General features: G+C 32.2%; 7 protein-coding genes and 1 long non-coding RNA gene across 17 annotated transcripts; 4 read left to right on the top strand and 4 right to left on the bottom strand.

Annotated features, from left to right (window-relative positions):
* The first annotated feature begins 7,418 nt into the window (after positions 1 to 7,418).
* On the top strand, positions 7,419 to 8,219 carry LOC148618943 (uncharacterized). Its single transcript, XM_088578343.1, has one exon. It carries the CDS (start codon positions 7,444 to 7,446, stop codon positions 8,203 to 8,205), a length of 762 nt encoding a protein of 253 aa, XP_088434469.1. The 5' UTR covers positions 7,419 to 7,443; the 3' UTR covers positions 8,206 to 8,219.
* Positions 8,220 to 11,918: 3,699 nt separating this feature from the next.
* LOC148618942 (cilia-and flagella-associated protein 96-like) lies at positions 11,919 to 18,840 on the bottom strand. 2 transcript variants are annotated; one of them, XM_088578336.1, is made up of 7 exons: positions 18,453 to 18,840; positions 17,834 to 18,056; positions 17,351 to 17,488; positions 16,933 to 17,008; positions 14,653 to 14,835; positions 13,844 to 14,019; positions 11,919 to 13,545 (listed from the first exon to the last, which is right to left on the bottom strand). In XM_088578336.1, the coding sequence occupies exons 1-7, from the start codon at positions 18,544 to 18,546 to the stop codon at positions 13,500 to 13,502; spliced, it is 936 nt and encodes a 311-aa protein (XP_088434462.1). In that variant the 5' UTR covers positions 18,547 to 18,840; the 3' UTR covers positions 11,919 to 13,499. The 2 variants fall into 2 exon arrangements, with proteins under 2 accessions (XP_088434462.1, XP_088434461.1); XM_088578335.1 differs by lacking the exon at positions 16,933 to 17,008 and adding an exon at positions 16,266 to 16,341 and having other exon boundaries at positions 18,453 to 18,839.
* A 20-nt stretch (positions 18,841 to 18,860) lies between these two features.
* LOC148618941 (double-strand break repair protein MRE11-like) lies at positions 18,861 to 34,903 on the top strand. Of its 3 annotated transcripts, XM_088578330.1 has the most exons (9): positions 18,871 to 18,957; positions 20,616 to 20,817; positions 23,991 to 25,027; positions 25,532 to 25,628; positions 26,058 to 26,152; positions 26,640 to 26,731; positions 28,121 to 28,240; positions 32,971 to 33,380; positions 34,616 to 34,903. In XM_088578330.1, exons 3-9 carry the CDS (start codon positions 24,001 to 24,003, stop codon positions 34,800 to 34,802), a joined length of 2,028 nt encoding a protein of 675 aa, XP_088434456.1. In that variant the 5' UTR covers positions 18,871 to 18,957; positions 20,616 to 20,817; positions 23,991 to 24,000; the 3' UTR covers positions 34,803 to 34,903. The 3 variants fall into 3 exon arrangements, with proteins under 3 accessions (XP_088434455.1, XP_088434456.1, XP_088434457.1); XM_088578329.1 differs by lacking the exon at positions 20,616 to 20,817 and having other exon boundaries at positions 18,861 to 18,957; XM_088578331.1 differs by lacking the exon at positions 20,616 to 20,817 and having other exon boundaries at positions 18,872 to 18,957; positions 23,994 to 25,027.
* Positions 34,904 to 37,013: 2,110 nt separating this feature from the next.
* LOC148618940 (general vesicular transport factor p115-like) lies at positions 37,014 to 61,029 on the bottom strand. Of its 2 annotated transcripts, none has more exons than XM_088578328.1 (23): positions 60,915 to 61,029; positions 55,902 to 55,988; positions 55,381 to 55,445; positions 54,879 to 54,952; positions 54,348 to 54,451; positions 52,387 to 52,545; positions 50,740 to 50,860; positions 50,243 to 50,433; positions 49,737 to 49,812; positions 49,424 to 49,488; positions 48,807 to 48,895; positions 48,283 to 48,437; positions 47,821 to 48,026; positions 47,420 to 47,530; positions 46,899 to 47,020; positions 43,362 to 43,543; positions 42,926 to 43,044; positions 42,441 to 42,579; positions 41,946 to 42,061; positions 40,971 to 41,189; positions 40,351 to 40,500; positions 39,645 to 39,806; positions 37,014 to 39,192 (listed from the first exon to the last, which is right to left on the bottom strand). In XM_088578328.1, exons 2-23 carry the CDS (start codon positions 55,908 to 55,910, stop codon positions 39,121 to 39,123), a joined length of 2,706 nt encoding a protein of 901 aa, XP_088434454.1. In that variant the 5' UTR covers positions 55,911 to 55,988; positions 60,915 to 61,029; the 3' UTR covers positions 37,014 to 39,120. The 2 variants fall into 2 exon arrangements, with proteins under 2 accessions (XP_088434454.1, XP_088434453.1); XM_088578327.1 differs by lacking the exon at positions 60,915 to 61,029 and adding an exon at positions 58,540 to 58,695.
* A 6-nt stretch (positions 61,030 to 61,035) lies between these two features.
* On the bottom strand, positions 61,036 to 71,528 carry LOC148618939 (uncharacterized). The gene is made up of 3 exons (XR_015921499.1): positions 70,797 to 71,528; positions 65,517 to 65,666; positions 61,036 to 63,654 (listed from the first exon to the last, which is right to left on the bottom strand). It is a non-coding gene; the product is annotated as an uncharacterized LOC148618939 (long non-coding RNA).
* Positions 63,548 to 86,368, top strand: LOC148618938 (very long chain fatty acid elongase 1-like). 4 transcript variants are annotated; one of them, XM_088578340.1, is made up of 5 exons: positions 63,580 to 63,624; positions 69,607 to 69,659; positions 75,562 to 75,639; positions 79,048 to 79,193; positions 81,572 to 86,368. In XM_088578340.1, exons 4-5 carry the CDS (start codon positions 79,050 to 79,052, stop codon positions 82,142 to 82,144), a joined length of 717 nt encoding a protein of 238 aa, XP_088434466.1. In that variant the 5' UTR covers positions 63,580 to 63,624; positions 69,607 to 69,659; positions 75,562 to 75,639; positions 79,048 to 79,049; the 3' UTR covers positions 82,145 to 86,368. The 4 variants fall into 4 exon arrangements, with proteins under 4 accessions (XP_088434465.1, XP_088434466.1, XP_088434467.1 ...); XM_088578341.1 differs by lacking the exon at positions 63,580 to 63,624 and adding an exon at positions 69,216 to 69,236; XM_088578339.1 differs by lacking the exon at positions 69,607 to 69,659 and having other exon boundaries at positions 63,548 to 63,624.
* LOC148618937 (thioredoxin domain-containing protein 15-like) lies at positions 85,772 to 97,779 on the bottom strand. Of its 3 annotated transcripts, none has more exons than XM_088578332.1 (4): positions 97,676 to 97,779; positions 92,001 to 92,685; positions 90,162 to 90,292; positions 85,772 to 89,048 (listed from the first exon to the last, which is right to left on the bottom strand). In XM_088578332.1, the coding sequence occupies exons 1-4, from the start codon at positions 97,728 to 97,730 to the stop codon at positions 88,837 to 88,839; spliced, it is 1,083 nt and encodes a 360-aa protein (XP_088434458.1). In that variant the 5' UTR covers positions 97,731 to 97,779; the 3' UTR covers positions 85,772 to 88,836. The 3 variants fall into 3 exon arrangements, with proteins under 3 accessions (XP_088434458.1, XP_088434460.1, XP_088434459.1); XM_088578334.1 differs by lacking the exon at positions 97,676 to 97,779 and adding an exon at positions 96,616 to 97,573; XM_088578333.1 differs by lacking the exon at positions 97,676 to 97,779 and adding an exon at positions 92,900 to 94,636.
* Positions 97,780 to 97,849: 70 nt separating this feature from the next.
* Positions 97,850 to 104,426, top strand: LOC148618936 (very long chain fatty acid elongase 6-like). The gene has a single exon (XM_088578338.1). It carries the CDS (start codon positions 97,903 to 97,905, stop codon positions 98,698 to 98,700), a length of 798 nt encoding a protein of 265 aa, XP_088434464.1. The 5' UTR covers positions 97,850 to 97,902; the 3' UTR covers positions 98,701 to 104,426.
* Positions 104,427 to 116,534: the final 12,108 nt, after the last annotated feature.

Here is a 116,534-nt window from a genome sequence, read left to right as displayed (position 1 = left end):
CTTTTTATGAAGTTGTGGCGGATCTCCTTGATCTTCATAAATTTCATTTGCAAGGAAAAGACTGGACCGGGAAGACAATCACACAATTAAGAACCTGGAATAACTAAAATAACGCATACAAAGAAACAAAAATAAATGAGCAATTAACATGGATTCCACTAAAACTGGGACCAGGTGCACCGGTAAGGTAAGCGTCCTCTGCTTTTCTTGAAATACCCACGGAGTTGCTCATAAAATGTCACGTCCGGAGTAGACGAAAAAGGAAAACTGACAGTGAGCACATCGGTTCTCGTGCACCATAACATTCAAAGACTTCGTGATGACTTGTATAGTAATAAAAAATAAAGAAAATTAGCGTAATTTTCTTCTCCTAAAATATTCTTGACGGATTTTTCATTAACTCGCCTGACTTACCGGTACTGAACATAATTCAATGAAAGTCGCTATGCTTGTTCCTTGTGATTAGTTCTCAAAAAGCGTTTGGATTTTTGCTCCGTCAAAAACAAAAACAAAAAAAACAATGCTATTCTTACTCAAAATTACACCATGTAGATACTCCTACAACATGATAGGTTGGAAATTCCGTTCATTCATATTCTCTTTGTAATGGCACCAAGTGAAAAAAATACTTGCCAGAAAACCACTAGCATTGCTGGAGTGAATATGTTTACCTATATTTCAAAAACCGTAACACATGAAAGATGAATAAGACTTTTCAAGGTCTTCAGTTTGATGAGATCTATCTTCCCTGACAATTACAACAACCAGTTTTAGTGTTACTATTAAAAGTATTAATCCTTTAAACATTTTTACCATTTTATAAAGTCTTGGGTTATTTACATGGAAACTTTAGCCAAAAAAAAAAGGGTTAATTGCATTATCATATAGTGGACAAGACCTTTCATCAGTCATAAGTTCAGAATCGGATAGCCTTTTAAGCCTTTTATAGAATTTTACCCCCTGAAATATCAGGTTTTTTTTATGTGTTTTTATTCTATTTTATTTTTTGGGTTTTTTTTTTTTGGGGGGGGGGTTTTGTTTTTGTTGTTTTTTTTTTTATTTGTTTGTTTACTTTTTCGCTATTTTCGTGTTATTACTTCTTAAAACATCTGCTCAGAAAATACCTGACCAATTGAAACCAAATTTGGTATGAATGTTGCTTCTAAGTATCCTGCCCAGAACTGATATGTTTTTTAGTCATTGAAAAACACAAATATAATAAATAGATAAATAAGTTTTATTTAGAGTCGGCATGCAATACCATAGACCTGTGATTAATTATAGGTCTCTGACAATACATAATAATAAAACCGAAATGACTGCCTTCACTAAAAATAGACCATATGATTCAAACAGACGTTGCGTACGTTGTTGGGTGTCACATTCGATTGAACCGGTGCTGGTTACGAAAACCGAAATATTGCTATTAGAATGCGGAGTTATCAAAGGCAATATAGATATTAAAACGTTCGAAAATGTTTGCTGTTTTAGGATTACAATCATAAATCTTTGAAAGATCCCGCTAATTGTAAAGGGAAAGCATTATTCGATCACAAGAACGTCCATTTTCACATGTGGACAGGTAACATTAAGAAATGCTTGCTTCCCATTTCACCAATATATCTAAGTTGTTTCTTGGCGTATTTTGATAAAACCAACTTTTTTTGGAAAGAGCAGTTTGTGCTGCAGACGATGTCATATTTTTCAGGACATAATGATAAGATCAAAGCGTATTACAATATCACAAATTTCTCCCCTATGATGTGTTCATTGTAAAAATGGAAAGAAACCGATTTGAAGACAAAATTTTAGACATTTTGTTTAAAGTTATGGGGACAGCTTTTTTTAATCGGGACTTTTATTAACTATATTGACAATTTATTACATAACTCCAATGAAAATATATATGAAATGTTCAATCAGTCTTTTTGTTAAAAGCTTTTTTGTCCGTATTTCACAAATCTTATTTTTTTTTCGACGTTGTCCATTGGCTACTTTCTTGCTTACGGTTGTAAAATATAACTACGAATAGTATTTTTACTGAAGTTTATCCACGCTTAAATGACAGTATAAATATTCGGAATATCATGTTTATTCTAAAAAATAATGAGTTTTATTGTCTAATGGATAAATACGCACGTATGTTGTGATGTCACGTTGTCCTTTTCCCGACGTTTTCTACACGTTGCGTGCTACCCAGTCTTTATCAAAAGTTTTTTTCGTTAGCTTTGAGTGAACTAATAACTGTGAAATTTTGAATTTTATATGCATAGATGCTGCATATAGTATATTCTAAAAATAGTGGTACCTGGTTGAACATGTATCTAAGCGCAGCATTTTGTCTGTGTCTCACCAAAATGTCACAACATCTAAAATTTGTATATTTTATTTATTCACGCGTACACAATGCAAAATTCGAACGAATTGTTCAAAAAGGCAAATGGTGTTGAGTCCATTTCTTCATATGCTTAAAAAACGTATTCATCCTCCTCTATAGTTTTATCATTTCATTTTTTTTTCTTTGGCTTTACAAATGATTTATGTATATATGTAAAACAGTGTCTAGCAAAAATGTCACAAAGCGCACTTTTGACGTTTCCAAAGTAACGTTCTGTTTTGCGACGTAAAAACTCTTTTAACGTCAACTTTAAAAACAATAACAAGTATTGAAAAGTTACGATACTACACTAAATTATTACGACTGTGGACGTAATGAATAAAAAAAAAAATACGATTTTAGCGAATCTGATAAAATAATGGAAGAAATGTTGAAAAGAAAACAGAAAAAAATAAAGCCCCCCCCCCCCCTATTTTGCGCGCACTCCTGTCTGTTCATATGCAATGATGTCCTGGTGAAATCGGGATCAGCGTGCCTGCATCAAAGTATTGTGAAATATGTAGATACGTAAAATCAACATATTCATGATCATCTAATTACCTCTTGACAATTATTTTACCTATAAGATATAATAAGCTGTACATATATTGCAAAATTATTTTTTTTTATTTATTTTTTTTTTCAAATTGGCCTTTTTGACCCCTTATAACTCGAAAACCGTAAGAGATATCCGAAATCTGATTGAAAAATGCATTCAGGGTTATTGTTGGGGAATCCAATAAAGAATCCAATGAAATAAAAAAAAAATCAAAATCGAACCAAAAAAAAAGTTACGAAAATGTTTTTAGACGTTGTCCAACTTTGATCCCCTATAACTTGAAAAGGAAGGTCCAAAACACATAAAATCTGCTGTACATTTGTTTAACCGAATGAAATAAAGAACACATTAAAAATAGAATATTTAAAATAAAATATAAAAAAAAACAATCAAGATAATAAAATACTTAGTTTTACCCTTTAAGGCCCCCTTTTCTAAAGCGGCCGGGGCGACAAAGTCGAAATTAAACAGGAATCTTCTTAGTTGTTAGTAAGATCATATCAGCATTTCAGAACAATTCGTCAACCACAACGACGACGCGGACGACGACTGCGCCATAACATTATACGACCGCAAGTTTTTCTCAAAGAGGGAGATTTGTCAAGGTTTTTGTTTTCTCGAAATGTTTAGCAACAGACCTTATATAATTACGAAACGAGTACATGTATTCGGAAATATCAACATACATCTACATTAGAGATATAAAACCAAATAGGAAGGATTCACTTTATACGCTTTCACAATATGATTTCCAGGGGGGGTGCTACTGACCTTTTTGCTTGTAGGTTTGTTAGCTTTCTGTTTTAGTGAGGGTATTTTACTTTTTTTTGCGCAACACGAAATTTGTTTTCACAATTCCTAACATTTTTTTTCTAATGGGATCAAATTTCCTTCAAATCATTTTTTAAACGGTTGATGCCAAACTATTTACCATATCAGGATGTAATCTGATCATTTCAATTGACCAAAACGTACGAAAAATCAATATCGAATCGGAAAATTAAATAATAAAACATGTCGAGTTTGTTATTTTATGTACAAAATTAAATAAGCACACTTCTTATCACATGTAACAATTATAGAACGATGTACGTCGCAATACAAAAAAAAGACGTAAAATTTTGTCGCTTTCGACGTTACCAAAAATGACACCAACATCGTACACTACGTCATAGCATTTTTTTAAAATGTCTCCATAACTGCTAGGTGTGGACGAATTTTGTTTAGGATAAAAGTTTTCAGCATGATGTAATCTTACCGTGGAGATATTTACATAAAAATATGCTGATCCAATGTTGGACTTGTTTTTAAAAGTCTTCTCTGAATATGTAAACATATTCCTGTCATGTGTGTGTGTGTGTGTGTGTGTGTGTGTGTGTGTGTGTGTGTGTGTGTGTGTGTGTGTGTGTGTGTGTGTGTGTGTGGTTTTTGTACCATAACTTGAATATTCGTTGGTTGATCTTTATAAAATTAGAACAATGCTCTTAACCATAATAGAAAAGTTGGTATTGGTTTTTGCGGTTATGGCCTCAACCATTTTGAATTAAGGGCCAAAAACGAGCATTTCATCAAATTCCTATAAGACCTTATGTTAATGTTCCACAATGTAACACAAAGACTGGAGTCGATTATTTCAATGTTCTATCAGCCAGCCAAACAAACAAAAAAACTAAGAATGTTGGTTTCCAGGTGAGCGTTGTAGGCTCCAGGGAGCCTCATTCAAAGTTCATGTCGATCGATGGCTATGAATTGTTAACCAAACCTTCGGTGGTCTGGCTTATATATTATTGATTAGTTTTGTGGTACAACGGACATTTTCATCCTTCGGACGTGGTTTTCCGCATAAATATACGGAGTTGGCGACAATAAATTTTATTAATTTCGTTAATTTTACAACGAGGACCAAACCACAGAAGGATTTTGAGGTATATAACTCCAGTTAAAGTATATATACCAAATTGTACAACGGTCAGACTGGGATCGAGTTATAAGAAAATTGGGTAACCTTCATTGCTCGGTCAGCCAACAAAAGTCTCAATTTCAAAAGTCGATGTTGACCTCGAAGATTAGGAATTATTACCCGAATCCTACGGTTTGGCTTGAAATATTGTTTAATGATTTTTTTTTTTTTTTTTTTTTTGGGGGGGGGTATAAAGGTTATTTTCATCCTATTATCACGAGTCGGCGAAACTCCGTGTGGGGTCGAATACCGAGATTGTCCTAGCACGTCTTTTAAAATATATGGTTCAGTATGTATACAGAGACAACTGTTTAATAAAGTACTGTACAAAAAGTCACAATAGTTACATGGAAAAAGTGTCACAAGAAAACAGTCATTGGAAAAAGTCACAATATATGTTAGGGAAGAAATAGACACAGAAACATATCAAACTTAAACAATATATATTTATGACTGTATCACATATATTTTTTTTTGTGAGATGTAGTCATAAGGTATTTATTGTGATCTCTGCATGTATATTTATATTTGTTATGGCCATGATGATATCTGGGTAGTGGTATATGTGACCAGGGAATTTACATTACTATCAGTATTATACAGTTCCCGAGGTGACTTCCTCCTTTTATTATTCTCGTATCATGAACTTGGATGTGTAGTAATTGTTGAAATAACAAGTAAACTAGGATTAGCCATCTTGCCATATGAAAGAAGAATGAACTTAAAAAAAGAACGACTTGTTACGATTTTACATGTAAATATAAAATTACTGTTTTAATATTTATTTCAGGTGACTTTTTCAATCATTGAATAAAACCATGTCATCAGATTCCTAATTTCTACATTGTTTAGATAGATCCTTTAATCTCAGTTTCCGTTATATAGCTGACGTAATTATCGTTATATAATCCTAGTTTCGGGGATTTGATACATCGCATCTACCCTTGAGATAAAGGTTACAGACCACCAATTCAACCAATGAGCATTTGGAACGTACGCAAAAAATAGTCCTACGCAGAAATTACCCCTGTTCCTCATAGTGCTGTGAAAAAAGTTCTCATCTTATTTAAAAAATTTAAACAGTTTCTGAAAGAAAAAACATTTCTGTACATTTTATAGGTGCATTTTGCTTCTTTTGATGTGAAGCCTAATCCCCATAATGATTTTTAAATATACCCCTATCTTGTGAAAACACTGGGATTTCCCATGCTATTTATAGACCCTTCACTTCCGGTGACCAGTACTGCACTGCAAGTCTGCTAACCCCACATGCCATTCTGAGGATTGTGAGCTGACATATGTAGAATCATGCTGATATATAGTCCTCTGCAGGTTAAAGTCAAGGTAAAGTCCAGAGAAGCCATTGAATATTGTGAAATTAGCATAGAAGCCTATGGAAAGTGGAATTAGTGGTTTTTAGCCTAAACGATACTACAGACTCCGTGAAGTCAGCCTCATATCTTGACCTGCACGTAGAGCTCGATGGTAAAGGAAAACTATTGGCCAAACTATACGACAAATACGATGACTTTTCATTCCGTATTGTCAACTTTCCCTTTATCGGTGGCAACATCCCTACAACACCTGCGTATATGGAGTTTTCATATCACAACTCCTACGTAACTAATTAAAATTAATAATTTTACGGTCGTCATCATGAACTCGTGGATCGTTACAATGTATCCATATGCACCATGAAAACTGATTTGTTCAACGAGTCACAGTTTTTCTTACCTCGGACTTGACTTTCATGGCAAGCCAAAGTGGACAAAAATGCCTATTTATACATATTCATAAATGATTATAAATTTAAATATTTATATTTATAATTATTTATGTATATTTATAATTAAATATTTATAATTATTAAAAATATTTATGAATAAGCATTTTGTCCACTTTGGTTTGAATTATACAAACATTAATAATTGATTTACTAATATTTATAATTTCCATACATGTATTTATAAATATTGATAAATGAATTATCGATACTTATGATTGAATTATATATATATTATGAAATGATTTATAAATATCTATGAATGAATTATAAATAGATATACATGTAGTTATTATAAATATCAATAAATAGGCATTTTTGTCCACTTTGGCTTAACATAGACTTTTTATGAGCGATTTGGCTGGTGTTTCTTGTAAAGGAGAGAACGCTTACCCTATCGGTGCATCTGGTCCATGCTCCCAATTTTAAGTGGAGTCCGAGTTGCTCACTTACTTTTGTTACTTTATATGCATTATTTTTATTTATGTTCTTTGTTGTGTTTGTCTGTTGTCCATGTCTGATCGTCCCTGGGTTACATTCCTTTGATTTCCGCTAGGATCTTGGTTCCCTTGATTACTCCTCTAAACAGTATCAATATGACTGGGCCGCATTTCTGCGTATATCTAGCACTAACTGTGACTTGACCTTTAGTTATTGCAGTAGTGCGCATCATATGGGACGAATGTGAAAGAGACCGACTCGACTTTCATATTATGCAAATTTTCACGTTGCACTCCAATTTCCCTACTGATCCCCGACGAAAGATGAACAAAGTTTGTCAAGTTCAAACATTAACATTTGGGAAAAGAGTACTAGGAACTTTTGTATCACCGGTCAGATTATTCAGACCGTTTCCGCAAGCAACCCCATTTGTAAACAAACGGTCGTTTTCTTGTAGCACTGCAAAAATGCAGAATGATCGACCGTTGAAATTAATGAACTTTCCTAAATATGCTCATCCAGGTTTGTTTACTAGAATGAAGAACACTTGGTTAGAATATTTTGTTAAAGGCAAGTTTGACGAAACATTTACCAGGGATGGTTTTATTGATGGTGCTATTCATGTTATTACTCAAGTCTCTGAAATAATTTCTGCTGGACACTTTGATCAGTTGTCTGAATATATGGATGAAGAAGCAGTAGATGAAATAAAGTATAACTGTCATATGATGAATGAACAGCAACAACGGGATTTACTGATAAAGGAGGAAAATATCTTTCAAGCATTTATACACAGTATAGATATAAAAGGCAGGAGTGATGGAGCTTACATGTTAAATGTTGTAGTTGTTTTGTTTACTTCTCCAATAGATGCAAAGGGGTCTATTGAAACATGGGGTTCAAAACCACCAATGGATATTTTTAAGTCAGCAATGTCAATTATGGAAAAGGGTTTAGTAGTGAATGGACTGTTTTCAAAGGAACTTTCAAAAGACTTCGAAAGTGACTGGAATATTAAAAAATTGAATTTTTTCAAAACTGCAGAAGTTGGATTAATTAAATTCAAGCAAAAAAATGATGAATAAATTTTTTTAACATATTCCTCTTTATTATCATTATTTTTCAAAATTACAGACTTTTCAAAGTAGTTATATTTTATTTCTTAAGTGTAATATTATTTAGGTGAGGAAATTAAACCACCTTGGAAGGAAAAAAGCTCATGTGATAAATTTAGTTAGGCTTTGGCCTGAGTTTTCAATGAAAATATGGTATATTTCATGCAGTCAGTCTGGTGAGGCAAATTTACTGTTTCTTATGTCAAATATTAATAGCAAGATATTTTTTACCTGTAGATAGTATTTTGAAAGGGCGTAGAGTCAATGACAGTGAAAAATACCCCCCAAAAGTCAAAGCTTGTTAAATCAATATTTATACAGTGAGTTGACTGTGACCCACGACCTTACTTAAATTGAATAGCCCAAGGTAAATACCATTTTTGCTATATGAATTCATCAATTGAATTAGTTATAATGGAGCTTAAACTATATGCTCATTTAGATAGACAACCAATCTAATTAAAATTAAGACCTGTCAAAATTCCATTCTACTTTCTATTCAGATGACTTTTCAGAATCTTCAGGTTTTTCCCTTTGAATAATGCTTTCAAAATCATGAGAGATAAAATCTGATTGGCTGATCAGGAAGGTCACCAAAACAGTAGAATGGAGTGTTGTAAGATCCTACATGTAGGAACAATTGACAGGTCTAATTTTAATTAGATTGATAGACACCTTCACTAATGCAATTAAACTACTGTATGAGATTTTTCCTTTACATGGAAAAAATACCTGTGAAGATTTTTAGTAAATGACCAATGGTGTGTGGTAGAATAAAAAAGAACTCCTCTTCTGGTGGAACCAGTGATCAAATAACAATACAACAATAATCTGTCTTCCCTTTTGTTATACATGTAGTTCTCTGAAAGTTTATGTTACGTAATATTTTTTTCAGGGCAAAATAAATCATGGCACACTCAGGATTATGTGACCATCCATTTTTATTTTTATTTAAGGCGAAATAAAAGTAATTAGTAGATTTTCATCATCTCCCTGCCCTCAAAATTAAAAAAAAAAAAAAAATGGGGTGTGAATTTCTAAATTAGGATTGAGGTACATATATAACACCCAAATCTTTCATTTCTAGGTGACTAAAATGATGTTTCTTCTCTGGAACTGATGTGGCTCTGGATCACTGGATATAGAACACATCCATACTTCAAATAGCAGAAATTAGACTAGCAAATATCTGGGAACTGGGAAGATTAAAAAAAAAAAACCTCTCTCCCGCCCCATATTTTTTTGTGAAGGTTGAATGATAATCTATCATAATTTAAGTTTCCTTGGCCTAATAAAAGAAATGCAAATGTTTTTTTTCCCACATTAATAGCTAATGCACATTTCCAAATCCCTTTTTGTATTTTGTCATTGTACAATATTTTTAGTTAACTTGATAAGGAGTTACTCAAAGTATTTGCATAGTTTTAGTATGAACAATATGAACTTGTCCACAAGTAATAAAAAAATGTACAAAAATCATTCACCATTAAGTCAATGTTATTCCACTTTCATCTCAAAACTATGACAATATCAAGCGTTTTCCTTTTAAGTTGACAACTACGAAGTATTTTTTCCTGTTGGTAAAAATCTCCTATTTTGTAGAAAAAAAATCTACTTTCAGTTGTTTAGCTGCTTAAATGAAAGTGTCTATTTAAATGACCAGGTACAATGTAGTATGTAAAGAGAGGTAACACTATCATGTTTTCCTGCTAGTACCAGTATCTCATTGCATATCCCTGAGCAGGTGTACATCAAAACATGGATGCTATGAAAATATAGTGCATTTTCTTTTTGCCTCTCTACACACTAATGTTTTGTCAAAAGATACAAACAATAGAAGTCTATGGGAATATTAATATGATACTGAGACCTACTCACACTACTGGAGTAACTACTTTACTCCTCAATTTAGCAATATCATGAATTTTTCAAACAGAACTTTAGTTAATGTGTGATTTAAAAATGATTGATATTGGGTAGTACATGCACACACATTCATTGTGTAACTTATATATTTACTCCTTTACTTTAGTTAGTTTGTTTATGTTCTTTGTTGTGTATGTTCTCCCTGTCTGATATTTTTCCCTGGATTGCATTCTTTTGATTTCTGCTAATTTTATTTGGTTCACTTGCAATTTTATTTAGTCATATGAATAAAATTAGGAAAGATGCAGACTGTATGGTGAAATATAAATATAATATACATGTACAATGTATTAGTACTTTTATTTATTTGCAAAATGAACATTTGATTTTCATGTTTGGAATGTCAATGTCAAGGATGTGTTCGGTAATTATTCATGGAAATGACAAGACTTATTAGCACACGTATATTTGCAAATATTAGATTTTTTTCTTCATAAATCAACTTTATAAGTGTGTAAAGATATTGGTATAATACTTACCAGATTTGAGATTATGCCCTTTTTACAGTGTTATACTCCGCAAGTCATTCTTCCGTTCCAATAAGGTATAATGTGTTTATGTGATGACTCAATAAACTCTTTTGTGCTAACTGTAGGATAGTCGATGAGCATGCTCAATATACACTTTCGTGAGGAAAATTCTTTTGTTCTACCCAAGCCCTACCTCGCGGAAGTGTATATTGAGCATGCTCACCAACTTACCACAAAAGGGTCTATAATTACCTTTCTAAATTTAACTTTGTACAATAGAAAGTGAAGGACATATACAGATATGGTCTCCGATTGGGCTCATTTGGTTTAACTTTGCTGTATTAAAAATAACTTTGAACTAAGTATTTTGTAGTGGGCTGCATATTTGATAGTGGGAGCAAGCCTAGATTGTCTAGTATTAGATGTTTTGTTCTTTTTGAGTTAAAGGTTGGCATTGGCCTCAGAATATTCATAGATATTTTATAACGTTGACAATATAGCAGGAATGCCCTTGTGGTTGGTAACAGGAGCAGATTCAGGATTTTAGATTGGGGGGGGGGGGGAGCGCATAGGTTAAAATTAAATCTACCCCTGATAACCCATGTTTTGCAAATGTTAGGGGGGTGCACATCTGTCACGTCCCCACTTGAATCTGCCCCTGGTTATATTGGCCATTGTCAAAGAACATTTCATTTGATGGATTGAATGTATGGAGGATGGTTGTTGCTAATGTATAGATTAGCTTTATTAATTTCACAAAACGGCATTTCTTTTCTCTTCAGAATTGGCAATACAGGTAATTTTGGCATAGATTTTGACATACATGAAAAAGTTCTATACAATCCTGATTTTATTTTTTACTCCATCTGCATGGAAATCTCTTGCTCTTATTATCTAACAGGACTCGTGTTGGATAATCTGCCCATCCAAGAATGTATTGTTTAAGTGCTAATTAGTTTGGTGAAATTCAACATGCATTTATTATTTGTAATATTGAGTCACTGATAATAAAAATATCAATCCACCCTTTCCACTTGAAATACCAACAAGAATCATTCTGTGTAATTTGGGCAGCAGAATGTTCATTCATTTTTTCTTAGATCTCTGTAACTGACTTATCAAGTGTGTCTGATGGTGTCTAACATGGTGAAGATACTGCCAAGTTTTGTGTCAAGACTTCCTTTACCATTTGCAACTCTTTCCCTTTGGGTTTAATGCCTGTTTTTAACTGTTTTAACATTTTGGCAGTTGGCAGTTATTATGGCTATGTTGATCAAACTCAAAGAATCTTGAATACCAATTTATGATCTGTATTTTCAAAATTCAATCAATATAAATAATATATTTAAAGTTGACACTATAAATTGATAAAATTTTCCTTGTGCTTCAGCAGTATCACTGTGACCAAAATATAAATAACTAACACATGCTTAATCTATGCCATAGACACAAAAACACAAGAATTAAATGTTACTGTACACCCTAAATTTACATTTTCTATTACATTTTTAGATGCTGGTAGCATGCATTTCATACATGACTTTGCTATAACACAGCTTATCCTAATAACAGGACAACACACTCAATTATTGAGAACTAATCTAGAAAATCAACTTGTGACGAGACATAAGTAATTTTTGATAAATTTCAAATAAGTCTTAAACATTTTCTCCTTGTATACTACTTAGTAACAGTGTTGATGAGATGTGTTAGTTATTCATCAAATGGTTGTGTTGACCATATAGCACCTCTACCATTTTAAAGTTTTCTCCTCAAAGTAAATGGTGTGGTATCATACATTAATTTATAATGTAAGTGGTTTGGTATCATGCATTAATATATAATGGAAACAAGAACAACCAACAATTATATAAATATAAAAGTATTTCCTAAAACTTCATTTTTCCAATAAAATACATACATGTAAAATAGAAATCAAGAGGTAAAAAGTCAAATAAGTACAAATCTATCACAGTCATTTAGCCTTTTGAAAATCAATAAGTGAAATATATGTATTACATCATAGGAGAAATGTGCTAAACTGATGAAAGTATCCCCTCTGACCAAATCTTACCTAAACAATACAATAATTTTGTTATGGTTATTAGGAGTAAGAGCTTCTACAAATCTTGTGCATTTTGAAATCTTATGAAGTAAATGATGGCACTCTAGTATGTAATTTGTATCTTCAAACATAATCTGTACAAGCCTTCAGGCATGTGTTCATATGATTTATACACTTCACAAAACAGTAACAGAACATTTTACAACCATTTGAACAATTGTAATAGTTACCATACATTAAATGATCAAACACTGGACACAATCTTTTTTGTGTTTCATATGGACCAAAGAAATATGATACAAGTGTTATTATGAACATATTCTGTTTTCGGCAAAGATAGTAAAGAACTTGTTTAATTATCATAACATGTGGTAAGCCATTTGGTTGATACACACTGACTTAAGTGATACTCACACACCTAAGTACCCAAAGTTTGTTTGACACAGCTTTATGTAATTTGTCAGCTTATTAGTAATTGGTGTTTTCACCAATTCGAAAACACATTCCATGTGAAAAGTAAAACTTTTAATAAAATACTTTTAAATAACTATGTAAACAAGAAAAATGTTCTTATAAAGCAAAGGAAAAATTGCACTACAAATGTAATATTCAACTTGTGCATTTTAACATGATATAATTCATAGCAAAAACATTTCAAAACTTTTGAAAGTTTTCAAAATTTCAGTTACCATTTAATTATGTCAACAAATTTTCCTGGAATGAAATATTATAAGAAATTGCATACATTTTGTTTTTGGAAATGGAAAATAAAATTTATAAACATATTAGAGGTCTACAGAAATTCATATAATTGATGTTACTGATCTGTAGTTCTGTATGTTGATTGTTCTGAAAAAAAAAAGGAAGGTGTGTGAAAATTCAGTCAATGAAATATATCTTGAGCTTCTTTTAGAATATGGAAAACAAAAGCTATATTATAGAGTTGTATATAATTTTGGGAATACATTTTTAACAAAACAAAAGTAATTCAATGTTACTTTATACTTCACTTAATATAACAGAGTAAATTTTACACATTAAAATCCTGGTACCAAAAATATTTTAAAGCAGCTGTAAATACCAAATAAAAGCCAATTTTATTATTCAAATTTAAAGTGAAAGAAAAGAAATCAAGAAACTTCCATACCTCATAACATTCTTGTCCACAATTGATACTGAAGGTGTTGATTTTGGGCCTTGTGATGGTGTAAATATTTTGCCACTCTTATTGACAACATTAACTGGTCGGTGAATCTTCATCTTGTATGGATCAGCAGAATGGGAAGGATAAGGATCAAATGTTCCAGCTTTACATCCAGCAGGCTATAAACAGTCAGTTATTTAGTGATTTTAATTGAACAAAACTTTGGTGTCTTTAAAAGTACTTTGTCATGAAAGTTGATAATTTATACATCCCTGGTATTTGTAATATAAATGCATTGAGACATCTTAATTTACTTGCTTACCATCAATCCAGATTTATTTTAAGAGCCAAATTTCAGTACTGGCAAAAGGCCAGTGCTATTTATGCCAAAGCTGATCCTAAGTACCCTCCTGAAAGTCCTACACTGACGACCAACTTTATTCAGTCTCTAGATAAATCATATAGGAAAAAAATGGAGATGTTCCATTATACAGTTCAATATCAAGTGATAAAAAAAATTGGATATAAATTGTTTACATGGTGCATTTATCCTCAAAGTCAAATAGCTGCCCATTTAAAAATCATGCAGCCCACCAGCAAGGGTGAAATAATGTTAAAAAGACATCATAATTATAATTTTGTTATGTTTTTAATAATTATTCTTCAGAGAATTCAAATTTTCTTTTGATATTTAATTAAAAAAAAACAATACAGCTCCTCCTCAAAATCAAATGGAGGTCCCCATGTAGCATAATCTATCCATTAATTTTCAATACATCATAATATCCCTCTTAAATTGTATATGTACTTACTTTCTTTCCTGGTGAGCTTGGTTTGAACTTAGGACCATCCAACTTCTTAGTAATTGATCCAGACCCTTTCCTACTCATTGGTTTATCTGTATGATAAGGGTTGGAATCAAAATATGCTTTAGGATGCATATTTAATTTAAATGAATCCCCTTTCAAAGCAGATTTGTGAGCAGCAAGTTCTTTCTGTAACAAAAAAAAATTTGGTTTGAATTCAAGTAATTTACACCATACCTGAATTATTCACTTTGTTCATTTATGTAGCTATGACTGACTTCAACACCCTTTACTGACCAGAAATAAAATAAAAAAATAAAAAACACATAAAAATATCACGTTTAAAGCATTATCATAAGGCACTCCAAAAACAAATGGAAAAGTTCAGTAACAAAGAGAGGTTGAAAGGGATTAAAAGGTAAAACTCAAAAGCCATACATTAATATTTTTCCTGTCATTCAATCTTTGAATCAGTAGATAGGAGGAAACAAACAGTTTGGCTTTCAGTATTGAAACAGACATTTCCTGTACAGAAATCCGTAAAGATTGCTCCAAATATCTTACTTTACATTTTAAATTAATTAATTAGTTATGACATATCATCAGTGTACATAATCAACTGAAAGGTCACTCATATGAAAAGAATTAATAAGATTAAGTTGAATTTGAAAAAAGAAAACACACAGACATGAAGTGATTTAATACATTAACTTTCAGTGGTTAAGTATTAAACACATATAGTTACATAGTTAAGTAAAAGGAAGTAAGATCAATAAAGACTGCTACTTTAACCTTTCACATGTCACTGCATGCATTTAAGTTACAGGACATTATCAAATAACAATATAATATATAAAAATAATATTACCAAAAAACAAAAAAAAAGCAGCAATAAATTTGTTCCAGTAAAAATAATATCTATGATAAAGCATTTATTTATTGTTTAGCAATGATATTTAAGGTTTTAATATTATATTAATAAATAAAAAATAAATACATTAATGATATATCAAATTTATTTAAAGAGGTCCAGGTCATTACAATATAAATTAATTTATGATAAATACTGTATTCTAATTGGTTAAAATAATTTTGTTATATCTCAATGGATAAAAAATAATATTGACATGCCCTTATTCAGTTAAATTCAAAGCTATTTTTTTCACGTTTAAAGATAAAAATATGTTTTAAAATTAATTTATAAGAATTGGCTATGATAAAAAAATTTTCTATTGAAAAATAACATAAATTTTCCATGTGCATATTATTTATTGCATGAAGTGCAATAAACAAAATATGCACATGGAAAATTTATGTTATTTTTCAATAGACAAAATTTTTATCATAGCCAATTCTTAAATAAAACTTAAGTTGACACATGTAATATCAAAGAATGTGGAAAATTCTTAATATGTACATGTATACTGAAAACAAAAACTGATTTTATTTAGTATCAAATATCCATGTTTTAAAAGTGACTGGAAATTAAAAGGAAATGAAAAAAAGGTATACACATTGAAGCACTAGCTGTTCAACAAAACGAAATGATCATAAGAATTCATGCATTTTAGAAGTAGATATTTAAACCATTTTAGCACGATGTAAATATTCTGTATTACCTTTGCTAGCTCTCTTGCTCTATGATATGAATCACCTTGGTATTTAGGATAGTCTCCGAGTGTTATACCAACAAAGCTAGAAAACACACATAATGACAATAGCAAAAGCACAAGCATGTAATATTAGAAACTGCATGGGTTAATCAAAACACGACAGACAGAAACTTCACAAATTTTATTTTAAAGGTATTTTAACTGAGCAGGAAATTTTGAAGGATTTGTTTATGAAATTGATTACAATTTGATAAAGCAGATATGATGAATAATTTCTAGATGGAATTATTAATTTATTATGGTATTTTCTGAGATACAGTGAAGTAATTGTCAACGTGTAGTGAAAAAAAAGTGAGACAGAATTTGCCACTCACAAGATTTGGAGAACATAATGACTCGTGATACTTCCAACAGACTTCATATCGATAAAACCACATGCAACAAGATCTCCAATAACAAGGTCAATTCTTTCACACAAAATAATTTAGAGTTTTGATAATTGTACTGTATTGATATCAAAAATATAAAATAAAATGATATTTTGAAGTCTATTGACAGACTGAGTCACAAATTACAATACACACAGCATAAGTAATGAATTGTACTCATACTAGTTAGAAAGACAAATGCTGTTAGCAATTTAAAAATGACAACAGATTTTTGTGAAACAAACCTTTGATATTTCCTTATGAACTTCATAAGGATCAGTTTGATATTTAGGATATTGCCCTAATGTTACACCAAGATATCTGAAATTTAACCAATGTGAGTACTGATAGTCTTGTCAAGAGTTGTAGAAAAAAAAAATTGACTGAGTGATAACATTTTACCAATCCATTATTATTTTTAACCATCACATGAATAGATTTATCTATGAATAAAAATATGTATTCATGATTTTTAAAGGGTATAATCACAACTGTACTTTAAATTTGTAACTATCTGGTTAGAAAAAAAGGTTTTTAGGTGAGTTGTCTCAGAAAATTACTCAAATTATAAAACAAGAGTGTCTTTAAACAGGAATGAAAGAGACTGATAAAAATCATATAAATTTAGAATTATTTATAGACGGGAGATTTGTGCATACTTACCCAAAACCAGTTCCTTTTTTACCAGGATTGGTAAGAAAATTTTTACCAGATGATTTAGCGGACTTTCCAGGTTTTGACTGAGGACTAAATGCACTAACAGGACCACCTAATGTTCCATAATGATTTCCTAAACCAGACCTGAAAACATTATAAAAAAATCAGTAATCTAAAAAAAAATTATATGCTTACATAAAATTATCAAAAATAACTTTTTGTAATGAGATACTGGATATATAGATTTGTTTATTATATTCATACATTTGATTCTTAGATAATTCTGTAAATGGTCACGTTTCAAATTAAGAGTGGTAGGGTAAAGCATGTGATGGATTATGATTTTCTCTTGTACTCTAACTAGCTAACTAACCATATCATCAAATACTTTGTTATATTAAGATACATGTATAAGTACTCGGTCAATTTTGGGATTTCAATGCCAAAGCGGATGTGTAATTCATTTGATAAGTCTAGTAAAAAACCTACATTTTCTTTTCACCACTACTTGGTAAGAAGGCAGTTTTTACAATATTTTTCTGAGCTTCTCTAAGTCTATGTTGACGTCTAAGTTTGATAGGGTCTGAATAAGCCTCTGATTCAAATACACGACCAAATTTATCTGTGAAATATCCTGCCTGCAATGCTGATCTTTCTTTGCTTCCCCCAGGCAGCATCTGTTTACCTTTTTGAGAAGCATCATTAAAAGCCACTGAAAGAAAAGAAAAATACAATGTATGAGATATAAATGAAATATAATCAAATAACATTTGCTTTGCAAAAATGTTCAATTGCTACCCTATAAAACTACAGTGCTTGACTTTAGCCCCTAGCCTTAAGACAGGGCCAGTAAAAAATTGATTCAGGCTAGTGAAATGATTTTTTTTCTTGTTTCGGGCTAGCTGAATCCTATAAAGTCCTCTATTATTTGGGCTAGTCATTGAGAATTTTGATTGAAAGGATACGCAATATTTAAAAGTTCAAACTTTGGTTAAATAAAGGGGAAATCTAATTTAACTAAACCTTAATAGTAAACCACATAGGAAAAGGGAAGAATTAATATTATTATTAAACCAATTTTATATGCAATATTCCAATAATCTCTTACTTTTATTAGCTGATTTGTATTTATCTCCAATAGTGACATAACCCATCTCCTGAAACAAACCAATCCTGTCCATATCATTCTTTTTGTCTCCCATTTTGACTTTTGATATGTTCTAACACTACTATAAAATGTATTGAACGACAACAAACAAATAGAGCTCTGAACTTCAGTAGCTGCTTGCTGAAGTTAGCTGACTTGAAACAATGTGCAGACTACAGATTTGTAACGAACAGTTTGTTGCAATTTTTATGCGGCGCTTCACATTAACTTCATTTAAATCTGTGCAACGCCATCAGCAGTTATCTTTTTCTCACGCTGTCAGTTTCTTTCTGGGCAGGATTTATCTTCCATTGTATGAACAATTGCTATGGAGATTTCCGACAGGTGGTACTAAACGGATATCCGGTAAAAGGGGGGGATAATTCCCGCCATTCTACTTCCATTTTCTCTTCCGAATATATGATAGTAAACATTACAAGCCCTGTTACAAGAAAATCTATTTAAGGTTTGTATAACTTCTTTTCTATTTTTTTAAAATTATTTTTATAAGATTGTTTACGAGTAAGGTATATTTATCCTAGAACCATATGTATGTAAAAAGTGTTACAGTTGCCAGAAGTTATTAAGTAACAATAACAATTTGATCTATAGTCGGCGTCACATAAATAACATACTGTTAAAATTTGAATAAAAATATTTTCTACGACTTTATTGACACCTACCGTCGTTTAAATTGTCTTAAATGACTTGCTCATTCGTTTAGCCAAACGGCTTCTCCCTAAACATTGAATCGTTAAATTCCGGTCAGATTTTAATTCTAGGTGCCAATATTTACATTGTAAAAAGTCGGCCATGTTTACAGCGATCGGGTTGCTAGGAGATATTGTTTACGATTAAATGGTTTGTCCAAAAACCGAAGAACCCAGAATGCACTTCGGCGTTATTTCGGATATCTCGGATTTATTTTACGCGAACAACGTACAATACCGAGAAGTTGATCAAGCAGACGATTGTCGCCGGAGTTCGACGGGAACTTACGAACTTCGTTTGTAAACAAATCGTCCCGTAAAAACCAACATGGCGGATATTAGTATGGGATTTTCCCGTAAGGATTTGTTACGCATGATTTAAGCTAATAAGCGACTTGTTTTTGAGAAGCTGTTTGGCTAAACGAATGAGCAAGTCATTTAAGACAATTTAAACGACGGTTGGTGTCAATAAAGTCGTAGAAAATATTTTTATTCAAATTTTAACAGTATGTTATTTATGTGACGCCGACTATAGTATCATCTATAATGGTGATCTACTGGTACGAGACCGCAATTAATTTTCAAGTGCATTTCAATATACACATTTGAGCAGATTAAAAAAAATCCACCGGCGCAAACTGAATAAAACTTCTCTGGCCTAAAGATATGTACAAACAGGATTTTATATATAAATTGTAGAAAATTTTACCATCAGTGGCATCATTTTCTGAAATTAATACATATAATTTGGAGATGGGGTAAAGATGACAAATGAACTGAGTTGAAAGTCCTAAATTTTAACCTTCTTCCACTGAACCAAATCACAACTTTTAGTCAGAATTGATTAATGAAAAAAAATCCCATGTAATTTTAACCTATTTTCTACCAATTAGAGGCAAAACTTCAGCAAATAAGTTTCCAGTAAAAATATGAAAAAATGTAGAAGGTACCTACTACCAAAGTTGGAACTATATTCGTATACAACGAAAACCAAGGGGAATTAATTGTGCTCTCGTACCTACTGATCTAGTGTCTTGCTCCCAAGTTCAAATTTGCAGACCAATTATTATATAAATTTGTATTCATATACAGTTTATCTTCACTCGCTCAAACTTGGATGGCTCGAACACCTGGAATTTCTCGAACACATATAATGTACTAAACTTTTCTTCTAATCTATATAATCAATATAAATGACCTTGCATTTCTTGAACACATGAACTAATTATTAGTCTGTTCAATAATAAATCTTTGAGAATAACCTTCACTTACTCCCAACTCGTCAGCCATTTTATCAGCTTGGGTCATAATAGGTGTGAAAAACTGAAACCCTATCATTAGTCGAAGTGTCATTTTAGTTATTAACAAGTAGTATTTAAGTCATCACTAATTAGGTAATTTTAATCTAACTTAGAACTGATTGAAGTTTAAGAATGTTCTGCAGTCCACATAATGACAGCATCCAAGAAAAGTAGATGGAAATAACTTATTGACTAGGGAACTCAAACTTGGAAAGTTCTTTGAAAGGAAAACACACCATTTTTAATGTTCACAAATCAACATAACCCTCCGAAAGTGAATGGAAACTTTCAGAGAGCTAAAATACCTTGTAGGAAGTAAGCAATATCTAACAGTAAAGTCAAACTTGGACCGGCATCGAAAAATATGGAAGTATACAAACTTCAGTTTCTCTAATTCCCAATAACTCGAAAACATTTAAATGGTCCCTTAGAGATGGAGCTACAGATGTTTGTATAAGTCGCACTGCATATTCTTAAGTAGGAGATAGTCTTACATTGTATTACACAATTGTGACCTATTGTCTTGTGAACATGAATTTCAAGGTCAAGTTTGACTGAAATCCTGATTTTGTTAAAATATTCTAGGAAACCCTGAATGCTAACCTAAAAAATTGTGTTTCAATATCATTTCTTTGATTAGGAAAACCAATCAGCTGATCAGGGTTATCTGTGCTACAATGTAAGTGGTTGGAATTCCATTCCTCCATAGCCCTACCTCTGACTTCCGAGTGCTATACTTCAGAATTTCAAATATGTTTGGAGGAAACAATCTCTTAAAAGGGGCTTAATTCATTCTGTATATTCTATTATAACGAGAATAGATATGGTGAATATGTCAAAGAGACAAACTCCACTGAAATGAAATTGTCAGCCCAAGGCCATGAATTGATCTTCAATGAACAACAAGGAAATCCCCAAACCACAGGGCAGGCTGCAGCTGGCCAAAAATCAAATTCAGGTACAGCAAAAGAGTTGGCCCTATATACTCAAGTAACATAAAAATAAATGAAAGGTGAAAATGAAACAAGACAAACAGAGACCAGAAATTCCTGAAATAGGGCAGGTGCAAACAATGTGGCTGAGCACATCCCTCCCCCTTTAACATTTTTTATGTGTCCGTCAGTCTGTCCTTCATTCCTCTTTTTCTCATCGCAAGCATTTTGCAGTGCTTAGCCCAACATACCAAATATTTACTGCATCAACCAACAGTACATAACCTTTCTGAAATTGCAAACCATGTCTTCATGCAAATATAAACATGTTCTTAATTTGGCAATTCTAGTGAGCAGGACCATCATTAGTGTCTTGTAGACACATTTGATTTATTAAAAAAAACACTACTAACAAATGACGCGGGGGCTCTTGTGACAAACAGTTTCTAGTTTTGACAATTTCATATTTAATTAATTGATAAACCTAATATAACTTCAATTTACATATACACATGACACATTCATTCAAACACACATACTAGAATCTGTAAAAAAATAAATCCAATTGTCCTTATCTATCTAAGTTCTTTTTTTGTTTATTTATTTCTTTTTGAATATAGTCAGGGTTTTATATCAACACCCTACATCACTACCTGACTAGAGTGTAATGGGCTTTTGTAAACATGTATATAATCCTCACTTTGAAATATTAATTTGAAAAACTGCACTTATCATGCTTACTCGCTCTCACTCTCTCATGCTCAAGAGACAATCATTCTATGATACATACAATTTACAATTTGAAATTAAAAAAAAAAAAAAAAAAAGAGGAAATATACTGTCTTGTATTTTAAAGTCTAATAAACACATTTTTAGTTCTCAAATATCTGAAATATTTCTAATAGGGGCCCGTATCTCCTCAAATTTATGCAAAACATTAATTTTCTTGGCAATGAAATGTTCAATGCGATAGTAATGTCAAATTCTTTGCTTTAAACCAACAATGTTAGGCAGTTTTTCTTCCAATTTGCATTTGATTATGTACTGTTTTCCAATAAATAACAAAAGATTTAATTTGATATCTGCCTCAGGAACATCAAAAAAGAAAGTGCTTTTTCATAACAAAATCTGAATAGTATTTTCTAAGAAAATTAGAAAATCATATAAGACATTTGAAGTGTCTAAGCAGTCAAAAAACAGATGTTCTATCGTCTCTATACTCTGATTACAAAAAGAACACAAATTCGAATCTTTTATATGAATCTTGTACAAAACAAATTTGTAGGTACAACTCGATGTAAAAACTTGTATTGGAAATTGGCAAGATAAGCATTACTACAACACTTCTTATTCAGAACAAAATATTTTTCCAATCTGGAATTTCGGTATATAATTCACTTTCCCATTTCAAAAATTTTTCATTGGGAAGATAACATTGTAATTTCACTCAGTGACAATAAATAAATCTAATTCATTTATTATTAAGAAGCAGTTTCATAAATGAATCGTTAACAGTGTGTATCACTGTGTTGTCCACATTATTTTAAATAAATTGTCTCAAATCAGTAGGAATACCTGATATTAAGGTGAAATATTTCACAAAGTTTTGTGTATGTACCTTGCATTTCAGTTCTGTGAAGGTGAGGAATTTTTTCCCACTATATCAAATACATCACTAAGATATTTGACATCTGATTCTTTCCACTTATAAAAGTAAAGAAAGTCTTGTAAAGGCACAAAATTTAAAATATCTAAGCTTAAGCACTCATTGATATCTGTAAGTTTCTGTATTGGTTTAGATAACGATAAAGCATAAAACACATCTTTCCAAAACAGATTTTTAATATTTTTAGATACGGCTAATAACTTCCCCTTTTGTAAAGTTTTTTTTTTTGTTTAAATATCAACAACTATAAAAAAAACTGCTCTTAGTATTGAATATTCTCTTTCTAACAATGAGTCTCACTAAGGGAAAATAAAATAAATATATAGTTTAATTTCTATTTAAAGGCCCTATGAGCAAATCATTGTTTTTACCAAAAAATGCTATCCTTAACAATTTGACAACAATATCATAACTATTTCCCTTACGAATGAGCCTATTCAATGGTGCAGTCAACTTATTTGGTGAGTATCAAGCTTTCTGTGCTTTGTGTAGAATATTACTGAAAAACAAAGGGTGTGAGATACCTACACTTACTAACCTTTTACGAGTACATCTATATTTGAAAATAACAAAAATAAATACCAGAACTTGATTTTGGATATGGGAAATTTGGCTTACACATTTTGGTACTTTTGAAAACTGAAAATCAAAAATCAAATGTTAAAAAATCATTTTGAAAATCATGGAGTCTAGGCTAGCAATCATGCCATTTTGTAAATGTATATAAACTTTAAATTGGAAATACCATGTAATTATGGAGAAATTGGCAAAATGGGTATGGGTACTGGTTACACATTTTGGTACATACCAGTTTTCAGTTGTCAAAAGAACACAAAGAATTTATGAAATTGAAATTGTCATTTCCTGTTGACATGTTTATATTTTTTCAGAAGCTAAGTGATGCCTGCAGAGGAAGCTGATGATGTTTTTAAAATCTTAATTGCTACTGATAACCATATAGGCTATGGAGAGAAAGATGCAATTAGAGGAAATGATTCTTTAGTAACATTTGAAGAAATTCTAGAGAATGCCAAGAAACATGATGTTGATTTTATTTTACTTGGTGGTGATTTATTTCATGAAAATAAACCCTCAAGGAAAATTTTGCATGGTTGCCTTGCTCTCCTCCGTAAATACTGCATGGGAGACAAACCAATACAATATGAGTTTTTAAGTGATCAGTCAGTTGACTTTGGACATTGCCAATTTCCTGTGTTGAATTATGAAGATAATAACCTTAATGTAGCTACTCCTGTGTTTTCTGTACATGGGAACCATGATGATCCAACAGGACAAGGTAACTTATGTGCCTTAGATTTACTACACACAGCTGGGTTCGTGAACTATTTTGGGAAAACTACATCTCTGGAGAAAATTGAGCTTAGCCCTTTATTACTGCAAAAGGGAACAACAAAACTTGCTTTATATGGAATGGGATCAATTAGAGATGAAAGACTTCATAGGATGTTTCTACATAAAAATGTTACAATGCTCAGACCAAAGGAAAATAAGGATGACTGGTTCAACATGTTTGTGGTACATCAAAATCGTTCAAAACATGGAGCAACTAACTACATCCCTGAACAATTTTTAGACGATTTTCTTGACCTTGTGATATGGGGTCATGAACATGAGTGTCGTATTGACCCTGAGTGGAACGGGGTACAAAACTTCTATGTCAGCCAGCCAGGTAGCAGTATAGCAACCTCCCTGAGTGAGGGTGAAACTGTCAAAAAACATGTAGGTCTTTTACAGATTAAAGGCAAGGATTTTAAGATGACAAAAATTCCCCTTGACACAGTAAGACCATTTTACATGGAGGATGTGATTTTATCAGAAACCAGTCTGAATCCAGAGGATCATAATATCAGTAAGAAAGTTGAAGCCTATTGTACTGAAAAAGTAGAGTCCATGATTGAAAAAGCAGGTAAAATGATATTACATATGATAAAAAAAAATTCCATTATCAGTGTACTGTATTCTGATTTCTAAAATCCATGAAAGTAATTTGCCAAACCAACTATTTACATGTACTTAACATGTTTTGCTGTATTTTGTCTGAGGTAGTTATCTCATGGACATTTTCCACATTACTGTTAACTAACACTTTTTTGAATTTGTTCCCCTGTCTGTGTCAAAGCTTTAAACCCTTTGAACCTTGTTTAGTCACATATAGTCCTGGTCAAAGTTGGAAATCTGTACTTATTAATTTTATATCCAACCAATTCAGGTTAGGAATAGGTTATTTTTCCTTAGGCCTTCAACATACATCAAAAATGTTGTCCTGTCTATGAAATGTTAATTTCTATTTTCTTAGAGAGTTCATTAGATAGTCACAGATATCAATCCAATTACATGTTTACTTAATGACTGTGAATCTCACCATCAGAGGTCAAATTAGATTACAGATGTATATACTTCTGCCTTTTAGAAATGGAACACACAGGGAACAGAAAACAGCCTGACAAACCTTTGATTAGACTTAGGATTGACTATAGTGGTGGATTTGAAATGTTTAATAGTAACAGGTAATGCAGTGTTCTAGGATTTTCAAACCTTAAGGTTTCCACAGAAGACCTCTGAAAGAACATTTTACTTGAAGTTTGTTTTCCAAACTTAACAGATTCTTGAAACAATTCAAGCTGTCTTCTTGCCAAAGGGAAAGTGGAGCATAATAGTCAATCGGAATCCTAGAACACTGAGTTGATGTTGCTTTATTACAATAGTTAAGTTAAAATCCCCATTTTCAAAAGCAAGTCCCCAATATTCAGTGTGAGTAATTATAATGTTAAATTATCAAGAGTGATCCTTTATTACAGCTGGAAAGACCTACTGTATCCAACATGCTCTGCTTTTCTTGCTTTAAAACATCCAATTATTCAAGTGTCTGTTTTGAGGATAGTACTGAACTGAAACCATTAAGACATTAAAATATTTAACTCAACCTTGAATTTCAGATTTGGACAGAAGTTTGTTGATAAGGTTGCAAACCCAAAAGAAATTTTACATTTCACAAGGAGAAAAATTATAGCAAAGAAGGAAAATAAAAACGGTTTGTTTCCTATTGCTGCAGATCTTGATTATGTTATAAATTGTATATCATCTAACAAATCATTTTATTATTAAAAAGGGGAAAACAAGCCATGATAACATTGATGCTGAGACATTTTTGGGGAAATAATTCTACCTATGTTAATCCTGTAAATCTTCAAAAAGGGGGTAATCAAGTTAAATGGAAAGAAAGAACAGATATGGTGAAACACAACAAATGCTCCAGTGTATAAATCTAAATAGTAAATACAGAGGTCACAGAAAGGTCTTCAACAATTGTAAACTCACCTTTAAGTATGGATAGCTAAATGACAGAATCGAGGTTGAACATAAAGCATTTGGTTTAGTAAAAATTCATTGTGTTGTATCCCTTAACTAGTCATAGCTGCTAATTATGTACTATTTTATGCTAAGCATATAAGTGTTTTGCACAAGAATCATGTTAACAACAAGTACATGATCTTTAATTATATTGTTTTCACCTATAGATGAAGGATTACAGTTTGCCATCAGAAAAGAGGCCCTTGAGAAATCAAGAGTAGAAGATGTTGTCAAAGATATATTTTCTAAAGCAGACACAGTATGTAACATTTTTTTGTAAGAAGTCTGGTTTCATATCACAAGTGTTTGAATATTTTCTAGAAATGTCATGCTGTTAACTTATATAATGTAATGTTGTTTTCTGGTAATTTTGTGAGTTTGGTGACAGGTACAATTGACTTGTTGTCATGAACTGGGAAAACTCAGTGTTAAACCAGTGGTCTCCCTAAGACTTTAGATGCAATATTGCATCTTGCATCTAAAAATAATTCCATCACATTTGTTTAGGACCCTATGGGAAGTTATCTTGGTAAAAAAATATAGCATCGGGGCAATGTGATGCTATATGGCCATGGGGAGATCACTGTCAAGCTTTTGTTTGTTCTTGAAATTTGATACATATAGAAACATATTTCAGCTCAGAGTTCTTAGATTTTTATATCTATGACTTTTACATAATTCCTTTTAATGATTTGGGTATTTTTAAATCTTTTGTTTTAAAAACCACAAAAATATTAGAATGACACATATTCTGTACCACCATCAAAATCTAATATTGTACAACACAAGAGCATAGCATTTGTCTGATGGAAAACTGATAATTATTTAAGGAGGTAGAACTTGGGTAAGGGACATAACTCATGTAATCGGTGATATGGTCTCACTAACCACTTCCGGGTCAAATGGCCACCCCCCTATGTAGTACCAAAAACACACTGAACCTAGAAATATGCATTGTAAGTGCATTATTTGTGTGTATTATGATTAAAAGTAGTCAAAATAAAGCTGAGAATGTGTACTTAAAAATCATATATGTAATTAACTACAAAAGTGTATGAATATTGTTTACATGTGTGAGTAATTTGCCTCCATGCTGTCAGTTAGCAGAACAGGTAAAAATGTGGATTTTCAGTATTTATTTATTCAAGTAAATTTTGTGAAGAATTTCTACTATCATCGTACCATTAGCATAATGATTTTGGAAGCCTTATTTTCCAAGCTTCGCAACGGAATGCAGCTTTAAGATGTCATTTGTCCCGGGAATTCACAATGAGACTTTGAAAATTACTTTTTTAACATGTAAAGTAATGGAAACGTTAGAAGTGGTTAGTGAGACCTATGTTTGTATCATATTCAATTTCACCAAAGCCTATTTGAAACAGAATGAAATCAATCCAAATTACTTTGATGTTTACATGACATTGATGTAAACTGCAGAATACAAACGTTCCAGTGATTTATAAGAGTTGTGTCACTTACCCTAGGTCTACCTCCTTAAATTTGATGGTTATTAGCTTATAATTTGATTGGAAGGGAAAAAATGGATTCAAGCAGATTGCAAAAAGAAAGAAGCTTATAAATATGGAAGGGTGTACATCACTATTGTAAATTCCTCTACATTTACAACTTAAATTTTAATTTTGGACAGAATATGCAGCTGAAGTTGTTGACTGAGAAAGGTATGGGTGATGCTGTCTCAGAGTATGTGGAAAAAGAAGAAAAAGAAGCAATATCTGAACTTGTCAAATATCAACTAGAAAAAACACAGGTATGAATTCTCTTTTTTGAAAAAAATAAAATTTATCTTCTTTTTTTTTTTGATTTTCACTGGACACAAATGCTAAATATTGAGATTTTTATCAGTATTGCTGTATGAATGGTAAGCACTGGATAGACTTACAACTCGGGTGATTGGGTTATTTCAAATAAGATGAGACTGATAATTAGGACCCTGCCTCTGTGTGTTTCTGTCCGTAACAAATGTTGTCTTTTAGTGTAGGCTTTTAATATTTATGCATGAGGGTAGATAGCTGAAGATGTCCCATACCATGGTTGATGATTTTGACCTTGAACTTTGACTTCAAGGTCAAAAATCAGATCAAGACAATGTGTTGCATATTATGTTTGATGAACATTGACCTCAAGGTCAAATAAATGATTTTTGCATACAAATCATGTCTGGGCTGTAACCTTTTGGGGTTTTTGATCCTTCAGGATCAAAATATCTTATGCCACTAGTCTATGCCTGGAACTTCCCTACTATTTTTAACTCTACACAAAAATTTAGTCCAATTATTATTCCTTTGATATCATTCAATACCTCTTTTATAACCAGCAAATATGTTTCTGGTTATTATTCAGCTCAATAATCTATTATTTCTGCTAAATAAAATCTGGTCTTCAAAATAACATCTAGTCTTCAAATCAACTAAAGATTTGAGGGACTCTGTTTTGGCCTTGAAAGATATTTTGTAATAAAATTCATTTAAGGAACTGAGTTCTTGCAGTAATTTGTCAAAAATGTTAAATGTGTTGAGCATGTTTCATTTAACACACTTATCAATCAAATATTCATCCTATCATTAATACTTTACGGTTAATAAACAGGAAGTGAAGAGTAGTGATTTATAACCAAGTAAAATTGGCAGGGAAAATTCAGATTCATATTAAGTGCCTTGTTCTGTAAAATTTTATGTTCATCAAGGACATTTTTTTCTTAAGGCGGAATTGGTTTAATTTGAGTATAACTATAGTGTTAGATAAATACTCAGTTAAAATATTATTTTAAATGTAAATGCAAATTAACTTTTGGACAGGTTTAAAAATTCAGAAAAAGGTGAAATGGAACAAAATTTTCAAATGTGTGTGAAGTTGGATACTGTTTAACTATTGATTACAATTTTTACTTCAGAAGTTAGTAGTAAAGATTGACATTTAGTTTCTACATATTTGAAAAAAAACAGTTCTGAATAATATGGAAAACACGAATGTATGATTAAAGTTTTATTTTACATCATATAATCTTTGATAGTTTGTTCATTCCACAATTTTCACTAGAATAAAAAACCTGCAGTGATAACACTACTTAAATTGTCTTTTAGTGTATGCTCTTGATATCGGGCATGAGGCAAGAGTAGCTCAAAACCATGTGTCTTGTATCATGATAGGTGACACTTGACCTTGAACTTTGATCCCAAGGTCACATTTATAATTTTGCAATACAGATTTGTGTCTTGGTTGTAATTTTGTCATCTCTTGGTGTAAATATTTGATATTTTGCATGAGGGTAGATCAGCTCAGGACAGTGTGTTAATTACCATGGTTGATGAACTCTGACCCAGAATTTTTACCTCAAGGTCAAATTAATGATTTTTTAATGCAAAGTCATGTCCGGGCTGTAACTTTCTTGTCTCTTGGTGTTTGTTTTTGATATTTGTCATTGGGATAGATCAGTTCAAGACAATGTGTCAAGTACAAGGTTGGTGACCTTTGACCATGAGCTTTGTCCTCAATGTCAAATTAATGATTTTGCATAACTGTTTTGTGTCTTGGCTGTAATGAGTTTTGCATGATAAATTGAATGTTCTGTGCATTGCTGATGTACAGGATTTTTACCACAGTGGAGCCCACAGAGATGGATTCCATCTCAATGATATCTAGTTAATAAGGATGCTGCTGACATTCACCATGATCTGATATATTATCAATTTAACTGTATAGAAAATATATAGTTACATGCAGGTATTACAGTTAATAAATAAAATGATACCATGAAAAACGCAAGTTTGTATTAAAGATCTAGAATGGAAATGGTTAACACACTCAACATTTATTACATCACCATCTTTTCACAGGGAGTTAGAGTTTATATGACAGCTGTTCCTTCATGCCAAGTAATGTGGTTTAGACGAATGTGTAAATGGTACCTTGAAATTAATGCATCACAAGAAATAGATGTAAATAAATGCAAATCAAAATTACACGCTGCATAAAGCTGGGTTTTCCAATAAATTAATTCTGTCCAGAAGAAGTTTCAAAGTATGTCTTCACTCTAGTTAATGGTTACATCTTAAACTAGTATATATCATGTTTTTCAAATGGTCATCTGAAACTAACAACATATTTATGATAAAACTGTCTACATTTGCATTGATATCTCTAAATATATAAACAGGGTTCCCATGCTACCATAAAAATGGGAAAAAGACAAGAATTCTATTTGAGGTGCTGGGAAAAGGCCTAGAATATGTGTAAAATTGAAAATGTCCAGGAAAATCCATTGAAAAACAAGTTACGAAAAGAATGATAAATTTCCTTGCACCTAAATCAATTGTCCCTTCACTTTCACACCAGGAATTTACTCTTAGGCTTCAACACATCCTATTTGTGGGGCAAATGTACTGAAAATCTGGTTTTGCTCGTGTTTATTTTGGTAAATTGGTAGCCTTGTTTGATAACAAAAGTGATGGACAATTTTTTCAGTATGAGAGTATGGTTAGTTAAAATTAATTTTGACCAAATTTTAAAATATTGTGGTCATTGTGGAAATCTTTCTAAGCCTTTAGATTTTAGTATTGTAGATAAATGGTGTTAGTCATAGTGCAGTCAGAAAATCTTAAACATCTTGATGCAGTTCCTTAGTTAAGTTGTGCAAAATGTTTCTGTGAAATACTAATTAATATCAATTAACAATATATAAACAGTTCATTCAAACATTTAGATACTTTTTGTAAGGTGTTTGTATACAGATTAATACTAACATGGATCATTAAGTTTATCATCGTGATTGGTATAAAATTAACATTCTTTGTTTTCTAATTTATGACAGGGACTGTATATTGGATAAATATGAAGTCCCTGTTAATGATAAAATATTGTTTAGTACACAAAATTTGAAGTCCAATATTTTTCTGACAAATTGTAGAACAAGTAATCAGATTTGCTAAATTTCCAGGAATACATGATACAGATTGTGTCTTTTAAGTCGGAATTCACTAACTCACCAATGGTTTTTGACATATCTCTTGTTAAGTACATAAACACACTAATAATTGCTATTAAGAAAGATTATTTATAGAATTGGTGGTCAGTTTTAAATGTAAAAGGAAAATACACATGTCAAGATTGCCGTCTTTGAATTTGATTTCAGGGATAATTCATATGTCTTTCATTAAGATATAGGGCAATTGACATCATCATAGTTTTATCTGTACTAGTATAATTGGCAATAACAAAAAATATGTCATCCCAACTAAAGTCAGTATTGTTCACCTAAGTTTAATACAAGTACTCACAAGTATCTTGACCGAGTACTTGAGTATTAAAGTTTATATCTTTTGCAACCCTTATTCTTTATGCTTTGGTAAAATCCTGAGATGATTCAATGATATTTTAACTTGTTTTACCTTGGCCCTTCAAATGTTGGACCAGGTTGCCTTGACAACAATAACCTTGTAGAAGTTCATGACCAATGGTAGACTGACAATGTATTCAAGTCACATGCTTGAGACTACACATAGGAGACCAACTGCATTTTATCATATTTATAAACATTTTATTTAATGAAACAAATGATTTATAAAGAAACACATTTTTGTCACACTTGTGCATATTTTATCATGTGTAAAACTGCTTTAAACATTGATAAACCATGTGGTAAGTTTGAAGAATAGGAAAATTATGTATAAAACTAGGTATTGTTTGAATTTGTCACAACTGAGGGAGTTAGTAAGTTTTCCATGCCTTTTGTTATCCAACTAATCTTAGCCCTTAACCATGTCAGTATGACTAACCCCCACAAATTGTTTTTTTATAGTCATTTTCTAAACTCAAAAATAATTCAAATTCCAATAATTCCTTGGTGATTGCATTATCAGTAAAAGATTCACCAAACAAGATCATAATTGATTATCACCTTGGCTGTCCACATTTATTCACAACATCTTGATGTTTTGACTGTCAGATCAATTAATAGATAAATATTTTGGTACAAAAATGTGTATCAGTGTTTTGAAGGGCTGTTCATTGGCTAAAGTGCCAAACAATCATGATTAGAATGTTCAAAGCCATGTTTGTGTTGCACTGTTAACTTACATGTGTATCTAGAGACAAACCTAGTGTACTATGATTAGGGAGATGGATGTGGGGATTGGCATTAGAAAGCCGAAGTAGTATTCAAGTAAAACAAAGGGTAAGCCCAGTATTTTTGCCAATGACCCATTAAATTTCAAAATTACACATAGATAACATTTGGCTATTCCCAAAACCATATCCAACTCAGCAATTCTAATTCAAATGAAATGAGTCATCCTGGGTTATCACTAGTGCATTCCTATATTGTGAAATATGCAACAGAAATATGTTTCAGAAACGTGATCAACATGTATGTTATGAAGTCCTCATTAAGTGTTGACTATATTGGAAGTCAGGTTAAACTGTCTACCTTGCATGCCCCCATGTCTGACAAAAAATATTTGCATCTCCGTGTTGTGCTTTCAGGATTATCTGAAAACTAGAAATACTGAAACAGAAGCAATAGCTGATGAAGTTATAAGATACAGAGATGAAAGAAAGAAGAAAAAAGAGGATATTCAAGAAGTACAAGAGGCAATTCAAAGAGCCAAGACAAAACGCCCTGCTGATGATACAGGCTTTGAAAGCAATCCAGAAAACTCTGACATGGAAGACGAGGAAATGAACTCAACTGTTAAAGGAAGAGGACGAGGGAGAGGCAGAGGTGGGAGAGGGTCTAGAGGAGGTAGAGGTGGGGGTGAGACCAGCACTAGAGGGTCAAGAGGGGGGAGAGGCAAAGGGTCAAAGAAGGCCCCTGTAGTAGAGAGTCAAAGCAGTATAGTTAGTGCGTTTGCTTCACAGACATCATTCAGACCATCAAAAAACAGTGGCTCTAGGTAAGTTATGAGTCTTACTTGTAAACTTCAAATTTTTTTCCTTTATTTTCACTAATAGAGGTCTTTTAAAGGCAACATTAAAAATATGCATCAACTGTTTGACTAATTAAAAAACCTTCGAACTTCAAAAGTTTTACTTCAATTTTCAATTAAAAAATTTTCAATTTCTTTCTGGAATTTCGTGTCTTTTCCTTTATCAAAATTTTCACAATTGCATTTTTCGAAAGCTGGGCCTTATGTTGGTATATTTGCCGAAAAGTTTAATATTTAAAGTAAATTTTAAGTATTATGCATGCAAATTACATTTTCATTCTAAAATTTGTTAAGAGATATGCCTATATTAATACAAAATTTTGTTTAATTGCTTTGAAATGTTGATTAATTGAGTGGTTATATGCTCCTTGGAGTCGCAAACATTGTTTTATTTTAGATAAGTGACTTTCAATTGCTGATGATCCTATCCATACAAATTAAATATGTTGTGTGGTCACTGACCATGTTATGTTAAATGTCCTCAATTTTCATATTAGGTGGTCAAAATGCATAGGTCAATTGATACTTTTTTTAGTGAATTTTACTATTGAGAGCTGAGATTGTGAAATTTCCAATTTGCCGGCTCGACACACTCAACTGTACCAAGGAATACAAGTTTATTTTTTCCAATCAAGGGCCCTTAAGGGGCATCAACAAGACAAACATTAATGTACCAATTTGAATCTCTTGGAGAAGGAAACACCCTAAAAGAATTTTTTTTTGTAGACAAGACATACATGTAGACATTCTAGATAAGAAATCATTCAAAACCTTGGTTTTATAGTTGCTGAGATCTCAGTCTGTAATGAAAGTTCTTGATTTTTAACAATTTATTTTGTTGTCTACAAATGATCAGATACACTGTTCTGTATTGATAGGAGGAGTCACTTTAACTTACCTTGAGCTTATTTTTGTAATCAGAATTTAATGACATTTGAATACTCACAAGAGTTTTACACTGAAGGTTTCTTTGTGCTAAAACCAAACCTGTCAAGTCTCACGCTTTCAGCATGAGAGTAATATTTTCAAGCACAAAATCATGCTCTCATGCTCACTATCTTTGTTGACACGCTAATTCAATTGTTAAACCCATTATGGGGCAGACAAGTTGGTATCTGTTAATTAAAGTAGACTATATGTGGCAGGTTGTAAAACTATAGTTATTTGGGTAATTATACTCTTATCTGATGTAAATTTTCTAGGCATGCTGACTCAGAAAATGATGAAGTTGTAACATTATCTGATGATGATGATGATCCTTTAAATGTCTCTTCGTCATATTGTAAGCCTGCCCCAACAAAGAAAGCAGCACAAAGCAAATCTAGAGGGATCACCTTCGATTCAGATTCTGATGAGGATATAATGCCCGTGAAGAAAAAAAGACGATGATGAAAAATTGATTTTCTATTTTGAATTCAATTACATATTTGTTGATTATAATAAAGATTGTTAATGATGAGAAATTGCATATAAATATTTTAAAGCTGTAATAGTGTCAAAGTTTTTTTTTCCATTCTACTATTTATAAAGAAGGATTTAGTGTAATCAAGTAAATGGGAGAAAAAGAGTTTTAACACAGCATTGGATAGGATGGTCATGTTTTAAAGTCATATGTAATGAGTAAGGACTAAGTACTTCAAGCTGTGTTAAGTTTTTTGGCTTAATTTGTTACATGCTGTGTTTAGTTTTCTTTTTTCTATTCACTACACACTTTTATTTCTGTGTTATAAAGTTGAAAAAAAAATTTAGATGTCTGTCTTCATTGGGTTGAGAGTTTTACTATATACAGACATCGTGATTTTGAAAAAAAAGTTGAATTGGAAGGAAGTAAAACATAATTAGAAAAAATGATGATGCAGATTTTATTCAACTTGAGTTCTCAAACTAAACCATGCAAGTTGTCATACTGTGTAAAAGTTCCAAATAAAATATAAAAGGATAACAATTGTACTAAGACTATAATAAATTTGTAGTTTGACTTACTGTACTGAAATTTTTCAAGATGCATAAGCATCCACAAATAAAAACAAAAAACAAAAAAAAAAGGTTATTGATTCAAGCATCCACTTTGATTAGTACCTGGCTATGCCACTGCCTATCAAAAATTTCAATGAATACAGGTAGATCCCTCACTGATCAGTAAATTTTCATTTTCATACCCTTGATGCAGCCTCCTGTTAATATTTATTAGAATGTCTACATGAAAAACATTAAAAGGAGTGACACTGAAAATTAAATTTGAACCAGGTTATTCTTGTGTAAATAAATTGAAATATATGAAAATGTGTCATAGGATACAGCTTTACACAACCACAGAGGTCAAACCCAGAACAGTTTGAGCTAGTATGGACAAATCATTCAAACTTGATATGACTGAATTTTGATTGAGTTTCGACATTAAACAGATACATATTTTTCAAGAATTGAATTGGCCCTAATTCCAAAATGGTTCCAGTCACTGAAATATTGTTTTTGGCCCTTCATTTCTACTCAGCACAGGTTGCAACCCCTGAAATCAATCCTAGACTCCAATTTTTGGTATTGTGTCACTTTGTTGTACAATTTTTATGTATTACACGATTGAAGTCATCACTACAGATGTTTTATGGTTGGCATCATGAACTTGAAGCTGGTTACGGTGTATCCATCTGCACCATGAAGACTTACTTGTTCACTATGTCATAGTTCCCTTTTCTCTTTCGTCTACTATGGACTTAACTTCTATGAGCAACTCCGCAGGTGTTTTTAGAAAAGCAGAGGACACTTACACTACTGGTACACCTGGTAGATGCTCCCACTTTTTGTGGCGTCGAGTTGCTCATTTACTTTTGTTACTTTGTATGTGTTATTTTGGTTTTCAATGTGCTTTGTTGTGTGTCTCTGTTTTCCATGTCCGTTCTTTGTCCCTAGACTACATTCTTTTGATTTACGTTAGAATCTTGTTTCCTTTGATTACTCTCTTTTAAGAGATCTGTTCACTTTTACTCATTCCTAAACCATTCAATATATAACCCTAAAAATCAATCACAGTCTCACTTCGGGGTATAGAATATTGTGGAACAGTATCATAGACTTCCATATACTTTAAATCAAGTTATATAGTTCTAATTTCCATGAAATGCTTGTTTTTTTATTAGGTTTTTTTTTTTTTTTCGCCCAATAATTCAAAAAATGGGTTGGACTATGACCCCTAAATCAATACCTAACTTCCCCTTCTGGTTTGGAACCTTGTTTAAGAAGATCAAACAACTGATATTCAAGTTGCTGTGAAAGTACTTATATTTGTTGATACCAAATTTCATGGATCAACGAATAAACACAACTTCGTGGATTCTTGAATTTGTTGTTTACATGTTTTCAGTATACACATTAATGAAAATTTCCTATTTGTTGGGAATCAAATTTTGTACTTTAGCTTACCCACGGAAACCATGAAAATTTGTACTCCATGAACAATAGTACTTGCACAGTATGGCACAAAGACCAAGCGTCAAGGGCAATGAAAACAGATACAGGTAGTATCATACCATAATATAACCAATTTTTTTTCAGTCATATAAATGCAGATCTGAAAGTTATGCATGTTACAGTTACTGTAAATGAAAACGAAAGATTCTTTTATTGTGTAATGTTCTATCAATCATTGTACATAAAAATATACTGGTAACATTCAGAAAATCTCTTTCACATTTATTCAAACTCAATTTCATTGGACTACACATTTTGGCTCTTTCCATTCACAACATTTTCGTGTCAAGATTTCACAAAATGATTTTCTAAAAATAATTAATTCACCATGTGATGATAAAACAATCTGAGGGGAAGTATAAATTCAGTCTTCTGGATAGTTGAAACCCTTTTAACCGAACTTCTGGAAAGTTAAAACCCTTTTGATCAAACTTCTGGTAAGTTTAAACCCTTTTGATCAAACTTCTGGTAAGTTTAAACCCTTTTGACCAAACTTCTGGAAAGTTTGAACCCTTTTCATCGAACTGTTGATCTTTTGAAGAACTAAACCAGAGCATACCAGTCGATAAGAAAAATACTAAAGTTAAAATTCCTAAATCTTTAACTGGGTCATATGGTCTGACACATATTTTTTGTAACTGACTTGATACTTGTCCAGAAGAATGTATATAATTAATAACAGCACAGTTGAGGTATGTCATTTACTATAGTTCAATCCAGTTTAAGAGTCAAGTTTAATATAAATAATTCGACATGTGTTATAATCTTAAATTTGAATTAATAAATTAAATTAAATTCAAAAGAACTGCAATAAAAACCAGCTAATTAAAGTAACTAACACAATCAAAACAAGAATATCACAGATGCAAAGTCTCCCTATCAATTCCATAACACTACAATCTCAATCTGAACCAAAATCTTTTTTCAGCTACTAATAGAAATGATTCAAAACATGTTTAAAAAATGCAACTTTATTTTTCCAAGCACTAAAGGAATTGGGCTAGTGGCTGAAAGAACATTTTGCAATCAACTCCATGTAAGAAGGGAAAGCATGCATGCTTAAAACGATAAGAAGTCGGACTAAATGGGTTATACCAAATATGTCAGTGATTATAATAAAATACGTTCCTAAAATCTTGCCTTATAAATACCTCAAAGGCCTTGCCTTAAAAATGGAAATTTCAAATACAATTTTCACACTTACGAAAAAAAAATTACTATTAATTTAGGAATAATTGTAACTTTGTTTAAAGCATTCAGATGACAAGAATATTTCTTTTTTTTTTTGAGAAAGTAATTATTCAATATTAATGTGCTTTTTAATGCATTACTGCACTGCCCAAAACTGTATAATATAGTTAATAAGAAATTTATTAATATTAATTAACCATATGGAGGAAATTTTCTAGCATAATTCAAAAGCAAATATCAATGAACAATAAAACAACTGCTATGCAATAAATAATATGCATTTCTCTAAACAGTAGGAATAATTTTTATCTAATTAAAATTGATTTTTTTCTGGAATAGTTGCAATTAAATTGTTCTATGATTTCAGACATGGATTGAAATCTGACCTGCATTGCTTCTCTTGCAGTTCCATGGGAGGAAATTGAAAGACATTTTTTCCAAAAATCATTTCCATTCAAAATTTAAATTATGCATTAAATTTAGCTCTGAAACTTTCCTAAATGCATCTTAATATGTCATTCAAAACTTAATTAATAAATAAATTGGTTTTTAATCCACATTTTTTTCTTTCTTTTTGTAAAGACTCAAACAAGTACTTAATAGATGATACAACCACCCAAATATACTGTTATGTCTATTCTAACAAGCACAAAGCAGTATGTTACCTCTTTCTCACTGTAAAAATCTACATAAGCCGTAGTCTTGAAGTCTTCCTGTGCACTCAATACAATTTAAAATTCATCTGAAGCTCTTTTCACAAAAAATACAGTAATGATTTAAACAAACAAATTAAAATGGGGCGAAAATAAACAAGGCAGTATCTATTGATAAGGATAAGATACAATTTCCAAACAATCTTGCCTTGTTTAGTTATCATGAAAAATCTATAGGCAAATCTGATATAGAAGTTGGAACAAAAAACTTGTCCATAAATAGACCCCTTGTGATTCTTGATACAGTAATCATTAGCTGCTCATTCTATTGGCCCCAATCACTACTGATTGCACTTGAGTAAGTTTCCGTCTCTGAGATCAATATCAGATGTTCATCAGGATTCGTCATCATCAACATCATCATCTAAATCATCACCTAAGTCATCATCTTCATCATCTTCTTCAACCTAGAAAAGAACGATCTTTTAATACACTCTTGAGTAATCTACTAAAATGTCCAATAAAAGCTGTTTTTTTATGGGAACAATACAAAGCTAGGATTTACTTTCAAAATGAAAAAGAGTTTATAGGTTTGGTTATTATTGAGGTTACATTTCCTTGTATCAAACATGGGGCAGCAGTGATATAGCTCAGTTATGAGTACTTTAACAAACATTTGTTTTTTAATCAAATGCTGCTTATGTGAGGTTAGGTTACTCCTTGAAACATGTACAGCCCACTACAATATTTATATGATAGGTATAATATTTAATGTAAAAGTTTATTTAAAATCTACAAAGAAATTACTAGTACTGTGCAAGAGAAATCCTAGATTTCAAACATTCTAAATATTTTTACGTCCAAGTTTAGCAACTGTAAATATCAAGCGAGTTAAAGAAAAAAAAATATGATGACATACTGGTTGACCCAATTCCTTCAGTTTTGACTTGTATTTATCAATTTTAGTATCTTGGTCAGCTAAAAGGACTAGTAAGTCTTCTTGTTCTTTCTTCAATGTATCTAACTCTTCTTCCACACCCTGTTTGGCAAACTCAACCTGCTTTTTCTCTTCTTCTAATTTCTGTAAAAAATAGAATTACATTAACATTTCATGTAAACTTTACAATATCAACTTGGTCATTAAAGGAGAACAAAGTTTTACAGCAATGAAACAAAATTAACTTTGCATTAAAAATGATAACTTCATCTCATTTGATTTTTGAAATTAGATATTTTTTCAATATAGATTTATTAAAACAACAGGCCAGCTTGGTCAGAAGTATACAAGATTGTGGACAGTGTTCTCCCCAAGCCCTTTAAGCACTGTGCTTTATGGCGCTACCAAGCTTGAGCGCTGCACAACTGACCTTAGTAAGTAATTTGCTATCTTGATACCAGCACTGTGCTTACTATGAGGATTAAAAATCAATTACAACAGGAAACGTGTGCCTTGAAGTCATTTACGGCATCCTACAAGGTAACTAGCTTTGAAACTGACCACAGTAAATAGGCTATGGTCTGCTGATCAATGTCGTGTCACATATGCTGAATTAGCACTATCCAAAAATACTGGGGAAAACACTGATGAAAAATTTGAACTACTTTCTAATGATGGCAAAACTTACATTGTATTTATCAATAGACTTCAGATTTTCTTCATTAGATTTTTTAATTCTCTCTGTCAGCTGTTGTTTTTCTTCTGTCAATTTGTTAATTTCATTTTTAAGACTACTATTATCTTCATCTGACTGACTATTTACAACTTGGGCTTGTTTCTGAAAATAAGAAAATTATCTTTAAATAAAATGTCTGCATTTTATTATTCTAATCAATACAGTCTAACAGCAGTTTTGAAGTTGTCAGTTAGCCTGATAGGACAAGATGTGATGTTCTGTGAAGACATTCAAAACTGTTCTTATTCTGTTAATCACAGTTGATTCAATGTAATAATATTGTACCAGGGTATCACAGCAGTAGCCTGATAGAAACTGTCAGGCAGAAATAACAATGAAAAAAAAAACAAAAAAAAGGAAGTATAACAACATTGAATTGAGATCATTGCGTCCATGATGAATAGCAAATGTAGAATGCATAAGAGAGAAGATATTTACTATAAAAACTAAATATTGTTTTAGTATGCTCAAATGTTCAACTATCAAGCTTAAGAAGTACTTTAACAGGGCATGTATTCACATAATGAAAAGAGATTAAGAGATTTTGGAGATTAGGGTAAAACACTACTTACCAAAGACTGTATTTGTTGTGTAGCTTCATTATATTGCACCTGTAACTGACTAATTTCTGAATCTTTAGTTGTTATTGTTTGCCGACATTCTTGTAAGTCAATATTAAGTCTATTTATAGTAGCACTTAAAACAGCTGTTTCACTAGGATTATTCTCTTTATTTTCTTCTGTTTCATTTTGACTAATAATTTGTGCCTCTGCTCTGGTTAAGTCTTCTTTCTAAAAATTAAAAGAATTTTTTTGAATACTGAGAATTGAGATAATTTTAAAAATATTAACTCCCTACAATTATCAAAGCTGTAACTTATATAACATCATGTCCAACATTTAACAGAAACTACTGATGGTTGTTAAGTTGGGCCTATGAGGTATACAGACATAAACATGCAGACTGACATGTTTTTTTTATATGGTATCCCCTTTAATACTTTGTTTAAAGAGAGATAATAACTTAAAATAAAACTTGAAACCAGCATTCAATTTTTTTTATGTGAAAAAGGACCTTAACAATAAATTAAAAATACACCATAATCAAACCCGAACAGTAATTTATGGTCCAAAGTATTGAGCTGGAGCTTTATACCAAATTTTACAACATTCTGATGAGGGATTGGTGAGATATTTTCAATAAAAAACTGATGAAACAGACATACACCGGTAAAAACTGCAGTAAAAACTAATTGCTCTAGACATCAAAAGGCAGGGGCGTAATGGTAACAACAGGAAGTCAAAAAATGAGGAGCAAAATAAAGCACCCACTAAATTTCATTAAGTATTTTTTTTTAATACATGTAAGAATTTGATACAATTCCATATTTATTTTGGTTGAAAAATCCTTTCAATATATAATGGAAATAAAACAAAATAAAACATAAACGTAAATAATCTGTATGATTTTCAAGTTTACAGTGCTTTATGATACTTTTCACTGTCCTGGTTATTAACCTATATATAAAACATTGAATTTCTACTTACTAATCTCTCTAATGTGGATTCTTTTTCTGTAACATTAAGTTTAAGGTTTTGTAATTCTAATTGTAATGATCTAATTTCTTCATCCTTTTTACCATCATCTACTGCAGGACTTGGAGCTGGAAAAAAAACACAGAATTTCCAACTAGCATTTTCTATTATTCTTTCACATGAGGTGTGTGTGACTTAAAGAAGCTTTGTTGAATTAGACCTAAATACTTTCACATACAACCAAGTGCATCAACAAAATATTCATTTGGGATTCTAATATCCTGTTCTTTTGTAGGCTTTCATGCTTTCTTCATGTAGGAAGAAAACATTTAAGAGCTGATAATTTGCTAATTGGATACTTGTAAATACCTTTATCCTTAGCCACTTCAGGAATTTCAAGTTACTAAATGGTAATATACATATTATGTCAAAGATATGCCATAGCAATCAATTTACAAGAAATACTACTTAATAACCAAACTAAGAACTAAGTACACAATTGCATACCTTTCTGAGCCTTTAACAGAGCATTTTTATCTTTAAGTTGCTGAATTAATTCTCTCATTTCAGACATATCTTTCTGTTGTGTGCTACACTTATCCTGTAGATCTTTGAATTCTACTCTCATTTCATTCAACTGCTGATCCTGGAAACATCAACAAAAAGAAGTCAAAATTAGAAAAATCTCACCAACACATATAAGTCCCAATAATTATAAAGCATTGCTTCTATGAATTAGCCCTTGAACATCATTTTTTTTCTTCAAGTTATGATATGGTCATCACTTGTAAAGTAGTCCTACAACATCAATCAACAAACTTGATAATCCCATACAAGAGGATCAAAATTGATTATTTAGGTAATATGTTATGGTTACTTAACACAATCAGGAATCATGTGTACTATGTTAGGTTAAATAAATGAAGAATAGAACATAACCATTTTTTAAGTATCATTTAGTACAAACACTATTTTACATGACAAGTATTTACCTGTTCTTGAATCAAATCTTTATATTGATTTACCACCTTTTCATGTTCTTGCATGCTTGCCATCTTCTTCTTATTTTCTGCCATGAAAGCTTCAGATGACACTGCTTTTAAGACATCAGCTGGGTAAGAATATAAGGCTTTAGATAACCCTTACAGTATTGACAATCATGTAAGATACATTTGAATTCACTATTTTAACCTATATATAAACAAGGAAAATTCCTATACAAATAAGTAATGTATTAAATACTTATGTAGGTACTATTTTTACCAATCACTAAAATAAGAGATGTACCTGAACATGAATGACTTTATACTATCTAAATATTCATGCCATATTTAAATAGTTTTCAATATGTTTATGTTTTTTTTTACTACAGAGATAGATGATTAATGTATTTGTTTATAACATTAATATTTCCAATAATATACTTACATTCTAAAGACTTGAACATGCTTGTGAATTCATAATCAAATATCACATCACTAGCTTGTTTACTGTTCAGATGAGGTTTTTTAGCTGCCTTGGTGTAACTTTCAAATTTTGGTACTTGGGTTAATTTATCTGTATACGTTTCCAATCCTATTCTACGCTCTATGATCTGTCTTAAAGATGCCCTATAAAACAAATCATATTCTGGCTACAGAAAGATTCAGGGTAAGTTCAAGATTAATAATAACGGCATCAGAATTACATTGAGCATGGCAAATCTAAGATTTCAGGTTACCAGGTGAGGTGTGAACATTAAAGTCATTCATTAAAATTCACATCGTGAATTCTTTAACTGCATTGAAATTTCATGTAAAAACATACACTTCCACACTCTGCACCCTCTTAATCCTAAACTGCTGAATGACACAAACAGGGTCAGGGGTAAAAATTAGGAAATATAAGCTGGTAGCCCAGACCATATTTTTGTTTAATATTTTCTGTATGTTGAACTAAATTTTACCCCAAAGTTTGGTAGCCCAGTACAAAATCTAGTAGCCATGAATTTTTATCCCTGACATGGTCTGAAACTACTTATGGTTTAAACTTAGCATGGGTTAAGCTTTCAACCAACTGTATTTCAGTAGTTTCATTGATTTTTATCAATTTAGATCGAAGATCAGCATTGATATAGCAGTCGCCAGAGCCTTTAGATTTGTAAAGTCTGTTAGCATCTGAAATGATCTTACACTACCACAGAAATAATTCCACTGGCATACACCATTAAGGTCCACTTTATAGGTATTTCTAATATATCATATTTATTCCTTTGCTATTTACGCCAATAAACAACTTTTACTGAGAACTAAATATGATGAATTAACAACGATTGAATTAAAAATAGTTGATCTTTAACCTCACCAATACATGTTTATTTCAATGCATTTACTAAAATAAACCAATCGTTCATTATATTGTAAGTCCATTTATTTAAGTTGCCTATAAATGCAATATTCTTAGACATGTAATAAACCATTTGATGTTTTGCTAGAAATGAAAACCCTTCAAGATTATAAATAGCCATTGTTCATAGAAATGAAAAAGAGCAATGCTGAGTGTCAATTGAAAGAGCAGTCTTTAGATATTTCATGCAGAACCTTGCGGATCCATATAGTTACAAAAAGGGGCAGTGGTTCTGAAACTTATATACAGAAAGAGGTTCCAAGCAGGGACTACACTCTCTGTTCCATGGTAATACTTGCCACTCTTTTCCTAAATTTAACAAAAGGGTAGCATAACCCCCAAAACCATCCTGATCTACCACCCACTGTATCATGTATTTTTATTATGGTTACCGCCTCATGCCATTGGAAGCCCAGAGATGACAAATAATAAACTTTGCTTTTAGATGATGGCATAGGAATTTAGATAATGCATTTCTCAAGAAGGGTGTCAGTCTAGGATCTGGTGATATTGCTTTTTGTAATAATTATTCTATTTAGCTATTTGGCTATTTTGTTATAATGACAGAGCTGTAGGTGCTTCAGGACCTTAAAAGTGCATGGTGAGTGTTTCCTGCACCAGACATAATTGTTGAAAATTTGTTTTAAGACTGGCATTTATGTCAATGTATATGTCTCTGGAACTAAGTGCCCAGAAACTACTTTACAAGACACACAGGTGTCAATGTGATAACTTGTAGGACTTGAGCTATATAGCTTATCAACATAGAAATGTCGCTAGTTGAGAGGGACACGTATCGAAGGGCATGCTTTATTTCAATGATTGTGGTTAAAATTTGAATGATTTGACAGACAGTTTTAACCTGGAGATCATTACATCGGATTTTTTGACTTGCAAATTTAGAAATTGGGAAAGGCCAAATAGTAGTTTGTAGTTCAATCATGCAGTATGTTGGACGTTTGGTGTTAATTCATCTAGGTGTTCCATGTTAACCAACATCGAACCTGAATATTTTGCAAACTGGGGCACCGCTTGCTACGATTCATCATGAATTTTGTTGAGTGTTTATTAAATGTTCTTGGAAATCTGAGAGAGTAATCAAGGGAACCAAGGTTATAGCGGTAATCAAAAGAATGTAATCCTGGGACAAAGACCAGACATGGAAAACAGACATACATAACAAAGAACATAAAGTAACTAAAATCATACATACAAAGTAACGAAAGTAAATGCGCAACTCGGACTCCACTAAAAACAGGGAGCATGGACCAGGTGCACGGGTAAGCGTCCTCTGCTTTTCTAGAAACACCCGCCAAGTTGCTCATAGAAAGTCCGGGGTAGACGAACAAGGAAAGGAAAACTATGACCCGTTGAATAAATCAGTTTTCATGGTGCTGATGGATACACCATAACGATCCACGAGTTCATGATGACGACCATAAAACTTCTGTAGTGATGACTTCAATCTTGTAGCAATATAACCCTGTTCCAGAAGCCTATTTTTTAGAGTTCTAGCATGATACAAAAAGTCGTTTTGGCAAGCTCTGGCATAACATATGAGTTGTGATATGAACACTCCAAATGCAATGGTGAATTTAGAAATAAATCAAAGAGTTTATTCTATCTGTCTGTTTAAATAGATGACAACATTTAGAAACATGAAATACAGATAAAATTCAAATTTCAGCCCGACAGGATTATTTGTACAAAAGATGTTTTTTTTTTACACATCAAATTTTGTTGATGAATTAGTTATCTTTCAATATTAACCATTTACAACAATAAGCATATGTCTCGACATATCTGAAGTCAATTGCTGTACTTTGTTTTTATTCCATCTTTTATACAATATTACTGCAATTTGACAATTATTTGAGGCATAAAAATTCAAACGATCGATATAAATTGATTCAGTACATAAGTACTTTGATTAAAATATTATGCATTCCCCCTGCAAATCCTAGACATCACATTTAAAGGCCTATATCATGCCATCACATACTATTATATAGAATTACTGTCAAGATATCTACACCAGGAGCCCCCAATGTCTAAAACTCTAGCTGTTATAACAGAGTTATCTGTATATCATCAAAGAATTATTTGTCAGAATCACAAATCTGCTGTTATATTACTGACAACAGTGTGCAGAAAGCTTGGATGTGATTCAGTATGATCTAACACCTGTGCAAAGGTCAAACACTCAAGAAGAATGATAACCGATCAAAGGTGTATCTATATTTACAAAATACCAAAAGAAATGATTAAACTGAAATGTATTGATACGACTTTTCATTAGAAGTGACTTTTTTGGAGCATTAATATAGTTCACTTTAATGATAGGCCAAAGCTAAAAATAATTCATAAAGTGTAGAGTCTAGTACAAAGTACTCATTTAACTTAAATAACAAATAAATGAAATATTTTTACATGAAGAATGTCACAACTTTGAAGTTTAAATGGTGCTTTATTTGCTTTTATTGTATTTAATTACGACACATAAATTTAATTTAGCTTTGCCCAATAAGTATAATTACAAGTGTTTTTGAAATGACACTTTTTAATAGAAACAATAATTACCTGCTGAAAGTTTCATTTTGATCATCATTATAAAGGCAAGTGATACCAAGAAGGAAGGCACATAGACCCTGGACTAATAGTTCATGTTCATCACTGTCTGAAGCTGATACCTGAGTTATCAGCTGACAAATAGGTTAAGGTAACATAATACCAAATTTTTAACATAGATGTAACATAGAAATCAATTTCTGTACTTGTAGTCTGGGTGGACATACTTCCTATAAATGGGTTGTTAGCTCATTCAGATTTCATCACATCAATCAATATTTTTCTTCAAATTGATTTATACTATGAGAATGATAAAAAATTTCAAACTTGTTTTATATTTGGGTTATTCAACATTGATCTGAATTTCTAAAAGGAAATAGTTATAGTTATGGATGAGGCTCATATATATATATATATATATACAGGTATATATATGTATTAATTAAATTTGTGTTACTTATTGCTTAACCCTAATAAGGCATATGTTGTTCTAGTTTGTATCTGACCACTTGGATGGTTGTCTTTAAGGATACAAAAGGTACATTTGCTGTACTGGCAAGGAAATGTGCTACACATACAGTACTGTCACACAACCAGGCACTAAGCAACATTAGAAGTCCAACTCTTGTCTGCATAGTACCTCCCTATAAACATTAAATTAAAACATGTCAGTAACAGACAAGCTTAAAAACATTTCCATAAGGTTCAGTGACAAGTTGTTCATAGAAAACATAATTCAGATATCAAAACAAAATGGACTTTTAGTATAGATCAGAAAAATAATCAATGTTTTCAAAGCATAAAAAGTTAAATTTTGTATTTCCTTTGATCTTGTTCATTTATGATCTCCATTCTATATATCGGTACAATAGCCTTTAACAATGTTTACTTACTCAGCTGTTTAAAGGAAATAAGAAATAAGTATTATTTATACCTGTGCTAATATATTACAACACTGTTGCAATAGAGAAATTGGTGGGTTCCCTATACTGGTTGCCAGTTGTACTCTAAGTAACTGTTCCTTCTGGGATGAATTGTCAACAATGGCATGTAGTAAAGCTACAGCAGCAAACCAGTTAGACAGGGAATCAGTGCTAAACAGTCCTCCACATAATAACTGACCAGCAGTTATTGTGTTTCCTAAAAATGAAATTAAATTGTTTCATGCTTCTGATGTTATGTTAAATATCATATAATATTCTTAAGTATTACTTGAATTTTGTATTGTAAGTCTTAGCTCTTGAACTATTTGTACACAAGTAAAGTAAAATTAATTTCAAAACAAACCTGTCTGATAATAACAATTGGCTTTATGCTATAGGAATAATATCATGCTGTCTTTTATTTTATTTTGAAAACCGTGAATATCCAAAATAAGATCATGCTATAATTATACCATCAGAGGAAGTAGGTAACAAAGTTTGTACAATCTGTGACTGTCCAACTTCATTTTTGTACAGGAAAGACTGGAAACAGTACAATACAGCACATCTTAGAGTAAATGGTTGTTTCTCATTGACCATTGACATTAACAATACCACAATGGCTGGTCTGGAAACAAAGTGAAAACAAAGGTTACCCATGCAAGTAAAAAACTGGTATCAAAACAATATTTGTAGTAAAATAAATGACTTAAAAATCTCTATTTAATCAATGGCTTTTTCAAATTCTTACCAAAAACTTAGTAAACTGAAATGCAAAATTTGAAATACTCAAACTTACACATTTACTGAACTCAAAACAGCTGTAAGCCCACAACACCTCTCCCAAAATTAATACCAGGTGGTGGTATAAAGTCATTATGATATATCCTAAAATAACAAAGAACAAATTTCTATGTGGGGTATCACAACTGTTCTTTTCTCTCATTGATATGTCAAGCATTATAAACTGCCTTATAAAATGACTATGATATCTGACCTTGGTGGTGTTGATGGAGCTAAAACTGATGCAAAGTATTCCTGGTTTTGTAGGTTTCCTCTTATCACTTCTGACACAGTGTTTATTGTCTGACAAAGGAAGTAAAATCAGAATTAATGCCATATTTTGGATATTGTATATTGTAAAGTACAGCAAAGAAATCATTTAGAAAAAAAATTCTCCTAATGTTAGAAAAAAAAATCCTACTGGATTTCTTTCAGATCTCATCTCTAAGTTAATAAGTGACACAACCACAACTTAGCTCAATTTTCATGGAAAGGAAAGTTTCTAAGGCTACACTATTTAGAACTTGAGTTATATATGAAATGTTTTAATGCTTCATAATTGTGATAAAAATATGCATATCCACTCTGAATACAAATGGAATGTTGGAGCACAAATATGTAAATACACTGTTTAATATAACTATTGGAAAAAGTGTGATATAACCCCATAGTGCTGGTTTCCTTTTGCAATTGCACCCAAGGTCATATTCAGCATAAATCTCCCATACCTCTGTTCCAATTAAAATCATAAAAAGCAAAACTATGTTTTTCAAGCAACAAATCCCTCTTTCTACAACTGATTACAACCAAATATAATTTGACAATAATTACCTCTGTTAAAACATCCGCTGGTACACCACTAGCCATTAATATTGTACATAACTTCATTAGTAAACCTAAAGAAAAATAAAATAACTTGGTGAAACTATCAAAGTAGTAAATAAACTTTCATACATGTATGCAAGGACTTTGTTTTAGGTTTTATTAGTGCTATGTTATACAGAATTAAGCAATATTATAATAAAGACTTTGATTTATGTCAGTATGCATTAGTAAAACCACCTAAAATTTGGACCTCTTTCTTGGATAATATTTTAAAGAAAATGGACTTTAATGTTTGTTCTAAATATCTATCCTGACTTACTACATTGAAACATAACCCTTTGGCATGCAGCTGTCTGTTGTTGTGGATTGTTAGGTGATACTAAATTTCTGACCAGCTGAAATTGAAGATTAGGTGGCAGTTAAAATTTCCAGGCTATTAGCTCAATTTAACCAGCTATGTTTGAAAGTAAGAACACTTTAAGATTTCATATATGCAAAACATAGCAAATAGACTTAACATTAAATATACAACAGAACAGAATCATACAAGAAATAATTGAGTAAGTACAAGTAAGAAATTGTCTTCAAATGCTAATTTAAGGCATAAAAATAAGACTTTTCTGACTAAGTACAAACCAAAATGGAATTTTCTGTAAAAATGAACAATAAAATATAGTCATTCATTACTATTTTGTTCCTTTTTCATATATTTTACATACTTTCCTCCTGCATCACTGACCCTTCCATAATCTCTCAATATATCTTTTTCATTCTTGATCTACAATGATTTGTTGCTGTTCATTTATAGTAATCTTCAGTACTTACCCCTAACATAAGATGTATATTGGTAACTTTCTGGGCAGACCAGCCTGCCTGAGACCTTTGGGATTCAGAGTCTAAGTCAAAAAATGGTGTTAATCTTTGTATAAAACTGCTTTCTCTGAAGAAGTTCTGATTTGATACATTGCCTTTCAGTAAGTTGGTCAACAGTAGTAAACAATCTTCAACAATGATTCCTGAAGAACATGAAATGGTGCATTTATACATATCTATGTATGTGAGAAATAGAAAAAATATCAGAAGTCTTAACCATGTATTTGAAAGTATAGAACTCCAACAACTATTCTTAACAAGTATTTAATGACACATAAAACATAAAAAAAAAACCTGTCATCTTTTTAACAGAGCTGATTAACAATTAAAAAAAAACAACAACACAATATATAATTTCGTACACACTAAAAAGTATTAGACATTCCCCTCAATTACATTAAAATGCCTGTTTACTTGTAACATTATAATCTAAACTCAACCTTACAAACCTCCATCACTGCTTCCCTCTTCATCAACAATGGAAAACAATCTCTCAAATGCATTCTCAAAAGCTACAATCTTCTGTATGTTTCCATTATTCTTAGTTAATTGGATAAGTAACAATAAGGCCTGTGAAAGAAAATATAATCAATAGAAAACAGAAAAAATTCAGCATCAACGCTTCTATTGAAGTAGAACAGACATCTCAATGTGCCCTGTGTCATTCTCATCCCATATATTGTTAATATTTCAGATAACATATGCAACTACAATCATATATCCCTTAATCGTGGAGCAATATTGTAATTACATGAACAAGAGTGCAAGATAAAGAAATCTTCAGAGGATAAAATGTAATCATTCTCTAGCAGGGCTCTGCCAAGTTAGAGAACTATTATATCTTACCCAAGGGTGTCTGAGATTTCTCAGTCTTGCATTAGAAAGCTAGTGTTTGATTTTTTTTCTCACACTGAATTTGTTTTCCTATTAATTATTTTGAATAAAAATGACCTATATTTAACATCAGATCATGATGTATCTATGTGGCCAATGATAAATCACAACCAGGTGTAAAATATAGGTTGCTTTAAAAGGTCACTGAATAAGCAAACCACATGAAATAATCTATTAACATATTTTCTGGTTAAAAATAATATTTTATTATTTTTTTTATAACATTTTATTTATTTAACTCTTTATTTACGATTGTGCAATTTTTTACAGAAAGCACACATGTTCTGTCTAAACCCATGGGTGAGAGAAGGAAATCCTGCACAGCTAAAATCAGGTCTTTTCTTGTTTCTTTAGTGAAAAATAGTATTTCTGTTCAAAATAACACTGACTAAATGATTATGACTTACCTTGTCATGAGATGCTTTATAAAATTAACAATCAATTTAACTACAAATTTAAGGTTTTGTACTGTCATTCCAAAAACTTACATTTAGGGATGTTTTGGCTCCCTTCAAAGCTGAATTTCTAAACATGGTTAAAGAATACATGTATTACCAATCTGCATTTTTGTTAAGGACTGAAGGCAGTACAACAACATAACCATATTCAAGTTTTTTAGTCAGTTATTGTAGAGTAATGGCAAGTCAGAAGCAGTCAAGAACTCAAGTATTTGCAAAAATGGCTTAAATTCTGTACAAAATTGATAATTTTTTTCAAATTTGTGATGCCTGTGCCAATGTAAACCCACCAAATCTTCAGGAATTCTGATAAAATATATCAAAATGCTTCAGAATATCAAAATAATACATGGGTCTTCTTGGTGCAGACACTTGTATTTCAGGTGGAATGGGTAATTTACTTCCTGGTTTTGTAGAATTTAAGAAAATCAGCTATTTTATTCAATGATTATGACATAATGTGCAGTGTAGATAAGTTATAAATATAGGCAAGTAAACTTTTGGTTTCTGTCTAGTAAAAGTTTGCTGTGCCTCAAACACCAATTTTCAGGAAAATAAAGGGGTCAATTTCATCATAAATGTAACTAAACCTTTCTCAATTAAAAAAAAAACATAATGCATATTTTCCCAATAAGAAAGGATGAGGTAGTTTTGAAAAAGGCCAACAGTATTAATAAAATCTGTCAAGAGACCATAGTAAATGGGTAGCACCCTGAATTAAAGCAAACATTTTGGTCAACTTACATCATTTCTTATAATTTCTCTGCTGTCAGACAAAAGATCCATAAGTTTAGAAACACCCATTGGACTAACTAGAATACATTCCTGTAGATCTTTACATTTGTTGGTAAGTAATATGGTAAGGAGCTTGACAGTCGGCCATCTCACATGGAAATCATACTCCTGAAAAGATCAAATGTTTAGTAAGATGAATCCTATTACAAAAAATATAAACTTCTCCAAATTAACTGGAATATGCAAAATTTAATAAAACCAGATTTATTCAAAATAATATTTTCCTATATGAAAAAAATCTCAAAATCAGACATCTTGTTTTCAACCATTTAACATTTCTTATTTCTAATACAGTGAAGACTGTCTAAACCAGACCCTGAATAATCCATAAACCTTACTCAACTAGACACTTTTAGAAGTCTCTATATCAATGTAGATGTATTTTGTAATTAGGTAAACGAACCAATTGTCAAGTCCAAAAGGGGTTAGGTTTAGACTGGTTTTACTGTATATACTGCAAAATGAAGGAAAAGCATGGACCACATGATAATATTCCCATTTATTTTTAATGGCAGGGATTCAAATAAGCTTTCAGCCAGCACTCCACAGTTTCGGGATGAAAAATGACATTAATGGAAACTGGTGGTTGCTATAGTGATTAAAAATGAAGATTCTATTGTTGATAAAACATTTTCTGAAAAAGGAGACTTTTAAATGTATTTTGCAATGTTTCATATATTTTCGATGTTGAGGGGACTTTTTTTCAATGACAATTTGACTTCATTGTGAAAGTGAAAGTAAGTCAATTTTTTACCATGCTAAATTTGATAAGTGGATTACAAAGTGAAATAGATAAAAATCTAACCAGCAATGCCAATGTGACGAAGGGGTTTTCCAAGGAAAAAGTTTTGAAAGTTGCAGGGCATGAAATAAAAATTTAAGATATTTTGCTGGAAATTTGATATTTTTAAACCTGATTTTATCAACTTTTCAAATTTTCGCATATTTTTGAATGGTTTCTATGATAATCCTATTTGTTGTGGGTAAATTTTTTGCAGAAACTTTTTACTGCATTCTGAAGGCTTTTGCTAAAGCTATTTCTAGATATATAGATTTACAGATGCTTGACAATTTTTTAAAGTGATAAATGTTACAAAGCATCAGATTACAAGACCAAAATTAGGCAGTTCTACAATACTGTGGAATGCTGGCTCAAAAGAAATAGGTTGTTGTGAGAAAAATGAAAGGTCCTCAATAAAGTGTCAATGTAGGATATTGGAGGTCCAGGACTTAGGTAAAACAAGCAGTGCTTCAGGACCCCTACTTTCGCAACAAAAAAATATTTTATTGAATATAATTTCTTTGCCCCATAAGCCTTCAACTGTCCAAGTTTGGTGAAAATCTATGAAGGTTCAAAAGATACTCCAGAAACCAATTTTCGACCAAAAAATTATATTTTGTTATGTCGATGTGACCTTGACCTTTAACCTACTGACCTCAAATTTATTAAGTGTCCTCCTTACCCAATAAGCCTTCAACTGTCAAAGTTTGGTAAAATTCTATGAAGGCGTTCAAAAGTTACGCTCCAGAAAGCAAATTTGGACAGCCGGTTGATCAGAAAGTTGAATATCTATACTACCACACTTTTGTGAAAGGCTGGGTACAAAAAAAAAAAGAATTCAAAGGTCCTTCTTCAGAAATTGAGGGACCCAGACATTGGACCACTGATAATTTGAACCCCTGAATGACTATGCAATTTAGCAAAAGAGGAACAAAAGGCCCTTAAAATTGATAATTCAGGCTTCATCAAAAGAAAAAAAGACCCTTATGAGTTTGCTTAATGGTCCTTTCTGATTTCTATACAAGATCTTTGAAATAGGAAATACTCCCATGATGTCTGACAACACAACAAAGTTGAGTGATTATATGATAATGTACAACAGCAAAATAAAAATCGAACTGTTACTTACCTCTAACAATGATAACAATAAGGAAACATTGTTAGGACTTTTAGTAAAAATTTCTGTGAACTGCAACCCAAGATCTACCTGAACTTGTGCTGGAGTTTCTTCATCTAAAACAAATAAGAAATCTCCTGTGATGGCATTATGTGATGCTAAATTAATGAATATAGTATCCTGAAGTATTGTTATCAAAGCACTAATTGATCCATTCCTTAGGAGGGTAAATTTCAAAACCAATATTTCAATGTTTATTTTTTAAGGTAGCCTCAAAAGTAGCAAGTTAAAAGTTTCAGATTTAATAAGGTACTTAAGTAAACAAGTCAAAGAATGTTAAAAGTTTTCATAAGTGTATTCAGACCTGATTTAATGAGGCCAACAATTGAAACTGGTAAAATAAGAAATACATGTAAATATACAATAAAAAGAACTGTAATAGTAAAATCCAAAAATGTAGCCTTCAACTTTAAATTGGAAGAGAATCAGGTCAGTGTATTCAATATGACAATACATAAGCTAAGAAGTGAAAAGTATAATTACCTTCCTCTGAGGGTTCATTTGATAGAATGTTGCACAAAGCATCCAAAGCATAACCTGTTATCTCTGCATCACTCCTACAAAATACACATAAAACACTCAAATCTGTATTTGCATCTATATTTCAACAAAAGAAAGAAGCCATGGGTATAACAAATGAAAAAAAAAGTTGAATTAGCTTAAAGCCATGTAAGGCATATTTCGTTTTAGCCAAAAAAATGTGACATAAAAAATGATCAATACACATGTTCAATATCATTTTTAAAAAATCAAATATTTGAGTAAGTATTAAGTTGCACATATTGTCAAGTCAATTTTGGACAGCACATGAAATTGTTCACTATGTATGCCCAATCTACATACGATGTAAAGCAACCACCAAATCTGAAACCAATCTATCCATTAGGAGCCAAGATTTGTGTGACGAAATTAGGACAGACAGATAAGGTGATTCCAATACACCATCTATTTGTTGAGTGGGGGTATAATTTAGAACAAAAGATACCTGTCTGTTTCCAAAGTGCTAATGAGAATATCCATGGCCTGTGTACCAACTTCAAGACGGAATTTCTGCAATAATTGTTAATGTAAACATTAAAAAACAATTTAATGGTACAGATTTTCCAACATTATACTTATCTCAAAACATTTTTTTTTTTAAATCTTTATAACCATAAAAGTGGCTAAAGTTAATTATAATATGCTGGATCAGGTCTTAATATGCAGTATTTATAGACCCAATAACACTCATACATATTTTACCAAAATTATAATTTTGTGGCGAGGGCATTGGTGTTTTTTTTTTAAATAAAATTATAAAAAAAAAAAAAATCAAATTCCAAATTCTTTAAGTTATTCATAAAATAGAATAGTAAAGAGAAATGAAATATTTCATAAGTTTTCTTTCAGAGTGATTCTGACAAGTTTCAATGCTGATTGTTAAGACCCAAGTACAATGCTTCCTATAATAGCAAATACAGGGATGTGAATTTGTATTTTACATAAGCAATCTGTCCGAATTTATACCTTGGACATGGCCTTAAGTGCTCTGACAGCATCTCGACGGTCATCTAAAAGTGTTGATGATTGCACCCTATCTACCAATCTCTCAACCTGTGAAAAAAATGATGGTAAATTTAAACAATTGATAAATACAGTTTGGCATTTCAAGTTACATAACAGCTGATTTGGATTTTCGCTAGAACCTTGGTTCCCTCGATTACTCTTGCTAAAAGGACATAATATCCTCATCAATCAATCAAACAGTTGAAGTCTGATAGGCACATGACATTGACAAATTGTGGCAAAATGGTCATCCTTGGATCTCTCAGTTTGTCTTATATGTTCCTGATTGCCTACATGTAAGTAAGTTTTCATGTGGCATAGTAATATATGATATAAGATTAATTCATGAAAAACATCCTACAAAATAATGGTTAAACTATATGGAAATATTTTTATTTTCATTATTTCAAAATGTACAGGCCCAAGTAAAATGCACCATAATGTGGCCCATAACTTTTTAGCTACAGAGCTGGACACAGTTATATACAATAATGTATAGTTGGAGGATTACATATTTAAAACGTTACATTTATGTTGACATATGATGTGTTCATGTGTTTAGTTCCATAAATCTACGAAACAGAGATGATATCAGCTTTTATGTTGCTTTGTTTGTCAGCTCTTATCATATTTGCATCTCTTGTAATGTCCACTATTTATTTGCATGCTTGGTTGTTATATTATGTCGGTCAAAAGCTCAATAGAGCTTATGTTTATTATCATGTATTCATGCCGACCAAAAAAGAAAACTTATTTATTCATTCATATGTATGAAAGTTTGTTTTTTATTGTTTACTTAACCATGACCTTGTTTTGCCAACTTCAGAAATATCCAGTGATTCCATGCATGCTACAATCAGTCGTATGTAAGTGCGAATAAAGGAATTATTTTAATTGTAATATTTTTTAATAAACTGAAGATCAATGTAGTTTGAAAGTTTTAACGATCGTGAATTTTTATCATTAAATTACACAGAAAAATGTCTTTACTGGTTGATTTTTCCTTAGAATTTTAACAAATTTTCTTCGAATTGAGCTTGATCTACTTTCATCCTGCGGCAAATATGACGTAACATAGGCGAAAACATTGATCATGTGGACATTGGTTCCGCAATTGTAATGAATTTAAGTGTACCTTATAAATACATTAAATATTTCCACTTTTCACTCAAATGTATCATATTCCAAACTTTCTAATCTAATGATGGGTAAAAAAAAATCTTATAAGGGAAAGTATCGTCAAGAACAAATGGGGGTAAACCATGTCCATTTTCTACAAATTGTTCCAAAACTGGGCATCATTTCATAAGCTTTTGTAAGACTAACATGCATGTACACACTGCAAGTCCAATTGGTACGTTTTCCAGTCGTTCCGTCCCCAAGTCGATCCGGCCTCATTTTAAAAGTCGTTTCGTCCCCAAAATAAAAATATTTAATTTTACCAATTAGTCAATGAATTTAGATAAATTATTTGAGATTTTATCGAAGTTGCATATTTTTTATAAAGATTAGTCACCAAATGTGTATTCATAATGTTTCCGTCAAGAACCATAGACATTGTTTTTGTAATGTTTTATCACATTATTTCATAATTTAGAGCATTAATAAAGATTAAGAGAGTAATCAGATGTAGTGATTTATTAGTTACTTATGCACTGCTAATTATAAATGATTTAATTAATAAATTGATGATTAAAGAATGGATCAAAAATTGATTGGCGGTAATAATTTTTGATGATTTAATTGATTGGCGGTAATAATTTTTGATGATTTAATTGATCAACGGTAATAGTTTTTGATGATACATTTTGATTGGATTATGTCTTCGATGGTAAATTTCACTTGTTTTTACAATTAGTTTTTATAAAATCATATGCCCAAGCTGAGAAAAAAAAACAACTCACATGTCAGGTCTATATAAATAACAACTGAATCTTAGTTCTTCATTATTTGAAAAAAACGTTATTCATGATGTATCCTTGTGTAGTTTGTACGACAGAAGTAAGACCAAGACAGCATGCCTTGTCGTGTGACTCTTGTTCCAGATGGCAACATCGAAAATGTGGCAAAGGTAATACACTAGCAGAGTACCACAACTGGGGAGAACGCAACTTTATATGCCAAGCCTGCAAGGATGCTGAACCTGAATTAGCAGAGGAAGCCACAGAAGATTCATTTAACATTGCGGTATTTTTAAAAAAACTGGGGCCGGAACGACGTGGGCGGGAAATGACTTTGGGCCGGAACGACTTGCATCCATTGGTACGTGTAAGTAAGTCACCAGTTAGTAAGTGTGAAACAATATCCTGGACAGTTTCTGAAGGAGTTCGCTACATCAGATTTATGAAAAAAGGAATATATGTTACATGGACATACAAGACGTGGACTCGCTAATTGGAAAACATATGCTCAGAGACGACCTGCACGCGAGGTCAAACCGTTGAAACGTAACTGAATCAGTACAATATCTGCAGAACGAGCATCTTGTAGAGCCGGTAAGGCCACTTTGGGACAGTGCAGGCGCACAATTAATCGATGAAATGCAAATTGATCTACATAATATCTCTATAAAACTAAGAGAAATTTAAAAAATACTGACAGTGTCAGCACCGGTAGGCTGGACACCACTCGGAGAAGGACCCAGGTATTTGCGAAAATAGTCCATTTTTGTTGATTTCGTGGCTTAAACAACTGCGCATGCGTATAAACGTGGCATTCCTGTTTGGCATGAAATTGTTAACTACGATTAGAATCTTCATTTGGACGAACTACATAATATACAGAATCAAAAACAAATCCGCTTTAATAGGAAAATATGAGAAACTTGATGAAATTAGCTTAAAATTTGTTAGTTTCTGTTTCCACTAAAAAGTGTTGATTTCTTCATTTCCATTGAATCGGAAGTACTCGGCTTTTTACCCTACCGTAATATTAATTCATATTCAAATTCAAATTTTTATCAATCCAATCATAGTCCTCAGGGGCATTTACATTCAACATAATTTTACAAAATCATTTTCTATGAATGAATAAATGAATGGACATTAAAGAACGATTTTTCAATATCAAATAGGGTTTTGTGATATTAGAAATCAAATTTAAAATTTAAGAATGAATTTGTAATATTACAAAATGAATTTCTAACATTAAAAAAATATTTTCTAATATTAGAAAATACCTATCATCCCAAGTCAGGGTTTTGAGTCCACTCTCGCTCCCTCAAACCCCTGACATCACTCATTCATATTTAGCGGGTATCGTCCAACCAATTCCGATTGGTTGCTTTCCGTGGTGAGAAGCACCAATGAAAATCGATTTAACATAAAATGTCTGTGGAAGGTATACAATAATACGCACTGAAAGTTGTATGATGTCACAAATGATGCAATATGAGCAAAAATGATAACTGTAGATTCTGTTTAGAGTCTTTACTGAAAAAAAATGGCGTTATGTGTAGCCACTTTGCAAGTTATATCGAAGAGTTTCTATTACGACTGATTTGATTGGATTTTGGATCCGGGTTAAATTTAAGCAACTCACGATACCCGCTAAATATGAATGAGTGATATCAGGGGTTTGAGGGAACGAGGGTGGACTCAAAACCCTGACTTGGGAGGATGGAAAATACCTATTATGTAATATTTGAAAACATATTTTTTGATATTACAAAATCATTTTATTTAATATCAGATTTTTTTAAATATTAGATATTCATTTTGTAATATTAAAAGTAAATTTTCTAATATTACCATTTCCCGATTTAGTAATATCATAAGACATCACACATTTTGAAATATAATAAATTGAATATGAAATATCGGAAAATGAATTTGTATTTTAGAAAATGAATTTTTAATATTAAAAAATCACTTTGCAATATTGCAAAATCAGTTACATTTTTTAATATTACAAAATGATTTCCTTATATTAAATAATCGTAAGTGAATACAACAAATCCAATTTCTAATATTAAAAAATCGTTCAGAAGTTCAATTGAATTTTTCATATTGAAATATGAGTTCCAATAGTAAAAAAAGGTTTTGTAATATTAGAAATCAAATTTGTAATATTAAAAATGAATTTGTATTACAAAAAAAAAATCATTTTTTTAATAACAGGAAACACCCATTTTTGTCCACTTTGGCTTGCCATACCAAGGGGCGGTGTATATACATGATTCATTAGAATCATTGCATTCCTCTTCGTGTCATATGTCGACCGAAATAACTCATTCGCGCATAAAATAAAACAAAACATTTTGGAAATAAGATCAGTAAACATGGGGTAGTTAAAGGTATGGAACATTGAGCATTGTCGGTCCACAGTGGACACCAATCGCGTATACGAACCCGCATATAAAATTCAAGTGAACTTCTATCACTTCAGAGTTGTGCGTAAATTTATGTCATTCAACAGTTGTGTTTTTTTTTACTTGTGGTCGTGCAGGGACTGATCACGCCTAACAAAGCCTCTTATAATCGATACTGTCAACAAAATGACGGCGGTGTCCTCAGTCTTTATAAACATGGGGTATTATTTGATTCCATACCACAGAAAAGACAAAATAATCCAAAGTTTATAAGTTAACAAAGTAGTACCGAGAAAATTATGATGAAAATACTGAGGTGGTTTTATTTCCACAGATACAGACTTTATGAAAAAGAATAAACTATATCAATAATTTACAGCATATGGATCTTCCATAATGTAAGAATTAGACAAATGTATACTTTTTTTATAGGAAAAAAATGTTGGATTAACATATTTGAGAGTCTCAAAATAGCTTTATGTCCACAAATTGACATGGAATTAGCTGCAGTGACCAAGCTATTGAGTGCAGACTAAAGTTCACGGTGTTTACAATACGGTAATACTTAAAATTTGGCAAGCTTTCAAATTGTGATGACCACTATAAAACTTCTGTAGTGGTGATATTAACAAAGGCTGAACATACCTTGTATATAATAAACTTACTAGACAGTATCCCTTCTCTACAAAGCACAACAGTAATGCACCAATTAACTGTAAAGTGTATATATACTCCCTTTTACTGGAGATGTTGGCATATTGCCACTAAGAAAGGGAAAGTCTACAATGGAAGAGTGAAAATTATTACGATTGCCACACACTTCTTACTTAAAGCGTCCAGTATCAACTATGTAAAGGTATAAACGTGCAGGTACGAAACCAAAGATAAACCAGTTGCCTCTTTAAAATCGTAGTTAATGTGAAACTGTAAAAGGCATAAGAATATCAATACATTAAATTTCGTCCTCCTACAGTTTACACCTGCCTCATGATATATACAGACATATTTTATGCTCTGCATGTCTTTTAAGCTATTGCCCTGTTTTTCTACATAAGAAAATCATATATGTATATAATCTGTGCTACGGATATTTATGTTGTTTTCTCTGTATATGTCCATAGTAGTAGGCGTACGTGTTTTTCAACAGCTTGTGCTTCACAACTCGCTGACTGAGTCCCGAGGAGATAACGACCAAAGATTTGCTTCGCAAATATGACAGTTTTACATGTAATATCATTGGAAACTCATAACCAAACTATACGAAAAAACGCGATGACCCTTCATTCCGTATTGTCAACTTTCCTTCACCTGTAGCATCATCCCTTCAGCACCTGCGTATACATAATACTCATACATAATACCAGAGCTTGCCGAAACTATGCAGGATTTTTGTACCGTGCTAGACTTCTTTCAATTAGGCTTCTGGAACATAGTTATGTTGCTACAACGTCAAGATTTAAAGTAATCACTACAAAAGTTTTATGGTCGTCATCGTGAACTCGTGGATCGTTATCGCGTATCCACCTGCACCATGAAAATTAATCGATTTTTTCACCGTGTTATAGCTTTCTTTTCCTCTTTCTTACCCCAGACGTGACATTTTATGAGTTACTCGGAGGTGGCGGATCCAGGGGAGGGTACAGGGGATTGGAAACCCCTTTTTGTTGGAAAAAATGTCATTTTTATATGTTAACTTGACAAAAGTGGCAAATAATGTCCTAGCACCCGTTTTCCTGAGTAACCCGCGCTGGCACCCCTGTTTTCAAAGTGTTTGTATCCGCCCCTGCCCGGTGAACAGAGGACGCTTACCTTACCGGTGCACCTGGTCCATGCTCCCAGTTTTTTCTTCGTTATGTGTATTTTTTCCCCTTTCTAGCATTTATTCAGTGGCGGATCTAGTGGGGCCGGGGGGCCGCCTCCTCCCCCCTTAGAAAACAAATGAAAAAATGACAAAGTGTCAAATCATGAAAAACACTCACGTCGTGATCCTCACCGGTGATCCTGTCAAGAATTTTTTTTGCCCCCCTTCTTTACCTAAAACTCTGGATCCGCTACTGTTATCCTTGAAATATATTTTGATTCCCGCTCGAATCTAGGTTCCCTTAATTACTCTTTCTCTGTATGTTACATAATGTATTATGTGTTTTTATTATATTTAAGTCCGGTAAGCCCATGTTGTCTAGTTAATCTGTATACCGGTATACTAGGTGCGTTTTTTTATGGAATGGTTACCAAATTTTGGCGGGAGACCCCCCCCCGTACAGTTTATATAAATCCATCTACTATTTAGCTGCAAATATCTCTTGCGTGTCACTGACACTTTCATCTTTTGAAACATCGTCTATTTGTTGGCCATTTGGATGGTTTCTGGGCACTATATTTTAAAATTTTACAATAACTTATATGATATTATAGGCTAAAAACCACTAATTCCACTTCCCATAGGCTTCTATGCTAATTTCACAATATTCAATGGCTTCTCTGGACTTTACCTTAACTTTAACCTGCAGAGGACTATATATCAGCATGATTCTACATATGTCAGCTCACAATCCTCAGAATGGCATGTGGGGTTAGCAGACTTGCAGTGCACTACTGGCCACCGGAAGTGAAGGGTCTATAAATAGCATGGGAAATCCCAGTGTTTTCACAAGATAGGGGTATATTTAGAAATCATTATGGAGATTAGGCTTCACATCACAAGAAGCAAAATGCACCTATAAAATGTACAGAAATGTTTTTCCTTTCAGAAACTGTTTAAATTTTTTACATAAGATGAGAACTTTTTTCACAGCACTATGAGGAACAGGGGTAATTTCTGCGTAGGACTATTTTTGCCTACGTTCCAAATGCTCATTGGTTGAATTGGTGGTCTGTAACCTATATCTACTTCTGAATCCAATAAACAAAACAAACAAACAAATTCTTTATTTGCTAATTTAGCGCACTACAGGGCAGTGAATTGTACAATGTAAAATTTAATGTACAGATAACCAAAAGTTATAAATTGATACAAGTATCATTGATGATGTTTTCAATAAACACAGTGACCATACTCAAAAGAGACACGAAGCAGAGCAAATCACAGTGGATAATATTATGCATGATTCTTAGGCGTAACTATACAGTACTTCAGTTTATGAGTTGTTCCGCATTTTGAGCACAAAGAATTAAATACACACCCACAAAAAAAAGGAAAAAAAAACGGTTCTGGAAAATACAACAATCATTTTAAAAAGGAAGTGAAAAACCTGTCACGAATTAGTAAAATGCACACTTTACTCCAGCAAACCTTTCGGGACTTCTTATGGGCTTACTTATCGACACTTCCCGGCGTCTGCATGCGGTTGCTGTATCCACTCAACCACTATACAGGTAATAATAAACATTTAAGTATGCCTCCACCTGCAAAAGGATAATTTAGAATAGCTAGTTTATCCATAAACCAAGCCACTATGATTAACTCAAAGCAATAGCATGGGGACCGAAATTTGTCTATTTCCGAAGACTTTTTCTTTATCATGGCTTTTGGCAAATATGGCCTTGGTTTCACCACAAATTGGTACACCACAAAATGTTTAACCTGTACCCATACTGAATTCCTTGCACCCAAATCGCTTAATAGCTGATTTAGGAATTTTATACTGAAACATGGCCCTAAAGTTCTGAATGATGTTTTAAATCAGTTGAAGCTAAAACTAGTTGAAAACATATATGATATTTTCAAACTCAGTCGTTGGAGTTTGAATTCCATACATACTGTAGTACGAATCCCTGCACCAGCAAATAATGGATATAATCTTATCAAGAATGAAACAGAAAGTCTCATAAATAGAATTCAGTTTATTGCCCTTGAACAGTGTTCTCTCCAAGCCCTTAAAGCGCTGCGCTTTACAGCGCTATCACGATTGAGTGCTGCACTATTGAGATCGGTTCTGTGCTATCTTGCTACCAGTGCTATAAACTTAAATTTGAGGATTAAAAGTCAATTATGACAGGAAACGTGTGTGCCCCGAAGTCATTTATGGTATCCTACAAGGTTATGAGCAGTAAACAGGCTATGGTCAGTTGATCACTGTGTGACCGCACAGGTGTCTGAAGCCTATGACATTGCCGACAAGACTCTTTATCAGTCACCCCACCTGGCCACAAATTAATTTTAAATGAAGGTGTCGATCAGATGTTAATATCTGATACTGAACCAATCAAAACTGACCATGGTAAAAATTCACTCAACCGTGGCCAAAAGCATGTGGTTATTTATAAATGCGAAGTTGAATAATTGCACAATCACATGATGTTTTCAACATTAAGAAGCTGATTTTCCTTTTAAAAGAACATATTAAATTCCTAAACAATATTTATTCCACCAGATACTTCCAAAACACTTCGAAAAGATAAAGAAATGGCCGTCTTTTGTTTACATTGCCATGTTGTTGTGTATCAAGAGCACGTTTTTTGGTGGGAAAATTAGTTAAGAAATAGATCCTAAAATCCCCCAAGTCTAAAAATAGTACAACAGAATATTTTTTTTGTAAATCATGATTGGGGTTTTTGTCATGAATAAAATACATATAAACATAATATTTACATGTAAAAACAAACAAAACAACTATTGTGCCAACTTTAAATAACAACAATAAGATTTATGTTTTTTCTTGGGTTAACTCCACTTCCTGAAAATTTTTGGAAACATGAATAGTAAGACCAGAGTAGTCTATTACATGTACCTGATTAGATAATATTCTAATAAATAGATATATTGAAAGTTACTAAGACTAGAAAAAGAGTTTAATAGAGATTGCTCTTAAATGAATATCACATTCAAATGAGCCATTGAGGCTCCAAAACAAATGAAAAATTGTAATTTCCAAGGGTCTGCTGTCAGCAAAAATTTGAAGAATACTGGGTGTGTATGAATTAGAGGAAATATTTATGAAGAATTACTTATTAGAATTTGATAGAATATCTTAAATTTTTTTGTAAAAAGGAAAAATAAAAAATGGTATTAAAGTTATAATTACTGTAAAAGAAGAAAAGAGGTTAAATGTTTACCTACAAATAATTCTTGTAAAAATAAACAGCAATGTACAAATATACATTTTTAACAAACTGATCAATTTTAAAAAAACACATTAAAAAAAGGAAGTGGCAGGTTTCGACAGGGGACCCATTAATGTTGTTTCATGCACGCTGAATACAGCACAAATACTGGGGAAAACACTGATGAAAAATTTGAACTACTTCCTAATGATGGCAAAACTTACATAATGTTTATCAATAGACATCAGATTTTCTTTATTAGATTTTTAAATTCTCTCTGTCAGCTGTTGTTTTTCTTCTGTCAATTTGTTAATTTCATTTTTAAGACTACTATTATCTTCATCTGACTGACTATTTACAACTTGGGCTTGTTTCTGAAAATAAGAAAATTATCTATAAATAAAATGTCTGCATTTTATTATTCTAATCAATACAGTCTAACAGTAGTTTTGAAGTTGTCAGTCAGCCTGATAGGACAAGATGTGATGTTCTGTGAAGACATTCAAAACTGGTCTTATTCTTTTAATCACAGTCAATTCAGCAGTAGCCTGATAGAAACCATCCGGCAGAAATAACAATGAAAAAAAAAATTTAACAACATTCAGTTAAGAATTCATTGGGTCCATGATGAATTGCAAATGTAGAATGCATAATAGAGAAGGTATTTACTATAAAAACTAAATGTTGTTTTAGTATGCTCAAATGTTCAACTATCAAGCTTAAGTAGTACTTTTACAGGGCATGTATTCACATAATGGAAAGAGATTAAGAGATTTTGGTGATTAGGGTAAAACACTATTTACCAAAGATTGTATTTGTTGTGTAGCATCATTATATTGCACCTGTAACTGACTAATTTCTGAATCTTTGGTTGTTATTGAAAAATTGAAAAATCCAAACAGTCATTTTGTGCAGGATACTCTAAGGAACAGCAGTTATAAGTTTCATGCAAATCTATTCAGTAGTTTCGTAGGAGAAGATGTTTGAAGAAATTGTTAACGACGATGACGACAGTGGAAGCCAAGTGATGGCAATAGCTCACATGGCCTATGGCCAGGTGAGCTAAAAATGGAACAGAGGAGTAGGAAGAAAGTTTTTTAAAAACAATTAAAAAATTGTAGCCTTTGGTCTCACTAAACACTTCTAACGTTTCCATTACTTTACATGTTAAAAAAGTAATTTTCAAAGTTTCACTGTGAATTCCCAGGACAAATGACATCTTAAAGTTGCATACCATTGCAAAGGTTGGAAAATAAGGCTTCCAAAATCATTATGCTAATGGTACAATGATTGTAGAAATTCTTCACAAAATTTACTTGAATAAATGGTACTGAAAATCCACATTTTTACCTGTACACATTCTCAGCTTTATTTTGACTACTTTTAATTATAATACACACAAATAATGCACTTACAATGCATATGTCTAGGTTCAGTGTGTTTTTTGTACTACATCGGAGGGTGGCCATTTGACCCGGAAGTGGTTAGTGAGACCTTTAGCACAATTCTGGTTCAGGTCATGAAAATGCTATATAAAGCATTTCCTGCATTTGACAATTCAGCTAATTTTAACTTAGCCTGTCTCATTCCTCATCTGCCGGTAATACTTGCTAAAACAGTTTGAATAAAAAAATAGAATGGCTGGCTTTAGTTTACACTGCCATGCCATTGTCTTTTGTTTCTTCTTCCAAAAGAGTATGTAAGTCTTGTTCTAGTTCCATTTTCCTTACCAGAATTTCTGATGTAGAATGTATTTAAAACTGAAGACCCATCTGCATTTTATTGTTTACTTCAAGGATCGCAAAACATATATAACAATGCGAAATCTTCTATATTATGTTTTTCTTAACTCTCTCATGTACAAATAGATATTTGTAATTTTTTATTGGTATTCTTTACACAAAAAGATGTTTTGCTTGTAATACTGAACTCAGTGCTCTGTAAATGATAGATCTTATTTTGAATGGTAGACTACATGTAGGACCCCTTCTTGTGAAACCACAGAGTCTCATAACGAGACTTACATACTTTATGTCAGGAGAAAACATGTTTTGGTGGGATAAAAGATAAGAAAATAGAAAGTCTGAATATAGTACCAATAGCAGGATGAAGAAAATGGTCTTTTCAGTTCATATGCACATGCTTTGACCCATATTAGTCCAGATTTTGTGACTAAGTTGGTTTTTTTTCAATAATGAACTTCTTAATAAAAACCCTCCCTCATATCAGCTTCTCTGATGCATGCACATACGTGAATGTATTTTTTGCATCTAAATGTATATGCTGGTTTCATTATAATGACTTCCTGAAAATTGGCAGCTATTTCTGGCAACATATTTTTAGCTCACCTGGCCATAGGCCATGTGAGCTATTGCCATCACTTGGCGTTCGTTGCCGTTGTCGTCAACAATTTTTTCAAACATCTTTTCCTCTAAAACTACTGAATGGATCTGGATGAAAGTTATGATAATTGTTTCTTAGAGTATCCTGCACAAAACGACTGTTTGGATTTTTGATCTGTTAAAAAACATGGCCATCGTTACTAAAAATAGAACGTAGAGGTCAGACAGCAGATTTTTGCATATATCTCCAAAACGGTTAGGTTTAACCAAATTTTGACTGGGTAAAAGTATTCAGCATGATGAGATCTATCTGAGGCTAAATTTTGGTAGAAATCTGTTGACCCATGTTGAAGTTATTGCCCTTTTTGTACGTTTTTTGCTGTTTTTGATGTTATAACTTTAAAAAAATCTTCTTCCCAGAAACTACTATACAGAATTCAATGAAAGTTTTTTATAGGATATCCTTAACAAAATGACTGTTTGGATATTTGATCTATTAAAAAGCATGGCTGCTATTTCTAAAAATAGAACAATGGGGTCAGACAGCAGATTTTTGCATACATCTCCAAATTCGTTAGGTTTGGCCAATAGCTTTCTATTGCTGAAATGGTCCTTATTATATTGCTTACAAATGTCTCCAATGAATTAAATGGACTCAAAATCTTCGGACAACTCCTGGTTAGAGCTATTGCCCTTGAAAGGCAAAAACTAGTTGTGCAATTCAGGCTCTGGGAGTCTCTTGTTAAAGACCAGAATAAACCATGTATATGTTATTTTAAATGCTAAAAATGAAAGTAACAACATCTAGAAAACTTGAAAAAGTTAGGGACGAATTCACTTAATGAGATGAATATACGAAATATATGCAAAATTGGTTTGGAGATTACCAGACTGAATCTCATATGTTGATCTTTTCTTTCAATGGGGCACCTAAGAAAGCAGTATTTTTTATAAGATCCCAAATCTCCACACACAATGATAAGATGGAAATTTTTGATCTGTCAAAAATTATGGCCACTGATACTTAAAAATTGAGGATTTGTGGAAATGACTTAAAACAATAGGTTTAGCCAAATTCTCATGGGATAAAATTGGTCAGCATGATGAAATGCACCTGTACCAAAATTTTCATGAAGATCTGTTGTTCAGTGTTGGAGTTACTACCCTTGAAGAGTCCAAAAATGACTATGAGAGATTTATTATATGATATGAAAACTTGGTGGATAGCTAAGATCAGTAAGATGCTCTCTATTGATTAAATAATTCTTGTGAGAACAGTACAATATGGCCAAGAGTCCAGCTTTAGATAGCTAAATAGACTATTTATTTGCCAGGTGAACAATTCAGGCTTTCTAGAGCCTCTAGTTCTGTGTATAAAATTACTTCTGGTTTATCACATGTTAAGGTATCTCCCTTTCCTAAATTTTACTCAGAGTCTATTAGTGTGTGTCCCTATTGGGGTTTGACATTAAGAAAAACACTTTCAGCTGATAAAAATTACACCATCTGTCTTAAGATAGCATATATTACAGATGTAACTATGTGCTACTGCTGGCAACACTTACAAAATAGGATTAAGTGTCTGCAGAACCAACGTTTCAGGTCAGATAATTAGTAACTTTAATGCAAAATCACTATATGGATTTTTATATTTTTAGATTCTTAATCTCCTTAGATAACAATTTGGATGTTTGTATTTCTAGTGATACAAATAGAAATAGCAATATTTAAAATTTATATTCAGTATGCATATCATGTGTAGATTTAAATGTCAGACTCAATAATAATAATACTAAGTTTATATATAAAATCTACTTTTGTGGTAGTTTGTGTATTGACAGTGCACCTAAAAGCACAATTCAATTTAAATGATTGTTTATGGCTTGTAATTTAGTTCCTTAATTTTTTACTTATGTACTTAAATATGTTAAATAAAAAATGTACATGTCTGTACATGTACTTGTGTTTTCAGATACCATTATGCAAAATTCAGGAACATTACTGTGATTTAGAGAATAACTTCTGGTAAGATTGGATTATTTATAATTTTTTAAAATCTTCAATGATAATTTATTAGGATTATATAAAATTTGAATTTTTAAACAGTGTATTTTGGTATCCTTCAAGATTGGATTGGATTGAAGTATATCAGGTAAAAGATGACAATTGTCTCATAAACATGTAATGAAGTGTTATTTTCATGAATATAGCTCACTGGAAAATCACAGCTTGTTTTTAGCTCACAGCCATCATTTGGCATCCATCGGACACGGCCATCATTGTCTTTAACAATTTTTCAAAACTCTTTTCCTCTGACATTACTTGACCAATTGGAACCAAACTTGGTATGAATGTTCCTTCGGGTGTCCTGCATAGAACTGATTTGGTGATTTTATTTATCCTTTGTTACTAAAAATAGAACATAGGGGTCAGACAGTAGTTTTTTGCATATATCTCCAAAATCGTGAAGTTTAGTCAAATTCTGTCAAAGTATAAGTGTTTGGCATGATGAGATCTATCTGTGGTCAAATTTGCGTTGTAATCTGTTTAGCCATGTTGAAGTTATTGCCGTTTTTCGACATTTATTGCTATTTTTAATGGTTTTTTTTTTTTTTTTTTTTCAAAAATCTTCTCCTCTGATACTACTTGACAAATTGGAACCAAACTTAGTATGAATGTTCCTTGGCGTATCTTGCATAGAATTGATATGGGGATTATAGATCTGTTGAAAAACATGGCCGCCATTAATAAAATAAGAACATACAATTTATGGGTCAAGCAGTAGTTCTTCGCATATACCTCCAAAACCGTTAGGTTAGGCCAAACTCTTTCATTTGCTTAAATGATCCTTATTATTAGGCTTTCAAAGTTCTTCAGGGGTCAAAGTTGTCAGGTAACTCCTTGGTAAAGTTATTGCCCTTGAAAGATGTTTTCAGTCAATATCTTGAAAACTGTGATTTATAGAAAGAAACTTTAAATTGCTGAAATGATCCTTATGATAAGTCCTACCAAAATCTTCTTGAGTCAAAATTGTTGGACAACTCCATGTTAAATTTATTGACCTTGAAAGACAAACTTAAACCAGATGAGCGATTCAGGCTCCTGGGAGCCTCTTGTTTTTATCAACATACCATTAGTACATTCTAACCAAACCAATTTTACCTATCACAGATGGTGCTCCAGAATTGCAAATTCGTGCTACAAAGCACAGTCTTGTATTGGCTTGGAAAGAACACTTAAGTGAATTGATCTCCTAAAATGTTAGAATTGTCTTTTTTAACGATGATTCATTATACCCCTGCATAGCAGGAGATATATAGTGATCGTGCTGTCCTTCCTTTCCTCCTGAAGTTCTAATCCTCAACTTTTTTATATTACTGAATGGAATTTGATGAGACTTTCACAAATTCTTAATAACATGATGTCATTGTGCACCTCATACTTTTGTTTTTCCATCTGAATGACTTATTGGGTTTCCTTATGCAAGGCATGGACTTTGACATTGGTCTTCTGATCTGCAACTCCTTTAAAACTTAAAACCACTGAATAGATTTTGATGAAACGTCCATGAATTGTTTATCACATGATGCCATTGTTTATCTATTTGGTTTTTCCATCTAAATGACTTTTTTTATTTCCTGGTGCAAAATATGGACTTTGTCATTAGTCAACCAGTTGTAGGGAACCATGTTCTAAGATTGCTGAATGGAATTGATGAAACTTTCACAATTTTTTTTATTACATGATACCATTGAGCACATTTATTTATTTTTTTCCACCTGAATGTCTTAAATCACTTATGGGGTTTCCTTTATGGTTTCTGGACAGAGGAGAAGGCAGTATCAGCAAGTTTTCTAGTTATTTACTATATGTATTATCTTTTGAATGAGTTATGGAATTATATGATCCAGGAAGTTACAACATAATGTTATGATTTAACACACAATTACATGATTAATATTAAATTCTATATTATCCAGGACATATTTATGTGGAGCAGGAAATACTTTTATATGTTCAAATTGATCAGATAAATTATGACCTGAGTTTTATAAGCATTTACACACTTATGTGCTTTGTAAACATATGCCATGTTTCTTTTTGTTTGTATACTGCTTTTAATAGTTAATATATTGTCCTGTCACATCCATTAAATTTGAATTTTAGAATGTATGGAATAAGTTCTGTAAGAGCCTCATTGCACATATCTTTATAGATTGTGCAATGGCATTTCGTACACCCATTATTAGCCATTAACTTGATATTGACATCGGATTTCTTATGAGTCTGATATGGAAAATGACACAATTTATCATGTACTTCAGCTTTGTTTTTCTGAATATCCTGGTAAAGATTTGGAACATGTGTTTTAAAGATGTGAAAAAGCATGAATTGTGATATTTATAATCTGCACAGTTGATATCATTTGGAAGCAGTTGATAACAAATGTCATTGTACAGCAAATACAATTCTTTAGCTTGTACAAATGACTCATATTTATATATATCTAGTACAGAATTGACCTTAAAAATATATATAACTTTCTTATAATTTTTCCTGCACCGTTTTATGAAAGTATAGCAATGAAAAAAATTACACTACAGGGACAAAAAGTAGCAGTTGCCCAGTAACCCATGTAGTACATGGGCTGTGATAAACCCCTGTGCACTCCCCACTTTGTGACTTATCAACCAAAATATGATTTTCATGTACCCTTATACCTCCTATTTATGATTTTTTTATGCCAAAGAATAAACTGAATCATTTTTGTATTTTTGCGCTTTTTTTATACCTCACTGAGGCAAAAATCCATTTTTGTTGGTTTTTTGATTCTTTGAACTTCTTCTTTATATATATACATATAACCACAATAATATATATATACACAACGTCTCAAAATGTGACGACTCTATTCACTACACTGCTCCATCGGATCAAATTGATACAGGGAAGATAACGTAAACTTATAGAAGGGTCTGAAAAATTCCCAACGATGTTAGAACTGTCAAATTTGCGAAGCAAATTTTTGTCGTTCCCTCCACGGGACTCGAACTCGTACCGCTGTGACATCTATGACAACACCGCCTGCACTAAGTCCAGCGCCCCAGACCACTTGGCCAGCTAGGCTATAAAAAATGATGATTCCTCCTCGTAGGATTAATCTAGGGCTGTAACTTAGTACACGATGTATGAAATTTGACAGTTCTAACATTGGGAATTTTTCAGATCCTTCTATAAGTTTACGTTATCTTCCCTGTATCAATTTGATCCGATGGAGCAGTGTAGTGAATAGAGTCGTCACATTCTGAGACGTATAATATTGATTTGTTGTGACATGCATCATTAATTTGATCCTCTATCCTACATAATAACACCTAGATGAACTGTCCCGTACTACCATACATCGTTTCATAGTGTAACCCAATCATGATGTCTCAGCTTTACAATGGTATCAAGAATGTTGTGATAACTCTCAGGGTTTTGGAGTAAAATTTTAAAAAATGTACCCGTACCCAACTTTAAAATCACTTAAACTGACATATATTTCAATTTCTAAACCCCTAAAGTATTTATGCTTCAATAAAAAAATGTTTTATTTGGTATTTTCTGTTTAGTATTGTCTTAATTGATACTTTTATTTTATTTTGATGACTTGTAGCAATTTTTGTAGTCAGAATTTATTAAAAAAAGCAAACAAATGGGATTTTTTTTATTTTTCTGTAAAAAGTCACATAAATTCAACTCTACATGTATTGCTTATATTTGGTATCATTCTATAGATAACTTAATTTTCTACATAAAATACATACTATTTCTTTCAAAAGTCTTCTCCTCTGACCAATTGGAACCAAACTTGGTATGAATGTTCCTTGGGGTATCATCCTGCATAGTACTAATGTTGTGATTTTTGATCCTTCGAAAAAAACATGACCTCTGCATTTTACTCCAAAGCTCGCAAATTTCTTGACAACATTGTAAAGCTGAGACATTGAAGTACATGATGATACCTAAATCGGTTCAGTTTGATTACACATGCTGTCCCAAGAAGGCATAGACCTTCAGGCAATTGAGCCACAAAAATCTTGGCTTTTTGACCCAGTGGGGTACAAATATAGGCTTATACTGAATTTACTGATAAACAATCCAAGAATATTCTTTGGCGACAAATTGATTTGGTAATGGGAGATATAAAGGTATCTACAAATCACCATGAAATTGATGAGTTGGGGGATGGGGGCACGGTGGACCCTTCCAACCCATGGACTAATGGCTATTAGATTTTGAGCTTGGCTACTGTTCCTTTGGTAAAATTTAGTTGACCATATAAAAAATATTAAGCAAAAATTAGGTCTGGGCTACCAGCTTGTGTTTCCCAATTTTTACCCCTGCACTAAAAACATTTGAATAACAAGATTTTGAGGATCTCCTCTATTCTAATGTGTCTAGGTACTAGTCCTTCATGGGCATGATTTGAAATTTGTTATGCAGCTACAGCATAATAGTTGTATTGTTAATTCAATCTTTCCTTGCTGTCTTTGTTTCTTTGATAGGACTTCTGTAAATATTGGCAAGTGCAGTGGACTTGTTTGTAGTTAGCCTTAAGTATAAGTGCTGAGTTTGAGACTTCTAGCTTGATCTCATGTCAACTTCCTGTTTGTTGTATCACTGGGGTTTGAATTATTGATGGTCTGAGGTGTTGGACCCTCAATATATTACCTAAGACCTATGAAATTTCATTGACCTAAATCCTTATCCTTCAACCATTATAATTGGATTTCAAGTGGAGCATTGTTTTGAAACTTGAAAAATCCAGGACTCTCATTTTAACCTTGGTATACTGTATGTCTTTTATTGCATTTAAAAGGTTTTGATTATTTTTTGTCTCATATTTTCTTCTTAATCTAATTCATGATTTACAAAATTTACTGTTTTGAACATTACCCCACTTTTCAGCTCACCAAGACCAAAGATAGCTTGTAAATTTAACTGAAATCCTTGAGATATTAGCTTTAAAAATTATATCCATAACCAATGGCCAGCAATATGCTAATTGAGAATAGAACATGCCCAGGAGTTATAAAAGTTGCTTTTTGCTACACAAGTCTTTAAAACTTAAGAGATTCTGAAAAAAAAGCATCTTGAAGAGCTCTACCTAACTCCCCACAGATGTTGTATGATTACTCAGATGTTATTGCCCTAGTAAGCTAAAATTTGATGATGATTTTTTACCTTATATCTTAAAACCATTAGAAATAATTAAATTTACCTTATTGTCAGGTCCATGAAAGTGTTTTTTATAGGGTTGGAGTTGTGCACTTTTGATATGAAAAATAGTTATGAAATTTTGTAAACTCTTTATCATTTTTACACTTAAGTGTCCGATTTTTCCCTGCAAACATGAGATCAGATAAATATGAATGGCAATATTAGCTAGAAAAAAATATTATATAATGTTCATCTTTGAGAATCATCAAAAATCATAAAAGTTCAAGAGAAAGGTAGGTTTTAAAATCAAATGTGTAAAATAAAATAAAAGGACTCCCAACATCTGTTTCACACCTGTCATAGCTTGTAGACACATAGTTTTGTATCTTCTTATTAAAAAGTTTAATTCAGTATTCGGTTAAATGCTCTATTAACCTTAGGTTAGGTGCATAGACTTTAAATTCAGTGATATACATGAATTATTACTATAGAAAATGTTTTAAGGTACATGTGATATGTTCCAAATATGTACAGGTATTCTACAGTCAAATGGGTGTGAACGAATGATTTTCCTATATGAAGTTCATTACAATTTGGAATAAAAGTTCTATTACATAGAATTTGGTGTATGGTATGATGTTATCACGTATTGATTTTAGATACAACAGGTGTATGTTTTAGCTTGTTACATCTAATTGTACATGTAGTTTTTTTGTTTCAGTGGCAGCTGATGTTACAGTTTACCATTTATATGAGATGTGCTAGACAGTAGAACAAGAGAAATATCCATTCCAAGCAGGTAAAAATTTTATTCTGTTGGTTGCATTTAAAATGTTACTTTTGGAACTTACTGAGATGTTTTCATTCAACCATCTTTTGGCATATTTATTTTATTATGGTATTACAATATTCATGTGTCTACATCATTGGACTATTAGACTAACATTTTTGGTTGAATATACATGTATGCCACTCATAGTTTCTAATTAATTAAGTCACTAATATTGTTGGCAACTTCTTGCACTCAAAATTTCAGTACTGTACATTTGGGTATGATTTGCATAGTTATATATTACTACACCACCTTATGCTGCTGATCAGTGCCATGGAACTGTCAATTTTTGCTACATACGAGATCAAAATGTACCTCTTAAATACCGTATGTATACATGTGTCATTGTTCTCCCCACAATTTTTAAATAGCATGCTGCTTACTGGCCAATATTGCATTTTAATTAAAATTAATTACTGATAACACAGTGCTAAGAAATCATGGCACTGCTAAGTACAGTGCTATAATGGCATGCATGTGTACTACATGTGTTTTTTACTTGTATGAGAGCAGGAACTTTAAATTAAAAGATGAAATGATCAGTTAGCATTGAACTTTCTGTAATATAGCTGAGAAACATCTACAGTGTTCTAGCTAGGATTTGAAAATAGAGGGGCACAGGGAAGAGGGCACTTTAATGTATAACATGTTTTTTTTTTCAACAAAAAAGGGACATTGCTTTTGTATGTTTGTGTTAAGTCAGACTCAATAATTTGTATTCTTATTGCTTACCTGCCAACTTCTGAAAATGAAGGTCACATCATAATTTGCCAACTGAGTAAATTTGACTGCATGATTAATATATGCATGACACCCTTATTGTATTGAAAGACCTTTCTCAGACGACCAAGTGCTTTTAGAAAACAGATACATCTTATATAATACATATTAATAGAGGTGAATAAGTCGGAAATGTATTACTGAGGCTTTTTATTCCCCAATGAAAGAGTTAGAATTTAGTTTCAATATTATCTGGATATTGTGTGGACAATATTTGTCTATGTTCGAGCAGAGCAGCAACATATTTTCTCAAGTCAGTGATAAAGTGTAACAGATTCTTTACATTTACCACATACTATGAGGTAATATGTTGCATGAAATGTTACAAATATTCAATATTGCTCCAATCAAATATCAAAACCATAAGTAAGTAGAACGAATATCATTTCCTATAACTATTGCAATTACAAACTTACGGAAAATGTCCTTTACTGTTGAAGATGTAGAACATTTTAAAAATGTTGAAACTATAAGCGAGGTAACATGCAATTGTGTACACCGCTTGTTCTACATAATTTAGACCTGTTAACTTGAAAATATTTGTATAATTAATTGTGCAGTAGAAATTAATTATTAAACAATGATTGGCTGTCCAAAAAATTGTTATAGATCCAATCGGGATTCATTTTCTACTTGTCAATCATTATCCAATAACCCTGGTCAGCCGATTGATCATCGATAATTACCTGAGCTTTACCTGAGGGTTAATTACGACAGAATGTATTCAATGAAGATGACACTTCTTAATTGGCTTGGGGTAATTTATTAACAAGAGTGGAAATCTTAAAGGGCCATTCAGATAATTGTAAATGGGCACTTAGGGGTACTCAGTAGGGGCAGAGGGATGTGGCGCGTGGCGCCCCTCCATTTTGCCCTAGCTAGGACACTGACCTAGTCTCTGAGTTGTTTTGATTGAGAAACATTCAGGTCATCATGGTTATGTAGTCACCCAATTTTAAACAGAGCATATCACAACTTTGTTCGAAGTTTGCCATCTTAGCAGACAAACTGTTGCATTACACAACAAAGTTCAAAGTTCAAAATCCTGAAGTAAAGTTGGTACATATAAAACATTACAACCCAAGCTCTAATGAGCTTTTAAAACCAACGTAAGCTTTTAAAACATTCTAAAATGTCAAGTATATTTTAGAAAAAGAAATACACTTATTTTGCTAGTAATGTTCAAATATACAATATATCAAAAAATGTGAAATGGAAAAGAACATGAATGTATACATACTATCAATCAATCTTCAAGTTTCAGCTCACAAAAAATATGGATTTTTTTTTAACTCTAAACCAAGTCCATACATATATCTACAGCAGGGTTTATGGTGAAAATGAGAAAATCATTGATTAATTTGGAGTTAAGTTTAGTAGAGCATTGAATTTGCCTGGATGTTGAAAGCAGACCAAAATCAATGGCATAGAATATTTGACAATTAGTGACTTTGAAGACTTCAGTCTTTGATTTGTATTTATTTCTGTTTATATAGAGTGATGGTACTTTAAATATCAAAACTAATGGATGGGTGTATCATATTTTTAAGCAGATTAAGATAAGCCATACCTAATATTTTTTGTCTATAGGTTTGCCATATTTTATGGTGTTGGGTGAACATACTGAAGAATTTTATTTTCAAAAACAAAGATTAGGTCAATAAACTTAATTTGTACATGTGTGTGTGTGGAGGGGGGATTTTGAGGGTGTTTCTTCTCATAAGCACAATTTTGAACACTATGTAAAAAATGACCGACCACAGCCATCTAAGTTTTCCTGTTTAACATGTGCTTGTGTCTTATAATTCATGCCATTTATCAGTAATTTAGAATAATAATGAAAAGGCTGATTTTAGTGACAAATCTACAGCAGCAAATGCACAAATTAAACTTAACAGAGAATTCTACTTTATTTTGTTAGCCTTAATATTGGAGATTTTATGGGAATTTTCCTTATATTCAGCACAATTCAAAAACTAGTCAATAAAATTTATGCAAAATTCATTAGATACTTATCTGATGACATGCCACATTTTAAAAGCAAAGTTAGCGTGGCAAAATTCTTTTGGGTGATATTTTCTGTCTAGTGTTTTGATTTCCACTTGAATATTGGTACATTTGATTACTCTTTCATAAACTTATATTCCCATTACATTTTTATAGAACATCTTCCCTACAATTATCTCCTCTTTAATAAGAGTCTTTTTATAATAAATATTTGTAATTTTGCTCTATGAAGTTTAATGTCCAAGATTCTTTTAAAGCTATTTAAAGATAACACAAGCATTGTATGGTCATTTGAAGTGGCAGGCTATTTTGGTGGGTGTAAAATTTTAGTGGATTATGAGTGTTGTATTAGGTACTTAATCCCAGAGTAAATATAAATTTGGGGAATTTATTTTTGCAGTGTTAGACAAACAGTTAAAACATGTGAAAATAAGCACCCCACAAAAACTACCAGATATACTGTTCATATTTCTGTATGAATTTGCAAGATGACCAAAAAAGATGCTCACTGTATTAGGTTTGATTAACCTTAAAAGTGTATTTTGATTATAAAAAAATACCTGCAATGATCATGTTATTCTTTTTCAGATATGGCCCTAACAGCTGTAGGAATCCAGACATTCCTGGGTGTGACCGTAACCCTGAAGTCTTTCCCTTTATTTTGCATCTACCTCATAATGATCATGTTATCTCCTGCCTGGCAAAGAGTTACCTCCCCTTTACAGTTGAGACCTGTAAGTAATTCAGCAGTTGTCATGAATTGGTTGTAAATTTGTTGTGGACTTATGAAAAAATATATGTACCGGTAGGTACTAGTGTTTCATAATATTGAGTGAAAATGATTCACTTATTGAAATATTAATAACATAGGACATATCATTTTTCAAATTTACTGTAACACTTCATTTAATTTTTGTCCCATATTTTATCTAACTGAAATAATGTATTGGAACTATTTTAAAATGCTTTTCTTATTGTAATCAAATAATTTAACAATTGACAACAAGGTTCAGGCAATAGTCTGCTTTATGTAGGAGTTTGTTAACTTGTCAGTCCTCAAGTACTTAATGCTTTTACCAATTGCTGATTGAGCAATTGCTTGGTGAAATGTAGCACAAAAGATCTGTGTCGCCTTCTCAGACCTAATAACCTTTTTCAGATCTACTATATATCACTCTACCAGTAGTTTACTACTTCCCTACAGGTTAACTACTTAGCTTCTGTCTGTTAGTCTGGCAAATCAGAATTTCACTCTTTTTTTTTTCACCTGTGTCACCAAAGGCAGAAGCAGTTCTAGGAGGGGTCATTCTGTCTGTCCATTCGTAACACTGCAGCTTGTCCTGACAACTCCTCTGAAACTACTCAACAGAAAATTCTGAAACTTGGTATGTAGCAAGAATCTCATATGTAGTTGTGCATATCATCAGGAAATTTTTATTTTCCTATTTTTATGGGAATTACTGTGAAACTACTTTAATTTGTGGATTAGGGAAGAAACACCAATTCGTGGATTCATGAATATGTGGTTTTGAGGTTTTCTTTATACATATCAATGGAAATCTTTTTTTCATTTGGAACCAAATTTCATGGTTTGGCCTAACCATGAAAACCACGAAAATTGGTATCCAACAAATAATGGTACTTTCACAGTATGCCCTTTTGAACTTAGAAATTTACCATAAATCATTCTGTATCATGTTGTCATCACAACACCTCTGACACTACTCGACAGAAATTTTTGAAACTTGGTATGTAGAGAACGCGATATGTGTTGTGCATATCATCAGGAAATTGTGATTCTCCAATTTTTATGGGAGTTATGCCCCTTTAAACTTAGAAATTTACTTAAAATTATCATGTATCAGCTTGTCATCACCACTTCTCACTAACTTTTTAAATGAATTTCATAAAACTTGGTATGTAGCAAGAACACCATAATGTTGACATGCATATTATCAGGAAATTTTGATTCTTTAATTTTTATGGGAGTGATGCCCCTTTGAACTTTGATTTTTACTGAAAATCATCATGTGTCAGGTTGTCATTGCAATTCCTTTAAAACTACCCAACAGAATTTCATAAAACTTTGTATTTAGCAAGAACACCATATGTTATTTTGCATGTTACTAGGTAATTTAGATTCTCTAATTTTTATTGGAATTATGTTCTGTAATTCTATATATCCTTCCACAGCTCTTCTTTTGTGGCATTTTCCTCAACAGCAGTCTATAAATCTTAGCTGCAGTGTAATGCAGGTCTAGAGATCGATTGGACAGTTTATTTCTTATAATAAGGAGTATAAATGTCTCTATTGGTTCATAGATGTGAGACAACTCCCAGTCCTGATTAGATTTTTTGCTCCCGAAAGGTGAAAAAAAACTCTTATATCATTAGCTAATATCTTGATCAACAAAATAGATACAAAACTGCTTTAATTGATGAAATGGTCATTATGATGGGTCTTATTGAAGATTCAAGTGCTTAAAGGTTGTGGAACAATTTCCTACTTGAGTTATGGCTTTAAAAAGCCAAAAGTGGTGATTTTGACTTCTATCTTAAAAACTGTGTAGATAGCAGATAGGTGGTGAAATACTTTTAATGCCTAATATCAAATATTCACAAATACATGAATTTCAGGTGAGTGGTTCAGGCCCTCTAGTTTTTCTTTCATTTTTATTTTGGTCATATTTTACAAGCTCTATTGTGTACTGCAGTGAAGGTAACCAAGGGTATGAACATGTTTCCATTTCTAGAATTAAAGGATCAGAATCATACTCAACAAGCAGTTTACTTTTACTGTCTTGAAAGTTAAACATTTGTAATATAATAGTAAATCGCTCACTGAGTAAGATTCCCTTTGTGCACTTGCTATAAGTTTCAAATGTTTGTTGGTTTGTTGGGCCAGCTGTACCGAGACCAGCATTAATCATTTTATGCAATATCTAAAGCTACAACTTGTTTACTTTATTTCTTCTAAAAAATGACAAGATTTTCATTTGTCAATTTGCTTTTTTTAATAGGTTGAACTTTACTCCAAAAAACTGATGCTTGCCTTTCTACAAATATCCTCTTACAAAAACATTTATGACAGTTATGTTGATTTTTATTTCAGTTGATGATAGTTCACAACTTTGCCTGTTGCTTTATCAGCCTGTACTCTTTGCTAGGATTCCTGTACTGTTTTACCATCAGTAAATCAACATTTGAATTGGGACCAGCACCATACCTACTGCCATACTTCAAAATGTACTGGGTAACCAAGATAATCGAGCTTGGTGACACGGTTTTTATGATTCTACGTCATCGCCGTCGACAAATCAGTTTCCTCCATGTGTATCACCACAGTTCTATGTTGTTGTTGACAGATGCCTGTTACTTCCAGTATCCATGGCCAGCTGTGTCTGTTTACTTGGCAACAAACTCATTTGTTCATGTCGTTTTATACCTTTATTATGGCCTGACTGCCCTTTTTCCAGATAAGTCTTTTCCATGGAAGAAGAATATAACTCAGTTACAGATTATACAGTTCATAGTTTTATTTATACATGCACTTTTTGGATATTTGTACCATGGTTTTTGTATATATGGGCTTTTTTATGGAATAACCATGACTTCCTTATTTTCTAATTTTTATTACGCAGCATATGTTAAATCAAAACCACAGAAGACACAAAAAATCAAATAGAAACAGCATTGTACTGTTGGCTGATATTTTTAGTTAAATGTACAATGCAGTTTCAGAACTAGGTTTTTATGAGTACTGATGATAGTTACACCATAGCTTTAAACACTGAGGGATATAAAGGTATCATTTTAGCTCACCTTGTGCAAAGGCCATTTGAGCTATTGCTATTTCTCGGTGTCCAATGTTGTTGTTATTCGTCGTTAACAATTTTTCAAAACTCTTCTCTTCTGACACTACTTGAAAAATCAGAATCAAACTTGGTATGAATGTTTCTTGGTGTATCTGAAAATAGAACATAGGGTCAGTCAGAAGTTTTTCTTATACACCATTAGTTCCAGCCAAATTCTTTTAATTGCCGAAATTATTATAAGGCCTATAAAAGTCTGCATTGGATCTAAGTTTTCAGACAACGCCTTTAAGGGGGAAAATGATATTCTTAGCAGTTTTCAGCCAGTATCTTGAGAACTATAATAAATAGAAAGAAACTTTTCAATTGCTGGAATGATCTTACTGATATGTCCTACCAAAGTCTTCATGAGTCAGAATTGTTGTTCAACTCCTTGTTAGAGTTATTGCCCTTGAAAGGCAGAAAATTTACCAGGTGAGCGATTCAGGCTCCTTGATACTACTCTCTTTTTGTGAAATTAAATAGACATTTTATTTTAATTTCTTGTTTAGATTGTATATAAAACATTTACATAGTATGATCATTGTTTTATTGTCAATATTGTTATATTGAACTTAATAGGATTATAGCTTTTCATTAACTTACAAGGATTTGCTATCTTTTTTTTTACTAAGATACTCCTTCAGTCATGAAAGAGTAAGGTGTGTTAGATTTTTATGGGTTTTTTTTTGCAATTTAACTGTTTGAAGTTGTGAATTTTTTTTAAATGCTATTTGTTTGAATTGTTACTGGGATATTACCCCTGGTATAACTGATGTAAATTGAAGTACATGATCTTGTTTAAATTTGCATAAAGTTTATTGTATTATGCTGTATAGGTTTATTTATATATTTTTATATGTTATGTAAAAATTGGACTTTGTAAAATTCTCAGGATGCATTTTATGCATAACTAATCAATTAGCAGTCCCTGTTAAGTGTAGGTAGTTACTGTGAAAGTACTTTAATTCGTGGATACCAATTTTCGTGGATTAGGGAAGAAACAAATGTTCGTGGATTCTTGAATTCATGGTTTGGAGGTGTTTAGTATACACTTCAATGGAAATCTCCTTAATTTTGTTGGGAACCAAATTTCGTGGTTTGGCCTACCAACAAAAACCACAAAAATTGGTACCGCACGAACAATAGTACTTTTGCAGTAGTTGAATACATATACATTGAAAAATATCTGGTTAGAAACCAATGTTGTTTTTTTCCTATGTTAAGAAGTTAGATGTGAGTTATCTAGAGTTTGTTTGCTGGTGCTTTGTGTCACATTTTCCATTCCAATTTTTGATTTGAGTAATGTCTTAATAGCTATTTAATAAGATTTGCCATACATTTCAAATGAGATGTTAATTAAGAATCTGTTATGTTCTATGTAATTGCAATGTTGTTTTTTGTGCTTATTTTTTGCCCAGCTTATTGCTTTGATAAAATTAAAAAGAAAGTTGTTTACCAAGTTATGTAAACAACAGAAATTATAAACTTTTCTTGTGTAGAATTACTATTATTTTAACATTAATATTTTAGAACTGCCACAAAAATTTGGTAACATTGGTGTCAATAAAATATTGTGAACATGGGTTGATATTTGTTTTTCCAATGACGTGATAAGTCTAATAAAATAACTATCAAATTAAAAAGAAATATGAATAAAATCAATTTAAAAGAGTTTAATCCATTACATTGTTCAATGTCTATAGGATCAATTAAGGTACACATCTGACTTTTTTGGCAAAGGGACTTAGAACATTGGAAAAAAGGGATCAGTGTATAATGTGTTTACAGGCAGCAGTTTATTCTATTGTTCATTTCATAGTTACAGGATTTTAACAAGGAGAACAGGCTCATCAGGTTTATGGCAGTTGTAAATAGCACTTGTGAACATATTTTGGGTTATTTACTCTGTTATTAGTGTGTCATAATTGAACTGGGTAAAGATTATAGAATTGGTAAATATGTAGAAGTTTTTTTGTTAAAATTTAACTGTAACATTTCCAATGAACCAGATTTGATTTTATGAGAGACAAGAACATAGAGCTGGATTTGACAAAAAATAAAAGTAAATGCATTGAAAATTTATGTAGTCCACAATTTACTCAATTATTACATTAATACTCATATTGATTTTTGTTTTTACTTTTGCTCTATTCTATGAGAAATCCATTGTTGAAACCTATGAGTTACATTGAAAGGCTTTTTCATGTTTTTATACCAGTTTTGTGTTTTTTTTAAAGAGATGTCAGTAATATGCATATGATATTAAGCCAAATACAGTGACAGTATTTCAAATAAAATTAATCATTATTGTTTATTGTAACATAAAATATTGAAATGTTGCATAACATAAGATTGTCTAAGTGATTTGGATGGACGGGCAGTCAAATGACATCAAATGTTACCAAAAGCAGTTTAGTTATTTATATGAGGCAGGTGTAACCTGTAAGAGAACAAAGTTGAAGATATTGATATTTTTAAAAATGGTAATGTCTTTTACACTTTTATATCAACTAAGATTTATTTTTCAGACTGTTGTTGAAAATATGAAACTTAAAAAAAGATCCTTACTTTGTATAACATTGGGTATTGCAAGTTCACTTCTTGTCAGACTGAAATCAGGCTTATAGGCCAAAAATAAATTTCCATTGATAACCATTATGAGGATTTTGTCCTCTATTAACAAACTGAATAAAATACTCTAATTCGTAGGTACCAGTTTTTGTGGTTTAGGGATTATAGGTTCTTGAAATTCTTAAATTTATACTCCATCATACAAATGAATGGAAAACCCTCTTTAGGTTGAAAACCAAATTTTGGGTTTTGCTAAACCAGTGAAAATCACAAAAATTGCTACCCCACAATGATACTTCAACATAATAAATATTGAAATTGTTCAAGCTGCGTTAGCTGTCATTTTCGTAAATTTTTGTTTCTTTTGAAATATACCTTAACTTTGAATTATTTCTACTAAATAGTACATTTCTTGTACAATTTCATTTGATATCCTCAAATAAAATGCATTAAATACATGAAATAGATGTCAATACATTTATTGTCTTGCAAGACAAAAAGTCATCCTAGATCAATTTGTGTACATGTCACTTCAGCTGACCTTAATCATTGCATGTGCTGTAAAGGTTGATTCTTTTTTTTAAATTGATTGCAAAGCAAAAGTGGTAAAACAACGGCAAGGAAGACTGACAGACTCAAGCCGTAAAAGGAAAAAGTTCAAATATATAACGAAAGGATCCTTTTGTTATTTACGTGTTGTGATAAAATGTGGCACAAATATGATCAGTAACTGTCATTATTTATTTGTAAACTTATCAAGAAATAGATGAAATGAAATGTAAACAAGACACATGCTTACCTCTGTACAAAGATTAAAGTATTTTTAACCCAGGCGATTGTCCTGTCAGAAATCTTTGGAAGTAATGGCGAAAAATAATTAGATCAGAGCTATCAATATTTTTTTATTAAAAAAAAGAACGTTTTCACAATATTCTGTAGGTGTTATCGGCATTTATTGCTTCAATTGCATTACTACAAAGAATCATTAATTAAATCAGCAAAATTCAGTAGAATCAGACTTGAACAAATTAGGCAGCTAATGCAGCTTTAAGCATATTTTAGGCAAATATTGTACAAAATCAACCAAGTATATATTTTTCATATCTAGAAGACTAGTCTTGGATTAGTACTTTGCTAGTAGTAAAATTCTGGTCTCATTTTAAAATATCAGTGCTTGGAAGTTGCATGCGTTACATCTTAACAGAGAAAAATATGTCTATTTAGTTTATTGTGATTCCCTTAGTTTTTAATACTGCAGTGACTAAAACCTGCCAAATATATTGTAGCCTTAGAAAGGATTAATGATATATGCAATATTGTTCTGTGAGATGTTTTTCAGTCTTGTTTTTGATATTGTTTTATTAGAGATGTTGTTTCAGAGGTGTTTAATATACTTTATTTGGAGCATCACATTATACTCTGATATATTATGTATGTTATAACATATCTTTTTATAATTTGACATCATAAATTTATACAAATAGTATTGTTTGTTTGATATTATACCCTCCTGCAAAAAATAGAATAGGGAAATGTATATTTTATGAGCATCCTGTCTTTTTGATTTTTTGAGACTTGAAAAAGTAAGCAGCAAGATATGTATGAAGGATGCTTATATACAAATTCTTTCTAGGGTAGACAAAATGAACAGACATAAACTGTGATATGAAGATTGGTTTGTGTATGAAGGACATTTATACTGGTAAGAGATAATCAAAAGTGCTTTATATTTCTAGTGTAAAGTGGAAGAAAGTTTTTCTGTTTGTTTGCCTGCTCACAGTAGTTCCAGTTAACTTCTGGTTGGACATCCATCACAGCCATAGCCTTCCAGAGTTCTTTTTGTAGTTTATCATAACAACCATAATAATGTATGAGTTGCTCATAAAAAGTCAAGTCTGGGGTAGACAAATGAGGAAAGGAAAACTATGACATGTTGAATGAATCAGTTTTCATGGTACAGATGGATACACCATAAAGATCCATGAGTTCATGTAAGACACTAATGATGCCCCCACTTGCTAGATTTGCCAAATTAAGAACATGTTTATTTTAGTATGAAGACATGGTATGCAGATTCAGAAATCCTTCCAAGACTTGTGATACTCTTGGTTTGTTGGTTCAGCTCAATCCTTCCAAGACTTGCAATGAAAAATTGTACCAGTACCATAACTCAAAAAATTTCTAAAGATATGCATAGGTACATGTTGTATCCTGGAATTATTTCCTCTGTATGTAAAAGGTTCTTGGTTCCAGCTATTTTCATGTTTTTGTTTTGTTGCAATTAAACTACAAGTATAAGAATTATTACAGATTGTTTAAGTACCATACAATTCAGACACTACCAATGGCAAAGTGATTCATGGTGTAGAAAAACCTCCCAAACAAATGATGCTTTTTCAGTCTATGTATATGCTATACATTCACATAACAATAATCATTTTTACATTCAGATCTATACTTTTTACAAAAGCATACATTTATCTCCTACTAAAATCAACCAAATGAAACCTGACGAAGAACAATAACACTTGCAAAGTGCAGATTTCATGTAAAATCTATATAATTTTTATCTCAAAAGTGCAACGACCAAATGAAAAACTGAAACTGTTTCTGAACAAGAAATAAAACTGAGTTCGGTGAGTTTTTGAAATGCATGAATCATCTTCTGTCTGATTTTTAGCTCACCTGGCCAAAGGCCAAGTGAGCTATTGCCATCAATGCCATCTGTCGTCATCGTTAACAATTTTACAAATCTCTTCTCCTTTGACACTACTTGACCAATTGGAACCTAACTTGGTATGAATGTTCCTTGGGGCATCTTGCATAAAACCGGGATTTTTGATCTATCAAATATCATGGCTGGGGTCACTTAAAATAGAAAATAGGGGTCAGACTAGTTTTATCCCATATTATATCTCCAAAACAGTTAGGTTTAGCCAAAGTCTTTCAATTGCTGAAATGATCCTTATTATAAGGCCTCCAAAATTCTCCAAGGGATCAAAGTTGTCATGAAATGATCCTTATGATAAGTCCTACCAAAGTCTTCTGGAGTCAAAATAGTTGGACAATTAACTAAATTTATTGCCCTTGAAAGACAAAATTTAACCAGGTGAGCAATTCGGCTCCTGGGAGCCTCTTGTTATAAAGACTGCTACTTAAAGAAAAGAACTTATTGAAATATTCTTGGCCTGATCAAATTCATAACATTTTTCTTCTTATGGAAAAATCCCACACAACGGACTGCTACCTAAATTGCTTACAATTTATTCCTCATGTATTTATAAAGCCAAGTATCAAATTAAAAATCAATTCATCCATTGGGAGTTGACATCGAATTACAATGAAATTCAGACCGACAAACAAGACATTTCTAATATATTACTTATGATTAAATAAAATTTTCAAGTGTTGGTTTTTAGGAATACTGTGAAAGTACTTTTATTCATGGGTACCAATTTTTGTGATTTAGGGGAAAATGATCAGTTCATAGATTCTGAAATTCATCGATTTGACAAATCTATCATACGAATAAATGGGAAATTTCCATTTCATTGGGAATCAAATGTCATGGTTTACAAAACACATGGAAACCACAAAAATTAGTACCCCACGAACAATAATACTTCCACAGTATTGTATAATTTTAATAAAATGGCTATTCATATTTGTTTATGTTCAAGTTTATAAGAAATCTGATTTGCCAGTCTTCACTCAAATAAAGCCATAAATTGTAAAAATGAGGCACCAATATTCCCACAATAATGTCTTTTCTTTTGGTCAGGTGTTTCAGTCTATAGTCTTGACAAGTTGGATTTGCTGGTACCCTAATCCTTTCCCAGGTAGAGAACATCCTCTTGAAATATTGCTTTCCTTTTCTGGTAGGTTGATATGGGGGAAACACTTATCATCCCCAATCAGAGCAGCTTCTCCTAACATCAGTGAATACCTCTTTTCATTCTATATGCTGATGTTCTTGCCATAATATTATGATTTTGTTGATATAATGCTGCCCATATGAAGACCTTACAAAGACAACAGATATGAAAATCACAACAAAGAGCCAAGAGATCCATAGTAAATAGTCTGTTTCATCTGATGGTACACTTGGTAGAGGTCCTTCAAAGTCTGCTTCAGTCACATTCACATCTGTATCAGGTTCCATACCTGCAATTATATAGTTTATTACATGCTTATTATACTCTATAGCAACCCAATTTTAGCTACAATCTAAATCAATGGATCTGTCAATTTCTGAAATGATCCTTTACCATTATATACATTTGGAAGTATTTCTAGTCCTATTGGATTTTATCATTTTTATTTTCATTACCAATGAAATATGAAGATAACTATTAAAACTGGAAGATGGTCATGAAATCTTAGATATGAATGAATATGTCAACTGAGTAATTTTTATACTTTTCATTTGTTAAAATTAGGAAACACAGGCAGAAATATACTAGTATACAATGAAATAATTTAGAATTTTATAGGTTAGGCATCATATGAAGACATTAAAAAATAAATATAAATATGTCTGGTTTAAGCATCAAAAGATTATACAACTTAAACGTTTACCTAGATTTGAATCCACCTAAAGCAGGGGTATTCTTTCAATAGTACTGTAAAAAATATTTCTAACTTGACCTTTTATGAGCAACTCAGCGGGTGTTTCTAGAAAAGCAGGGAACCCTTACCCTATCGGTGCACTTGGTCCATGCTCCTGGAATTTTAGTGGAGGTTGAGTTACTCATTTACTTTTGTTTCTTTGTACATATTATCTTGATTACTTTATGTTTTTTGTTGTATATGTCTGTTTTCCCTGTCTGGTTTTTGTCCTTGGATAACATTCTTTTGATTTTCGTTAGCATCAAGGTTCCCTTGATTTCTCTTACCAAAAAGCCTCATAAAACATAACCAATAACATATCTAGACCAGCATCAATGTCATGTTTTTCAGTATATATCTTAAAAAAATGCATAAACACTATGCAAAATTCAAAAACTTTAAATTGGGAGTAATAAATTACATTAAGTGTGTACCAATGATAGCGTACACTGCTGAAAAAATGACTAAATTCAAAAGGTAAAAAATTACCATTAAATTTTCCCACTGCCTTTTTTTGCAGTTTCTTCGATCAATCTACTGGTTCAAGTGATTATGCAAGGTATACATGTAAACATTGGGACTGTCATCCCTAAACATGATGGATGGATTAAGTCAAACAGTACAAGACTGCATTTTCCTATTGGTGACAGTCATCTTAAAAACTCTTACCTGTGTGATTTTTAACAAAAGAGACAAGATTATCAAACTGTCTATTTGTTTGATTAAATCGAACTACTGCTCTGGACTGGTGAAACAACAGTATGTTAGGAACTGACACGGTCCCAAACCTGGCATTTAAACTGAAAAACATATGTAATATTATAAATGTTTGGATACTATGCCTACAAGATACTGAACAAAGATGTTTTATGTAAACATGCAAGCATTATTTTTGATACTTTTTTCTTAATGAACTTTCAAAACTTAATAAATCTAAACTTTTCTTGTTTGTTCATTTTTTTTTAAAACCCTAATTTTGCCTCAAAATTGTCTGTCATTTTTCTGTCAATGGCTTGATAAAAAATCCTTCAAATTTTGATATTCAGTCCCCTTTTAACCTAACTGTCATGGAATACTGTGAAAGTACTATTGTTCGTGGAGTACCAATTTTTGTGGTTTTTGTAGGTTTGGTAAACCATGAAATTTGGTTCACAAGACAAGAGTCTCCCAGGTGCCTGAATCACTCACCTGGTAAAAGTTTGTTTTTCATGGGCAATAAATCTAACAAAGATTTGTCCAACAATTTTGACTCAATAAGACTTTGGTAGAACTATTCATAAGGATCATTTCAGCAATTGAGAGATTCTCTGTTATAGTATTCAAGATACTGGCTGAAAACTGTTAATGAGAAGTGTCATTTTTTTACTTTGAAGGGCAACAACTCTTTCAAGAATTTGTCTAACAACTTTGATCCCTCCGACACTTTTGTAGGCCTTATAATAAGGATCATTTCAGCAATTAAAAGAATGTGGCTAAACCTAACCGTTTTGGAGATACAATAAGCCATTCACTAATGTCTGACCCCTATATTCTATTTTAGTGACAGCAGCCATGTTTTTTGACAGATCAAAAATTTCAAAATCAGTCTTATGCAGGATACCCCAAGGAACATTCATACCAACTTTGGTTCCAATTGGTCAATTAGTGTCAGAGGAGAAGATTTTTGAAAGAAATAAAATTAAAAATAGTGAAAAAACGTTGAAAAGGGCAATAACTCCAACACGGCTTCACAGATTACAATGAAATTTTGACCACAGATAGATCTCATCATGCTGAACATTTTTTACCCACAGTCAGAATTTGGCTAAACGGTTTTAGAGATATATGCGAAAAACTACAATCTGACCACCTATATTCTATTTAAGTAACAGCAGCCATGTTTTTCGACAGATCAAAAATTTCAAAATTAGTCTTATGCAGGATACCCCAAGGAACATTCATACCAACTTTGGTTCCAATTGGTCAATTAGTGTCAGAGCAGAAGATTTTTGAAAGAAATAACACTAAAAATAACAAAAAAATGTTGAAAAAGGGCAATAACTCCAACATGGCTTCACAGATTAAAATGAAATTTTGACGACAGGTAGATCTCATCATGCTGAACATTTTTACCCAACAGTTGAGAGATATATGCGAAAAACTACTGTCAGACCCCTATGTTCTATTTTTAGTAACAGGTAACAGCAGTCAATTTTTTGACGAATCAAAAATCCCCACATCAGTGCTATGCAGAATACCCGAAGGAACATTCATACCAAGTTTGGTTCCAACTGGTCAAGTACTGTCAGAGGAGAAGAGTTTTGAAAAATTGTTAATGGACGACATTGACAACGGCGGATGCCAAGTGATAGCAATAGCTCACATGACCTTTGGTTAGGTGAGCTGAAAAAGGAAATTTCCCATTGATTTGTTTGAGAGATGTCAAATCCATGAATTTAAAAATCCACTAACTGATAACTTTTTCCAAATCACCCATGAATAAAAGGACCTTAACATTATCTAACTTACTTGCTAAAATGAGCAGCATCAACTGCTACAACATCAAGTTCAGGAAAAGCTCGTGCCAATGCATTATAATTTGGGGCCACTTTGGAACAAAACCTACACCAAGGAGCAAAAAACATCACAAGCACACAGTCTGATAAAGTGTCATTTTTGTCAAAGTTCAAAATCTGTAATAGTCTGGTATTATTAATTATTTTTACTTCAGATGTTATATTTTCCAGGGTCATATTTCTACTTATACATTTGAATTTGGTCTTTTTCTCAGTTTTGTTATTGTTGGCATCTCTATCTATGAGAGGTACTTGTATCAGATTAGTGATATTCTGATCAAGAGTCTCATTTTTTTCAACTTGAGCAATTTCATCCTCTTTGTCTTCAATAGTTATCTCATCAGGGTCACTCTCTCCCTCAAACATCGGATCAACAATACTTTTTAGAAGGTTTCCAAAAGGAAAAGATGAACTAGATTCTGTTTTTTCATGTGATGACTCTAAAATGGAATTATCCTGTGGCAGAGATTCAGGCATGTTTGGTGACAGCTGTTTGGCCTCTACATTGGGTAAAACATCTGGTGTTGTTTGTTGATTTGCTTCAATTTCATGCTGAGAATTCTGTCCATTTTGTGAGACATCTTCAGTGCTAACCCCTTGGAAACATACTTGAAGTACCAACATGACCAAAGAAACATCTGTAAATAAAGCAGATATTGATCAACAGAATTAAGACACTAGTAGATATCTAAAAAACATATTTTTAATACTCATGGTAGAAACTTTATATTTTCGTTATGCAAAATAAATGCATTATATGTATAAGTAGAACACATATATGAAACAAACAGACACATGCAGCAGTCATAAAAGTAAAAACTCTGATATTGGCTCTACCCTTGGGAAGAGTACCTTGAATGTTGATCATTGTCTTTCTATGGAACTAGCATGTAGCTCTTTGTTATCTCCCTTCCTATGGCTCTTCAGTATTAAAATCAAGGATCACATAAAAGTTGCCAAGTATATATACAAAATTGATTGTAGTTGAAATTGCAAGAAAAAATATTTCAATATAGTTTCCTTCTGTAAGTGTACATGTAGTATGAAGCACAAAACCTTGTGAGAAAATTGCTCATCAACATGCCAAATCTTAGTGGAATATGAGAATGTCAAGAAAGTTTCAAAAGTTGGTTGACTGATTAGCAAATATTCTTTGTGAGATGAGAACAAATATAGAGGCACTACTCATCTTTCACAATCCAATGGACTAACTTCACTAGGATCATTTTCTTGAATGCTTTCATTGTGTGTTTTGTAAATAAGAGATTTATCCCAATTGATTTGTAAAACATGTTATTGTATTCAAAATGGTTTCATTCAATGTGATATAGTTTTGACATTTGCCATTTTATAGTAAAAAAAGAATTATAAGAGTATTGCATAGCAATACAAAGTTTCTACTACCGGAAAAAATCATGTTGAATAGAACATGCATAATCTCTTAAAGAGAAAAGTGTGGCAAACTGGGTCTGCAATAATTTTCAAAATCCAAGTGCCGAAGCTCAGCAAAAATTCAACAATCCTGTCACCAGAAAAAAATCTGAGCTTGATCTGTCAATGTAAACAATGTACTAGATATGAAATTTATAGCTCAAGCATGCCAAATAAAGTGGCAGAACTTTGCAAAACACAACTGACCAGAACAAAACTTGAACTTGATCACAACACATTATCTTTACATCCGCCAAATTTTAATGAAGTAATAGATGTACTACAATCAGAAAGTACTATTTTGATAAACTGGGTTCACTTTAATTGTATGCAGGCAAATCCTGAAAAGTTTCAGGCCATGGCTGTTGGCAAAAAGACTTTTGATAAAACACCCACTTTTGATATTGGATCTGCAAAAATGAGCTATGATGAAACTGTAAAATTATTAGGAGTAGACATAGACTTTAAACTAAATTTTAATTTCCATATACAGAATTTGTGTAAAAAGGCTGTGCAACAGTTAAATATTTTAAAAAGAATAGGTAAAAACTTGAGCAAATTAAATCGACTTACAATATTTCAAACATTTATACAGTCAAATTTTAACTTTTGCCCACTATCATGGCATTTTTGTTCACAAGGTGATACTTGAAAAATTGAAAAAATACAGGAAAGGGCTCTAGGATTTGTTTATGAAGACTAAATTTCAGCATATGAAGATCTTCTAATCAAGGCAAAAATGCCAACAATGTATATAAAAAGAACAAGAACAATGTCAATAGAAATATTTAAAATACTTAATAATTTAGCACCTCCTGTCTTATCAAATCTTTTTGAAAAGAAAGACCACAAGTATAATTTTAGATACACTAATTTATTGCAGATTCCAAGTGTGAAAACAAATAGCTATGGTAAGAGATCTTTCAGGTATGCTGCACCTGCTCTTTGGAATTCATTGCCAGAATCTTTCAGACAAATTTCAAATTTTAATCAGTTCAAAAGTCAATTATCTTTCTGGAATGGTAAAGAATGTACTTGTCTTGTATGCAAAAAATCAGACTAAAACTTTCTTACTGATGCAGCATACCAACCATACATACTAGACTTCTTTATTTTGGTTCAGTTTTATTATTTTTAGTTACTTTGTTTTAGTTGCATGATTTATTGTTTTTTATGTCTTGCCGACTTTAAATAAAGCTGGTCTATGTCTAAAGTATCATAGGAAATCAATAAATCCAAAAATGTGCAGAAAACTGATTTGCGAGACTGAAGGACAGAGTGCAAACTTAAGGTCCCCTTCTGCAAAAGTTGCCGGTAGGGATCTAAGGACCTTAATTCATCTAAATCCTACAATAGTGTAATTGGTATGGGATGTTAACCTCAAGCACATCCATATCACAATAATCTTGCTTTCTTGGTTTAACATGCTTGACCAATCAATGTCTGGACCTGCATCACACTGCAGCTGTGATTTATAGCTGCTGAGGAAAATATGATGAAAAATGTGTTAAGACTATGAAACATAAAAATTTCCTGATAATATGCACAACAATATATGGTGTTCTTGCTACATACCAAGTTTTATAAATTTCTGTGTGGTAGTTTCGGAGCAATTGCGATAACAAGCTGATACATAATGATTTACTGGGTATGGTAAATTTCTAAGTTCAAAGGGGCATAACTCTTAATACAAGAGGTTCCCAAGAGACTGAATCACTCACCTGGTTGAATTTTGCCTTTCAAAGCCAATAAATTTAACAAGAAGTTGTCCAACAACTTGACTAAAGAAGACATTGGTAGGAAATATCATAAGGATCATTTCAGCAATTGAAAATTTATTCCTATCTATCATAGTTTTCAAGATATTGGCCGAAAACCTTTCAAGGACAATAACTCTTACAAGGAGTTGTCTCATCTTAAAGGTTTTGGTGATATATGCGAAAAACTACTGTCTAACCCCTATATTCTATTTTTAGTAATGGTGGCAATTTTTTATTCAACAGATCAAAAATCCCTACATCAGTTCTATGCAGGATACCCAAAGGAACATTCATACCAAGTTTGGTTCCAATTGGATACCCAGTGTCAGAGGAGAAGAGTTTTGAAAAATTTTGATGATGACGGATGACAATGACGATGGATGCTCAAGCCAGGTTAGCTAAAAAAAAGGACACATAACACATTACTATTTACAGTATACCTGAATTACATGCATTTTTGCCCTCTGCAGTTATTATTCCACAGTGTATAATTAACTATGTACAACATTTCTTAAATGCATGCCTTTTCTTTCTTATATTATGACATGTTGCTTCCAATCAACATTTTTTGGTTTTGTAAATACTATAGTTGTTTATGCTGATACAATAAAGTTTCATATCTATAAGCTGCCTTACAAATAATTTTTTGAACTTTCTTTCAAGCACAGACCTGTAATTAAAGAGATTAGCATCCAACTGAAATCTCACATTAACGAGCGGCGGGGAACAATATCTTGTACTTACTGAATCGACAATGACAACTTGACTTTAAATGATCACAACTAAAAAAGTATTGCGAATATCCAAAAAAAAACATTGAGTTTCCTACTCTACAATATTTTAGCTTTGTGTTCGTACCACATTATTCTTATTAAATAAACAGACAAAAAAGAAGTATTGAAAACAAGTTACCTACCCAAAATTTTTAGGAAAACAATAACAATTCAAAATTAAATTCATTATTTTCACATTAACCTATCAAAACTTTTTTGTTTTTAAAGATAATTGAATAAAATCTTCAGTTTCTCATTTATCGTCTTCTGGGCATCTGCTACAACTTACTTCAGGTCATTTCATCCAAAGGGGAAAAAGAAGTTTAATAAATAAGTGGAAAGGTCAGGGAATCTAGTTCTCCAGTGTGTGATAATTTTATTGATAAACTGGCTAATTAACAAGTTTCTTATCTCTCTAATTATGGGTCTCTATTTCAAGTAACATAAATAGGATTCCAAAATGTTAATTCCATTTGGTTGTTTAGATGCAAACAGCATGTCCAAACATAGGCAATGATAGGGAACGTGCGCTGCAGTGTGAATGTGAAAAATGGTAGCATCTGAAAGTTTCAAATAAACCAATTATATTACTTTCAACATTTACCTCACTAGAATGCACATGATTATAATGTCACCCATTATGTAACAGTGAGGATGTGGAAGGCCGTAGGTATTTTCTTCTTATCTGTGCATCTCTCGACTGAATAAAAGCATGTTTTTTTTTTATAGATCTTTCAAAGGGGTTATACACCATAGTTTTAACTTAAATGGAGCTGTTGCCTAATGCATAAGCTGTCTTTTTAGTGGGTGACATTGGTTATACTTTCAATGAAGAAATTAGGTCTTTTTATCAAATTTAAGGGTCGATTGATTGATTGTTGGGGTTTAACGTCCGAGCAGCAAAATTTTAGCTATATTCAGACGATGAATATGAAATTGATGATAAAATGAACATGAAATGATGATGGTGATAAAATGAAAAAAAGGATGGGACACAAGGGTAATAGGGTCAACAAATTTTGATTGCCACAAGAAAAAGGGATGGGTAGGGTCGGGTCAGGCAATTTAGCCTCCTGTGGCGGAGCGCAAAGGTTCCTACTCCTATTGAATACCACAGCAGGGTTCTTTAACGTGCGTGGAATGTGGCATCTTTCCCAACTGTGCACCACTATGGTTTGCGGTCAGGTTTTCCGTATTTAGCCTGACAATCCCAGCATGTAACATGCCAAGGGTACCCCATTCAACCATCTGGGGCACACATCCCAGTTGCTCTGTGGGCAGAGCGCCTAGCCCCGGCTAGATTTCTGAGCACTATTTAGTCGCCTTTTACGACAAGCTTAGCGTTGCTGCAGGCCTATTCTTTTGACACAAGGACCTGCACGGGGAATCAAATTTAAGGGAGATAATATATTAAAATATAAATTAATTCTGATCTGATATATATAACTCAAATATTTCCCAAAAATCTTGGACCCAAGAACCAAATGTCACCCAATTCAGCATTGTAGCTTCGTCCGAAAAACGAGCTGAAGTCAAGGTGTCCTAAATTTTGAACTTTAAGTGGAGGAAAGATGACCTTGCCCTAGTTAGTGGACACGCATATCTGGCCGCTTTTCAAGAAAAATGATCCATTACAGAAGGAAATATGTAAAAAAAATAATTACATCTTAGACAAATAGCCGGTGATATTTTCAAAAAATTCTTCCTATTCACCTCCATCTTTGTTCATTGATTGATAGTGAAGATTTTGTTAAACTAAGTTTGATTGGGCGGTGAAAGATCAGTCGTTTCTTCCAACCAATCAACTATTGTTTTTTGCTCCACGGCAATAACCTCGTGTAACAAACCAACGCCCACCTACTGTGCATGTGTGCTGTTCGAAGCAGTCAAGATGGGAGCGCATAATTATTCATATGTCTTCGATTTCGAAGAAAAATGGAACGAGCAAAAGTTTCATAGATATATGAAAGAACACTGGGCCGACAGCTTTATTTATTCTGCAGTTTACTTATTAGTCATTTTCGGTGGTCGACACTACATGTCCAAACGCCGGCGATTTGACCTCCGACCTTATCTTGCAGCATGGAGTGGAGGTCTAGCGATTTTCAGTATTTTTGGAGCGGTAAGGACATTACCTGAAATAGTTTCAGCAATCACAAATCATAGTTTTGAGTATTCAATTTGCATACCATCCTATTTTGAAGGAGTTACGAGTTTCTGGTGTTTCTTATTCACGGTATCCAAGGTGTTAGAACTTGGTGACACACTGTTTATAGTGTTGCGAAAACAACCTCTTATATTTCTTCACTGGTTCCATCACATAACTGTTCTTATATATGTATGGTATACTTATCCAGAGAAAATGGCATCAGGAAGATGGTTCATGACAATGAATTATACAGTACACTCCATTATGTATTCATACTATGCATTGAAAGCCATGAGAGTTGGTATTCCAAAATGGGTTAGCATGGGAATTACCTTTCTGCAACTTGCACAGATGATTATTGGCCTCCTAATCAATATGCTAGCATACCGAGTAATGCTCCGTGGAGACTACTGTGCTCACAGTTTTACTAATATACGCTACTGTGTCCTAATGTATTGCAGTTACTTTATATTATTTGCTCACTTTTTCTATTCTACTTACATTGCACCTAAGCCAAAGCAGCATTCCAAAGCAGAGTAAAGTTTTATCAAAATAGTGCTACCAAATTTATGCAGTTACATTTAGTCCCAAGGTTGACTTAAAACAGATTATGGATTGTAAGTTCTTTAAAACATTTGCCGATTCCTGCAGTGTGCTGCTTATAAACTGAAATCCAGAAATTAGAAACCGAAGATAGATACCCACTTTTGCTCCAGTTACCAAAAACAATAGTGAATTGTGTAAATAGAAGAATCTAGAGAGATGAACAGCGTAGGGACCATTTATAACATACTAATGTCACAAAAAGTAGACCTAGACAGTATTGCATAAAAAGCAGCAGCCCATTCACTCAAGTGTTAATCCTTATAAGCATTATTTGATGAAAAAGCTTTGTAAACACATTTTTGGAACTCTTTACTGTTTTGAAAGCAAAAAGCCACTTATACGATAATTAAGAAAGTTCGTTACTCTTAGCATAATTTTAAGTTTCAATTACATGAACAAAATGTACAATGTACCATTGTAAAGTAAAATGCATGACGAGGTGAATCCATATGTACAACTATAAGATTTCTGTGAACCACCTTTAAAGGCATTATGCCTAAAATCTTTATTTTTATGACTTTTTTGATATAACCATTTCATTAGTAAAACAGTCCAAAGTAAAATTATGTTTTGCTATAACAATGTGAAGAAAAAAATATACAAATGTATGCAATCGTTGTTGCATGTAGGTAGTAAAATAACGCTATACATTTTGTTCATGGTTATTACTTTTGGGATGCATGTACATTTACATGTACTTAAAACTATAGTACAGGTGGGCATTTTAGTTAACTTATTTTAGAATTACTTGCACTTAGATTTTCTTCATTTTCATGTTAAGTGCTATATAACTTTGTTATTTATTTTTTTGAATATGGAGAAACTTGTAATTCGAGGTACATGTACATTTGTGTATTAGTCATAATGGCTTGTTTTTAAGATAGCATCCATTCTGTATATTTAATTTCTGTATGCATATTGAAAGTTTGTTTTTAACTTTGTTTGACATCAGGGATCTAGTTGGTCACAATGCTCACTAAACACAACATGATGATCATTTTTATACAATGCAGTAGCCGATGCAGAGGAGGATTCCCATGATGAGTGCCTAACCATTTAGTGAAAACTGTACACTTTGTTACAAAATTAAGGCAAAAATAAGTAAATGATAGCCTGGAATCCCTTTATTTCTATAAATCTCCCCTTTATAAACAAATTTTTGCACTGAGGAACAAGCATACAAAAGTATTTGTTATTTAAGGTAGTAAATATCTCAGATTTTAATATCAATTTAGCTCATTAAAGATATTACCAATGAGATGTAGGCAGTATTTGATACTTAATAATATCAAATTTTTCAAGTCTTAGTTCTGGTACATGTGGTATAAAATAATGTATGCTTGCAGTTTATATTTAAGTTTGTAAGAGCTGAACAGTAATCATTTTGATTTTTTTTTCTGGCTGCAGTGTTTTATTGAATTTAAGTTTGTAGTATTAACTTCATGTATTATAACTTAATAAATTTAAATATGCCAACATTTTAACGTGGTATCCCCACTCCTACCTTCCAAGAAAAAGTGTTCCTACCCCAAAAATATTGTCTTTTTTAATGTCATTAACAAATTGAATAAGTTTATGGTGAGAAAATGTATGGTTCTTGAAGGAAAAAAACATACATTTTGTATTCCCCTTTCTCCTACCATATCATGTACATGTACCTAACACTGGTCATGAAATTGGTTAGTTGAAATGGAAACAAGTAATTCATTAAGGTTTGCCTCATTTTTATAATTAAATGTAAAGTTCAGTCGTGTGTTCTTTCATTATTAGTGCACCGAGTCTAAATATTTTTATCAATACTTTAGCCTTTAATGTATTTGAGACCGTGTATGTGCACTTGCAAACTATGTAATTCCTTGAGTATAGGGTTTATATTGATCATTTTTCCCTGAAACTTACTCTATACCAATGCAATCCCATTATGGACATATTCAGGTCATTAATAGTAACATTCAACGCAGAGTCATTAAATTTTCATATGCATCATTGTTATTTATTTCCATTTATTTGTAGAACATACTAAGTTATTGACTTTGTCTATAGAAGTCTAAGTTACTCTTACTGGTATGCATCAGTAACTAGGCTTTGAGAGTTCTTGATACAGGTATTGGTTTACTTATGTGATTAACAAAACATATCTCAGCACTAATGATGAAGACAATTGTCATTAGAGTTCCACCTGTACTCATTGACTGTTCAAAAAATAAAAGGTAAATGACAAAGAGCATGCCAAAGAATGTCTTAATCAATTTCTTGTGTTGAGTGATTATTCAAATTGTTTTTAGAAACAAAATGTTCAATATTGTACAACAGCACTAAGAAAATTGACTGAGCATTTTAACAACCAACGAGAGCAAGGATGAGAAATTTTTAAAGTAGTACATGTATATTGATTAAATGTATAAATATATATGTAACTAATCAAACCAGTGAATTGAATTTCATTTGAATTTTTTTGTTTTATCATTTTGACAATGTTTACCACAACATTGAAAGTAGCACTTACATAAAAGATATTGAGACACATGGCATGTATCTAATGATACCTTTATGACCTCTCATTTGATGTTTATATTCTTGTTTTAATATTTACACTTAATCTAGTCTTAATGTTTTCTTTGCTAATAAGCAGCTTAGTAAATATTCATGAAATAGTTCATGATGCTGAAGGTCATATGGCAATATATGGACAATTTGTGGCCCCCAAAAATATATGGACAGCAACATTCCAAATGTAGCAGAGGTCAATTAAATTTTTTGGGGCAACCAACTGGTCAATACATTGAAATTTAACCCAAAATATTATGAAATATTTGCTACATTATACATTGTACTTTTCAAATGTTTTCATTACAATGTCACCTTCTTAATTTGAAAGCGACACGGTCCATATAATTTCCTACTGGTCCAAATAATGTTACATGTATATGAAGTGGTGGTTATATTTAGGGAAGTAAATAAATGCAAATCTTAAAAGTATAATATATAATATAATTTTACATGGACCAGCAGACTTATTTAAGAAGGTTGACAAATGGAAGCTCTAAGTAGTGTAATATTGGAAATAGGTATGCATAAACTTGTACTGAAACCTCTCACATTATGATAAAAATAATCAAGAATTGGAAGTGTGTAAAATGTAAGTTTACTTATGTACATATATTTTGAGTTCAAAGGTATTATTATGACTTCTTTCGATTTTTTCTTCCTTTCAGGGAAGTTTCCTTAAATATTGAAGCGGTTTGGATTGAACTTTTTTTTAAATAGTAGGGGGTCTTACACATTTTAGTAACTATTAGAGCTATTATACATTTCATTCTACTCCTACAATGTAAGAGGTTTGAATTCTGTTCCTCCATAGGATGGCATCAAGTAAGAAAATCTCATGCTAAAACTATGCTTCATATTTATATTTGAACTTCCTTGTCAATATGATCAAGAGAAAAAAAAAGGAAATAATAATAATCCCAAGGAGAGGGAAACTTACAACATAACCTTGCCCCTTTTTTAGACTACATGCATTATAGGGGAAATCTACTGTCATTCTGAAAGTCAAGGCTAATAGCAGATAGCATTCATTGCCCAAATATAGAGCAAAAAGTGTGTGTGTATATTTACCTGTATGACATCATTCACATGAATGACCTATGACCTTAATGATAACAACACCTGTATTTGATGCAAGATACTGATAAAAGGATGAAGTTTAAAGATATCCAAGATATTAAGGGTTCAATGTCAGATAATTTATGAGGGACAAATGTAACCTTGAAATAAAAACAAATGACAGTTAAAACTTTTTTTTTCTCTAGTACTGTAGTACTTGCAATTTTCTTATTGAATGTAGCCAGTACATTCACTTCTTCATTATATGAACTTGTTTAAAGACATTGTTAAAAGAAGAAATTGGGTATTTAAAATCTAAAGACTAATATTTTGTCCAAAGCTTATCACCAATGTTCAATAAATTTTATATGATTAAGGAATTATGGTCAAGATCAAAAACTAAGTACAGTCTTTTTAAAGATGTCCTATTTCAAGTTCAAAGGTAAAAATTCGAAATTTTGTTGTTGAACACTTTTGACCAATCAAAATAGTGCCATAACAAATTCATGAAACTATTTAGTTGACTGACCAGATCACGAGTTTTTCTATGGTAAATTACAGTGCATTGATTTTTTTCTACATTTTAGTATCTTGCAATGGAACAAATCAAGTACATACATATAACTTAGCAAAATTTCAAATTCTAGTTTTGCATTTTATTTATGAGAGTCAATATGAATAAAAAGCAATTAAAATTCCTAAGTATATATTGTTAAGCAAATTTGTGTAAAACAGGAAGAAACGAAATATTCCATTCTACAAAATATTAAAGTTACTGTATAGTTAAGAGATGTTAAATTTTTTTAATAACTGGTCTGCAAATTGGTTGTGACAACTGTTCACTATGTATTGTTTCAGGCACTGTAAAGCTAGTTTGTGAGGTGCAGTTGGTTAACATTTAAAAGTATTTTTAATAAAAAAAAATAATTGATTTTAGTTATGTCATAGGTGGTCCTTGGGCATATTTCTTGACCCACTACTGAATGTTATTTTTTCAGATATCAACACCTTTAGAAGAACCTCTTGAATATCACATACCACCAAAAAAAGCCTATTAAAAATTAATCATCAGAATGATCAACTTTTCTTTTTTTCTGAATAATATAAAAACAACTTTGCTTGTAAGATAGTCAAGTTGTTTTAAAAGAAAACTTTACTCTTGCCATCACCTTACCAAATAGTCAACATTTTAGTCCCTTCCTTTTTATTTCTTTGTTATCATTTTTATTTACTTATTTCTTGAATTGCTTACTAATATTAGTTATATATTTGTTTCAATTGTGATTAATTTGTGTTTCTTAATTTGACTCGTCACATTTTTTGACCTCAGCTTTACACTATCTAACTCCCAATTTCATATTTTTTTTATACAAATGTAGTATTTTCTACAAATTTTTTTAACCCCCATTGTTGGTCACAGATGTTGATATGTAACTGTATTGTTTGACTGTGGGAGTGTCAATGAAGGTTATATACTTCTGTTTTTACTTTATAGTGCTAAAATATTGTTATACTTTAGTTTGTATAGGGATACCAATGCTGTACAAGAAAGGAGTTGCCTTGTCTAAGAAGTTTGTATACTTTGACCAAGACTTATCTTGAAAATTAATAACATGTATTATTGTAGGAATTGGATGAAAATCTGTTACCCTTTATTTGTCAAATTTTGTTATTATTTATCAAGAAATGTTTGAATATCAACTAAGTTGGTGTATAGCACTAATAATCAGTTGTTCAACAATAAAACTATAATTTTCATAAACTTAATATTAGCATTTAGCATTTGTTCATATGTGATACTATAATTTTTCACTGTCGAGCAGAGAGCATGCCACCAAAATAAAAGCAGAAATTACAAATGATTGTAATAGACTTATTTAGACATTGTGTTGTTGATGTAAGTGCTTTAATAGTAAATGGGTAAAAACAAGGCAATTCCTTTCAATAATTGGTAGTTCCATTGAGTTAAAGGATGCTGGTTGGCCAAAATTGTGTTCCATGCATTTTATTTTGATACCACTGATATCATTGCCAATAAATATGATGGAAACTGATGTTTTACGATTTTGCATGTTTACGCCTCCAAAAAATCTTAACAAGATGCATCTGATACCATAACAGTCCATTATGTTATTTTTTATGAAACTTGACATATTGCAGTTGTCACACATGGCCTTAAACAGATAAAGCATTTGGAAATGCTTGATGGAAAATAATAAAAGTTTATCAACCATTTGTTTTTTGTAACTGAGTCCCAAGGCTATTTAGAAAAAGCAGATTTTTTTTAAAAGGGCAATATTCCAAGAGCCATAAAGGCAGTGATATTATTTGACTTAAATTATCCCAGAAAGTTTTCCAATTGTATAAAAACAAGAGACAGCAAGGAGCCTGAATCACTCACCTACTTAATTTTTAGTTCACCTGGCCGAAAGGCCACGTGAGCTATAGCCTTCACTATGTGTCCGTCATCGTCTGTAAACTTTTTCAAACATCTTATTTCTCAGAAACTACTCGATAGATTGTAACCAAATGAATGTTCTTTGGGGGATTTCTGATCTGGCAAAAACATGGCCGTTGTTACTAAAAATAGACCATAGGGGTCAAATTACGCAAATAACTCAAAAACAGTTGGGTTTAGCTAAAATCTGGGGTTACATTGTTCAGCATGATGGAATCGACGTATGCCGAGATTTTCAGGAAGATCCGTTAACGAATGAATGAGTTATGGGTCCTGTAATGGATTTTTTCCCAGAGTTTTACATTTCCTACTTTGAAATCTCCTCTGAAGCTACTGAAAATATTATATTCAGTGTTTAGCATTCTATGCGTGTGGATTTTCGACCTTGTGAAAAATAAGGCCACCGTTTCTAAAAATAACCATAGGTGTCAAAGTGAAGAATTAAGCAAAGAACTCAAAAACAATTGGGTTTAGCTAAAATCTGGCAGGAATTAAAATTGTTCAGCTTGATGGAATTACTTATATGTACGTGAATGCTGAAATTTTCAGAAAGATCCGTTGAATTATGGGTCGTGAAATGGATTTTTTTTATATCCTCTTAGAAAACTTATAGGATGGATTATAATCATTCTACTATTGACCAAACTTTACGACAAACGTGATGACTTTTCATTCAGAATTGACAACTTCCCTTTCATCTGTGGCAACATCCCTTCGGCTCCTGCGTATGGAGTGTTCATATCGCAACTTATACGTTATGCCAGAACTTGCCGGAACTACGCAGACTTTTTGTTTCGCGCTAGAACTGTAACAAATAGGCTTCTGGAACAGGGTTATGTTGCTACAAGATTACAAGATTGAAGTCATCACTACAGAAGTTCTATGGTCGTCATCATGAACTCGTGGATCGTTATGGTGTATCCATCAGCACCATGAAAACTGATTTATTCAACGGGTCATAGTTTTCCTTTCCTCGTTTGTCTACCCCGGACTTGACTTTTTATGAGCAACTCGGCGGGTGTTACTAGAAAAGCAGAAGACGCTTACCCTACCGGTGCACCTGATCCATGCCCCCAGTTTTTAGTGGAGTCCGAGTTGCTCATTTATTTTTGTTACTTTGTATGATTTTAGTTACTTTATGTTCTTTGTTGTGTATGTCTGTTTTCCATGTCTGGTCTTTGTCCCTGGATTACATTCTTTTGATTACCGCTATAACCTTGGTTCCCTTGATTACTCTTTCAAGCACTATTAGACAACTTGTAGGATGGATTATAATCATACATTGCTTGAATGTTTGTTAGGAAATCCTTAACATTTTTGTATGTGTCGAAAACATGGCCACCACTAATAAAAATAGACGATTTGTTTTAAGAACTTGAAAACCAAAGGGTTTAGCCAAATTTTCGAGGGGGATTGATCAGCATGGTGAGACCGACCTATGCTGAAATTTTCACGAAGATCTGTTGCTCAATGTTGGGAGTAATTGTCCTTGAAGAGAAAAATGACAATAAGAGAATTATTTTATAATGTGAAAACCGGGTGGATAACTAAGAAGCTCTGTATTGATTAAATGATTCTTGTGACAATAGTATGATAAGGTCAAAAGTCCAGCTTTAGAAAGCTATAAAGACTACTTTTGAGCACGTGAGCGATTCATGCTCTCTAGAGCCTCTAGTTTTGCCTTTCAATAATAACTATAACAAGAAGTTGTCCGACAATATTGACTGAAAAAGAAAAGAAGACTGGTAGGATTTACCCGAAGGATCATTTCATCATTGGAAAGTTTCTTTTTATCTACTATTTTTATAGAAATAACTACAAATAGGGGGAAAAACGTATAAAGAGGGCAATAACTCCAACATGACTTAACAGATCGATCGAAAATTTTATATGAGATAGATCTCATCATAGTGAACACTTACCCTATGTCAGAATTTGGCCAAACCTAACAGTTTTGGAGATAATGCGAAAAACTACTGCCTGACCCCATAGTTCTACTTTTAGTAACGGCGGCCATGTTTTTCGACGGATCAAAAATCCCCACGTCAGCTTAATGCGGAATACCCTAAGGAAAATTCTTATCCAGTTTGGTTCTGATTGGTCCTGTAGTTGCAGAGAAGAACATCTTTGAAAAATTGTTTACGACGACAACGGTCACCAAGTGATGTCAAAAGCGCTCATGGCCTATGGCCAGGTGAGCTAAAACTGAGGATCACTTAGTGCTGGTTGCGGTGTTTTTGTTCAAAATTCCAATGATTTACTGTTAATAACTTTGTCATTTTTACTACAAATTCAATATTCCGTTTTGAACATAAACCAACACTACAAAACATATGTTATAGACTATTTCATTATTTCACCGTCATTTGAAAGTATTGAAATCAAGAAACATACAATTTTAGTTAAATTCATTAAAGCACCCGTCCACCAGAATAAGGAAAGAAAATCTGTCGTAAACTTGTTGGATGTATTTTGTTTGACAACCGAAGTAACAAGGGTTTTTTTTTCTTTTTATTATAGCCAATTACTTCAAATCGACGCACAATAAAGGTAAGATGCTTTCTATAGACACTGCCTGATGTCAAACCCAACAGTGGGTGTAAGGATGGCTTGAAATTGCAATTAAATGTTTTGACACAGAAAAAGAATTCGACCAGAATTGGAGTATTCCCTAGATGTCACAACTTCCAAAATAAATTCCCGCATTACATCTTGTGGTAAAAAATCCACTATTATCCGCATGACAGGAAATCGGATCAAATCACAATCCCCAAATCCTTTGAAGTGGTTTAGACATTGTGGTACAATATCAAGTAGATCCATGAACCAAATAATTTTGAGGGGTGGAAACTTGAACCGACTATGATTGAGGTAGTCCGAACTTCCTCTGATCCTGCAACCCTCCGAATTCTAGCTCACCTGGCCTGGAAGGCCACGTGAGCTTTAGTCATCACTCAGTGGCGTCCGTGGTCGTCTGTCGTTAATGTTTATTCAAAAAATCTTCTCCTCTGAAACCACTGAACACAGAATTTAATAAAACATCATTGGCATGTCTACTCCCAATTGTGTCCGTTATGGTCCCTCGACAAAGACATGAGTATTGGTACTAAGAGTAATCAAGGGAACCAAGGTTCTAGCGGTAATCAAAAGAATGCAATCCAGGTACAAAGACCAGACACGGAAAACAGACATACACAACAAAGAACATAAGGTAAATAAAATAATACATACAAAGTAACAAAAGCAAATGAGCAACTCTGCTTCCACTAAAAACTGGGAGCATGGACCAGGTGCATCGGTAGGGTAAGCGTGTTCCGAGGTTGACGAAAGAGGAAAGGAAAACTATGACACGTTGAACAAATCAGTTTTCATGGTGCAGATGGATACACCGTAACGATCCGCGAGTTCATGATGACAACCATTGAACTTCTGTAGTGATTACTTCAATCTTGTAGCAACAGAAGCCTAATTAGAACATAGGGGTATCAACGTATGTTTTTGTTTATATCTCAAAAATCATAACAGTTATAAGTAATCTGAGATAGCTTGGGCTCTATGGCTCGAAGAGATCTATCTTCCGGGAAAATTTCAATTTTTTTTTACTGATTGTACCTTTTTAGCAGTTTTTGCCCATAACTTAAAAATCGAAAGCAAATGATTTATAGATTGATAACATGTTAAAAATTTCAATATCTATTTTGCTATTATTTCAGAAAAATCTGTTGACACTTTTTAATTTATGAAAGTTCTTGAAAGAGTTATTTTTTTGGTTTATATCAGTTTTTGCCTATATTTTAGAAATCAAAATCAGATTGATGATTAATGTAAACTTCAATATCAATTTTTGGTGCATATTTCTGAAAAAAAAATCTGTTGACACTTCTTGGAGTTGTGACCCCAGAAAGTGTCATTATGACCATTTTCGCAGTTTTTGTCTGTTGTTACCAAAACAAAAGCAGATTGATAATTAACGTAAATTGTAAAAAAAAATATCAAGTCTGTTAAGATCTATGATTGGTGCAAATTTGGGAAAAATCTTGATTCAATTTTCAGCTCACCCGGCCATGGGCGTCCGTTAACTGACTGGAAACATTCTCATTTGTCATAACTTGACTGATATTAACCGAACTTAGAGCCACAATTAAACTTGATGGCCGCAAGAGGCTATCTTAACTTTTCAAAGATAATTTCTTCTGAAGCCTCTAATGCCAATGTTTTGAAATTTGATATGGTTGTTGACCTTAATAATTCCTACTAAATGTTCACTTTTGTGGGGCTCATTTGTCTCAGTGGATGGGTACATACGGCTGGACTTCTTTAAATGATGTACTTTTGTTAATGATGTGTCACCAGATTTCAAACTTTACATGTGGTTCATATTATCTACTTTAATATCTACAATATCTATAATATCTACTTTTTAAGTGTACGAAGTTGGAGAAGTGGTTAGACTTGTTGTTAGAATAACAAGTTAGTACAATGCATTTCCCAGCTTCCTCGCTGTATATATTATTCATACAAGAAAAAGATGCGTATCTCCCTTATACCTAAGACATATCGAGATTCAGTTCTTTCTACAGGCGGCATAATTATGTTCTTTGATAAAAAAAAATGGATAGCAGAAAAGCCAGACGCTGTCATATCAAGCACCATCTAGTATCGATTTCAGTGCAGAAACTGGATGAATTGTCTTCGGAAAGAACAATATCGATCACTCGGAATTATTATTTTGTAGTCTTAATGTCAATGAAAACGATGAAGGAGAATCGATGTTCTCTGTTCCCCTAGGTTCAATTAAAACATCTTCATTGAATTCCATCATTATTTGCTAAACTATTTAAGAATCGTAGCTGTTTCCGTTGGGGCTTGTTCCCGATTTGAAATATTCACCAAGAAGTACAGGCATCATGTGATATTGCATTTCATCATCAATTCTTTATTCTAATATCACATTCGGCAGTTGTAATTATATCATTAAGAGTGTGTTTCATGCACATATCGTGAGTTGCCGTTTGAATATTTCTAAAATCACGTTTAGCCCGTTTGTGTTTAGAATAAGACTGGTGCTCCATACCACGAGGTCTTCCCTCAAACAACCAAATTTTACGCATTTCTCTTTCAAGTTTATGCGCCACCTTTACGTCATCGTCCCAGCATGGCTTCGTAAGGCAGTTAAGCCATTTTGAACATTTTGTCACCCCCTTTCCCCACTACGTGGCGGGGTGTCACTAATTGTTCCGTTAATGTCCTATTTTTCGTACCTATACTACATGCAGTGTGCTAGATGATGATATTTCTGAATTTTCCTAAATTAGAGAAAAAAACATCGATAGTTAAGATATAATTGTGAGAGCTAATTTAAATTTTGTTAGAAAGAGCCAGTTAATTGATGGCGAGTACAGATCGGAAAGCTGGATATTTCATTTTCATTTTTGCCTTTAATCTTCACTTTTGCATTTCACAGTTGTCATTCGTTTTAAGCAAATAATTTAAAAAGTAAATTTTCACTCCAAACCATGTCAATAAAAGATTAAATTCAGCGCGAAATTAATAAAATTTTCCAACAAAAGGGGAAATTCCGACCCCGGGATCCCCAGATCCGCCACTGTGTATCTTATCTGTTACTGTGCTTTTTGCACAAGCGCCATAAAATTATGTTTGCAGCCGTCATCTCACGGTACATGCACAGCCATGCAAGCACCTAAAACCATGCAACAAAAAATACTCAGTATGAACATAGACATGTCATTAAAACGCAAGTTTTTTGTTTTGTTTTGGGCATAATGAATGGAATTACAATGTCTTGCAATGAAATGATGTTTGAAATTTAGGCACAAGGAACATATAGCGAGTGAAAGGTTCTGGTAAGCATGCAGACTTTATAGACATGGTATAAAGGAAAATAACTCCAATTACAACATGACATAAATTGTTAGGTTCAGTATATCCTAGTTTGATTATAGATCTGGTCTATATGTTAACTCCATAAATGTAATAGTTTCTTGTCACGTATTTTGATTATGCCACCAAGCTTAAAGGGACCCAAAGGGAAGGGCGAGTTTCTTTGTATTTTATATGACTTATTTCTTTATACAAATACGTACGTAAATGATTTAATTTCAATAGTTTTAAAATTATTGTGGTAAAAGAGGTAATACCCGGTGTATCTCATATACTTATATGCGCCGGTTACCCCTTCTCTAATGATTAAAACATTAAAAAATACATGATACAGGTTACACTGACCAGAACCAAAGTGGCCCTATGTAGCATAACTCACAAAATCAACCCCAGCCTTCTGTTGTGAGTAACGTACTATTTGATACAGTTTCAAAGGAGATGCAATCACTAACAGTTATAAAAAAAAACTATTATTTATGAAATTTCGAACATATATAGCATGAGTATAGCATCTTATTTTCTTCTTAATATTCTGATTAAATAATACATTTCGCCTGAGATTGTAAAACAGAACTACGGTTATGAAGGGAAAACAATTTTACAAATCCTAAATATAGTATATTCACGTTTTAGTACTTACATAAAATAAAAGAGACTTTGATTTTGTATAGAAACACCACTTGCAAATATTTATTACTTCCCTAGAATCAGTTCCTAGTAGACTTAGCTTCCGTATAAAGTATGTGACATTTTATTTTAATTAGCAACATTCCCTTTCTACGCACATGATACAGTATCATTTTTTTATTACCATGAATAAATTCCAGGACATGTTTCTAAAAAAATATTGGACATGTATCTACTACATGGATAAACCCACTTGTTATTTCCTAGAAAGTTTATCATCAGTGAACAATCGTAAGCATTCAATAATGCCAAAGAGCATACACCATTATTAGGATACAGCTGGTAGAAAACATTAGTTTCGGTTTAGAATATGTTTCTATTTTCATAGTGCAGATTATTTCATTATACGTTTTTTCTTGAATTGTTTCAAGATAGTAAGATAAAAGTAAAAAACAATATGGAGTTCTTTTATGACAACAAGACATTGAACATCCCCCACAGTCTGTTGAACCAGGTACATTTTGGGACCAATGTGGACATACGATTCATTAAGACACAATTTTTATGGTGGATAGACTAAGCACTTATGACACACCATTTGCTGCCATTTCTAGAACACCCAACTTGAAACAGCAATCAGTACTGTTTTTTGTTGTTGACAAAACAATACAAGTATGACTTGGAATATGACTAACTCCCGACCAATTTGCACATCTCCATATGGTAATCTAACACTCCGTTGATCGAGTTTCATTACAATCCTGAAAGTCGTTAAAGGAGTTGTGGACAAGGCATTGGACCAAGTTTTGCTAAAAAATGCTTAAGTTCCAACATAAATTCCTGACAATATACATATCTCCAAATGGTAATTTAACACTTTATTAAGTTTCATAACAATCATGCAAAGTCGTCGAGGAGCAGTTGCGGCACTCTGATTAAATTACACGTATGTTCTGACATGTACAGTCAAGGAGTGTAGAGTAATTAAAGATTAAATTTTAATTAGATTTGAGTTGTGGATAACGCACGAGTCCAAGTTTTGCCAAAAATGCGTCAGTTCAACAGCAATCATTTCTACATTTGAGTCCAAACATAAATTTCCGAGAGTATGCACATTTCCATGTGGTTATATTACTTCCCACAACAATGTGTTTCACAACAATGCGGCAAGCTGCTCAGAAAATAGTTTCGACAGACGGACAGATTGACATATTGAGTGAAACCTATTATAGTATGGCATACCTCAAACTTTGTTTGTGGGGGTATAATAAGGATGAACTAGGTCACTGAAAACCAAAGCTGCAGTTATAACAAAACATCAGTGAGCAATAACTCACTACGTGACATCACGCTAATAAATGAAATAAACGAAGCCTCGGTAATTGTTGCTCAATTTTCCTGAAACTGAATCCCACCATATGGTATACCTACAGGAAGAGACTGTATTAAAATTTGCGATGAGTAGTTGCTAAGAAAAGTGCGGCGGAAAATATTGTTACGGACGGAACACGGATAAGGGTAATACAGTATTATTACCACCCTCTCCTTCGGAGGGGGTATAAATATCAGATGGTTCTCTCATTGTTATAAAGCCATACTAAGTAAATTTAATATGATAATATGAGTACTTCCTCTAATCAAAGTGCTGTTTTTATCCTGGTGAAAATGGAAGCACAGACAGAATTTCTGATGTAAACTAAAACTGTAATCGTAAATTTGCATTACCGGCATCATTAGGATTTGTTTATTTTCCTACATGTTAAAGATAAATGTCAATCTTTATTGGTTAATCAAAAGAAACTTCCCTATAGTTTCAGAACACTAAGCAAAATATAGTATAATTATGAAATTCTTTATATATTATTCAATATCTGTTTTAAATTTTTTTTCAGGCAGATATATTCAGCTTAATAATATTTTATCATTGTTGAAATTAAGGTCACTGTAGTCATCAAATCAATTCAAGATTTGCGGACTTCTTTTTTTGTTATTTTTTATTTTGCTTTTTTTCCCTTGAAAGATGTTGAGTAATAAACACGCATTCGTGGAATTAAGCCTTTGCAGAATGTGTAAACATTATAGATATGATAAACAAGTTCCATTTAACACACTTATCTCACTGTCAAATTCTTCATCATTTCATTAATAATTTTAATTAATAAATAGGAAGTGAAAAGCAGTAATTTTAACCAGGTAAAAATTGGCAGGAAAATTCAAATTGATAAAAGTGTATATTTTTGAAAATTTTATGTTCGTCTTGGAAATTATTTCCTTAAGCTGAATTGGTTTTATTTGAATATAAATAGAGCGTATGAATAAATACCCTGCTATTTTGTGTATGAAGTGGATACTGTTTTAACTTTTGATCTATAGCATATATCTTTGAAATCAGTAGTAACAGAAGGTGTTTTGATCAAGAACATAACTAGAGGCTCTAAAGAGCCGGAATCGCTGACCAGGTCCGATAAGCAACATTCTACTTTTGTAAATGCAGCCATATTTTCTCTTGGATTAAAATTCCTAATGCTCGAACCTAAGGAACAATCATATCAATGTCCAGTAAGGTCAAATGAGAAGAGTTTTTAAGAAAATAATAATAAAATAGCGAAAAGAAAACGTGAAAAAAGGGTAATAACTCCTAACATGGCTGAATAGATTTACATGAAAATTTGACCCCTGATAGATCTCATCATGCTGAGCACTTTTACCCGGTCACAATTTTGCTAAATGTAAATGTTTTGAAGATATATACGAAAAATTTCTGTCTGACCCCCTATGTTCTATTTTTAGTAACAACGGCTATATTTTTTGACAGATCGTAAATCCCCAAATCAAATTCGATGCAGAATACCCTAAGAAATATTCGTATCAAGTTTAATTATATTTGGTCTTGTGGTGTCTGAGAAATTTTTGAAAGAAATAACATTGAAAATAGCGGAAAAAAAAATCGAAAAAGGGCAATAACTCCAACATGGCTACGGTCTCACTAACCACTTTCGGGTCAAATGGACCCCCTATGTAGTACCAAAAATACACTGAACCTAGACATATGTATTGTAAGCGCATTATTTGTGTGTATTATGATTAAAAGCAGTCAAACTAAAGCTGAGAATGTGTGCTTTAAAATCATATATGTAATTAACTACAAAACTGTATGAATATTGTTTACATGTGTGAGTAATTTGCCTCCATGCTGTCAGTTAGCAGAACAGGTAAAATGTGGACTTTCAGTCTTATTTATTCTAGTAAATTTTGTGAAGAATTTCTACAATCATCGTACCATTAGCATAATGATTTTGGAAGCCTTATTTTCCAAGTTTAGTTCAACTTGGTCCGGTAGTTTCAGAGAAGAATAATTTTGAAGGAAGTAACATTAAAAAAGCAAAAATTAAAAAATCCACCCACAGAAAGGTGTTAAATGAATGGTTTGCTTTTGTGGAAACCATCTTTCTTCATGAATAAAAGTTCCATTACTCAAAAACATTGCTGACCATCGCCGGATCCAGAGTTTTACTTAAAGGGGGGGGAATTTCTTGACAGGATCACCGGTGAGGAACACAAACTAATCCGAATTTGCTAGTTAGGTTTGGGAGCAAGCCCCACAAGAAAATTTTGAAATATTAAACCTCAAATCCAGCATTCTGAGGGTATCTCGAACAATTTTTCAAAATTTAAAAAAAATGCAATTTTCGAAGGTCTTCCCCCAGCTGACATCAATAGGAATTAATTGCACTGTATTCCTAAAACTTCCATGAAAATTGGTGGAAGTCTTTTGGAGTTACTGCGCAAAGTGTGAATAAAAGTCTGACATGCGTATGAATATTAATGTAAAAAAAACCCAAACAAACAATAATAACAAGTGAAATCAATTGACGGAAAATGGGATTTTGAATATTTAGCACTATAGTGCATACTGGTACGTACAAAATTTACACAAAACTGAGTTTATCTACGCAATTATGTGATAATCTCAGACCAGTGTAGAATAGAATAAGAATAAACACACTGATATAGCAGTTATTCTGCTAAAAGTGGGACAATTCTGGAAAAGAAGGCTATTTCAGTAGTTTAACTGAATGAATGAAGGCCTAATTTACATGTAGGTACCAACCATTTTAATATCAACCGGCATGTTGGGATATTCATGCTTGATAAATTTTTTTATGCATCGAGTGTCACAAGCCGAATAATTTATTGAAAAAATACACATGATTTTCCCTATATTCAGACTTAAAATATTTAATATAAAATCAAAAACAAATTCTCTTCACAGGAAGTAATAGGCAATGGTTACACAAATCTGCAATATCAATATCCAAATAAAAAAGAGGAGGGTTGCAGGGTCAGAGGAAATTCGGACTATGGTTTTAGATATCACAAATAAAATCTAGACCACAAGTGTTCCAGAGATTCAAAAAATGTCTTGAATTTTATAATAATTTTTACTAAAAACTTTTATCTTGGTGATATCAATATATCAATATATTCACTTTCTTACATTAAACCTCCATGTCTGGTATTGCAAAAATTTAACAAGAGGCTCCCAGGAGCCTGAATTGTTCACCTGGTTGAATTTTGCCTTTCAAGGGCAATAAATTCAACAAGAAGTTGTCCAACAATTTTGACTCAAGAAGACATGGGTATATAGGACTTATCATAAGGATCATTTCAGCAATTGAAAGTTTCTTTCTATTTATTATAGTTTTCAAGATATTGGTTGAAAACTGTAAAAATAAACCAAACAAATAAATAAAAAAAAAACCAAGAGGCTACCAGGAGCATGAATCGCTCACCTGGTTGAATTTTGCCTTTAGAGGGCAATAAATTTATCCAGAAGTTGTCCAACAATTATGACATCATATGACTTCGGTAGGACTTATCATAAGGACCATTTCATTAATTGAAACTTTCTTTCAATCTATCATAATTTCAAGATATTGGCTTAGAACTGTAAAAAAATGTATTTTTTCCCTTTCAAGGGCAATAACTCTTACAAGGGGTCGTCTGACAACTTTTATCCCAGACTTTTGTATATATATATGAAAAAAATAAGGTGTGACCCTTATGTTCTATTTTTAGTAACGGCCGCCATGTTTTCCGATGGATCAAACGTCCCCACATCAGTTCTATGCATGATATCCCAAGGAACATTTATACCAAGAGTGGTTCCAATTGG

Source organism: Perna viridis, chromosome 4, assembly GCF_037379345.1.
Source record: "Perna viridis isolate PV_CMFRI_1.1 ecotype Kerala chromosome 4, ASM3737934v1, whole genome shotgun sequence".
Classification (NCBI taxonomy): domain Eukaryota; kingdom Metazoa; phylum Mollusca; class Bivalvia; order Mytilida; family Mytilidae; genus Perna; species Perna viridis.
Note: the sequence above shows the minus strand (reverse complement) of the source record. Positions and strands in the feature narration are given on the sequence as shown.

Excerpts from the sequence above, each read along its gene's own strand:
- LOC148618936 (XM_088578338.1), top strand. The coding sequence starts at position 97,903 with ATGGGAGCGCATAATTATTCATATGTCTTCGATTTCGAAGAAAAATGG.
- LOC148618940 (XM_088578327.1), bottom strand. The coding sequence starts at position 58,605 with ATGGACTATTTTCGCAAATACCTGGGTCCTTCTCCGAGTGGTGTCCAG. Across the intron at positions 49,489-49,736 it reads AAGGGTTATGTTTCAATGTA|GTTTACTAATGAAGTTATGT; the intron begins GTAAGTCAGGAT and ends ATTTTTCTTTAG. Across the intron at positions 39,193-39,644 it reads TGAAGGAATTGGGTCAACCA|GTTGAAGAAGATGATGAAGA; the intron begins GTATGTCATCAT and ends GTTCTTTTCTAG.
- LOC148618942 (XM_088578336.1), bottom strand. The coding sequence starts at position 18,546 with ATGGGAGACAAAAAGAATGATATGGACAGGATTGGTTTGTTTCAGGAG. Across the intron at positions 18,057-18,452 it reads ATACAAATCAGCTAATAAAA|TGGCTTTTAATGATGCTTCT; the intron begins GTAAGAGATTAT and ends CTTTTCTTTCAG. Across the intron at positions 17,009-17,350 it reads AAAAAAGGAACTGGTTTTGG|ATATCTTGGTGTAACATTAG; the intron begins GTAAGTATGCAC and ends GTTAAATTTCAG.
- LOC148618943 (XM_088578343.1), top strand. The coding sequence starts at position 7,444 with ATGAACAAAGTTTGTCAAGTTCAAACATTAACATTTGGGAAAAGAGTA.
- LOC148618938 (XM_088578339.1), top strand. The coding sequence starts at position 79,050 with ATGGCCCTAACAGCTGTAGGAATCCAGACATTCCTGGGTGTGACCGTA. Across the intron at positions 79,194-81,571 it reads CCCCTTTACAGTTGAGACCT|TTGATGATAGTTCACAACTT; the intron begins GTAAGTAATTCA and ends TTTTTATTTCAG.
- LOC148618941 (XM_088578329.1), top strand. The coding sequence starts at position 24,001 with ATGCCTGCAGAGGAAGCTGATGATGTTTTTAAAATCTTAATTGCTACT. Across the intron at positions 26,732-28,120 it reads TATTTTCTAAAGCAGACACA|AATATGCAGCTGAAGTTGTT; the intron begins GTATGTAACATT and ends AATTTTGGACAG. Across the intron at positions 33,381-34,615 it reads TCAAAAAACAGTGGCTCTAG|GCATGCTGACTCAGAAAATG; the intron begins GTAAGTTATGAG and ends TAAATTTTCTAG.
- LOC148618937 (XM_088578332.1), bottom strand. The coding sequence starts at position 97,730 with ATGGAGGTGAATAGGAAGAATTTTTTGAAAATATCACCGGCTATTTGT. Across the intron at positions 92,686-97,675 it reads ACCGGCTATTTGTCTAAGAT|ATGTTTCTTTGGTCATGTTG; the intron begins GTAATTATTTTT and ends CTTTATTTACAG. Across the intron at positions 90,293-92,000 it reads GATGCTGCTCATTTTAGCAA|TTTAAATGCCAGGTTTGGGA; the intron begins GTAAGTTAGATA and ends TATGTTTTTCAG.